General features: G+C 40.9%; 13 protein-coding genes across 18 annotated transcripts in view; 7 read left to right on the top strand and 6 right to left on the bottom strand.

Annotated features, from left to right (window-relative positions):
• Window positions 1–16,199, top strand: part of lpin1a (lipin 1a) — a 21,333-nt gene extending 5,134 nt beyond the window's left edge. Inside the window, exons 4-23 of one of the 3 annotated variants that reach the window (XM_075463032.1) lie at window positions 3,649–3,745; window positions 3,835–4,060; window positions 5,131–5,199; window positions 5,351–5,443; window positions 5,680–5,785; window positions 6,380–6,617; window positions 7,167–7,319; window positions 7,437–7,530; window positions 7,850–8,049; window positions 8,287–8,380; window positions 8,653–8,722; window positions 10,226–10,318; window positions 10,490–10,554; window positions 10,644–10,782; window positions 11,204–11,352; window positions 12,201–12,287; window positions 12,758–12,910; window positions 13,203–13,317; window positions 13,542–13,645; window positions 13,781–16,199. In XM_075463032.1, coding sequence (XP_075319147.1) covers window positions 3,649–3,745; window positions 3,835–4,060; window positions 5,131–5,199; window positions 5,351–5,443; window positions 5,680–5,785; window positions 6,380–6,617; window positions 7,167–7,319; window positions 7,437–7,530; window positions 7,850–8,049; window positions 8,287–8,380; window positions 8,653–8,722; window positions 10,226–10,318; window positions 10,490–10,554; window positions 10,644–10,782; window positions 11,204–11,352; window positions 12,201–12,287; window positions 12,758–12,910; window positions 13,203–13,317; window positions 13,542–13,645; window positions 13,781–13,952 — 2,517 coding nt within the window. In that variant the 3' untranslated portion in view covers window positions 13,953–16,199. Of the gene's footprint in view, window positions 1–3,648; window positions 3,746–3,834; window positions 4,061–5,130; window positions 5,200–5,350; window positions 5,444–5,676; window positions 5,786–6,379; window positions 6,618–7,166; window positions 7,320–7,436; window positions 7,531–7,849; window positions 8,050–8,286; window positions 8,381–8,652; window positions 8,723–10,225; window positions 10,319–10,489; window positions 10,555–10,643; window positions 10,783–11,203; window positions 11,353–12,200; window positions 12,288–12,757; window positions 12,911–13,202; window positions 13,318–13,541; window positions 13,646–13,780 lie in introns of all 3 variants that reach the window. The other 2 variants (XM_075463024.1, XR_012769609.1) reach the window with 2 other exon arrangements.
• Window positions 16,200–17,043: 844 nt separating this feature from the next.
• Window positions 17,044–23,742, top strand: LOC142385237 (uncharacterized). Its single transcript, XM_075471579.1, has 7 exons — window positions 17,044–17,152; window positions 20,580–20,702; window positions 20,804–20,917; window positions 21,923–21,979; window positions 22,322–22,474; window positions 22,918–23,031; window positions 23,164–23,742. Exons 2-7 carry the CDS (start codon window positions 20,580–20,582, stop codon window positions 23,209–23,211), a joined length of 609 nt encoding a protein of 202 aa, XP_075327694.1. The 5' UTR covers window positions 17,044–17,152; the 3' UTR covers window positions 23,212–23,742.
• Window positions 23,743–24,065: 323 nt separating this feature from the next.
• LOC142385230 (uncharacterized) lies at window positions 24,066–29,363 on the bottom strand. 2 transcript variants are annotated; one of them, XM_075471565.1, is made up of 4 exons: window positions 29,247–29,363; window positions 27,619–27,758; window positions 26,530–27,476; window positions 26,228–26,311 (listed from the first exon to the last, which is right to left on the bottom strand). In XM_075471565.1, exons 1-4 carry the CDS (start codon window positions 29,316–29,318, stop codon window positions 26,307–26,309), a joined length of 1,164 nt encoding a protein of 387 aa, XP_075327680.1. In that variant the 5' UTR covers window positions 29,319–29,363; the 3' UTR covers window positions 26,228–26,306. The 2 variants fall into 2 exon arrangements, with proteins under 2 accessions (XP_075327670.1, XP_075327680.1); XM_075471555.1 differs by having other exon boundaries at window positions 24,066–27,476.
• A 5,888-nt stretch (window positions 29,364–35,251) lies between these two features.
• On the bottom strand, window positions 35,252–38,971 carry ddias (DNA damage-induced apoptosis suppressor). Its single transcript, XM_075462977.1, has 5 exons — window positions 38,515–38,971; window positions 38,256–38,417; window positions 37,912–38,020; window positions 37,256–37,569; window positions 35,252–37,092 (listed from the first exon to the last, which is right to left on the bottom strand). Exons 1-5 carry the CDS (start codon window positions 38,634–38,636, stop codon window positions 35,556–35,558), a joined length of 2,244 nt encoding a protein of 747 aa, XP_075319092.1. The 5' UTR covers window positions 38,637–38,971; the 3' UTR covers window positions 35,252–35,555.
• LOC142378461 (uncharacterized) lies at window positions 38,553–51,596 on the top strand. Its single transcript, XM_075462989.1, has 11 exons — window positions 38,553–38,651; window positions 45,413–45,557; window positions 45,667–45,744; window positions 45,857–45,980; window positions 46,087–46,238; window positions 46,316–46,458; window positions 46,559–46,721; window positions 48,939–49,032; window positions 49,172–49,241; window positions 49,789–49,862; window positions 49,949–51,596. Exons 3-11 carry the CDS (start codon window positions 45,690–45,692, stop codon window positions 50,928–50,930), a joined length of 1,857 nt encoding a protein of 618 aa, XP_075319104.1. The 5' UTR covers window positions 38,553–38,651; window positions 45,413–45,557; window positions 45,667–45,689; the 3' UTR covers window positions 50,931–51,596.
• Window positions 51,597–52,791: 1,195 nt separating this feature from the next.
• On the top strand, window positions 52,792–60,539 carry LOC142378469 (interferon regulatory factor 2-like). 2 transcript variants are annotated; one of them, XM_075463003.1, is made up of 7 exons: window positions 52,792–53,005; window positions 53,260–53,359; window positions 57,497–57,673; window positions 57,756–57,929; window positions 58,027–58,079; window positions 58,306–58,390; window positions 59,820–60,539. In XM_075463003.1, the coding sequence occupies exons 1-7, from the start codon at window positions 52,916–52,918 to the stop codon at window positions 59,933–59,935; spliced, it is 795 nt and encodes a 264-aa protein (XP_075319118.1). In that variant the 5' UTR covers window positions 52,792–52,915; the 3' UTR covers window positions 59,936–60,539. The 2 variants fall into 2 exon arrangements, with proteins under 2 accessions (XP_075319118.1, XP_075319127.1); XM_075463012.1 differs by lacking the exon at window positions 52,792–53,005 and adding an exon at window positions 53,023–53,116.
• A 2,477-nt stretch (window positions 60,540–63,016) lies between these two features.
• Window positions 63,017–69,256, bottom strand: cdc42se2 (CDC42 small effector 2). Its single transcript, XM_075462965.1, has 5 exons — window positions 69,153–69,256; window positions 67,343–67,582; window positions 66,585–66,686; window positions 66,416–66,494; window positions 63,017–65,368 (listed from the first exon to the last, which is right to left on the bottom strand). The coding sequence occupies exons 2-4, from the start codon at window positions 67,394–67,396 to the stop codon at window positions 66,420–66,422; spliced, it is 231 nt and encodes a 76-aa protein (XP_075319080.1). The 5' UTR covers window positions 67,397–67,582; window positions 69,153–69,256; the 3' UTR covers window positions 63,017–65,368; window positions 66,416–66,419.
• Window positions 69,256–71,723, top strand: nip7 (NIP7 nucleolar pre-rRNA processing protein). Its single transcript, XM_075462952.1, has 5 exons — window positions 69,256–69,431; window positions 69,543–69,629; window positions 69,713–69,851; window positions 70,567–70,707; window positions 71,254–71,723. The coding sequence occupies exons 1-5, from the start codon at window positions 69,376–69,378 to the stop codon at window positions 71,371–71,373; spliced, it is 543 nt and encodes a 180-aa protein (XP_075319067.1). The 5' UTR covers window positions 69,256–69,375; the 3' UTR covers window positions 71,374–71,723.
• Window positions 71,724–72,006: 283 nt separating this feature from the next.
• terfa (telomeric repeat binding factor a) lies at window positions 72,007–80,963 on the bottom strand. Of its 2 annotated transcripts, XM_075462925.1 has the most exons (13): window positions 80,799–80,963; window positions 80,091–80,186; window positions 79,324–79,454; window positions 78,952–79,038; window positions 77,522–77,662; window positions 77,112–77,227; window positions 76,393–76,914; window positions 76,177–76,296; window positions 74,032–74,151; window positions 73,788–73,934; window positions 73,551–73,633; window positions 73,417–73,460; window positions 72,007–72,292 (listed from the first exon to the last, which is right to left on the bottom strand). In XM_075462925.1, exons 1-13 carry the CDS (start codon window positions 80,944–80,946, stop codon window positions 72,134–72,136), a joined length of 1,914 nt encoding a protein of 637 aa, XP_075319040.1. In that variant the 5' UTR covers window positions 80,947–80,963; the 3' UTR covers window positions 72,007–72,133. The 2 variants fall into 2 exon arrangements, with proteins under 2 accessions (XP_075319040.1, XP_075319051.1); XM_075462936.1 differs by lacking the exon at window positions 77,522–77,662.
• A 1,600-nt stretch (window positions 80,964–82,563) lies between these two features.
• Window positions 82,564–96,466, bottom strand: zdhhc7 (zDHHC palmitoyltransferase 7). Its single transcript, XM_075462914.1, has 7 exons — window positions 96,317–96,466; window positions 91,055–91,405; window positions 89,073–89,197; window positions 87,343–87,439; window positions 86,684–86,765; window positions 85,972–86,102; window positions 82,564–85,823 (listed from the first exon to the last, which is right to left on the bottom strand). Exons 2-7 carry the CDS (start codon window positions 91,397–91,399, stop codon window positions 85,641–85,643), a joined length of 963 nt encoding a protein of 320 aa, XP_075319029.1. The 5' UTR covers window positions 91,400–91,405; window positions 96,317–96,466; the 3' UTR covers window positions 82,564–85,640.
• Window positions 96,467–110,627: 14,161 nt separating this feature from the next.
• On the top strand, window positions 110,628–113,922 carry LOC142385227 (regulator of G-protein signaling 9-binding protein). The gene has a single exon (XM_075471542.1). It carries the CDS (start codon window positions 111,286–111,288, stop codon window positions 112,024–112,026), a length of 741 nt encoding a protein of 246 aa, XP_075327657.1. The 5' UTR covers window positions 110,628–111,285; the 3' UTR covers window positions 112,027–113,922.
• Window positions 113,923–118,191: 4,269 nt separating this feature from the next.
• Window positions 118,192–122,100, bottom strand: nudt19 (nudix (nucleoside diphosphate linked moiety X)-type motif 19). The gene is made up of 3 exons (XM_075471528.1): window positions 121,246–122,100; window positions 119,600–119,807; window positions 118,192–118,516 (listed from the first exon to the last, which is right to left on the bottom strand). The coding sequence occupies exons 1-3, from the start codon at window positions 122,002–122,004 to the stop codon at window positions 118,299–118,301; spliced, it is 1,185 nt and encodes a 394-aa protein (XP_075327643.1). The 5' UTR covers window positions 122,005–122,100; the 3' UTR covers window positions 118,192–118,298.
• A 3,125-nt stretch (window positions 122,101–125,225) lies between these two features.
• slc7a9 (solute carrier family 7 member 9) lies at window positions 125,226–138,520 on the top strand. Its single transcript, XM_075471517.1, has 13 exons — window positions 125,226–125,319; window positions 126,786–126,899; window positions 128,317–128,464; window positions 131,650–131,892; window positions 132,288–132,413; window positions 132,509–132,608; window positions 134,585–134,629; window positions 134,839–134,962; window positions 135,217–135,320; window positions 135,489–135,585; window positions 135,785–135,934; window positions 136,355–136,529; window positions 136,672–138,520. Exons 2-13 carry the CDS (start codon window positions 126,801–126,803, stop codon window positions 136,731–136,733), a joined length of 1,473 nt encoding a protein of 490 aa, XP_075327632.1. The 5' UTR covers window positions 125,226–125,319; window positions 126,786–126,800; the 3' UTR covers window positions 136,734–138,520.
• Window positions 138,521–139,581: the final 1,061 nt, after the last annotated feature.

Here is a 139,581-nt window from a genome sequence, read left to right as displayed (position 1 = left end):
AACTCCCAGACATGGAGGTTACACAACCTGAACTACAATAACGACGGAGCTTGATTAGGTCTGCTCTTAAGGATTATAATTAATTCTTGTCCTTTTTTATTGTTGTAACTCCCACTGGTTTTACTTCTTACTGATTAATCAACAACTACACGTTGTTGTTCTTTTAATAGTCTTTTAGACTTTTAAAAAACTATTTTTTCTACCGGTCAAGCCCAGAGAGGGTAGTGGAGTTCCTGCCGGGCACTAAACAGGAGAAAAGACAAACTAACTCTCCCTTTTTCCCATTAATGTTTTTAATAATTCTATTGAACTATATTCTAAAAATCTATGTGTTCATATGAAGTGAATATATACTTTAAATGTTGATGAAATGTGCTTCAATAATGAGGAGAAAGAGATCCTGACAGAAAGATGCGAGGACATCAGAGCAGAATTTCATTGTCAAGTGACACGTAGACAATGAAATTCTGCTCTGATTGCAGGAGGACTTTCTCAGATGGACTGTAAACAGAACAACAAGACAGAAATAGAGCTTTAGTTATCATATGATAGCCTGTCAACCAGCATAACTTTAGTTTCCTGTAAACAGCATAAACAGACACTAGTCAGGTTTACCCACAAACACTATGTAAGCAGCAAACTGTTTGTAAAGTTTTTGTTATGCTACTATGCACACATAAATCATATAACTTCTTTAACTCAGCTGCATTTTTGCATGTTGCTTGTTTTTATAATGTGCATGGCAATATATATGGAATCAACCAGCACATTAAATTTAGTATCACTCGTGCTGTGACACTCACTCACTCAGACCTGTGACAATTTGAGTTTTCGGGTTTGGATATCATAGTTGGAAAACATCCAATGCATATCACAGCCTATGGCTGCTGTTTAGCCTCAATCACCTTAAGCAGACATTATCTGTCCGACTTGATTTATGTGTCATTTGAGTAACACAATTGACAAATTCCAGCTTAATCAGTCTTAATGTTCGTTGTCAAGAGATTATGTTATATGGAGGTATTTGCAACACAGAAGAAAACAGAACAGAAAACAGACTAAACTGGGAACATTTTAGCTTGTTTTGAAAACTGATTCTGTGAAGTGATAGATAAGGATTCATGGAAGCTGGAAGAGGGGTTTGGGGGGAGTTTTTTCATTGCTGTGGTAAACAAACTCAGCATTTGCAGTGTCATCTGCGAGCAATGAAAAGAGCTGGCTGCATTCCCGAATGAAGTATTAAGAGGAATATGTCATAATCTGAGAGGATCTGTTGTAATTTACTAATCTGAGGGATAACAGTGGTCTAATTCTTCTTTCATTGATGTGTTATTCAAATGGAAGAAGCAATTGTCCAGCAGTCAGTCAATAAGTTCTATAATGGCTCTTGAGAATGGCATCTCCCAGAGTAATATAATGCCTAAGTCCATAACAGAGGGGTAAAATAACAGTGGAAAACCACCAGAGACCTATTTATAACTTTGCCCAATTCACCCTTGGTAATGTGTGCTGCACACTACCCTCAGAAATATGGTGGTCACTCATCTGTGTCCAGTCCAGAGAGACTGGAGGCTGGAGGTCAGACAGAGCGACATACTGTACATATTCTAAAAGGGGATCAAGACAGAAACATAAAACTACTGGTCAGTAGTTGTACCACGTTGAAAAGGCACCGGCTGTTTGCCAGTTAAGATGAACAAGCACAGTATTAAACACTAACAGATTTGCCAGTTAGACGTCATTTATCTTTGATCTGTGTCTTTGTTCTGTCATGCAATGATGGTCTAAGTTATCATCTTATTAGTCTTGATGTGAAAAGCTCAACAACATTTTTACAGAACTATTTGGCACTAAGCCCAGTGCTCTGTGCCGCCCCTACCAAACCGACTGCGCTTCCTCTGTCTACACCTCAGGGTGTAAAGTTAAACTCGAGGATTTGTTTGGGCTTGTGCATTGGCAACTAACAGAAGATCCTCCACGTGAACCATTTATCACATGTTATTATCTTCATACTGTAGCAGCAAGAAGCTCTGCATGCTCGAGGAAAACAAACTTTTAAAAACATCAAAGTAATCTTGATCTGGATGATGTGTCGTCTAGGTGAAAACCATAAAAAAAAAGTGTATTTATCCTTAATGTTTTTGTGTCAGAATACCAGGTAACTAACTTACATAGCAATGTGGCTAATATTATAGATTTGAATTGCAAAAGTGCAAAATGCAAAATAACGATCGTTATGACACTCTTTAATATCTAAAGAGCTCATGCAATGATCTTTTACAAAGACCATGAATTGATTTTGTGGGTCTACTTAAACAGGGATAAAAACATTTTTTAAAAACTGTTCTTCTATCGTACAATGCTGCTGCAAATTTTGTCACCTTGTTTCTAAAATGCTCAGTTTACAGCCCAGCCTGCTCTTATTGATCTCCTGTTGCCAAAGCTACCAGAGTGTGAGGCAACTGATTTCTCTTTGATTGAGGTGTACCAGATAGTCTACAAGCCTGGCACTTTGCAAATGTGATATGTGGCAATATTGATACCTAACTGATGAAAAGGGATTGACAGCCGGCAAGGTGTTTGAAGCTCCTGTGGGAGAGAAAAACTAATTCTGTGTTCACTGTGGGCTTTGCTGGAGAAAATAGTAATGGAAAGCAATAAAACCATAGAAGCATAATATGACCCCTTTAATCACTTTCCACACAGAGGTCACATAATCATAGCTAAGTTTAAGCTAAATTTGATTATTTAACAGTTAACCTAATATGATACATTAGGTTATATATAGAACCATATCTAGTGCTCTACTGTATATTATTTTATACTTTAACAGTTCAGAGTCTACATTTCCTGGTTCCCATACTTCATGCTCACAAGTGTTTATAAACAGTAGAACCTACCATTGATAATTACAGTTTTTTACTAATATATTTTTAAAACATTTTAATCGCTTCAAAGGGATCTGGGATTGATTTAACGCCTCATTAGTAAACGAACGGAAATCTCTGCGAGTGTGTTTGTTACTCTAAGGGACAAGCTTTCATCCGAGCACTTCTTCAAAACAGCTCTCCAACTATTGGCTAAAACTTTGCAAATACTGGTCTGCAACAAATGTAACTCTCAATATGGTCACACTTCTAAATCATCTGTCATCTGTCACCACACATGACCTGATTCCTTGTGGTCTGAAAAAAGTTCAGTCAACAAGATTATTGTTTCATTTAGCAGCTGGTTAGCATTAGCTCTGCTCCTCTGGCTCACTTCACTGCCTTTTGTGTCGACTGGCAGCAACCCGTATGCATGAATTTAGTGAGCTTATTCTTTGTGTGTGTCCGCTATTGAACTGCCTGCAGGCGAAGCGTTTAGGGAAACTGGTTTGACCTTGTATTTGTTTGTTGCCTGGATGTGAAATGATGATGGTGTATCTGTAAATTCTAGCAATATGCTCAATTCATAGAAAACATGCTGTCTTAAACTGCCCGAATGAGCTTTGTACTTGTGTAAATAAATCATACAGGTGTCCACACACCAAGGCCACTAAAGAGAATTCAATTAATTTTAGTTAATTTCAGATGATTAAGAAGTTATTCATCGTTGTTGATCATACTAAGGACCTCGTACAATCATCTCATGTCCCCTTGTCAACAGGAAGTGGTTCCATCTTACCTTGCAACATCACCCATCAGGTCGGTGGGGGCTGAGTTAATGGAGGCCCAGCTGGGCAGGGGTAGTTCTCATCACCATGGTAAGCTCAGATTTATTTAAAAAAAAGAAAGGAAGTACTTGATTGGTGCTTTTGGGACTGTATTTATGCTGCTCTCTCCTATCACATAGACACCGTCCCTTGCACTTCACTTCCTGCCCAGAGCCTGGGACCGCAACACGGGGATGGAGGGACTACTAAGAAGAGGAGAAAGAGAAGGAGGAAGACAAGGCCAGAGGGGTTGGGAGCAGGAGGAGGAGGAGGAGGAAGGAGAGAGGAGAGTGTGGACGAGTTCTCAGAGGATGAGGACATGTTCACCATTGACCTGAGCTCAGATGAGGAGAAAAACAGCAGCAGGTGCGTGCGTGCGTGCGTGCATGCGTGCGTGCGTGCGTGCGAAAGAGGTTGTTATATGCCAGTCAACCTTTACTGTTTCTGAGGAAAACAAACTTCGTCAGCAGTCACCGTGTTTTTTCTGAGGCAGCAGAACTGTTGCCAGCAACAACTGTGACTGTGTTCACTAGAGAAAATGTATGTGTTCATGTTTGTCCTACACGATGAGTGTAAGTGGTTTTTCGAGCTGCACGAAAAAGAATGTGCATTTGCACCAAATGATTCAGAGAGACAGAAATACAAAAGCAGGTAAAAACTGAAGACATTCTGTTAAGGTTAGCTGGTATTTGTGTTTGGTATATGTATTTTAGTTATTGTGGCTCAGTATCAACCACTTGATCAGACAGAAAGATCAGAAGTTTCCTTCTGGCAATCATCTTGTGCATTGGCAGTTCCAGTACCTTATAAGAAGATAGAAAGTTCTTGATAAATTATGACACTAACTATAGCTGTATTCCATGTTCGATGTTATTATCTAAAGTCTGCTAACATGCAAAACTAATGAGCAATTTTGCTTGGTCTTAAAAAGCACTTACTTGTAAACTATTAAGGGATCTATAGTGTGAGACTGTAAGTTTGGACACATCAGAGTTTTATGTGTGAGGCCCTTTGCAAAGCATCTCTGTTTATTGGACACGCTCCAGAGATTTGTCCTGTTCCCACAGTGTTCTCTGTCTGTTTGAAATAATGGCTCATAGAGCTGCCTTTACTGCAGGGGTTCAGAGCCTTTATTTGGAAGCTGACCACACGGTGGGCCGGGAAAATGCCTGAATCCCTTAAAGACATGAAAGAATGCGTGTCTGCCTCATGTTGTGCTTAATACTGTACTTGATGAGTATCATTTTTACAGCTGGCTTCAGATGTGTGGGAACAGGAGTGCTTTGATTTTCAAAATGAGGGATAAAATAAACAGCACTAAGGGTTTTCTATGGACTGATCATAACTTTATATGATACAGTGTCTGTGGTGAAATATTGAATTTTTGCATACTGTGTGTGACTGATGTCTTTCTGCATGTGTGTGTTTGTGAGCAGACCTGTGTACAGTCATCAGGGATCTACAGCCAACGCTCACCCTGTCACCAACTGGACTCACTCACAGAGGTACTATTTGGACACAAACCAGTGTCTGTTCCACACTGCTTATTGTTTGCACTGTTTCTATTCTCATATTTTGTTAATGATCATTTATAACTCACTGTCTCTTTCCTTCTCCTTTTTTGTTTCTGTCTTGTTGTCTTTTGTACGTCTGTAGTAATGTGATTAAGGAGACTCTCTCCATCCCGCCACCCTGTGGTCTGTCCATCTCTTGTCCTCAAAGGACCTCTCAGTTCTCTTCCCTTGTTAGGTATTGCCCTCGTTTCTACCCTCTCTGAATAAATGTCATAATGCACTAAGAAAGGAAAATCATAGAATTTACCCCAAACTGTTTTTTTTTTTGACTGATTTAAAAGAAGATACACATGCTGTTGTTAGGAGAAAATAGTGTGCTCTCTTTTGTTGCATGGTAAAGCTTCTTTATCTGTGAAACCGTAAATTGAAACCTGATCTTGAGCAACTGCCTGATTATCACTTCACCAGCAGTCAAGATGATTCGCGGTCGTCAACACCGAAGAGTGATTCAGAGCTGACCAATCAGACTAACCCTGAGATGCTGTGGACCTGGGGGGAGCTGCCACAGGCTGCCCAGGTATCTGCACACGTACCATCACATGGGAATGTGTATATTATTTTATCAATTGGTTTAGTCTCTCTGATGATAGCAGATGAATCTGCAACATTGTTTGTGACATGTACAGAAGCCTTTATAAGCCTCACCAGCATTTAAGATATGTGTTATGGATCAGATCACAATGCAATACACAGTGCAGGTGGGGATCTCCGACGCAAGATTATACATATACATGGTATGAGATACAGTGAGGAAAGCATCCTGACATGTTCTATTCAGATTTAAGCTGAAACACGAAACTGCTTCCTTCCATCTCTCTGCATTGATAACAAAATCCACCTACCATCAACGCTATACCACACTGTTTAAAATTTCTAATGTAAGTTGTAGTTGCCAGGCAACCAGTGGTACTCTCAGGGTGTTACATCAGGAAAATTTAGCGTACACACTTTGTTTTTTTGTACAAATTAATCAAGTAAGATGCACCGTGTCAAATGTTGAGCCTATGTGGTAACACAGTGGAGTGAAGGAAGGTCGCCCGGACAGAATCATACTCCCGAGCAAAAAAAGCAAATAGTGTGTGAAAAGTTTCTACCTCTCTGTCTTCTACAGCCATCCTTCCTGACTTCCCACAAGAGGAAAGACTCTGCTGCAGCAGTCTCCATCCCAGTGACTGCCAACACGCACTTCAGAGTCATCAGTGACACGGGGCCTCCCTCCCTCACCCTCTATTGTCCCCAGCCAGGTGAGACCGCTGCCTTTGAAGGAGTCAAGGACACTGAAGAAAACCGAAGAGAAGCCCAGAAAGGACTAACTATCAAGTCTGGGGACACATCTGGAGAAGAACATGGTAATTATACAGTTAACCTCCACAGTGGACTGAAATAATTGCGACAGCCAAGAGAGGGAGCTAAAACAACATGTCTGCTCAGTGAGCCATGCTTAATTTAAAGTGCTGTTGTAACTTTAGAGGAATTATAGAATTATAAAAATCATAAACCCAGGGCTACTCCTGTAAACTGTTGCTAAATGTTGCTGTTGGACTAAACCTTTCAAACATATCATATGGTTGGAGTCATTTCAGGTTAATGCCCACTGAGTTGTAAATAGCTCAGATATTTTCCACAACTCTGTTTAAAACTCTAGTGACCTCCAGGGGTAGCTTTGTGCATATTCACATTTTGCAACCATGTTTTTTCAATGAATCCGAGAGAATGCCAGGTTAACGTTTCTCCAGTTTAGCCATAAATCAGCTGCTTTATTCAAGTTGTAATACAGGGATTATAGTAACTGCAGCATTTAAGAGGAACATCCTAAAGTTAACTTTTTTCATCAGTACATCCTGTTGATCCATGAGCTTGTTCTGATCCCCCAGCTAATTTTTTTTTTATCTTTATAGGGAAAGAGGTGGAGAGTGTCGGGCCATTGTGCACAGAGATGGAGGGTTTAACAGCTGGCTCAGTGTGTCCTAAGATTCTGCCCGATCATGTGGACGAAGGCAGGAACAGAGGAAGTCCAATCAGAAGGACAGATTCACCATCCAAGAAGAAAGGTACGGTGTGTCTAGTCTGTAAACAATTCAAAGGAATTCTTGTGCTCAAACGCCCTTCATCCATCAGTGTCATCTTTTGTTTCTACTGCTGATGAAGTTTCATGCCATGTTCTCTAGAAAAGAGAAGCCAACATCTGGGTGCTGATGGCATATATCTGGATGACATTACAGATCTGGAGCCTGAAGTTGCTGCTCTCTATTTCCCTAAGAGGTGCAGTACCAAACACGTTTATGCATTCCATCCTGCGAATACGCACTTCTAATGCATAGAAAGTAATTCACCCTTTGGTGGCCATAATGGAGTTCCTGAAAAATGTTTATTAAAAGATAAATAAATAAGAAAAATTTGAGTTTTCATTCTATTTAAGTAAGAAGTGCATTTGTGATTCTTTAGGTTTTCTAAGCTACCGCAGTATTAAACAAAGACAGTTTCGGCCAGAGTTTATTGGAGCTTGACATCATTAAAAAGTGACTTAAACAGTATTTTTAGAGAAGCATCTCTGAGATTGTGTGTGTCCCTCCACTCTCAGTGACGGAGGCAGCAGCTCAACGAGGGGAGACTCAGAGACGATGATGATGGGTGTGAGAAGTGCTAACCAGTCCCCACAGTCAGTGGGCAGTAGTGGGATGGACAGTGGCGTGGACAGTTTGTTGGACCAAACCGGTGACCTGCCTCACGTCGCTATCTCTTTGTGTGGAGGACTCACTGACAATAAGGAGATCACGAGAGGTAGGATACGAAATGTGCAGACAAAGAAACACTTTAGTACTGCATAAGTGAAATTAAAACAGAAAGTTTTTCATGAAATCATGATATAATTTATATGTTTCAAAGGAGAAGACCAGAAAGTTGTCCACTTTTTAATATAGTAAACAAATAAATAAATTTGACTTGACAGATAAATCTCATCAAAGCCTGTCTTTGTGTGTGTGTTCTTCTCTTTACTGTGTGTGTTTCATATCACAGAGGAGTTCTTGGAGAGGGCAATTTCCTACCAAGAGTTCTCGGAAAACCCCACTATCATTGATGACCCTAACCTGGTGGTGAAGATAGGGAACAAGTATGTACTGCTATAGTCAGGGCTACTTCATAACTGTGTCCAACAACGTTTTCTACTTGTTTTTATAAAACTAAAGAAAGAAAAATGACAGACCACTCTTGCAGTTAACAATCCAAAATAGCAGCTCAGAAAATTTCCTAAAATTTCCAATTTATCATTCAAATGTCCTGTGTAGGAACATCATGATTCCACGTTAAGAGTCAAACATGTGAGCTGTCTTTTTCAGAAATGAGTTTAGATGTGTCTGTAGCGTTCTCTGTCATCTGTTGCAGGTACTACAACTGGAGCACTGCAGCTCCCGTCATGTTGGCCATGCAGGTCTACAAGAAACCCCTGCCACAGGTAAGCCACATATACCACAGTGCATATCGATAAGAAGTCTCATTTCCTTCCCGAATTGCATATTTAAAGATAGGCAACATTATCAGTAAAATGTGCTGATTATGAGATCAGTAAGCAAAAGTTCACACTGTCCATTAGAATGGAATCTCTCAGTTTAAAATTCATGGACCGTTATTACCAATAATTTACTGTGCAAGCAGAATCTGATAATTTCCTATTATAGTCATTTATGTACTGTTGGGTAGTTTAATCTGTAACAGTGCATCATCATTTATTTGTCCTTTAATATCCTGATAGCCACTTGGTAAAATACAATTTTGAGTCACTGAGCTGAAAAAGAATAATGGAAGTAAACCCACCTTGGCTACCTTAGCCATCACTAGTTGGTTTAGGTTTGTAATACTAAAAGAGAGCAACATCGATAACCGTTATTATTGCCTCAAGTTGAAAACTGAAAAAGAAAACCACCTATTATGTGCATGTCACATAATTCAAAGTCTAAAGCTGTACTAAAAACAAGTGTTTTGTGTTTTTACTATTTGCACCCCTGGCTTCTGTTCTCTCCCGTGCACTCCCAGCATTTTGCAATGAATCCCCCTGAATCCGATGTTTCACTTTGGTTCAGCCTTGTTGTTTGTAGGCATCCCCTCATTGTTTCAGGAAAATTGGACCCAAGGCTGCTCGCTAAATTTAGCTCACACTAACTTCTGGCTCTCCACATTCGATATTTACAATCTAAAATATGTCAATTAACGCTACCGTATGTGAAGCTTCAATGGCTGAATATTTTCATATTATCCCAAATAAAAAAGGCTGATAGCTCTGTTATCTATTAAATCTGTTAAATCTATCAAATCGGCCATTCTTAAATCACACTGAAATGTTGCATTAAATCTGTTGTCCTAACACTTGAATAATGTCATGTCTCTATCCCGTTTTTTAATTTTTCTCCTTTCCAAACATTCACCACCCATATGACATTTGTTTTTATGAAGTGTTGGTGTTTGGGTTATGTGTTTTCTGCCTTTGGCCTTTTCTCATACTGTCTCCCTGGTCTGTTTGGCTCCAGCACTTCCCAGCCTGTATGATGTTTTCTGGCTTTGCTTGAATGTTGGTCACAGCATGTGTTTGCCTGTCTGATTGGCTCTTTGTCATCATTGCGGCCCTATCTGTCAGCCTCTCTGCGTATTGTAAAGTATGTTTCTGTCATTCTTCATGTAGTGTGTCCCACAGGAGGTTTTTCTCCCCCCACAAGTGTCCAACCATAATCTTCAGTGGTCTCCACTTTGCAGGCTTTTCTCTTGCACCTTGTGCTTTTTGTTTGCATGCCTCTGTGCTTTCGCCTCCAACTGTCGTTCTTCGCTGGCTCAGTTGGAGTTCAGTAAAATGTGGTGTTTGTATTATTTTGTTCCTTTTCTGTTGTTGATCTTTTTGTGCTAGTTGGTTTTGAGTTTTTCTTTTTTTCCCGTCAGTTTTGAGTTGTATGTGAATCATTGTCTTCAGGCATCAGTGGAGAACATCATGAAGGAGAAGATGCCAAAGAAGGGGGGACGCTGGTGGTTTTCATGGAGAAGCAGGAATAGTGACTCAAAGTCGGTCAGTTCACATATAGACACGTTCTTAGCGATTTTAATTTGTCCTTAGCCTTTACTGAGTGTACTGGATATCTAGACTCTCAAAAGAAAGAAAGGGATTGGAGGCCTACCTCCTAAACATCACTATGTAATGCCTCTGTTAACTGAGCCAGATTTGATTTGTTCACTTCAGGAGCCGGTGACAGAGGCGGGAGGAGACACAGAGGAGAGCTCACTCGTCATGTCCCCAGTTAACAGGTGACCTAAGACCTACAACTGTGCTTCATTAAGTTGTTTCATCTTTACATCACTGCATTTATTCGAACTGGATATCTTTGATTTTTCAGGATGAAGGATGAATCATCCTCAAGTGATGAGGACCACAGATCATCCAGTCTTAAGATAGAATCTTGTCAGTCAGAGCCCTTTATCAGCCCTGGCAGTGTCTGTTATAAGAAGACTCTCCGACTCACTTCGGACCAGCTGGTAAAGTGTTTTTCTAACAGCTGGTTTCATTCCACTCACTGTGGAAAAAAAGTTGTTTTGTCTTCAATTTTAACACTCTGCGGTGAAGGTTGGAGGCAAAATAACATCTAACAATTGTGGGTACACATTCTGTATGTGTGAAGCAGAGGTGTGTTCTAGAGATACATTTTTAAAAACCCAGTTCCAAGAATGGGAATGTGTCTTAACAAAAAACAAATTCTTACTCCCTACAAAAACAAATACTGAAATGCATTCTTCTGTGCTCCTCTCTGAAATTATGGACTACATTTTGCCTCATTAGGGCATGAAGAATAGCTCATACATTATGTTATAGCTCTATGTTACAATATGGGATTCTTATGTGGAATCAATAACACTGCGTCTGTGCCTTTCTCAGCATTTTGTGTGTGAATGTTTACAGGCCAGCTTGCAGCTGAAAGAAGGTCCTAATGAGGTTGTGTTCAGCGTGACCACCCAGTATCAGGGCACTTGTCGCTGTCATGGCACTATCTATCTTTGGAGCTGGGATGACAAGATAGTTATCTCAGATATAGATGGAACCATCACCAGGTAAGAGACGGCAGGTGGCCTCTTCAGTTACAGCTTTTTACCAGTAGATGTCAGGCTTTCTGCATATTTGGGTCTTGGTTGGCACTTGTTAAAGGGATAGTTCGCCTCTTTTGACATGAAGCTGAATGACATCCCACATTAGCAATATCATTTATGAACATTGACTTACCCCCCGCTGCGTCCTGTGAGCCGAGTTCCAGCTGAGTTTTGGCGTTGACGAAGGTAGTCCGGCTAGTTTGCTAGGGTCCCGAAAATAAAGCGTTTTGCTTCTCAAAACAATATTCAAAAGCGTTCAAAAGAGTGATACATTTGCATTACAAAATTGTTAGCCAGAAAAAGTCAGACCTCACAATCGCTTGGCGCTATTTTTGCCTCCCTTCATATCAATGCGTTCAGCCACCTGCCGATAGCTGCACCTTGTACGGTGTTTACTGCTCGGTCTGCACTTCGCTCTGCACAGTTTACACAGCACATAGTGATACGAAGGTAGAGAGAAATAGCGCCAAGCGATTGTGAGGTCTGACTTTTTCTGGCTAACTATTTTGTGATGCAAATGTATTACTCTTTTGAACGCATATTGTTTTGAGAAGCAAAAGCTTTATTTTCGGGACCCCAGCCAACTAGCCGGACTACCTTCGTCAACGCAAAACTCAGCTGGAACTCGGCTCACAGGACGCAGCAGGGGGTAAGTCAATGTTCATAAATGATATTGCTAATATTGGATGTCATACAGCTTCATGTCAAAAGAGGCGAACTATTCCTTTAAAGGCCATGTATGTGCGTGAAAGTCTCTCTCAAGAATATTTGCATTTATTTTGGGATGTTGTCTGTCTTGTGTTACGCTTTAGGTCTGACACACTGGGCCACATCCTCCCCACGCTGGGTAAAGACTGGACCCACCAGGGTATTGCACGGCTCTACCACAGAGTCAGCCTGTGAGTGTGGCCTTATACTAGTTCACTGTCTGTTTTGCTTTGGTATGCCATTTCCAAAGTGGAGATACTTGATGGTGACTGCTATTTTTAAGACTAGGCTAGACTTAAGACTCGGAGTGGTCAAGTCTTTGCAGTAGCTGCCCCTAACCTGTGGAAGTCTACCACAATGCATTAGAGCTGCCCCCAGCACTTAAGATCATTTTTAAAGACAAATTTCTGTACCTTGGCCTTCCATTAATGCCGAGAATGTCACCATCCTGCAGTTTTGATAGATATTTAAATATTTCTAGTATTATATTAATTAAGTTTGTCTATTTTACCTTATTGCCCTTATTTCTGTTTGTGTCGTAATGTTATAAATTTTGTAGCATTCAACTGAATGACTTAACTCAAAAATAATAACTCATTTGAGAGGGTTTTCAACTTGAATATAATGTAGCTAAGTATATTATCGAATTTCTCTGTTAAAGGAATGGATATAAGTTCATGTACTGCTCAGCAAGGGCCATCGGCATGGCTGATATGACCCGGGGCTACCTGCACTGGGTCAATGAGAGGGGAACCATGCTGCCGATGGGCCCGGTGCTGCTCAGCCCCAGCAGTCTTTTTTCTGCCTTTCACAGGTCAGTCACACACAACATGTGCAAAACTGTCTCATTGGAGCAATCAGCACTATCCGTATATCATTCAGTCTGTAATTATTTTAGCCTTTTTTGTGTAAGATATCGCAACCAACATAGAAAGACAGGGCAATCCGCTAATGTGATTTATGAACATTTTTCTCATAACAACACAATGAGCGTCACTTACTGCACTCTTTCCAGTCTGTTGAATTTACAAAGATTTACAATGTAGATTGATTTAACGGAAAAAAACAGAAGGCTGAAAATGTGTGTCATATTATGTTTTGCGTAGGGAGGTGATTGAAAAGAAACCAGAGAAGTTTAAGATCGAGTGCCTCACAGACATCAAGCACCTTTTCTACCCAAACACTGAACCTTTCTATGCCGCTTTTGGCAACAGAGCTACGGTGAGATTACTTTAAACAAACACACACACACACACACATGAACACAGTTTTCGACAACTACATCATCTAGACGCTTTTATGCCTCTTTATGGCAGTTTTGCGTCAAGTACTTATTTCCTAAATGCTAATCGGATTACCATAATGATGTCAGTTTGATTTTTTTTGTTGCAGCTCTTTTTGTTTGTCTTTTTTCACCCTTACCGTTTTACTGTATGTGATTTCAGGATGTGTTTTCCTATAAAGAGGTGGGCATTCCTCTGAACAGGATTTTCACTGTGAATCCCAAGGGGGAGCTGATCCAGGAGCATGCCAAAACCAACATTTCCTCGTAAGCAATACTCTGTTTGTTTTGGATTTTCTTCAATATAGCCCGAGAAGGGACACGTGTGCACACTGATGTTTGAGTGTCTTGAGTTTCATCTCTGCACAGTAAGCCGTAAAAGTCTGTGTATGTCTCTCAAAGCTTTGTGCGCCTGTGCGAGATGGTCGACCATGTCTTCCCAGTCCTGGTTCAAGATGAGGAAGCAGGCTTCCCCCGCTCTGATAGATTTGACCAAGACAGTTACTGGAATAAACAGCTTCCTGATGGCACCGACCAGGAAGAAGAAGACCCGCAGCCTCTTGAGACAAGCTGAGGAAAACCCCATCTGATCTAGCAAGCAGACTGCTACAGGCCAGCTTTTGTCTGACTCACCGATTGGCACAAGGCCAACGGTTTTGTAATTCAGCGTGAAGCTAGCAGCCTAGCTCAGCCGTGATTGTTTTTTTGTTAATAATTGTGTTGGGAACAGCCACCAAGCTTTTTTCTAACCTAGTAAATTAAGGCAGCTTTTAAGCTAAAACTTTGTGACTGATTCAAAGTGGGGTTATGTCCGTACAAAACCCCAATTTAACAAATCACCATGCTCTCATTCAGCAGGGAGAACACAAGCAGTCTTGCAAACGAAAAAATACAAGTCATAAATAAAGGGGGTAAAATCAAGCTAGATTTTTTTTTACAAAAGCTAAAAAGGGAATTTTAGAGAAAGGAGGACGAGTGTAATCTGATGTTTTGGATTAAGCTAACACATGGTTCCTCCTGACTGACTTAAAACTTAATACAGACTTGTGGAATTCAAACAGGGTCGCAAACAAACATATATCACATATTTATGAGTGCACTGACTAACAAACATCGACACTTATCCACCATATCTTGATATCAGGCCCTTTGGTGCAGTGTTGATTTTTTTTTAAAATCTTTTTTTTGGAAAGAATAGTTCACCCATAGCCTCCAATATACCCAACAAATAAGACTGTTAGTTTAAGTTGCACAAGGCAAATGTATGTCAGTTTTCTCAGCTGCAGTACAATGAGCCATTTGCAACGGAATGCAACGGAACCCACACTTAGCATAACAGTAAACCACCCAGGTGATGCAAAAAATAAAAAGATAGAGAAATAAAAGAAACATTTATATATATATTTACATATATATAAAAAGCACAGATGGTGTATTCAGACATCCTCTGTGCCAAACTTGTCTTCAGGTCCCGCTAAATATGTGTGGTCTTTTGACCGTGCTACTGTGAAACATGTGGCCATGACACATTTTATAGTTCTCAGAGACTATGTTCAACATAAATGCAGGACAATGCAAATTAACTCAGTCTTCGTTTTTAAATGTGCAAATAATTTATCTCTCGTGATGTGCGAGTAGGTAATATGGAAATCACTCATCGTGCTCAGACCTAATGCTCATCAATGCAATTTTTTCCTAAGCTTATGTCAGACTAAGATGATTTATTTCCGTTTTCTAATGTTTTTACAGCACAGATCAGTACACCATGATGTACAGCACTTAACTGCCCTGTTATGGAGACTTTTATCAGAGGCTGTGAGAATCTTTTTTTGCAATATTTTTTCATGTGATAACTTGTTATTTACCCACTGATCAAATAACATCTACTGTACCGTATTTATTTGACATGGAAGCCATCTGTGTGTTTGTGTAACGTACATGAGGGGAAAACATTGTAAATAACAAGAATGTTAATGTCTGTGACCATATGAAGTGACATTCTTGTTGAAGCTCTTGTGATTGGATGTCTAAAATACTTTGTTACTGGTGCTCATTCGTTCAAATGCATGTGCAGCAATATAATGCATTACTGTAAATGTCTTTTTTGAACCACTTGCTGTGTGTTGCCCCTAAGATGTGACGTTTTCCGTTATTTGACCACGAAAGCAATAGCTCAACATGCAGTATTTTATGGAAATGGATTAATAGCCTCTTTCCTTATCTCATGTCAGTTTTCTTTAACAAACACGGTATCGGTCTGCGCTGTAATAAGAAAGGCCGGAATACAGTCAACAAGCCCTCTGATTGATGGTGACTGCCATTCTGATATAGTGTTTAAACAAATGATTGGCTGCTGCATCTTCAGTTCTTAACTGTGATTGATTCTGCCTAAAGGAAAACTAAAAGGAAATTAACCTTTCGTTAAATACATCACAGTTTGCATGCACATGTCTGCGGAAGAGTTGAAAGGACACGTGGATGTGTAACGTTAAGGTGTGCGTGCTTTGCCTTTAGAAAGAGGGGAAAAGAAGGTTAGCTGAGTGGCTACCGTGTGTCAAAAATGTCGGTTTTCGGGGTTGTTGATGTCATTTGATGATTATCACTTAATTCTTTCTGTGAAAGAGGAGTTAAAACTCATGACTAGTTTCAGTCTTTCTCTTTGTTAACTTCGAGTTTGCTTTCTCCCATGTAAAGGTTGTTCTTTTGGCTCTAAGTAGCAGTCTTCCAGGCAGTGTGCGGTGCAAGCTAAAGTTGATAATGTTGTTCAGTCTGTAAAATAAACACTTTTCAATAAACTCTTCAGATGATTTTTTTCATTTGATTTGTGTTGCTTTCTTTTTTAAATGCTGGGCAAGCATACTTTTGTTTGTGTGTTGATGTTCAGGCTTGGACTTCCCTAAGTCAGACAGAGCCTTAGCTGAACAAAAGTAACACACAGTAAGATCCTCATCATTTTTCCCTCAGATTTGTTTTATGTAACGGTCTGAGAGTTTTCACTGTCTATAGAAAACAACATCTGTTTCATATTTGAAAAGACAAAAGACAGCCCTCTTAAAATGAATAATTCCTCTGGGTTTTTTCACTTTGCCATTTTTTGTGTCTGAGTTTATGGGCTCCAGAGTATCAGCTGTATATCTTTTGGAAAGGCAGGAAATTGTCTCTCCTTGCTCTCCACTCAGTCTGTTTCATCGCATTCCTTTTATCCCCCCTTTCTCTCTCTCTCTTTCTTTTACACACACCGCTCATCCTTGCTCTTCTCCCTCCCCAGTTTTCATTGGCGTGAAGAAAGGTTCGATCACTTACAGATTATATTTTTCTTTTAAAAACATTGCTTCTGCAAATGGGTCAGAATACTCAATTGAATGAGAGCTCTATTTAGATCAAATTGCCATTGCTTCGACAATGAACGACTGCCTGCAGTCCCCGTGTTTAAGCTGCTATGAATAGAACAGTTTGAGTTTGAAAACTGATTCTCAGTTTCCACCTTTTCGTTCGTTTCTTTGGCATAGGCTTCTGTTCTTGGACAAGCACATTTTTATTTCCTTTGATCTTTATATTTCAAAGTGGTCCCTGTCAAAACCCACGAGGGCCACATCACATTCCTTTAGAATTTCGAGAAAGACGACGAAATGTAACTTGGCTGATGTGACCGTCGCTCCGGTGTCCAGAATCCACAGTCCGCCCACCACAGTGACGCTGCTCCAGATGTGAGCCTGATGTGGAGAAAAAAAAAACAGCCACAACTCTGCTGCTCGGACCACACAGCCTCACAAGGTCTGGCTTTTCTCCTTTCTACTCTTATTTCCCCGTTGCTAGTTTGCTTAGCGTTTACGCCTCAGCTTTATCTCATCCTCACATAGGTACTTCACACTTGCTTTATGTTCGCAACTTCGGCCTGAGCGGAGGAAAAGCAGACCTTTCCTTAAAGGGAAAAGTTTGGAGTGTTCTCTGTGACCGGCTGGGCTTAAATGCTGGAGGTCAGCTATGAGATTTGTTCAAAAGGTTGGACATTAGCCTTGTAGACGGAAGGGCGATTACTTCACTAGCCTGCGGTGGGCGAGTTATTGTAACTTTCAGGTGGTAGCCTAAGGTGTTAGGTCGAGCCGAACCGAGGAGTCTTTGTTGGCTCGTGACCACTGGACGGTTTAGCAAAGAAAAAGAAACATGATATCAATGTAAAAATGTGTCAGAGCTTCAGGGGTGTAGCTATGTTGAAGTCGCTTTACATTTGAGAACTGTTTTTGCTGTTTCAGCCAAATACATAAATACAACTACATCCCTGTCATGTTTTAGGAGCAAGCACAGGCACATTACATGAAAAAGCAATGGTTGCTCTGATTTAACCCCCTGACAGGTGAAGTAGCACTGCTCAACTTGTTCCAATTTAGTGTTATCTGGGGAAACCCCGCGCATTGGCGTTCACATGGATGTTACTTTGACATTTTAGGCCGTAAGGTGAACCTCGAAAACTCCTTCAGAACACCAGGCTTGTTCCGCGCTCTCCGAACCAAACACGCTTCAGCTCATAAAAAGATTTGAGTTATGTTGAGGTTTAAAAAAAAGTTTCGCCGCTCAGAACACAGTACTTTTTTAGTTCGCAACGTTTAAAGGAATAACTAGTGCCTGGCAAGGCGTATGTACATATTCGGCAGGCGTAATAACAATTTGGCTCGCGAGAGGTGCCACGGTTGAGACGTCATCAGAATGGACGAATCGGATAGCTGGTATGTCAGCTGAGCTGGTAAACAAAAACAGCACCGCAGCAGCAGCGCGATCATCCAGCAGTACCGAAGAAGACGAAATTTCGACCGAAAGATTTGTTACATGCACATATCTTCTGTTAAGCATGAGGAAACACAGAATTTCACCTGCACAAGGTGGAATGGAAGGAATCAGAAGGAACAAATAAAGAAGCACTTGCTGAGTTCTTATACGATGCGTGGCCACATGCTGATCTTACAGCAGTGGGAAGAAACCTCAGCTTGTACATAGCACATCAACACCAATGGCACCGTGACTGTACTGGAAGGTGTGCAGTCTGTTCGTGCTGTGGAAGACCTGCAGTGTGACCACGAAGAATATGACACTGGTGTTTTTGCATGCACAACATGCTGCACAGGAACATAAGACTGTCATTATTAAGAGCCCTGACACTGATGTAGCAGTCATTGCTGTGAGTCTGCAGAAAGAATTGCCATGCAGCTTGTACTTCTTCACAGGGAAGGGCAACAGAACACGCATAATGGACATTACCAAGGTGTCATCAGCTCTCGGAGCCAGTGTGTGTTCAGCCTTGATTGGGATCCATACATTCACTGGGTGTGACACCACAAGGCAAAAAGAAGACATTTGCTGTGGCATGCGAGAAAGATGTCTACCTGAAGGCTTTCAGAAATCTGGGGACTGAATTTAACTTGGACCACTCTACATTTGCATTACTTTGCAAATATGTATGCCATTTGTACGATCAGCCAACCGCAGAAAACATCAATGAGGCTAGGTACAAAGCTTTCTGTATGGCATCATCAGCCTTGCCAGAATTATCTATCTCCCCAACAAGTGATGCCCTCCACCAGCACTGCAAAAGGGCAAATTATCAGGCTAAAATAATAAGGTCATGTGTAAAGCAAAAGATTGGACTCATTTGAATCGGTGGTGGAGAGGAGGACACTGAACAAACTATTATCCATCATGGATAACCCCACCCATCCTCTCCACCAGCTGCTGGTTAGACAGCAGAGCTCCTTTTCCAATAGGCTCATCCAGCTCCACTGTCACAAGGACCGTTTCAGGAAATCCTTCCTACCAGCAGCCATCACCATATACAACACCTCCCCTCTGGCTGGAAGAGAACTTCAACCTCAATAGGCTTGAAGTCTCTCCTAAAAAACAATAACAAAAAACCAAAAATACTGTAGATTTGTATATAGCAAATGTTTATTCACTATTTTTATTTATTTTATATTATTTTATATTATTTTATATTTATTTTATTCTATTCTATTTGCTTGTTTTTTACTACTTTAATTGTTTTCATATACTGTATGCTGCTGCAACAAAACAATTTCCCTAATTGGGATTAATAAAGTATTAATAAAGTAGACTTGTGCAGGTGTTCCAGCTGTTCAAACACCACAAAGGAAACAGAGGATAAAGAAGATGACAGCTGCCCTGACACTGACAGTGAGGAATAGTGTGTGTCTGCGTGCGTTTTTTTATGGTTTTTTTTACCTTTATTCTATTCCATTTGTATCATTCCTTTTATTATGGTTATGTATATAAGTTTATGCCGGTTGATGTGTATGCCCTACTTGTTTTGATTTTGTTATGTGTTGTATAGTTATTAGTGAATAAATCAGTAAATGAATACCTGAATGGTAAATGGCTAAATTGGCTCAATTCAGAAATACATGAATGAGCATTATCGTTGATAATTATTATTTTATGTTCACTTTAAAATGATATTTTGCGAGATTCCTTTCTGTAGGTTAGTTTTGACAGCATCAGACAGGTTGTCATTTTTCCAGTTTGTTGTCGTAAATCGGCAACGTGATTGGTCCAGCGCGGTCACGTGGTGTCTTGTAACGTCAAAATCGTCATTCAGCCCTGCGGAAAATATCTTCAGAAAACGTCTCGGTTTAAAAAAAGTACAGGATTCTGTGACGCGAAACTTTTTTTATATGTGCAAAATAAGTTGGTCATTTTTATCAGCTAACGGGCATGTAGTTCGGAGAGCACGGAGCGAGCCTAAACGAAAACGGGGTTCACCTTACGGCCTATTTGGCATTATTTAAACAGTAACACTGTCCCATGGCAATAGAAGTGGGCCCTCCTAAAAATTGCTTTGAAAAGGGCTCAAAGAGCACGACGATTCCAAATGATGCATTGCTCATGTCCCGTCTCTCCAGGACTCCTGCAGATGCGTTATTGTCCATACCCTGATCAGTCAAAGCCGTTTTGGTGGAATGACAAGGATCTACTCAATATGTTATGAAAGACATAATGTTGTGAAAGACATGGTTCTGATGTCACACATCGTAGGGCTGAACATTGTTTCCTGCTGCCACAATTCGCTGAGACTAAAGATAGATTTTTGAGTAAATTTAGTTGTTTCTTTTAAAGCGTAGGCCTACAGTTGCAAGCTAAATGCTTATATCTATGATCTCATTCCATTTACCTCCGCTCTGCGATGGCCCTTCAGATGTCTGTTGAGCTCTACACTTCGGGTGAACGGAGTGGAAATAATGGAAGTCTTCGAGATACCGCAGTGGGAGGGACCAAACCTTTACACCGCTTCTTGAAGGGGCAACCCAAGATCATGGGCGTGAGACACACACGCTCATCCATTCACAAATGATCAAATACTTGGAGGAAAATAGAGCTGAAGGGTTCAAGCTAATTTGTTTTTTTTTTTATTTATCCTAGACTGTTGTGCTGGTCATGGGCGCATCCCTCATCATTTTTTCCATCGCTGTCACCATGCAATCTTCTAACCACGTATGGAGAACCATCCCGCCAGGCCTCGTACTGGGAATATTGGTTGGTAGCTCCTCAAGATGATGCAGCGAATTTATAAACGGCAAATCTATAGCAGTCAACATTCATTTAGGAACAGGTGGAAGGCGAATAGCATAGTGTCTTAAAATAGTAGTCACACCCCTTTTTCCTGCATTTTCTGGCATGAACCTACACAAAACTCTACAAATTGGTCAAGTGGCACTGAACGGGAAAAAAAAGAAGAGGTTGAAGGTGTTCTCAATTATTAGAAACTGAAAAATAGTATCTGTATGTTTAAATATTTCTTAAATATAGGCTCTGGCTCTGAACCAGCACTGGAACCGCCTTAATGGAATAACTCCCAAAGGTAACTCTGAAAGAGCTGCAAAGAATGGCTGTTTCTAAAAGAACAGGAGAGCACATTTTTAGGTGTCTGGGAGACTCCCTAAATACATGTGAGGAAAGTTCTCAGATAATATGACACTCAAATGGAAATGTTTGCTATAAAGGAAAACAATAGGCTTGGTGCAAACCCAGGAGCTCTCATCATCCTGTGAAAACTACCCCCACAGTAAAGCATGGTGGTGGCAGCTTTATTCTTCAAGGACATCTTTTCATTGAACTGATGTAATGGTGGATGGTGGCATAAACAGGCAAAGGCTTGAAGGAGCTCAACCAGTTTTACCTCGAAGAATGGGTATAAATCTCAGGGGCTTAAAACCCAAAGAGCAAAAAGGGGTTCTACAAATCACTGTCTAATTTCTTGTTTGTTTGACAATTACGATAAATTTGCCCCTTCAGAGTGGTAGGCATCTCGTGTTGATCGAATGAAACAAAGCCCACAAAAAAAAAGTTTTAATTCCTGCTTGCAAGGCAACAAAAGTTGTAATATCCCAGTAGTAGGGATTACCCATGCACTGTAACTGTTTTAAACATTTAATCGGCAGCTGTTGGTTGAGGTTTGGCTTTACTAATGCAGTTCTATAGAAACCAAAAATATTTAATGGATTTATGACTGAGGACGTTTTTTTCCTTTTCCCCTCATAGTTCATCATAAGTGGAATTCTGTATATTCTGACAGAGCTAAACCCCACCAAGAAAACAGTAAGTTCCACCATTTTATTTTGAGGCAATGTTTTTCTAGAACTCCCTATTAGGCAACCAAGACAGCCTTGCAAATAAAACAGTTCGTTAAGAATCCATACACAGACAGTCTCATGTAAGAATAATCAGCTTCAATTAATCATTTGCATCATGATGTTTATGTGTTTTCTTTGCCACTGAAACATGAAAATACTCAATTTACTTCATGTAGGTGGTTTTCTTAGCTGACTGAATTGTTTATTTGCAGGGCTGTTCATGTTGTCACTATGCTGCACGAACAATTAAAATGAGCATTTTTCTCTCCCGTTTTTCTGTCGTCTCTCTGCTGGTGTCTACGTGCAGGTAACCATATCCTTAGCTCTGAGCATCGTGTCCATACTGCTTGCATGTTGGGCAATTCTCTTCATCCTGGCCAATGTTCACACGCACAGATACTTGTACCATTATGACGACAACACAACAGACATTGAAATATTATGGGGTTCATATGCTGAGGTGATTATTGTCTTTTTTTTAATCTGCCAATTTATTGTTTTGTGATTGTTGGTTGGTGATGTTCTGTGATCCAAATCTAAAGCCAGCTCCCGTTTTCTAGGTTGTTTTAAGAAATTATTCCTTATATCATATCAAACAGTCCACATAGTCTTAATACAGTGTGCCTCTTGACTTGAAATAAAATGTTCTTATTTCTGCCCTTTTTATGTCTTGACTTTGCGATGCTATGAAATAAAACAGCCCAAATAAAAACTAGAATCCAGATTAAATTACAAAAACTACTAAATAAAGAATCAATGGGATGTATTAAATTGCACAGCGATTTTATACCCAGATTACTTTTTGCCTTAAGTCATAACTATTATCTACGATTTAAAAATATGAATCTAAGATCAAGCATGTTGGCATGAGTTTTTGAGTGTATACTGGTTGTGTTTGTTCAGGCTATGGGAGTGTCTATGGAGGCAGTCCTTTTGTTCCACAGCTGTGTTGGTGCTATCATTTTCATTGTAATGTCAGCGCTTGCTGGTGCTGCCCTGCGCTCTACAAGAAGTCAGGTAAAACGACTCTTCACTGACAGCGCATGTTCCACTGAAAGGTGGTCTTGTGCATTATTTGCTAAGCTTTAACAAAAAAAACATTGCAACAAGTGGACCAATTAACTGAAGCATTCTTTCTCCTCCCCCTAGGCTATTGTTGTGATGAGCACAACCTCAACTGAAACACCAGCTGAATAACAAGTTCCAGAGGAAGATCTGATGTGTGATGTGTCGAGCAGAGAGAGGGAATAGGAAGCATTCACAGACATTTGTATCTCACTTGGCTGGAGATCCAAGCATACTACATTTCTAAATATGAACCACTTCTCTCTAGCATGTTGGTGCAAGATGTACAGTCTTGTGGTGATTACTTAGTTCCTCCACTATGTCAGTGCGACACTTTCCTCTTTTGACATGTGCCACAAGAACCAACAGAACATTGAACTTTCCCTTTAGCACAGAAAGTTAACTGTCAAGGTGCAGTCTGGTGTTGGCTGACCTTTTTCCACATTATGTTTGCACTACATCTGAACCAGCCAAATGAATCAAGGGAGGAGTCAAACTGAGATAAGGTTACAGGTTCTCTATATAAAGCAAATAGGAAACAGTTATATAAGACACTCTTTCCTGATTGTTTACAGGTAGTTATGGCCACATAATGAGTTTATAGATAATTTACTAACAGCTGAATTGATGAGTTATAAGTCAATAAAAGAATATTAACTGAAATCTCACCTGCTGCAGCCTACTCCATTTCATTGTGAAGACCCTTGATGGACCGTTTTACTAGCTGGGTTCCAGATACCCAAATTGCTGCTCACATCTCTACATTTGCACCGATTCAAATGGTGAATTGAAAAAATTGAAAGGCAGAACGACGTTACTGAAGCTACTATCTGACCACTTACCTTTAGGATAACAGACAGTCCACGTGTTTATGGTATTTATTTATGCTTTACTAGCATTTACTGGAGAGATGCTGGGTTACTAAACAAAAACATGTTAAGTTTGAGACATTTTAGGTGAAAGTGATGTTCTGTCTTTTTTTTTTTATTCAATCAACAGAGTGGGAGGTTCAGAATATGAAAATCTGATGTTAACAACTTTAACAATCACCAATAAACTGTAGCATAAACCTTCCAGAAAACTCTGGCAAAGACAAGATGGAGTATTCACATAACTCGCTCATGTTTCACAGCACACCATCAGCACAAACATTTTAAACACACAAAGTACTGGCCACATGTACAGGGCAAAGTATGGGAAGTATTACACATAGATATATTTTTCAATAAAAGACAGTGCAGAGTAATCTGTAATGTAAGGTAGAACTGATTGAACACACTTATACTACAATAACAAATGGAATGGAGTTATAAAAAAAAAAGTAAATAACTATCGATATCAGGCTAACATTCAAAAATTGGGGGAAAAAATGGTTTGAAATGAGAATGTTTATGTTTATGCATTTAGCAGATGCTTTTATCCAAAGAGACTTACAAATGAGAAGAGACATGTATGTGCAGATTGATGACAACAAACCAACATGAAGTCTATGTGTGATGTCGGACTACCATGGATAACTTATAACAAACAGGCATAGAAACTCCAAACTGCTACACATTTCCACTGAAAATAGAAGATTGAACCAAAGAAATAAAGTAAATAAACAAACTGAAAGCTAAATAGAAATCCCTTAAATCTGAGGGAAGGGTCATGTATTAATCCTCTGTGGTTTTATCACTCTGAGGGGTTGCATCCACAAACAAGATGCCATGTTACATTGTCTTATATTGTCTTTCGATATAAACAAGTTTCAATTATGTTCAATGTCACTAATCGAAGAGTCAGGGGGCTTATGAAAGTCATGCCCTAGAGCACAGCGCTGGTGAACACGCATGTGCTCTGTGACACGGTACTGGCGTGAAAAGGTCATAGGGCAGCGGGGACAGGAGAAGGGCCGTACGCCAAGGTGGCTCCGCACATGTCTGTTCAGAGAGCCTCGCTGGCTAAAGGAACGATCGCACAGAGAGCACTGGAAAGGTTGGTGAGAAGGAGATGACAGATGAGCTGACCTCTCTGTTGGCATGTTGGCTGAAAGGTTGGAAGGTATGCAAACAGACAAAATGGATGGCATGGAGGCTTGTACCGAGTCTGGCACACTCTGAGTTGAACAGACTGGCCGGGTGCTTATTTTGTTCTCACCCTTGTTAGGGTGGGAAACCTCAATGAACCCGGCATTTGGAGTGATCTGCGCTCCTCGCCTGCTGCGGTCTTTACCTACAAATTTTCTTTCCTGAACATTTGTCTTTTCATTAGTCTCATCAAAAGTCTTAGTGCCAAATTTAGCCCCTTTTTGGATTTTTTTCATCTCAGTCCATGCGACAGATGGTTCCTCACACCTTTGAGCTTTATCATGAATCTTGATCGCGTTCTCGGTTCTGTCCCCAGGACCGACTCCTGTCTCCTCAGCAGCTTTAGTGTTTGTGTCCACGAGGAGAACCTGATCTGTAAACTCTGTAGGATAGTGCCGCTTCGGGGGACTTTGACCTGTAATGGCAAAGGAACCAGCCTTGTCCTCCTCACTCAACTCATCTGAGTGATGGGATTGGCCAGGTATCTGTATCTGTGCGTATCTGTGTGATAAGTGCGTGTCCTCCTGACACTGAGAATGAGGATGTCCATTGTATGACTGGCCTTTGCTACCAGTTGTTGTGTCAGGTGTCCTTGTGTCCACAGGTGTTGTTGAAGTTAAGCACGGCTCTACGGTTTTAGTGCCAGAGATCTTTTTAGGTTCTAGAAACGTGATGCATTCAGTGACATTATCCAAACCTGATTGTAGTGTGCTGGAAAGTGGAACACACAAATCCACTCTCTGTCCTGTGTGCTGCATAGCAGTATGTCTTGTGTTTGAATCGTACTCATGTTGGCTAGAGGGAGCATATTTTCTGCTTTTATTACCCATACACATGTTAGGGTACCAATTTATCTCAGGTCCAGAGGAGTTACAGTTGCTGTCCTGTATATCCATTTCAGTAGGACACTCGAAAGAGGAACCATGTTCATCTTTCGCTTCCACCTCGAAACATACATTTTGTGAGTCACTTCCTGTGTCTGAGTCCTCAGTGGGAAGTGAAGCAGCAGATTCACAGTCTTGCGATTGCTCCTCTTTTGCAGTAGCCAAAGAGACATTGTTGTATTCAAAACAATTTAAGGGTTGATGTTTGGGGTGGAAACTGTCTTTGCTCCAGTCCTTATTCCGTGGCACCAAATCCTCTGCAAGATGTTTAGCGTTAGTCTGAAATGAATCACAATGAGCAAGCTGATCATTATGTACTGTAATGTGAGATAAACCCTTGCCTGTAAGAATGTTGTTGCTGATCATAAATTGATCTGTCTGTCTGCTGCTGTAGTCCACATTTAACTCACGATGAGTGGCACATACAATGGACTTTTCATTGTGATTGGAGTCCTGAATTTGTGCTCTAACTTGATTTTTGTGTTTAGAGGAAATACCTTCACAAGTGTTGTCACTGTCGGTGCTGGCTGAATGTGAGTCAGGCGCTGTGCTGAGTGAGGACTGGAACGCTGGGTGGTAAGTAGGCACTGGGCAGACTTCTGCAAGCTGGCAGACAGAAGCCCTACTGCCGTGACAGATGACTGGTACTGCCCCATAACATGGATGTGGTAGTGAGGATGAGCTCCCTCTGCCCTCATATGTTATCGATAGCTCTTCCTCTGTGCTCCTCTGCCAGACCTCTGATTTCATAAAACCATCTGAATGGAACTGATCCTCATCCACTTCTTTATTCACTGCAGATACGTCATCCACCTCATCAGTGCCAGGGTTATTCTGCATCAAATTCCGTTTAGTCGAACAAGTTGCTTGTCTGTCGTCACTTTCATATACTGTATCAATGTATTCAAGTAAACATGCATCTGCTCTACCACAGTGCTTTGCATCGTTTTTACTCATATCTGTTTCTCCATCTGTAACACTGGAATCCATGCTGACTGAGTTAATCTGTGCTTTATCAAACGTGTCCACTCGGACTGAACACGGTTTTCTTGTGTCTTCGAATCTCCCAAAAGAATCCATACTGGTTGACGATGAAGGGTCACCGAAGGCCTTCAAATCACTCGTATAGGGTTTATTAAAATTTTTATATGGATCCATCACAGCACCATCTGAAGCACTGGCATCATCTGCAGCATTTATCTCAGCCTGTCGCCAAGCTTCTCTCAGAGCATCCTGCAGTTCATTCATCTGCAGGTGGCAGGCAGCAGTGAGCAGTCTGGGATACTGCTCCCTGTTGAGAGTGTATGGCAAAGCCCCAGTGTAAATGTAGTCCAAAAGAGGTCCTAATACTGAGTCAGACAAACAGGAATCCTGCAGTTCCACCAGGGCACCGGTAGAGGACAGGAGAGATGCCAACACAGGACTAGAAGCTGCCAGAACACACCTGAGAAAGAAAAGACCAACATGATTTGATCAGGCATAAAATCATAAATATCATCCAAGACATACAATGCGATATGTCCAAAATATGTAGTTATTTTTCCAATATGAACATGTAGTAGAAAACTCATTTTTCTGATCCTCACCTGTGTGCGGGGTAGAGCTGACCTGAGCTCTGTTTCTGTCGGAGTACACAGTCACAGTATTGAGCTCGTTCACGCTGAAAGTTCAGACATCCCAACAGTGAAGCTGCGTGGTGGCAACCTTCCACAGCACAGGTTTCCACCTGGAGAATATGACCAAACAGAAGCATTCCTATGAAAAATGCTTTAATGTACTAGTGTCACCTTATGGTCTTTTAGAATGTAAACATACACTCAAAGGTTACATCTAGATGCTTCTAAATTGAGGGAGCATTTTCAAATAACAAAGTGCCGTTATTGTAAGATTCTGTCTGTTTATGACTTTGGTTCCACGACAGCACGGAAACAGAAAAAAAGGCTTATAAAGACTTCAAAAACTGGATTATACTTTTTGCACTGAATAAGGACTGAGTGTTCCATCACAATTGCTGTTGTTCTTTTAAGGAGGAGTTGGAAGCAATCCAAAACTACTATGTGTTCTTGGCTCTGATAGAAAAAGGTTGGGAACAAGCTCTTGACATTTCGACTGTGGCTGCTAGCCTTCAGTACCCTGGCATCTTGTGTCTGAAAACCTTCAAGGGATGTTTAGACTTTACATTGCAAAGCTATGTTTTAAGCCCCGTACAGTAAAAAAAAGCTGAGATACTGAGGAAAGTGAAAAACAAACAAACCAAAAAATGAAACCTTGGAAGTCAAAGATATTGACATATAAACACACGCAAAAGATTTAGACAATCTGGGGAAAAGCACTTCACGAGGCTGAATCCCAGAACTGAATAGCTGTCATCTTTAGGCCCCAAAGTTGTACTGCTTTAAAAATAGACACAATTCTGAAGTGGAAGTCATTGCATAAGCTTAGGAACACTGTTAAAAATCACTGTCAGTTAACACAGTTCCTCTGTGCACTCTCAAATGCAAATCAAAACTGTATCGTGCCAACAAAAAACAAAAATAAAGATCCAGAACACTGCCTCAAACCACTTTCTGCATGCCCCAGCATGTCACTGCAGTAAATAGTCACTGTGTTAAACTGGTGTGCCTACAGTCTAGATCTGTCAGAAGAGGTACAGCAGAATATTGAAAAGAAAAAAGCTGAAATCTTAAGTGAAGCTGAAGATACGATTTTCTCTGAAAACCATGGAATTCCTCTGCTCATTTCCCCAAAACTGACGCAGTGTAACACAAGGGTGCATATGCTTTAGTCCCATTTTTTTCAAATATGTCGGTGGCATCAACTACAAAGCGAGCCTTTATCTACTTTCATGAGACCAAATTTTTCTCAACATCACAACTTTTGAAAACTGAACAGTAGTACTTAATAAAATGATTTCTTTATTACTACAAGTTGTTTAAATAACACTGGGACATTCATTTAACTGTTCTCCAGAACTGCTTTAGTACATCAGCTAAATACATTCATGCTAATAGTTTATTAATTGATGTATATATGTATTTATAATCAGCAGAAATCAACATTAAAGAGAAATAAATAATAAAAAACGGCCCCCAGCAAAGAGCAAACTGCAACCTTTTTTAAAATTATAGTAGCATCACGTACTATAAGTTGTAGACTATGTGAACATCACAGGCTGTCTGAACATGAAAATTAGGAAGAAATTAAACAGTCTTACCTCCATGTTATATGTGGAGAGGAGCTGCAAACACCCACAGTCTTGCTCACGGTTAAATGAAGGAAAGAACATCCATGGAGGATATATAAACCCACTTTACTATCTGTGCACACTGTCTCATTCGGAAAACAATCACACGCTTTTCATATTGGGTGCGAGACATGACGTCGAGGGTCAGGTGCTTATAAGGAGTGCTGCCCCCTGACGTCAGAATCTCCATGGCCTCTTATGGAGGGGGACTGACACCGGCTCCCAGAGAACCAACATGACACCATAGAACTGTAGCAAATAGAGCAGGCATTTCTACTCATATCACAAGAAGACTATCAGGCAAGTCATTTTTCTGAACGAAGCAAAAAACGGCTGTCATTGCTGCTTAGAAGAGAATGGCAAACCGCACAGATATCATACTCGTGACTTTTTGTGCATTTTATGAGAGGTCAGCGGTCAGTTACAGAACAGTATTAGACTAGAGTGAGCTTGAACTGTGGAGTGTCAGGGAGAATGCCTGACCCACAATTACAGGAGCAGTTTACCTGTAAAATGTGAAGCATATATCGTGTACATGTTCTTTTGTGTAATTTGTGCTGGTTGTCCAGGATCTTTTAAATCCCAAGGCTCTTATTCTCTTGATTAAACAAAGCTTAAATGAAAATCTAATATAAACGAAAAAATACTTTATTCATCCCAAATGGAAATTATATAAACATAAGAAATAATACTAATGAAATAGGAACATTTCAAAAAGGTATCAGTTATCAAAGCATTAACTATAGTCATTTTTCAACTCTTGAGTCTCCTCTACAGTCTTCTTCTGTACTGTCAAAGTTAGGCCATCAGAAATACCACTGAAGAAGAAGTGTGTCAGTCACATAAACATTTCTATCTGCTTTATTTCTACAGAGAGAAGCTTCACTGGTGTCAGGGGCCGGTTCCCCTCAGCTGACGTTTTGTTGACAACTCCATACTGAGACATTTCTCCACCCTACGAACCCACGTGCCCGTCACGCCTTTTAATCTCTCCGGCGGTCTAATGTTACAGCCACACCTCTTGCTATCCACTGGGCAGTGGGACATTTTCCCTGACAACTGTGCAATGGAAATACTACTGCAATACACTGCATCACATTGTGGACAATTTAAAATTAACCTTGTGGGAGCAATAATAAATTGTTCACAAGATAACAAAATTGCATGCACTATCAAAATATGTATCAAGAAGGGTTAGGTGTGAATATCACATACTTTTACTGTACAATCAATCAATCAATCAATCAATCAATCAATCAACAGACAGTCAAATTCAGATGTCATGCTCTAGGCAGAGCAATACTGGTTTTCTGCCTTATAATGCCCATACCAATATATGGCCCATGTTCCACTTTCAAAACTACAAGATCTGGTCTCCATAGTTACCATACAAAGTTTTGTTGAAATAAATGATGAAGCAGCACAGTAGTAAACAGGCCCCGGATTCCCTTTTTTTTTTAAAGTGTTACTAACATCAACGTAAAATTAGCACATCTTTTTTTTTTGTGAACTACTTGCATTCCCTTTCATTCTAAATTCAAAACGGCATCCCAGCTTTTTCAAATTCAGGGTTGCTTGTCGGTCAGCGTGTTCCTTCTTCTCGTGTCTAGCATTGTTTTAGTATTGTATGCACAAGATGTTACAGTGCTATTTAAAGAAAGTAATTAATCAAAAATAGCACTGATTTGTGACTCCTCGTATTTTCTAATGGTCAGGATGTCTCGCATCATCCGTCCACTCCAGCTAACCTTTAATGTTCTTTGCTGTAAAATTATTAAGAAAAATGATGATATAATTCAAGCAATCATATTGCTCACAAATATACAGAAAAATGAGGCAAATTTATATATGTTGACTTTCACGCAAAGGGCATGAATGGAAGCGGAAACAGCAAAAGGCTAATAATGGGAGAAGAAACTTACAAATCTATTAGAAATAAAGAATTGAAATGCTAATCCTATTGTTGAGAACAAAATAGAAGTTTATGCAAGTTAAGTATAGGTAGGTTTAAATTAGATTATGAAAAATTGTGAACGTATTAACTAAAAATAAAAAAAGATCTGTTTTAGTCACAAAGGGAGCTGATTCCAGTAGTGGGTAGCATGATGGCTAAAAGCCATTTCACCATGTGCCGTCTGAACTCTGGGCACAACCAGCTGACCTGCATATCCAAGATTTTCTCCAAGCTTGTATATTTTTGGCCAAGACCATTGAGAGCCTTACAGACCATGAGTTTGGCCTTAAATCCTATTCTATATTTAACTGGAAGCCAGGGCGAGGATCTAAGAACCGGAGTAACCTGGTTTCTCTCACAGAGTACCACATGTGAGCTTGATACATAATGATCTCGAGTGTTTCCATTTACTGGGTACGTGGTAACATAGCTCACGTACTGTACCAGCTGCCTGCTGAAGAGAGTGTCTCCCGTGGTCACAAATACAGCTACAGCCTTTGGAGACACGCCACGTTCTGGGACTGCACTCATCAAACCTGCACAGTTTAAGGGTTGAATTACAAGAAGTAGACAATGGTTATGTCAATATCATTTTTAAATCTTAAGGTTTTGGTGAAAGAGTACAGGCAATTTGAAAACTTACTGGTTCCCCTAAAAGGTTAATCAAATAAAGCCACTGCTTCGCATTCTTTTTATGCTTAGGGTTGTTGCTGCTAAGATGCAACCAAATCTGAAAACTGAGTTTACAACAATCTTCAACCTGGTAGCATGTGTAAAGTCATCAGTATTTTTGATGTGGACACACATGATTAGTGTCAGGACGCACACCAAATATGAAACAAGGATACAATCTCAGCCAAAAGTGGTGAAAAAAGTTGAAAAAAGAAAAAGAAAGTTATGAAGTCAAAGTGTATGCAAACGTCGTCACTCTATAATTTTATACCATAAAGAAGATTGTGTTAAATTGGGTATTTGTTCAATATCTCGCTTAAGCAGGCCTTGCATTAACACTCGAAACATTGTTGAAACCTGAATCCATTCACAATCTATGCCTACTTTTTACTTAGAAAACTGCTGTCAGTCCCGGCAGGCAGCAGTCCAGTGGAAACCTATGCATTCACACATACAGGCGGTGTGCTGGCTGACCTGAACAGTATGACTGTGGGATGAAAGCAGAACATGTGCAAAAAAAAGAATAAAGTTGTGAAGGAAAAAGACATTTGGAAAAACTCTAGAAAACCTAAATTGAAATGAATCAAGACAGCCACTTTTTTAAAAGCACTGGCCTTCCCACCATCTGCCCCAGTCTTTATTATTTTTCTGTTTGGAGTACAGAAATGGAAGACATTACTGATATTTTGTAAGATTTTTCTTTGTTAATGGTAGAGAAACAGCAGTCATAACCACATGAAGCATTGGAATAATTGAAATTTTGATCTTTTTGTGGCCCTAGACAATTACAATAAAAACCTAGCCTGGGAATTCCCATGCTGCTTTGCGCACGATTTCATTCTCACTGCAAAGTCAGCCTGGAAACCACCGCCCTTATTTTTGCCAGAGTTTGGGAACCAATCACAGAACGGGGGGGGCAGCAAGACGATGACGACGTCTATGAGTGTTAATCCAACATGGCAGCGGTCCAGCGGACACAACGTTACCGTTCGATGAAGCCTTAGAAAGTGTTTTAAGTAGCTTAGCACGCAAGTTTACTTTTATTTTGCTTTTTTTTCTTTTTCTTCCTCGTCGAATTTCTGTCGTCATCTAGTATAAGTGATACGATTGGCTATGAATCGCGCGCAAAGCAGCATGGGAAGAACCAGACGCCATTTGATAGATAGGGGATCTTTTTCTGGAACATTTTTTTACATATTGCTTGAAATACTCTTCACACCCCCATTGCAACCAATTAATTAAAAGTTTTGACACAAATATGAAAAGTTTTAGTGGCCTCTAGAACGTACAATCTAGGAAAAACACTATCACAATGATTGGATCCTGATGCCATCTATCAAACTGCAATCTGCTCCTCCCTCCCCCTCCTCCCCCCTGTGCGCGTACCCTACCCTCCTCCGTGAACGAATTACGCGTCCAGAAGCTTGGCAGGAAGCTAAACTAGAGCCAGCTTGGCTAGCACCTAGCATTATTAAACGTATAGTTAGCATATACTAAATACTAAATACGGCAACGATCGATGCTTGCTGTCAGAACAGCGCTCGTGCACCTTCGTGCACCTTCGTGCTCGTGCGCGTTCATGTACTCTAGAGGTGTGCCTTCGGGGGGGAAAGTGAAGAAAAGGGTTGGGACTTTTTACCGGTGTATTTTCAAAACGCAGCTTCGCTGGACTCAAAATCCAGGATCTCCTACCCTACCTTTAAGACTTACATTCTACAAAAAATAAATAGATAAATTTAATTAAAAAAGATTTAAAAAAGACTTACATTCTGGGCCACATTGATAAGACGATAAATGTTTGGACAAAACTTTATGGCTATTGCCAAGTTGTCAACTTTGTTGCAAGGTAAAAAACTAGGGGACCATCAAATTCAGGAGTATTACTCCTTTATGGGATAAAAGCTATCTGTGCAAGCTTTATTCAGCAGTAGCAGATATTTCAGAGAACAACATATTCACTAGCATTGCTGGTCTGAATAGAATTTACCTGCTTGGTTTGAAATGCCCTTCTGGTTCCACACTCAAAGTAAATAGTCCTGACTCATCACAAAACACACGCATAATCATGACATCTGACCACATTCCTCTTTCTGCAACACATACAGTACAAGGCTCCAGCAGTGTCCTTGCTGTCCAGTTTCCATTTTTACACCTCTACGTAACATCATCTTCACCTCGCTCCCTCCTTAACTCATATATCCAGACTGTAGTCGTCATAGCTGGTATTCTTAGCACTTTGGCATGACATTGTGTCCACGCTCATCCCTTCATGAATGACCCCACAAAAACACACACGTTGGCACCGGACCAGCAGGTTTGCTTAAGAACTACTGCGGCTGCCAAAAAAGCAGTGCCAGGGAGCAGCATGATTCATGTCAGACTGAAGAGAGTGCAACTGCCGTTGACTGTGGGGACATGAGACGCGCCAAATTCTATTTAAGCCAATGTACCTTTGCTCCATATTCTACCCCTTCGTCCAAGCCAGTATTCCATCTGCCTCCAACACCAATAAAATGACTAAGTATTTTGATACTTTTATTCTAATGGTGGCCACAGGAGCAGTAAAGGAATCATACAGCCATCTAAAGAGACAGGCTTAAGTTATACCAAAGGTATATCGAAGGTTATCCCACACCGTATTGTTCATATGTTGAAACTACTTCAATCCAAGAATTACCATCGGGAAAAGAAAACATTGCAGATTTGCAGCTTGATATACATCTCATCATAGAATTTTTGCAGACTGAATTTGAGCGAACTCATCAGCATGAGAGAAAGTGCCTAATGGCCTCAGAATGATGTGTGGAAAATTCTTGTTCCCCTTCTAAAACCATGAGGCTTTTTTTTTTCCATTCCATGACCTTTATCCAAACGGGTGCATTCTCAATTAGATTAAAATTTTACTGTAAGTTTTTCGTAGTGAATAAATGGCATTTATTTTTTACTTTTTAAATCCATCCATCTAAACGCAGTTTTTTTCTAAATTAATATTTTTCCTATGCTATAATATGACCTATATGAGGTTACAATCAGCGTACAGATTTTTCCTGCCACGGTTCAGGAAGTCACTGAGGCCATCAGCTTTGTCGTATAAGCGTAGACCTTTCTACTTTGGATTCACCCCAACGTGGAGACAGTCCTCTTTGGCTCTCGACAATATTTTGATTGAAAAAAAGTTACGTCGAAGTTAAAAAGTTTCAGTGCAAATGAACAGGACGAGTTTAAAGAAAAAAATATTGACTCTTTAAAGCAGGGTGCTGTGTGCAGGAAAAGTCTTTCAAAGTACGTCTCTGCAAGTATTCAGACATCCAAACATTCAGTGTTGAGAGTTTAATTTAAAAACCTTTGTCATTAACAAGCATCTGTTCTACCTTAGCAGCTGTTTTCACAAGTATTTAAAGTCTTTCTGCAAGATTCTCGCCCACAGAGCTCTCACAGGTTGAAGTTGATCACAAAAAATAGACACATCGTGTGAATGAGAAAGACAGACTTGTGCTTTATTAGTGTCAGATGAGTGCAAAGAAGGGTGTGAGGCAGCCTCTCCTATCTGTAGTGGTGGATGTTAATACGCCACTATTCCAAAAGCTTGAGCATAACTCGGGTCACCAACATTAAATAAATAGAACCCTGAACTCAGCGTGCAACAGATCCAATCAAATCGAGTCAGAGAACAGATCTCTAGACCAATCAAATGTCTGGTTGTCATCATTTAGGATGTAATCATTAGATACATCAAGACTTCCCTCGAATACTGTCCGACTTTTGTGCCGTTGTCCCGTTTGTGTCACACTCCCAAGCGATGAGGTCAGAGTTTGACCGAAGACAGGTCTTTTGCAGTCAACTCCATCTTCCTGACCCCACTTCCAGCCCGAACCCATTTCACTGCTGCTGTTATGACTCTGCTGTCTTTTTCCAGCAGGAGTCGGGGCAACGATCCCTTCATCGTCCTCAATATCACGGTCAGTCGCATCACTAACTCTGGACTCATGTTTACAGCTGAAGTTTCTTACCGACTCCAAGTTTAAAGTTCTTCTCTGCAGCTTTAGGTGCTTGTGTGGTTTCCTGAACCCTCTTTCTTCATAAAGTCTGTGGCTGCATCTGCACGATGTCCTGCTGCATTTGGCATGCGACTGTGTCCCAACATGAACTTTCACAACAGGGGTGGACTGAGAAGGTGGGACAAAGTCCAAATCTTTTTTATCTTGTGGGATCCTTTTTTGCAGCCGTCTGTGTGGCGTTAACTGTGTGCTGTTAGCGTTTTCATTTATGGGGCACAGCCAGTCAGTTTTGGAAGAGTAGGTGTCTGCGGCTGTCCTCACGATTTCAGCTTCTTTGCCAAGTGCTTCTGTGTCCATACTGATCAGGAGTGAGCTGCTGAATAAGTCAGCAGAACAGTTGTAACTGTCCTCTTCCAGCTGCTCTTCTTTTTCAAAAGAAAGACGAGCCTCGTCCCCCTCCTGATCACACTTAATAGAATAAATATTGCTGGCTTCATACCTATCTATGCGTTCAACAGGATTTTTACATACTGGATCAGATAAATCATGTCCACCGCCTCCATCACCTCTGTCTGGTGCAGATGTATTCCTGACAGCCTCAGATATGGGTGAATTGCTCGCCGTTATCTGCAGATTCCTCTGACCGGCAGAGGCCGAATCACCTGCTGATTTGGGGATCTCCAGGTCGGATTTTCCTGTTTGTTTACAACAGTGCACACTCAGATTTGGTACCGTTTCACCGGCAACATCATTTTCTTCACATAAAAATTCTGCAAGACTCTCGGAGAAAGGAAAATCTTCCCAAGCCGATGAGCGCGACGACATAGCCCCGCTGTGCCGTGTGGTAGAAAACTCTTTCAGTGTGAGGCTGAAACGTCTGGGGCCAGACTGGGAAGGACTACACCAAGTGTTTTCACCGAGGCTATTTCTGACAACTTTGCCAATAGATGAGATTGGATATGCAGGAAATGATGGGCTATTATAGAAGCTGCGCTCCAAAGGGAGAAGTGGAGTTCTCTCCGGGCAGCCTCTCACTGCAGGATGTGGTGTTGTGTCGTTTGTCTCGTTGCTGTTCTCATCTCCACTATCTTGAGGACTGCAGCCTTCCTCCTGTTCTGCTGATGAAGTCACCAGCCCGAGCGATTGTTGCCATGGAGGGGTGGGAGTGAGGGTGCAGTCTTGGTCTTCTGATCTGGGATGGAAATAAAAGCAAAAGTTGAGTAATATCACAACAGTCCACCATTCACCTACAAGTAACGTGCGATTGGTTGGCCGCTAACTTTCGTAACGGGAACTAGCTGAAAGAAAATGATCTGACAGTAAAAAAAAAAAAAAAAAACATCTAATTTCATTACCTTAGGAGTAATTGAGAAATAAGACCAGAGGCATACGGTGTGGAATTACTATAGCCGCTGGCTGGAGAATTATCTGGAATTAGCAGCAGGGTTGGTGCTGGAAATCTGGAGGCTTTGCTTGGATCGGCAGAACCAGTTTGATCTTCTGAAACTTTCTGTAGAAGACTCTGATAATAACTGAGCACTGTGCAGCCAGCCAGGCCCGTAGCGATGGGAAGAATCATTTGACTGGCAACTAACTGGGCTGTTTCTCTGCTGCCGGAGCCATCTGAAGCAGGTCCTTCCAACCAAGGTCCAGTTTCTGTTCTGCTCAACTAAAGGACACAGATTAGAAAAGGGTGGGTTAACATCAAACATCCCGAAGACAAATTTTACCCCAAGACATTGTCGACAACTCAATATGTTCGTCAAGTGTTCTTTTTTTTATGATATTAAACGCCATTTCTTCATCGAAAAATTGCACATTTGGGGACTTGAGCATCAATATCAATGGCAAAAGCTAATAACCACTTGGTAGATCAACACAGCAGATTTAGCAGGTTTCTGTCGGTTACACTGTTCCCAACAGAGCCATAAAGTGACTTAAAGCTGTGACGTTAAGACCCAATCCTACCCCATGTCCCGAGATATTTAACATCCAATAAGAAGTTCCCTACCTTAATGCCAAAGATGAAATGTCTACCAATGAAACAGTCCTCTACGGACTTCGCCAACAATCTGAATCTTGTTGATGTTTCGACGGGTCCATCGGAGTTTTCCACAAACCTACAAAATTACAGGCAAATATCCAAAGCACAGTGAGAGAGGAGACAGTTAAGGAGCTGTGAAGTGATGTGGTGTTTCACAGGATGCTCTATAAGCATAATTTGTCAACCTCTTTCTGCTTTTGTTGTCCTTTACTGTTTACTAGGGAACGGCTATTCTAATAGCTATTAAAAGAACAAGCTCTAAGGTTCATCTCAATCCATGAAGAAGGGATGTACACTGTTGTTGGACTTACCTCTGCAATTCACTTGCGTGAGCACCGAAAAATGGGTTCAAACTGTTTCCAAACACTGTTACACCAAATATGCGGCTGTCCCGGGTCACCCTCAGCGAGAGGCGGTATCTATAAGCAACCTGGTCCCTCAGACACCTGTAACCGCACCTGGAGCACCTGTATCTGAGACGGGACACACAGCACACACATAAAAGTCACCACTGCCACCCAACCACAACTGAAACAAACAAGTCGTTTGGTGGGTTTGTTGGGTTTTCACCTCGTCGCGTCCCGCTCCTCCGCGTCGATCCTTGAGAAACAGCCTTTACAGCACGGATAAAACACACGGGCATCTTGCAGAGACAACACAGCGCAGTCCACCAGAGATCGCCTGGCAGACATCTAGTGAACCGGGAGGTAAACCTGAGGCAGAAACTGCAGCTAACAGGCTATAACCTCCAGCTAACCGAAACCCATGCATGAATGCACGGGTACTATTGTTACGTAAATGTAACCAAAGAAACTTCAACAGCAAGAGCTGTTACAAAACAAACAAATACATTTAAAAAAATAATAATTTGATTTTCCAATTTGACTTAGTTCAATGCCAACATGCTACTTTTTTACTTTTTGTCAGGGAAAGTGCTGTTTATTCTTCTTCTTTCTCTCTTTTTTTCGTATTTTTTATGGCGTTTGGCAAACATGGAAGCATTACCGCCACCAACTTCTTCTTCTTCTTGGGTAATTGCAGCTTAACGGAAAAGGCGCATTACCGCCACCTGCTGGACTGGGGTGGGGATGCAAGAGAGCCTACTAGAGCCTACTAGACTGGGGGGATAAAATAAATAAATAAAATAAAAATAAAAAAAAGGAAGGAAAAGAAAAGAGAATGAGACTAGACCATATGAATAAGGTCTGTATCCCTCAGAAACTTAAACACATAGTTGAAGCATATGTGGCCAGAACTTTTCTGTAAAATTTATTTTAGATTTAGTCCTAACTTGTCCCTTCTTTCTGGTACTTAGGACAGTGACATATCACATGTTCTATGGATTCTGGGCTATCACAAAATTCACATTTACCATCTTCATGTTTTTTAATTATTGCCAAAGTATTGTTAAGCCTACTGTGCCCAAATCTCATCCTTGATAGCACATTTTCCTCTCCCTTACTCCTGTTGGATGATCTACATCTATCTTTGTTGCCTTGGGTTCCATGCAAATGTCTTCCTGTTTCTGCACTGTCCCACAGGAATTGCCATCGCTCTCTTGTTTTGCGTTTTACAATATTTTTATTTCCGATTTGCTGTAGTCCACCTCCAACTCTACATTGGTGTTACCCGCAGCCTTCTTGGCACAGCTGTCCGCTAGCTCATTGCCTGCCACCCCTTTGTGAGCAGGCACCCAAACAAATGAGAGTTTGACACCTGATATTTGCAGTACGTTGGAGAGTTGTGCTATATCTGACACAACATCTTGTCTAGCGTTAGACTGCCCGGTTTTTATACTAATCAGCGATGAGCTGGAGTCTGCCCTCTCTGGCCTATTCTCCTCCACCCACTGCAATGCTAGCCACACGGCTATAAGTTCAGCTGTGTAGACTGCTAGGTCGTCAGTGATTCTCCTGCCCATTTCAACACTGAGTTCGGGGATAACAAATGCTACCCCAACTCTACTGTCATCTTGCTTGGAGGCATCTGTGAATATTTTAACTTCTTCTCCATACTTTCCATTTATGTACCCCTGCACCATGTATTTATCAAGCTCATTGTCCTTCTTTTTCTCTAACAGCTGAAGATCAGTAGGCACCCCTTCTATAATCCATGGCGGAGTAGTCGGAATGAACACTGTAGGACTTATTTTCAGGTTATTAACATTCATGTCTCTCACTCTGTCACCAATTGTCCACCCATAACTCCTAAATTCTGCATTCAATCTTGACACGGTTGTAAGACACACTGACTCATGTGGTCAACACTATGGCCTTTCAGATTTGCCCAATATACAGCTGCTAGCTGATCCCTTCTAAGGTGAAGAGGCATGTCCTCCTTCTCAACCTGTATGACTGCCACTGGAGTGGTTTACATAACCCCACAGCATAACCTTAATGCTTGGTTCTGGACTACATCTAGTTTCCCCAGCAATGTTTTGGCTGCTGAGCCATAAATGAAGCTCCCGTAATCAAGTACTGACCTTATTAAACCTGTGTATATTGTTCTCAGTGCATGTCTGCTAGCTCCCTACTCTATTCCACGTAGGCATCGCATCACATTAAGGACTTTTTTGCATCTCTCAACCATACTTTTTATGTGCAGTTTCCATGTTAGTTTTTGGTCTAGCCACATTCCCAAGTACTTAAAAGACTCCACTCTTTCAACCTCTAGGCCACATATTGTGACTTTTGTGTCCTCTGCGACCTTCTTTTTTGAAAAGACCATTATTTTGTTTTTTTGTATAGATATTCTGAAGCCCCATCTAGTGGCCCAATTGTCCACTGCAGTAACAGCTTGTTGAATTTTCCTGCTGACAAACTCAACATTTCTCCCCCTTTTCCAAAGGGCACCATCATCAGCATATAAGGCAACCTCCACATGATTCTCAACTTTACTAAAGATCCCATTAATCATTATAGAGAACAACATAGGGCTGACTATGCTTCCTTGAGGAATACCATTTTCAGTTGCATATCTCTGGCTTGTAACTCCATTTATCTTGACCTTAATTGTTCTCCCTGTTAAGAACTCCCTGATCCAGTTGAACACTCTACCCTTAAAACCCATGTTGCGTACTGCCACCAACTGGTAAGGAGTGTGGATCACATGACAATTACGTCTATATACATATATGTATATGTATATATATATATATACATATATACACCCATACACACACACATACATACACATACACATATATTCCTATATATCTACACATGCCTACACATTTACATATACCTTACTCATATACACTCATTTATATACTCTTACATTCTTCTTCTTCTTTCCTCTCCGGTGGCGTAAGCAGTGCTACTTCCTAGAGTCAAAGATGCGTCACTACATTATTGATCTTGAGCAAAATGGATACATTTTGTCGTCACTGGTAACCTGAGACTGCACTTTTCAGCTCAAGCCTGCATCCCATCGAAAGCACACTGGAGATCCAACACTATGCAAACAGGTTTTCCTAAACCTTCTCCTAAAACATCAAACATAAAATCTATCTTTATATTAAACTGCACAGGACTGATACTACCCTGTGGGCTACCACACTACAGTGTCAGAAAAACTTCACCCTGTCTCAAATTCCTGCATTACATAACTTGATTACCTGTCCAACATATCATAAGCTCTTTAAATCTAGAACCACTAACTCTTGGCTTTGATTTCTCTGTCCAATGCCCCCACTGAATCCACGGTTGCTCAAACCTCTTAATAAGCTAATCAGTTACCTCTCTATCAATTACTTTGATAGAGAGGTAACTGGTAAATACCACCCAGGACCACTCACTTCTTTACCAGACTTCAGTTCCAGGACACTTCTGCATCTTTCCACTCAAATGAAAGTCTCCTCTGTTCCCATTCTGTATTCATCAAAGCTAACATTTCCTCCAATACAAATATCATCAATATGTTTAAAACATCATTACTCACAGTTTCTTCATTCTTGTCTACCAAAACTGTAAAAGATACACCTATAGATCCCAAGCTGTGATGCTCAACCGGTTATGTATTTCACTTTCCAAACCTGCTTAATTGTTGTTCCTTTCTTCTTCTTTTTTTTTTTAAACTTTGTGCTTGTAATCTGTTACATTCAGTGACATGACTCTCAGTTGGACTTCTTTTAAGGTGTCCATACAGTCTGTTTTAAGCATCAAAAGCCTTGTTCCACCGTGATACTAGTTTCTCCCCTTTCCTGTTCCCATCTGCTGGAATTGTCTGTTCTGTTGCCTTTCTTGATACGGAACAGAAATACAATCCTCTATCCTGCCCTCACTAACCACTCCACCCAGCTATGTATGAAAGATATTCTCGGAATTTATTCCAATTTGCCTCACCAAAATTAAATTGTCTCGCATATCTTTTATCGTCTACCAATAAAACTTGGAAATTTACTTAACATTGGAAAATGGTCACTGCCGATTATATAATGTTCAACGCAATCTTAATGTTAATGGAGGGCTAAATCGTTACATCACTGGCTATCGCTGATGATCTGCACTCTTGTCCTACTTCCAGCATTTAACACCAACAGTGAGTATGTATCCAAAAAAAGCCAATCTCATCATTTCTTTTACTCGCTCACAAGGAAATATAAGCATTAGAATATCCCACCCACACCACTGGGGTTCTCACTCGATCCCTTACATAATTTAACTTTAAAATGTCTCATTAAGAACAATTGTAATTGTACTCGACATTTCTATTCTAAAGGTAGAATCTGTCCAGTGGAAGTAGGATGTAGAGGATTTGTTGCAAAGTCTGTTGTCTCATTGTTGAGGGAGCTGGGTGTAAGTGGACAGAGTGTGAGAAAAATAGTGAAGGAAGTATCGAATGAGGCAGTAAAGTCCAGTCAGTGGATTTGGATTAGAAGAAGCAATAGCAGCTGGGGGCCCAGTAGGGGCAGCGCTTAGGGTAAACAGACTTTTGGAAAACCAAAGAAGAAGTTCAAGATATTTAAGTGGAGGGTGTGGCCCATGTGAGCCTTTTGAAACCAGGCGGCCATTTTGGGTGAGTTGGCTTTGAGTGAGTTGTATGGCTTTGATTTTGCTGGCATTTTTAGTGATTATAAGACTGTTCAGGTGAGTTTGTCTGCTGAATCTGCTAGTGTGTTTTGTCCTGCCTCCACCTCTGGCACCCTCTACATTTTCATTACCCCTACCCGAACCAGGGTTTGAATCCCATTCTTACTTATATTTACCTCTTTTATTTCTCCCCCTACCCGAACCAGGGTTTGCATCCCCACCCCGCTGTGACTGGTGTGCAGTTGGTGAGAGGCTGAGGTAGCTTGTGGCTGTATAAGATGGTTGTTGTGTGAGGAGCAGTTTTGGCTGGCATTAGGGGGGTGACTCTGGGACGCCAGTGGTCACTGTCTAGCCTCCTGGAGGTGTCGTGGGCCCAACTAGACGAAACACTGATGAAAGGAGGTTCCCACCTGATGACCCCAATGACATGTTGGTCTGCATTGCTCACTGATCTATACAGGGAGTATAGGGAATTATTCACTGAGTCTGGTCCTTTTCTCTTTTCCTTTAGCACAAGTTTCTTGTGTTTACCTTGAATCACCACACACTCAAGCTCTAATATCACATTCACCTTTTTCCACTGAGTTCCTTCTCTAATATACACTGCACATCCTCCAATCACCTTATTTACAGGCGATATCTTTCATGAACTGAACCACTTCTGCAAATGAAAAGCATGACAGTGTGGACTGTTCTTGTGTAATTTAACACGATCTGTTCTTATGAACTTCAAAAACAAAGGCAACGGCTCATTTGTGTTGGATTTGAAACAAACACTAACTCTCACTGCTCACTAAATCACTGTGGTGAATCCTAATGCATACCAACTTGTTGACTACAGACATGGAAATGCAGATGTGCTGTCATCGAGCGCTTTCCCACATCCCATCCTGTGTGGTCTCTTCGGCGGGGGAAAAAAATACTTTTAATGGGTCTGATCTGTATTGGAAACTTCCTGCAGCCGTCCTGACATGAAGCATTTGCTGTTTAAGACTTGCTGTCAGTCACACACTTTTTAGCCTCAGAAACAGTCTTCTGTGGAGCTGAGGAATGAACAGAAATATGGAGGTGAACGTGAGACCACCATGGGATGAGCTTTAGATCTCTCTCTGTGACTGAAATAATTGTATAATAACTGTAATGAATAAATAAGCAAAGGTCACGCAGTTTGTGTCTCAGGGATGAGTATAGGTGCTCAGTGTTATACTGTATGTCCCATTTAGAGGATGTTACACAACAGCTTTGTTCATGTCCTGTCAGATAAAATCTGACAAAAAAAGGAAGATGGACAGACTTTTGACACGAACACTGTCAGGATGAAAAAATGCTGTTTTGAAAATGTTAAACATTGTGTTCATTAGAGTCTAGTTTTGAATTTCATTTAGAAACACAACTGTCTCAGGCCCCTGCCAGTAAATGGATAATGAATGGTTTCATGATGATTTAAGGATTTTTTTATTTTTTTGCTATCAATCACGATTTTTCTCATACTCAGAGGAAGATAAATGGCTTTTCTCGTGTTCTTAACATATTTGTCATAATCCTTGGGGTTTTTGTGCTTTGGTTACTGGTTATTTTTGGTAATCCTGTTCTGTCCTTTGGCCATTGCCTCGCCTACAGTCTGTAATGCCCCTCTGTATATATTCTCCTGCTTTTTATTTCTTCCTCCCCAGAGTTTTGTCTGTGTTTCTTCCCCTCCATGCAACGCCCTCCTGGTTTGTAATCTGATTGGACTTGTCTTTTTGGGATTTCTGTTTGGCCTCTTTGAACGATAACTCACTCCTTCTGATATTTTTATTATTATAATTCTATAATATCTGCCTAGCTCCTGTCTGCTTTTGGGCTCTCTCGCTCCAAGGTTTCTCATAATTATCCTGCAACTGTTTTATTGCCGTGATCTCACTGTTCTATCCTGTAAAGTGTTTTTCATCTGGGCGTTCGTTCTCTTTTATTTATTTGTATTTTGTTCATTTCCTTTGCTTGTGTTTTTTTTTTTTTTTTAGCTTTGTGAAGCACTATTGAATTGCATTCTGCTTGAAAAAGTGCTATGTAAATAAAGACTGAGAGAAACTGAATGTGGAAAAATCACAAATAGTCCGTGTTTTGTGTTAATATCATAATCATTAATATTGTTATTTCTTATTGTTCTTATTAGGGACACAAGAGCTCCTGTTGCAGGGAGTCAAGTAGAAAAAACTGCAGCATGACACACGTGATATATCAACCATTTTTCACAAAAAGTTTTGAAGTAAAAATACAGACGAAAAAAAAAGTTTCAGCAATCAAAGGGGGGGTATTTTCATTTTATTAAAAAAAAAAAAAAAAAAACTGCGTTTGCCTACGTGCGTACGCTGACAATATCCTCATTGTCTGCACTTTGTGGGAGGGGATTGCTGGGAGTCACCACATAATCATGGTGCAACATTTTCCTGTAACAGCCTGCCAGCAACATCAGGAGGAGCGTGAGACTCGATAAGAAGGTAACGAACAAGTTCCTGCTTCCCAGACATGCCCGACAGCTAAGTCGGATTGTTGTTTCTGAAGGAAACGATCAGGATCTGTCGGGTCACTGCGGAGTTATAGGTAATTCATTTATTTTACTCGTTGGGAACAGTAACTACTTGATTAATAAAATATTGTGGCGTTATAGAGAGCGAGAAAAAAAAGTTATTCTCTGTGTGTTTACTTCCAGGCAGGCTCGAGTCGGTGGCCACAATGGCTTTTCTTACGTTTCTTTTCCTACATTTTATGACCGCACAATCCATCGGTGGTATGTACAACGGACAGTCTTTGGATTGCTTGTTTATGAAATAATCCTATCTGTAAAAATAATCATACTTTAGACCCATCCCTTTTTTTGTTTCATGTATGTTTCCCGATAGGAGTTGATAGTGAAACGGACCTACATTTTGACTGTACCAACGACTATGAGACTATGTTTTGCCAGCTGGCGGCTCAGAACTGCTCTGAATACCGCTTGACTCTAGTCGATAGCTACGAGTCTAAGTGAGTTGTTTTTATTTAGCCCTTTTCCTTGTTTCCAAAAGAACCGGATTCGCATTGAGAAGCTGAAAGATACACAATGCAATGTTGTCTGTCTTGTATCGAGCAGGACGAAGAGATGCACTTTCCATCATCAGTGCACCACCCAACAGTGTTGCTGCTCCGTGCAAACTGTGCTCGTCTTTGGGGAGAGTCAGAATGCAACCGTCTGGAAAGGAAGGGAGGCCGCGCAGTCGAAAACCATTGAAGTCGTCGGAAGCTGTATGTTGACTTATCTTACAGTCCCCTGCAGATTTTAAAACAGTCACCTCACTTCTCTTTCTTCCGTCTCCACACAGTTAAGCCCAAAACTCCAACAATCGTCTCAGTCAATGAATCGAATGGGAATTTCGGAGTCAGGTGGAAAACCAAGTATGAACTTTCTAGTATTCCGTTGACTGCTGAAGTGACTCATTATGAAAAAAAGAAAAAGGAGGAGATGGTAGGAGCAGCGTCACAGACATATTTATAACACGGTCCTAGTTTTCCGAGAGGTTGACCAACATCTCCTGCTTTTCATAATGCAAATTTCTCCTTACCAGGTGTGGAAACCTGTCACACCAGCTATAGTTGACGGACTGCAATACTTTGAAATAAGTGGTCAACACTTGGAGCCAAGTACCACATACATGGTCAGAGTAAGGAGCGTCTCGAGGGTGAATTTCAAGTACAGCGACAGCAGCGAAGAGTGGGAATTCAAAACCTGTAAGTGCTGACTTGTGGCCTCTTTTTTCCCCCTGTTATTATAGTGCATGCTTCATCTCATGTCACGTCAAAAACTCTCAAAAAGAAAAAGAGAATATTCATAGAAAAAGATATGTTGGAGCTCAGGTATGCACAACGTAATAATAAGAGAAAAGTGGAGAATGGCTAAATCTTTCAGGAGGAGAAGAAGATGGAGTCACACACACACACACACACACACACACACACACAAAAAGACTGTGCAAAAGGGTATTATGGGCCTTGTGAAATCCAGAAGCCTCCAAACCCTCAAACTAAAAAAGTGAAATGGTTATTTATTTATACTGTAGTCTAGATAGCCTGATTTTTTATTTTTTTTTTTATTTATTTATTTTTTTAATTAAAAAAAAAAAAATCTTGCGTAAAACAACAACACATGATATTATGATACCATTGGACTCATTCAGAGTATTACCACCTTACCTCTCACCCGAACCAAGATGAGGTCCTTTAACTCAACACTGTACAGCCGCCACAGTCGTAGTGAATTCAGGCAAAAACAGAGTTTGTACATTCAATTCTAATGAGCCTGAAAGTCAGTATTTGGTATGACCACCTTTATTCTTCAGCACAGCGTGGGGTAAATACATTTTTTTTCTTTGTTTAATTTAATTTCTTTTTACATGATTTTTTATTTAATTAAGTGGCTTAACGAACAATAAAACATATTCCTCTGAAAACCGCACTGCAATACATGGCTGCTGTGTAAAGTAAGTCCTGCAGACGAAAACGTCTTTGCCTCGCGTCTCCATCAGTGCGCTGTGTGCATCATGGGGCTGTCTTTTTAATTCTGCAACTGTTGTGTATGGTTTTGTCTGACATCGATCGTTGTTACAGTTGAAGACATGTGCATTCATAATTACCAAACCTTGAAATACATTGATATTACTATGATATTAGATGCACCCACCAAATGTTGTGTCACACTGGGGCATTAACAGAAGGCTTCAGTGTCATTTGAAGTGGATCCTTTGGGTTCTGAGGTTGTGGGTTTGAAAACCTTGGCATCCAAATTTGAGAAAGAAACCGTACGGAGGCTGCATTTCCATGATTCAAAGCCACTCTTTGTGTTTTGGACTTTTACTTTCTTTATTGGACTCAGAATTTGTCTGTTCTCTACTTTTTAAAGTTGATTAAATTACACGGTCTTCCAGTTGCAGCGTGTCCTAAAATGACAGTATCTTCATTGATTATATGACTTTGCATGGGAGGAAAAACTGGTCCGAGCTTTTCATAGGAAACTGCGCTATGTCAACTCTGTCCAGGAGTTGGAAGTGAATAAACAAAAGATAATGTTTGCAGTCAATTTTAAAGAAAGCTACTTAACGCCTCAGCGTGACAAATGCATATATGTGAAAAATGCACAGAAATCAGAGAGTAATGAAGATGAGATGGATATGAAAATAGTGCAAAATCATAGTCATAGTCATAGTAAACTTTGTCAATCTTCCCCAGACTCCAAATGTGCAGAAAGCTAAAATTGACACGTAACTAAGACATAAACTAAAATTTACACTGAAGATAAAAATGTACACATAAACTAGTATATGACATAAAGTGCAGATAAATATCAGTAACAACACAACAAAACAACAGTCAACACAGCAAGTAGACAACAGTGAGCATCATTTTCAGACTGTCCAGTGTACAGAAAAAGGTCAGTTGAGTATGTTACTAGAGTGCAAACAATATTGAGTTCAACAGACAGCAAAACATGTGCAATTGGTATGGCAAAGTGCAGAGTAGCAGCATGAACATGAATAGAATGTAAACTGTTATTGTGCAAGGAATTTCAAGTAGACTAAGTACATAACTACATACTGGGTACTTCAATAGGTGGTGTTAGATGTTTATGAAATGCTTCCCCATAGACTTTCCCTTAACATCTCTAACCTCAACAAACAGGTTTACTTTCTCTGTCACCACAAGTCAAAAAAATGTACATATTTGTGGGCTTGGTCACAGTTAATGTAAAAATAACTGTGATGAGATTTGGTTACTCAAAAAAAAAAATTATCTTGACGCCTTTTATGTAAGAGGTGCTGACGGGATATACAGTTCTTACAAAAGATGAGCAGAAACCGAGACGAGCTTGTTTGCAGATGTGCATGCACGCTAACGTGTGTTATCTGGATAGAAAGTGATTCTTTAACTGACTTCTTACACGATACTCCACAGCTCCCTCCGTCAACTCCCTGGTCTTGGCTGTCGGGTTTGTCCTCAGTTTTGCTTCAGTCATCATCAGCGCTGCCATATACGGCGTCTATGTGAGGTGAGTCTTACAGATGAAAAAAAAGTCTTTGCCTCAAGTCTCTGTCCGTGCGCTGCGGGCATCATGGGGCTGTCTTTTCAATGCTGCAACCCCTGTGCGTTGGGCAATTGTGCTGACATATTTGTGCATTTGATTTTAGGCTTCAAAAAAAGTGTAAGGACAACGATTCAAATCCAAGTGTTCTCAAAGTGCATAGTCTCAAGGAAGAGGTAAGACACCTTGTAGATGTGATGTTGCATGCTTTATAGAAACATCTATGTTGTATCTACGTGGGTTTCACTGGAAAACCATTTTTGTTGAAACACAACTGGTGCTCATTGAAGCTTAAAATCATCACGAAGTTATGACTTGTATGTGTATGACGTGTATGCATTTGCTAGGCTGCACTTGCTTTTATCATGTTAGCTGGGGTTTCATAATTTCATAGATTCAAAACTCTCCATGTACATACTGAAACATGGCAGGGTCAGTTTAAAGATGTTTTTTCTTTAAACACATAGAATAGTTTCAGATCATTTATATCTTTCCATTTTATCAATCTTGAACTTATGTTGCGATCTGTTGGATGTGACAAAAAAAAAACAGGCTATGTAAAATTCTTCATCTCTCAGGAAATGTTTGGCACGAACGCCGACAGCATTGGACTCGTGTATAAGATCAGATGGCGTGTGTTTTTTACGCTGACTGCTGTTTCAATCCAAATTGCCCCCTGGGGACATTACAGTTTATCTTTTCCAATCCAATTCTTTTTCCCAGATGTTGGTGCCTGAGAAATCCACACCCTCCGCTGTCTTCATCCAGCCCCTCATCCCATATGACAGTAGACACACGTTAGTCCTGCATTGGTGCCGTAACAGCATATTTCATGTATTGCTTGTGATTATATTGGTGTAAGTAACCATTTCTCTGTATTCAGCTTGAAATCCTCATGGACGGACAGTGAAGGCAGTGGGAGCCTTCAGCACAGCAGTGGAATCAGCATGGGCTCCTCGCAACTTAGTTATGCTGACATACAGCCTCCCAACACTTTAGCTACCTTTTTGGACAATCCTTCCAAAGCCTTACCCAGCATAAGCCCAGAATTTCTGCAAGCCGCCAAACTTGCAGCTATCTCCAGTCCCTTCAACAGAAGTTTTGTGAGGACTGATCAAATGAGTTCTGGATCAAATTGCTCAGTCAATTGGAGCTATTCCCTGCTTATTCCTAACTCGATTGATCAGATGGTGGTGGGCATCTCTGAGATTCCAATGCAGACTCCAATGCCTTGTGACCTTATATACCATCCCAGCGGGGGCGACGCTGTGAGAGTTCCTGAGCAACAAGTACCAGCTTGTCTGTTTCCCGAACAACAAGATCTTTCAACTGTCATGCCGATAGACTTATCATATCAACAGTGCGGCGCTGATCCTCAGGGATTTTCATACTCCGAAGAAACCAGCTCGTCCTCCTTTTCCAGTTGGAACGTTAAATCCGCCTCATCTGAACTCGAGTCCAGAGTGGAGGCTCCAATGGGGTGTGAGCGCTCCGATCAGCTGCTCAGTGGTTCGACAAAGCTGACTGGCGAAAGTGAAAATCCTTTCTACGGCTGTGTGCCATCGGAGTCGCACGGCGTCCTTGTGGTGGAGGACGACTACCGGCCGATTGAAAGTTTTATGGCACCCCCAGATGTCTTGCGTTCAGAGGAGAGAAGTTGTGATCAAAAGAAAGACTTGGAGAAGTATCAGGAGGAATCATTCAACAAGTTCCCTCAAGGCTCCTTAAAACCTTTTTTTCAAGGTTTCTGCAACGATGCCCAGCGGGGCGCCAGTCAGCTTGGGCTCCAAACACCTTTTCCGACCTTGATATCTGCAGACAACTCTATGCCAATCGTCACAGACAGCAGTTATCATAGGGTGTAGTTTACTGATCCGTACTGTGGTTTCAGGGTTCATCCTTGAAGTTTTGAACTGCAGAAAAACAATGTCACCCCAAGGGAAAGTTTGTATCCATGCTTGATGTTTTGCCTATCTATTATTAGCAACATATGGCATTATCTGCTAGCTTTTTTTTTTTGTTTTAAATGGCTATTGCAACAGATTTTGGTTGTATATATATGTATGCCGTATTGAATTCTGTACTGCTTATTAGAACTGTATGTTTAAGTTTGAGGTGTATAAAATAAGTGAAAAACAAAAGTCAAACCAAGAAGCCCACATAAGAAGAACAGATCCACTAAAAGGTATTTGTGCTTATTTATAAAAGGCCAGAAAAATGTCTGAACTCAGTGACTTCTGCTGCTAAAACAAGACGTAACTATCAGCTATTTTTTGTAGAGCTGGTACTGTTTATCCTATACTGTTTGCAGTTGTGAAATTACTTCCTCATTGCTGTTCTCTGAAGCATTTCCACAGAAGTGTGCGTCACCCTCACCCAGCACATTTCACATACCACAGTTAGAGAAGTAAAGCCTCTTGGATTATAAGACTGAAAAATAATGTTGCCATGGAAAAAAATAAAAGGTCTGCCATCAAGATATGTTTCATTTCAAGAAAATGGTTCAAATAGAAATAAATGATCACATCACTGAGGTGTGTTTGTGTTGTCTTCCTTTATATTTTTGGGTTTTTTTTTATGCCTTTAATGGACAGGAAAGTTGGAGAGAGACAGGAAGCAGAGAGAGGGGGAAGACATGCAGCAAAGGACTGTCCGATGTGGGACTCAAACCGGGCCAGCTGCAGCGAGCACTGTAGCCTCTGTACAAGAGGCGCCTGCTGTACCCACTACGCCACCGACTACCCCTGTCTTCCTTTGTATTACACAATTTCCATTTGCTTTGAATGCACTGGAAAACAAAAAATGTTTAAGATTGAATCTGGATGAGGACAGGAAATAATTTGGGTAGTTTTTCAACTGTGTAAACTAGCACAGTATAAATGTTTTATATTTATATATATATATATATATATATATATATATATACATATATATATATATATATATGAGTAATGACTTTTGTAATAGAAAAACTCACATTTTGGAAAATGGTGTGATATGTAAAGATTTTATAACTACCTATGCAAAAAGTACCCATTAGAAACTATATAGTATTTCGTTAGTTTTACCAAAACGATGAATTAGTCCAGAAAATTGCCCTTGTTTCACTAAAATGAAGAAGACAGATTGGTGTGATTACATAATTGGTGAGTTATGTACAAATACTGTTCTAAAGAATGCAATGCTTTGATGAAACAAACTTCTCTAAAGATACTGATGTGAACAATGCTAACAGGAGCCACACGTTTGAGAGTATTCTTGCCTTTATTCAGAGAAAGTGATGTCGCAGCACGTTGAGCAGTGTCATATGTCACACAGATCACATATCAGTTCATTCTACTTCCATGTGTTCTGCTAATGGGCGCACCACGCACCACATGACCAAACTATTCTGGCGCTGGGTCTCTTTATAAAATGTAATTTTAAAATAAATTTTATAAGACATAGTTAAAGTGGTGACTTCACATCATCATTATTATTAGTAGTATTATTATTATTATTATTATTATTATTTCCAATAATCAGCATGTGGAAATGCAAACAGTATCATCAAGATCCATACATTCAGATATTCATCCCCATGGTCCCTAATACAACCACTTCATGAGCCTCAGCCATGAAGACAACAACACAGAATTCCCTGTAACAGGAGGAGCTTTGAAAAAGGTTCCAGGAGGAGGAGCAGGTTTGTTTTAACTACCGGCTCTTTCATTGGAAGAATGACGTTGAGTGAGAAGGGTGTCCAGGTGTAACTTCTGATTTAATCTGAGCTCATAAGATTTTTTTCTGTGTGTACGGTGACACTTCCATACGGAGCACCTTTCTGCACACCTGAAGCTCAGACTGCAGCATGCAGCAACCGGGCCGACTGAGGCTGAGGCCATGGCTGGAGGAGCAGATTCAGTCTGGGAGGTATCCAGGGGTCAGCTGGCTGGACCAGGTAGACCCTCTCCGACTTACCCTTATCCCCACTAACACTTACACACCTGAATTCATGTTGTGTCTTGTGAATGAAACCGCTGAAATTGAAAAAAAGAGGAAAAGAATGAAAGTAAGACAAACTAAATTTTCTTCCACACCCTGCTGCAATGCTTTTATTTTACGTAAAGCACTTTGAATTGTTTGTACATGAAATGTGCTATATAAATAGATTTGATTTGATTTGATTTGATTTTATCTTGTTTCATTTGACAGTCAGCCCGCATCTTCCAAATCCCGTGGAAACATGCCGCTCGTCATGGCTGGAGTATTGACCGGGATGCTACACTCTTCCGGAGTTGGGCTATGCATACTGGTAAGAGCCATGTGCAAACTTTGTGCTCTATTCCATCCGGTGGGTCCTCTTGTCCATTCAGATGATTTTTTTCCACCTGTTACAATGATTGCACTTATTCCATCAATCTCATCCTACAATATGTGACAGTAGCAATGCATTTAGGACTGCGTGGGGATGCTTTGATGGAAAACAACATGGGATAAAAGAACCCTAAACGTGAGCAGCACAATCTAATTTTACAGCATGTAATTCCAATAATATATAGAAATAATATTTCCGACATAACAATGATGCTTAATCATTGCTCAGAGATGTGCATTGAACTGATTTGAGTCGTGTTAAAGCTGTGCTGTCTACTACCACTAAGTTTTTTTAATTGTAAGTGAGCACAAGTGAGCAAATGTGTTTTTATTATCCGTTGAGTGTCAGTAATGAATGAAAGTTTCTCACTTTTACACGATGTCCTGTTACATTGCAGTATGTTTTCACATTGTCCCTGTACATTTGATCAGAGGTCTCTCAAAGGAGGTTAAAATGACCAAATTATCTTCAAAGATAAAAAAAAAAAAAAAAAGCCTGCTTTAACTGTATTACTTCATTAAAAATAAATTAAATCAAAAGTTAAGCTTCGGTAAAGTGTGGAAATTTACACTTCCGGGCACAAATGTAAAGTTCATGAAAGTCATATAAGTTCTACTGTGTCTGTTTTGCTGATGAGCTTTGCCTGCTAACTGCCTTTTCATACGTGCTTCCAGCTAAGTGGTTTTAGTTCAGTCATTCCAGATCTACCACATTCCTACCATTAAACTCTTTGCCAGTTAATTGATGGAAACTCAGTGCCAAACTCTAAACAGGTAATACGTTTGATTCATCTGGCAAAGTAACGATCTTTCATTGAAATCAAAACATTAAAACAAAAAGCATCAGCCAAAGTATCTAACAGTGCTAACCTGCTGTATTATCCAAACAAATGAGTGACTTACATTCTTTTTCAGGTTAGCTACATTTCTATAGTCCACAAAATATTATGAATATGTTTCACAAGATACCGAGTAACTGATTTCTGCTGTTTCGAGGGCCCTCGGGAATATGTGATGTAATGCTTGTGCACAAGCATGTGTGTATGATGATACACACATGTACGTGCACGCATATTCAATCTAAAACCCAGTATGCCTTTCTGTCCCCTTTTCCTTGGGAAAGTCATGGTTTGTGACTGCAGGGCTGCATCACATCATGGGAAAGCTCCAGTTCACTTGCTGAGTGCAGGGTGATCGTATTGCTGTCAAAGTACAACATTAACGCTCCCCATAAGGTCTACAAAAACAGATTTGGCAACTTTCAAAGGGGCAGGTTCTACAAATAAACTGCTCTATTACAATAGGACATAGAAAACATTATCAGCTCTTCCACTGGAGAGAAAACCCAAAGTTGCAGGATGTGTCAAGTAGAGCTGCTGCTCCCTCTCCGCCTTTTTTTTCTTGTTGGCCCTTGCCTGATGTAAATGATCCATAGTGGATCTTAAAGCTCCACTGATGTGATTTTATTACTAAAGTTTGTAATTATTGTCTCAGGACTAGCTGAGTCAAATCTTACAGCAATGCTAAATATGAGAAAGGACTCAACACACTGGATGCACTCTCTTGGCAGAAAGGTTTCATGATGGATGGTCTGCCAGCTGATGATATTCAATATTTTCAGGTAGCAGCACACCGTGGTGAAGTTAAACATCTAAAGGGGAAAATATACACTTCTGTTGAGGATCTGAGTATTTTCCAACACAAATGGACACCACATTGGATACGACAGGCCATGATTTTATTGAAAAACCACAGCAGAAAAGGTTCTAGTCCTTCCAAATTTGATTTTGTTAAAGGTGCGGGTGTATGTCTTCATGACGAGGCTGTGTTATGGTACTATTTGTGTTTGTTCAGAAAAAAGTATTCATTTGAAACACATGGAAATTCTCTTGCCGCTTGAAATTGCAGACGAGTTCCGAACAGAAATATGACGTGTCGCAATTTGCCTTTAGTATTCCTTACAGAGGCAAAGCTTGTCGCAGTTTGCCTTAACTTCTTACAAAGTTACGAAGCCAAAGTTCACACCATAGAGAGTTATTCTCTTCACCAGAAGATACCCATACGGAGATGCCACATTTGCAGATCAGGCTTTTTTTTCTCCTTGACTCATCTTAAGGTGATGTATTTGCCTAATGCCTGCTTCGAGGATGATCGAGGGCTGTTTTTCTAGGAACTAAAAGATGATGTTAGCTCTGGATGTGTTGCGCTTTGATTGAAGTCTGCTGCTACGCTGAGCCTATAGTAAAACCAGGAAGTCCAGGTATACAAACACAAAATCTGCCCAAGTTACATATTTCTGTGGCGTGCTTGGTTTTTCCATTTGTCATCTGCCGCATGCGTTGTGTGCTGGGTCTATTTCTCAGTCCATAACAGAACGAAAAAGAATTGCTCGTCAGCTCAGTTCACTTAAAATCTGTTATTGATATAGATCTCTATAGATTGATATAGTTCTGTCTCATCATGCATTCTCAAGTTCCCAAAATGAACGTCTGAGTTTGAATATTGTGCTTGCAAATAGCAAAAACTTTTTGTTTTTGTACAACTTAACATTGGCAGATTTTATGAGCTGTTGTGGATATTAAACCTGAGATTACTGAGACAGAAAGGTAGAAATAAAACGCTGGGAGCACTCGACCAATCAGAAATGTTAAGCATTTAAAACCCCACCCAAAAGGTTGAGGTTAGTCTCAAAAACGCTTATTTCCAACCTGGGGCCTCTTGGGGGCCGAAATTTCACCCACTGACCAATTTTTAGCCCACACTTCCTGGGGTCTGCAGAAAAGGACCCTCAAAAGGTACCTCCCAACCTCAGAAACCTTCTCCCGGAATGAGGGTTGTTTAGGACCATTCCTCAGCTTGACAGGAGACTCTTGCTCATCACAGCATGACTGGTCATAAACATGACACCCTCTTAGGCTGAGCTGTAATATTAGCCTGCGTTATCGAATCACTAATTGTTTATTCTGCTCAGATATAATGGCTTTTCTAATGTCTCAACTCAGCTCCTGCTCTATCCATTTTCCACTGTTCTTCATCTATTTGCTCTGGTTCGATATAAAAAAAAAAGTGGTTGAAAAATGTTGCTTTCATTGAACATCTTGTAGTCCAGTATTGTTATCTTGTGGAGATACACTGGGCTTATATCTAAAATTATATATATATCGTTATACAACTAACCCTTGATACATTTCATACAACTAACAGCTCTTATACTCAGTGACATTTGATGTGAAACAGGTCTAGACGTCTAAAACATAGCAGTGTCACAAAAAAGGCAAATAAATTGTGAGATAATTACGTTATACATTGCACGTTGTTTTGTTTAGGGCACTGTTCAGGTGACATGTTGCAAAGCTATTAACATACAATCATTATTGATATCTAAGCTTAATGCATGTGTGCATTATTCTTATTTTTGCTTTATCCCTGATCCTAACCATTTGCAACTGAAAGTCTTTGTTTTTGAACATGTAGATGTCCCGTGATCGCATTTGTGACAGTTACATGTCATTTAAAACTTTTGCATGTCACAAACTGAGCACCTGTTGCAGTTTTCAAAGGAATAATGTTGGCATGCAATGTTTTGGAGTCTTGAAAATACACTAGGCTCATTTTTAGCATTTTAAAGCAAACGTGATTGTTTTGTGTGATGGAAAATGTGGGCATTCTACCATTTTAAAAGACAGGTATGAAACCATTTTTTTAGGGAGTGTAGTAATGTTAATTTTTGTAAGACAGTAACGTATTGAGATGTGAACCAATGTGGCTTTGACACATTCTGAGTGAGACTTTACATTTGATGATTTTGGTCAGAAAGAGAGAAAACCATCTCCATGTCATGACTTCTGAAACTGAAAATTTCACTCACCTCTGCAGCCATACCTCCACAACTTGACAACTCATACCAAAACAATCTCAGGAACTCAATGGTACTATAGGCTCAAGAAAAATATGTGTATTTGATTTTGGTATTAAACTTACTTTCCCTTTAAAAATCTATTCTAAGACAGTCTTGTGTTTGCAGATCCGAGAAACCTCACAAAGTAAGATTTGTCCCTATGTTTGTTGACTTCAGGGCGATATCGTCCAGGAAAAGACGAACCAGATCCCAAAACATGGAAAGCGAATTTCCGCTGTGCCTTGAATTCTCTGCCTGATGTCTGTGAGCTGAGGGAGCACAGCAGGAAGAGAGGCAGCAATGCCTACAGAGTCTACAGGATGCTGCCCAGCTCTCAAAGACGCAGGCGCAGAGGTAAGAAACACTTTGGATGTAATCCCGCTTTCAGGTGGAAACGACTTCTCCAACACACCTCACATGCTCTTTGCTCCATCAGGGCTGCAGTTCCTAAACAAACCCAGAGAAAGACCGACCAGTTTAGAAGAATGCACACGTGATGATACATTCACCATGCACACCTGGCAACCTGCAACAACGAGGACCATTTCAGACACGCCACAGAAGGTGGAGACTAGTGCACAGAACACCTTTAACAGCATTCAAGGACACGGTGAGACGTGTTGCAGTTAAACTTTGTTGCTCTTCTGGATGGTGGGGACAAAAGATTGTCCAGTTACAGACGGATAACAGTTATTCTTGTTGTGCAGGGATGTGGGAATCCAAACCAGAGGACCAGGAACAGAGTGATGCTGTCTTCAAGGTACTTCCTTTAACTTCCTGACTAAATGCAATTGATCTAATTTACTGACCAAAGTGATCGAACCCTATAAACAAGATGGAAAGGCAGCAGTTGTGAATTTGCACCACATTCCGTTTACCTGATCAGAGATCGCAGTCATATTGCTTGGAGATTTTCTCTTTAGGATTCTGCAGGTGTTGTTGTTGTTGTTTTCTCAATGGCCGACTCACGGTTTTGTCCCCTGTAGCTGATGGACCATTTAGGCAGCACTGACCTCTGGAACCAGACAGGAGAACAAAGAGGTTGGAAATCTGTGTGGGACCAGTGGCAATGTAAGACTTTCCTTTTTTGGTTCTTTGTGTGTCAGGACTGCCACTGACTGTGTCCGTTTCTAACAACTTAAAAATCAACTGGCTGACACAGATTGGGTCACAGATTGGGTGACTTTATATGCAACTTCAAGTCCATGACAGGGCAAATACAAAGACACTACTACTAAACTAATAGTTTGACTACACACACACACACACATAATGTGTCTGTGTATGTCTAAAAAAAGAAATCCTAAAAAGGAAATATAGGTTAAATTAAATAAGATAGTGGTACATGTGCTTCATTTTTATGTATGGATTTGCTGTGTTTTATTTTCTTTGTTTTCATTTGTAATAGCTGACTGAATTGTTTTTATTTGGACACGGATGATGAGTTTCTATAGAGACATAACAATACCTCCATAGAGACATCAAGGCAGCAGTCAACAAAACCACAAAATCTTTCATGAAATGATGTGTTTTGCACAGCAGACGCTGTGATTTTTATGTCAGGATAAAGAAAGACAGCTTTATTAGCATTTTAATAAAACAGAGTGACAACAGTACTTTAAGTGACTACGAATTGACACATCGTCTTAATGGGCTGCCATTTCATGTCAAACTAATACCAAAAGCATGTGAGTGAGAGCAGTGTAGATTTTTGTGTAAACACACACACGCACGCAAACTAAGTAGTTTTGTCCACATTGATTCCTTTTGTTCTGACGTGAGTTGGGAAAAAAAAATGACATTACAATGAAAACCAATTCATGTCCTGACTTTTAGAGGTGAAAAACAGCATTCTTAAGGTGATCTTTAGTGAGCAGATAAATAGGTGGAATACATATGTACTATAATGTATGTTTCATTTCATGTTTCTCTTCAATTTGGTAATATTTAGGAATTTCAACTCCAGATTCTAATAGAATTGAATTGAGTTGAATCAGTTTTAGAGCTGCAAAATATTACGTGAAAGTTCATGAATGACACACTTTCGTATGTACAGCAGTCATAGCAACAGGGTTTGTGGTTCGGGGACTTTCTGTGTTCTCTCTGTGTATGTGTGGCTTCTCTCTAGGTCCGGCCTCCTCCCATCGTCCAAAAAACATTCATATTAGGTTAATTGGTTATTCTAAACTGACCGTAAACTCTAAACTGAGTGGGAATTAGTTGTTTGCAAACCTTCTGTCTGTCTGTCTACGTGTTGGCCCAGTGACGGACTGGCAACCCTTCCAGGGTAAACCGCATGTTTCGATGGCAGCTCAGATAGACTCCAGCCCCACCCACCGCGACCCTGAACTGGATTAAGACGTTGTAGAAAATGGATGGATGGATAGCTTTTTTAGGCCGTTGAACAAGCCTAATCTAGACACTTGTGCTTGAGGGACTGCTATGCTCCCATCTAATTCTGACTTCCACGGTGGTTTAAATGTTGTTTTGTCCTCTTCAGATGCTGGGGATGAAAACCCATACCTGCTCCACGCTGACAACCACAGTGACATATTTGGTCATAACTACATCAAGGAACACTCTGACTGGACCACACATCAGCAAACACTGATTTAGCTGTACCCCATTTTATGTTTACCCCTTATTTGATTCAAGGCTGGTTTTCTATGAAGCTTTCTTGCAAGCCCTCTGCTGCCTCACTTGTCTTTCTGCTGAGCTGACCACTGGAAGGCAGAAACAAGAGATAGTCAGAGGGAGACACAGATTATTGCCCTGTCAGTCAGTCAGCCTCTGTGCTGAGCATGCTGGGGCGAAGATCTTGTTCCAAGCCAAGCTTTGCCACTGTCGTCATCACTCGTGTTCACGGTGGTTCAGTGCATCAACCACTAAAATGACACCAAGCTCACACCCCAGCTCACAGTGTTAAAAGATCTCATTTCACATGCTCTTGTTCTTTGACCTTTTCTGAATGTTAAGCTAATTTTGAATAAAGTGTGGAACAGAGAGGCAGGATACGTAACAGTTTGTAAGTTTTTTCAAGCTGTAAAACAGTATAAACATCTGTGTGTGATTCCTTCACCTTTGTGCCTCGAATTAAGCTTTAAGTTTTTTAGATGACAAACTGCAATTTAGTTTTTTGTGTGTGATTTTGTACTACCTACCTACCTAACACTTTAAAATATATTTGATTTAGAATATCTTTCTTTATATTTGTATATATGATGGAAATGAAAATAAACTAATAATTAGAATATTCCAGTTTTGTCTTTTTTTCCATTCACGTTACTTATGTTACCAAATCTATCTCCGGACATTCTTTATGAGTCCCTCACAATTAAAACTGGCACAGGCCCAGAAGTGAGGAGTTTGAAACATCACGAAAGGAAAGCTCACAGCTTTCACAGAACCCTCAGGTTCACCCGCCCCCCACAGGAGCCTCAAGTTCTTCCGGTTATGCCACCTGTTTACCCCCTGCCTGAGGCCAATCTCTTGAACCCATTGCTTTCTCATCTCTTCTCTGCAGCACAAGACGCAAGATTTGCCCAAATTTCCAGAATGCCCTCCTCATGCCCAATGTTTTTATCCTTTTCTTCCCCCTCCCTCAGCTGAACAAAGTACCACTGCAGTGCCCAAAGGCATGACTCCTCTCCAGAAACTTTTCTACTCTTTTCAAACCCTACTGAAGACCTTCTACGACTCTGTGGTCTCCTCTGTTGTTATGTATGGTGTGGTGTGCTGGGGCAGCAGCATAACAGCAGCTGAGGGAAAGAAACTCAACAAACTGGTAAAGAAAGCTGGCTCTGTTCTGGGCTGCAGCCTTGACCCTGTGGAGGTGGTGGGAGACAGGAGGATTATGACAAAACTGTCATTAATCCTGGGTAACATCAACCACCCCCTGCATGGAACAGTGGCAGCCCTGCTGAGCCCACTGAGCAGCAGACTCCTCCACCCTAACTGCAAGACAGAGAGGTACCGCAGGTCCTTTCTTCCCTCTGCAGTTAGACTGTATAACAGCAACAACAAGTCCCGGCGGTAGCCATGATGGTGATAATGATGATGGTGGTGATGATGATGATGATGACAATGCTAAGCTGTTACTGTGACCCCCTCTTCTTAATTTAATTTATTTATTACTATTTTAGTCTTTTTCTTATTTGTATGATGCTGCTAACACTGCACTACCTCTGGGTTTTTAAATTTTAAAAAAAATTTTAAGCCCTTTTACTAATGCATTTATTTAGACAGGAATATCTCTATTTTTATATAACATCCCTATTTTATTATCTCCCTTATATAGTTTTAACTTCCTGATCCTGTGTCTGTATGTATGTCTACTTTTTGCACAAGCTGTATGTATGTGTGTATGTTGCTGCTGCGACGCATGAATTTCCCCACTGTGGGATAATAAAGGGCATACTTACTTACTTAGCTTTGCTCTTCGCAAATTTCTCAATAAGATTGCCTTCACCCATAGTCCCCTACAAGATCATTTCTTCTGCTTCTCCTGTTAATGCATGATCGTATGTCTAATAAACATAACTTGACAGCAACACAATTAAGCTTAGATCAAGCTTACCAACAGTCACTGTTATATGAAAATGGTGAAAGGCAGGATGTACATTCACTTTAAAGTCCAAGTACGGTGCTCCAGTTCATATTTCAATGATTGTCCCACACTTGAATATTTCTATTTCTTGTTGTTTGTTACAGCTACTCCACTATATTTCTGAGAATGATGATTAATTTCATTAAGGGTGTATACCCTCTGCTTCCTTGTGTGTGAGCTCCTCGAGACATTAATGTTCTCATCGGGGGGAAATGTGTGAAGCTTTATTCTGACCACAGTGATTTGATTAATTGTGAACAGTTTTGAATGCTCGTCTTCATGTGGTCACTATAGGGAACTCATAACAATCATATGCACAGGCACACAGACACCTTTGCCCCCCCCGTGGAAACACAGTTGTTGCTGTGGAGCATCAAACAGAGCTGCATGTACAGAGAGAAGTGTGCCACATATATGCGCCATGAGTCAAATGAGCGGAAAGGCCGGTGCATTCATGACAAATTGTTGTTATCCAGTCATCCGCAGAGAGCCTCGAGCACTGATAGAAACACAGAGTATTACATGTACTAAATGTAAACATGCTCTGAACTTCCTACAATTGTTTGACGAACACGGTTAGTTACTTTTTAGGTTAAATAGTTTAGGAGGATTGAAGCACACCTTTTCCGACATGTCTGACTTTGGACTTCAGTATTTATTACAAAAAAAAGTTAGTTTTTTTTCTTTTAGATTACATATGTGTTTTATGATGATATGTATGTTTGCCACAGTAGGTTGTTAGTTTTCTTTCCCATTTATCAGCATATTACCACTAAGATTCAGCTTGGGATGCAGCGGACTAAAACACTGACTGGCTGAGACTAAGGCCACCTCTACAAGCTGCGACAATTAAGTCCTGGTGATTCAATCCAGTCATTTTTCTGCAGTGTGAATAATTACTTTTACTTTTAATTCTCTGAGTATGATTTCTGACCCACGCTAAGTTAAATTACTTCAACTTGTAGTGGAGGTTTTTTTTTGCATTTGTGGTAAAAAACAAAAAAACAAAAAAAACTCCAAATGTTGCGCTTTGTGTATTCCCGTTCCCTGCGAAGTGAAAACACATACACACAAAAAAAACCAGGCACATCTGATCAGACAATAGATAACATTTATTTACTTTGAAAATGCAGAAAAAAAAAGAAAAAAAAAAAAGAGACAGAGGAACTTCCCTTTAAAGTGGGAACTACACCGAGTCAGATACTGAGGGAAAAGTAAAAACAGAAAACATTGTGCCAACTCCACCCTCGCAGTAATACGTGACAGAAAAGTAAGCAAAATAGATATGAATCTGAATACATAGAAATCATGGATCCATCACTTTTATACATCGACATATTTACAGTATCATCATAAAATAAGTCCTATGACAGATATCCCAAAACTATTTGTTTATGTCACATTCAAGCAGTCCACTAGCACAGCCTGCTGGTCATACAATATACTGCACTCCCAGTATGACTGCATACTACAGAATTTATCTCAAAGCTGGGGGGGGGAATAAAACCTGAACTGGTTTACAAATAAGTGGATCAGTTTTTTTCTTTTCTTTTACAAAGGAATAACAACAGAAAAAGAAGCAGATCAATGTGACACGATTTAAAGTAACCTGATCCAACCTCATTTCTGAAAATCTGCCCAAGAATGTGGGCAACTCAGAAAAGTTAAGGCGGTAAATTAAATTACAGATGTGACGATCCATTTAAAAAAAATAAATAAAAGGTATTTTCTGATGCCCGGTAAAAACACCGAAGATTTAACCGTTTTTGTACCATAGACTGTTTGACAACAACATGCCGCACTTTATACATTCAACACATATGGTTCTTGAAATAGTCATAGGATGTACACAGGTGACGAACATTCAGATGTGTGAGGATATCAAAGTCTGCTGGCTCTTTACCACTCTGATTATTACTCTCAGTGGATCATGGTTTAGAAACACAAGACAATACTGGAGTGGGGGGGAGAGAGAGAGAGAGAGAGAGAGAGAGAAAGAGAGAGAGAGAAAGAGAGAGAGAGAGACGCACACACACCAGCTCCAGTCTGTCTATTGACATAAGTGACAAACTGGAAACAATTGCATTCATTTTGTTTTGTCCATAAAATTATTTGTGCTTGAAGAAGAAAGAAAAAAAAAAAAAAAAAAAAAGTAAACTCTTTGCTCAAACAGGAAAAAGTGGCAAAATGAGATTACGGTGATGTCTTCAGAGGACACGGTCATTATCATTACCTGTTGACCAAATGTTTACATGGCATGAAACTGAAGCATCTTCGTCACAAAAACTGCTACAAAGGTGGGGTCGCATTATGTCGAATGCCTCTTAGCATCAGCTTTAAGAGTCGCTCCACTCAAGTAAAAGTTACCAGTCAAACAACCGACAATTAACTTTGTGCCTGTGAACGATACAATCAGTTACAACTAACCAGGCGTGTGGACAACAAGGACACGAATTCTAACTGAATTAAATTCAACCCAACTTGGCGGAAGAGTTTGCACTTGTGATTTTGTTACTTCCAAGTTTAACTCTTGGTCTACAGTTGGCACGCGAGCCTTGAAACAAAGAAGAAGAAGAAGAAAAAAAAAGATGCGCTTAAAAAGAAAAAATATGAGTCTGCTCTAAAAATGCTAAGCTCAGTGCTTTCAGCACGAAGCTTCTGAATCACACGTGTAAAACAAAGAATGAACATGACTTCAGAAGGCAGATTAAGAAGTTCTTAGTTTATTAAAATTCTATATGGTTCTTTCTAAATGAGTATAAAAAAAAAAAAATAATAAATTGGTTGAAATTAACGAGAAACTCCTAAGCAGGTGTGAGTGTACAACACGGGGTCCAGTGTACTCTACTCATTTCAAGTGTAATACAAAACAGCAATCTTAAACCCTGAAAGCAGCTCAAGAGAATCCCGAGCGCTTCTGAGAATAAAACAATGAACATTTATTTACTTTTTTTTTTTTATTTGTTTGTTTGTTGCGTTGCTACCTCTACCTGTCCTCTGAAAAACCTCTGAGAATAAAGATGGAAACCGAACGTTCCAAATCTCCAGCGTGGCCCAGCCACCATGAGGTCCGTTTGCAAATCAAATAATAAATACAGGCATCCGACGGGCTACAACGGCAAATCATTTTGAAAGCGTTTTCCTCACGCATACACACAAGCATACATCGGACTGAGATTGTGAGCTTTCTAAACCCTCTTATCTACTCTCAACAGTTACTCTTTACAGTGCAACAGTATGGCAGCAAATGGATAGCAGTGCTTTCATTTAAAAAAAAAAAAAAAAAAGAAAAAAAAAAGAAATGGAAAATAAAAATATATACAACATCATGGAAAAGCAGTAGTTTCGTCTTTTGGTCCATTATAGACAGAACTGCTTTTGTTCTTTTTTTTGAAAATTCTTCCATATAAATCAACAACAGTAGTTTCCACAAGGCCGAAGAGCTGTGGGAGAAAGGGAGGAACAAATGTTAGGATCCCAGTGTGCGTGTGGGTTAGGGTTAGGGTTACCATACACTCCTTACACTAGATCTTAGCTTGTTTGGTCAAATTAGAGACCAGGGGGCTTCAGGACACCAACTCTGGCCTCTGTGAATGATTTCCGTTTTAAATCGTTTATCTGGATCAGTCCAAATGCCTAGAGAATGACGGGGTAGGAAATTAAAAATGTGACCATGGCAACGTCAAGTGGGAGTTTAAAAACATAGAAAGGTGCAGCAGCGTTGGCAGTGCACCAGGAGCCTGAGAACAAAAGAAATAAGAAATAAAATAATATCAATTCTACTGAAGGCTTAGTCATCGTCACAAGCGAGACTGAGGTGGTCAATGGAAAAACATGCTATCAGAAGGAAAATTATGGCGATTTTCTCATACGGAGAGAGAAAACTCCGCCAGTACATGACCATATACAGTATAGACATGTGCTGCATGGCGTCACTCCAATTTCCTCTCAAAGCCGCAGAAGACAAGCCCGCTGTGGTGTGCAAGCATGATTTAGTCATCATTTTGTTTTGAAACAGTGTGGGCGGAGTCAAGGAGAGGACTTTCAATTGTAGGCGTTCAATGTAAAAGAGCTAAAAGGGCCTTCACTGGCCTTCTTTGTCATCAAACAGTTGGAAGCTGGAAGCCAGAGTCTGTAGTATCGTGAGGTTTATGTTACACCAATGGTTACAAGTTACTTTTTAAAATCACATTTGCATGGCAGTAAAAGACAGAAAACTTCATTGAAAATGAATTGATATAATGATACAAGTTGCTTATCAGTGATCGCAAAGAATGCTGCACTGCTCTTACGGGAAACACGTCGCATGACCACACACTCGAGTTATTTGCAAAATATGTGAGTAAGCCTATTCAAAGATTTCCTCAAGTAGAGACCTCATGTCATAAAAAGCTGTGTGCATATCCACAGCTCTAAACTGTTATCGTAAGACTTTAGAGCAGCGAAAGCTCTTTGGCTGGATATCAGTTCCACTGTGGGATATTTCTCACCTCGTTACAACTGAGAGCCTTCAGAACCTCCATGTACGTAGCCCCCTTTAGATTTCATCTGGGCCTGAACGAGGTCCACCTACAAGAAGGTGCAAAGGTTAACTGAGTGGAAACCCGCATTTGCTACATTTTGTTGGTTGGACATTCTGAAAAGCGGATGAAAACCTACTGATGCCAATCCCAGGCCCATTTCCCCCGAGCCGACGTGTGTGGTGTGAACGAAGTTCGTTGGCTCCCCGATCATGGAGCGGTCGATTCGTCGCCGCCGTTTCTGAAAATAGGGGTATCAACACTTAGATCAGCATTAGTCTCGTCACTCTTTTACATCTAATATATAAATTAGTGATCCGCGATGTCGGAAAAGAGAGCAGCTGAAACAGAACCTACTCATTTCTAAATCTTTTTGCTTCTTCAGCGGCACAGAGATCAAAGCGACAGGTTGACACTTTGTTTTTAACTATAACAACAGTTTGTGCTTTTTAGGCGCAGCCACAAAGTATTTGAAATGGTTATAGAACAGTTTGTTGTTGGTGAGTGACATGAAGGCTCTGTATGTGCTTAGAAAAATGAGCAAGGAATAGAAGAATGAAGCCTTAAAATGGAAGAAGAAACCGACTGAAGAGGTAAGTTAGTTCAGTCGATAAATACGAGCCATAACGTGGGACTATTTTCTCTCAGACTCAGATATATAAGGCTGCTCATAAAGAAGTCTTTTTGCTGGGTGCACAAGTTTCTTTTACCCACTCAACTGTGGTGAGTTAGACAGAACCTATGTTTTGCCCTCTGAAGACTGGAGGAGGAAGAGCTTTTTCGGTGGCATTTAGAGCACTGAAACCAACCGTACAGTTAAAGTTGATGTGAAAATGTTTTTTTCCTAACATCGTGCGGCCCTTTTGAAATTAGTGATTTATACGTTTTCATACTCACTGGTTGTGGCTGCTCTGCAATGCAGCAGCTGAAACAAACCCAGAACTCTGTCATTCTGAGGCCGACGAAGAAGCCGCAACAGTTTCCTCTTTAAGTTCAGACGTCTCTCTGCGTCTGTCTTCCTGTTCAGTGTTACCAGTCACAAACACCCACCGGAAGCTGATGACAGACAGGCTGCTGGCTCCTCTGGGGTAAACCGTTGGGACTGGAACTGTTCTCCAAAAACAAGGCAGCTCACACCTGTCGACACAGCGGGCGAAAAAACACAAAAACCGTTGTCAAAAACACACACGTCTTGTCAGATTGTGTGTTACTACAATAATAGGGCACTTACGAGACTATAATTGCAAAAATAACTCCAGGCTGGAAGTTCTAATGATAAATACTGCTATTTTCTGTCATCCCTTTCTGTTTTATTCTATGCACGCGCAAACACATTTTCATGTGACTGACCCACTTTTCTGGGGCCATTTTGCTTTCACAGCTAACTGCTGTCACACTTTTTGACAACGCATATAAGTTTTTATTTATTTAACTATTTTAAAGGGTTGTGAGGCTAAACACTTAAACTTAAGATAATTACACCATATGGGTGCAAATAATCGCACACCTTGTAGTACGGCAAAAGCCTTACATAACAGAAATTAGGTCAGTACATACAGTCATAATATGGGATCTTAGGTGTTCCCCCGGTGTAAAGAAAGCCTGTCCAACTGATTAGTGTCACAACAGAGTATTGTAATATAACCTTGGACCCTTTGGGTCAATAATCGGCACGTGTTTGAGTACTCAGAGTGCCTTTAGTAGCACTACAGCACTGGTAGGAAATCCATTTTAATTAACAACCCCCTGGAGCTGAAATCGTCTGAAGGCTTATCTCACTACAAGGCCAGAAAGAGAAAACCTGGTGAGTTGTCTGACTAAAAGTCTGCATATGCTGCTCCTACTTCCCAATAAGCGTTGGTCCCCTACAACATCATCTAAACCTACTCAGCACAGGGTTGCGTATGGTGACATTTGTTCTCTGTTAATGACCATCCTCAGCTCAGGGACCTGCATTATAAAAGGTAAACCCACGAAATTGGGTACAAGTGACTGCTTTTGTGTCCAACTTGGTAATGATGTGGCAGCATTGGCCATTTTTTTTCATGTCAGACAGGAGGATCAAATGTTGTGCTAAAGGAAGAAGAGCTCGCTGACTCAGTAGATCTCCCCAATTTGTGCTACTGACAGCACATGTCGCTGACATTGGGGTGAAAATGTGCACTCGGTGCAGGGGAGTCATGTTGTCTGATGGCAAAGAATAGGCGCAGGAGAGCTTGATGTCGATCTTAATGACATCTTAAATTCTTAAAACATCGGCGACGCGGATCCCGAGCTTAGATGATAGGACCATAGTTAGTATTTACAAACAAATGAGCGTTATGTAACTTCCCACCGCTGCGGCAAACGCTCATTTCGTCACACGACGGGTCCGAGCTGAACTCGCACAAGCACCGACGGTATTTCATCGTTTCACAATTCATTTCAAAGTTCTTCAGCGGGTTGTTGCATGCAGCGACTGGCGGTAGCTGTCAGAGTGAGCTCCCGAGCTAGCGTTCACTGGCTAGCTGCCGCAGCAGGTCTGTGGTTTTTTTTTTTCCCAACTGACAGCTAGCAAACCAAGCTAACTGACACCGTTTTCAAGCAGTTTAGACAACCGGACTTCACAAAAACTAAATTTAAAATGGACGGCCTGTTGTATGGCTTAACAGTCGTGCGGTAAATGTTTTTACTGTGCCTCAATATCATTTAATGGAAATAAACTTACCAGAGGGTGACCGGTTTGCCGGGAGAAATGTACGATCGACTGAAAGCTGAAGAATGCTTAAAAAAAAAATTAACCAGGAACTGCGCTCACTGTTTACGTAAAGCGACTTCCGTTTTAAAGAGTGACGTGCTTCCGTGTTGACCCACGTTTTCCACGCTTCGAGCACAAGATACGCTTTTCTTTTCTTTTTTTCAGCTTTAAAAGAGTACTTCACATCCTAAAAATGAGGCCGTTGACTGACGAGGAAACGAAAACGATGTTTGAAAAGCTGTCAAAATAGTAAGTGGGATTAAATGGCTTGTTGTTGGCCTGAAAAATGTGAAATTGCAGAAAATTGCATTAGCATACGTGCTAGCGTGTGTGTGACCCGTGTCTTTCCCCTGACCAAAGCATCGGAGAAAACATCAAACTTCTAGTGGACCGACCTGACGGCACCTACTGCTTCAGGCTACACCATGACCGTGTGTATTACATGAGGTATTTATGAATTATTTTACATTCGTGTCAGGGTGGCCACCAGTGCGTTGGGAAGCTCACACAGCGTTGTTTTCTATCCGCAGTGAGAAAATTCTGAAGCTGGCCACGAACTTTTCTCGGGACAAGCTCGTTTCTGTGGGGACCTGCTTTGGGAAGTTTACAAAGACCACTAAGTTTCGCCTGCACATCACAGCGCTGGATTTCCTGGCGCCCTATGCGAAGGTGGTGTATCTTTTTTATCTCTGCATTTTCCCCTATCTCTTCCTGTTGGAGGCTGGAGCAAGAAGTTTCAGAAAAAGAAGCAATACAGGTTGAATCAAAGTGACCACAGCCCCCCCAGGAGAACCTGTTATCCTAATCAGTGACAAAATCTATTCAAATCTTCTCAGGAAAAGCAGTGATTCGTAAGTCCAAGGTGTTTTAAGTGCAGGTCAGGCTCAGAGATGACCCACTAGATGCCTTTCTCCAAAGGAATGCACTTAATGGAAGGAGGGGATTCAAATTGTCCTGTTTGAACAATACGTATTTATAATACAGCAGTTATGACAACTATAGAGCAGCTTATAAAACCATTCCAAGATTATCATCAAATGTGTGGACTGTGATTCTGTATCTGTCAGTGAAACTCAACATATACAAGAGGCATGATGTATGCAAGCAGTTCAAGGAGGTCATCACTGTAATGATGGTCTTATTTTTAAGAGTCTGCAACTGGATGTTGGTTTTGACGGTAACAAAACTTAAGTACTGCAGGCCGGGTTTAGCTTTGCCGACTGTAACCCAGAACCTCTTTACTATACAACATTACACCTGTTGTGTTCCAGCTTCACACATATGGCTTCCACTCTAGTCTTTACTGTATCTTTTAATCTCAGCCAGCACCCTCAGGTTCGATGCAGTCGTGCATGTTTGGATAACTTGAACCTGTTCTCTTCAGTTCAAGGTTTGGGTGAAACCTGGAGCAGAGCAGTCTTTCCTGTACGGGAACCATGTGCTAAAATCTGGCCTTGGCAGAATCACAGAGAACACGATGCAGTATCAGGGGCTTGTGGTTTACTCCATGGCCGATGTTCCTTTGGTAAGTCTCTCTTTTTTTTCAGTCTGATGCTATCATTGTTTGGCACTCTAAAACCTACTACGGTATTCTAATTTGCCCTGGAGACATTTGAAAATGATGACGTAGGAAGTAACGATTAAGGGATTGCAGCTTTTATGGCTTTTCATATTTATTGATTGATTGTAAAAGAATGTAACTAAATTCAGTAAGTGCACGTAAATATACAGTCGGATCAGTATCAGGAAAATGGAGTTAAACCGATTAGTTGAGACTTCGCAACCAATAAGCAACATCCCAAAAACCAGAGCAAAACTATCTTCTGAGCTCTTTAAGGTAAAAAAAAAAAAAAGGTGCACTGCTAGAAGCAATAAGACCCACAAACAAACCAAGGAAGATAACTGCTGTAAAGTCTGTAAAAACACATCGCATCGAAGGAAAAGCCATCTGTCCATAGGTTCCACACATCGGGAGTTATTCATATATTGTAGAGGAATCGGTTTAACCAAGGGAGATCTTGACTTTTGTTAATCGAGGATGGGGCAGTAAACTAATTGTCTTCATTCTCAGGGTTTCGGAGTGGCAGCCAAGTCTACCCAGGAGTGCCGGCGAGTGGACCCCTTGTCTATTGTTGTGTTCCACCAGGCAGACGTGGGAGAGTTCATTAGGAATGAAGACACATTAACTTAAAAAAACAGCACCGTGACTGTCAATGTTTTTCTATTTTATTTTTTATTAATGGAAGTCCACACACAAGCCAGCTGGTGTTTGTAGCTGCTCAGCATCACCATCTACTATTTTATAATGATGTGGTGTGAGCAAAGCGCCTTCTTCAAGGGGAACATGCTTTGTTGTTACAATTTAACCATGTTCTTGTATCCCAGGAATTGCATTTTTTTTTCTTCATCTGGATATTGCAAATGTTCCAATATGTAAAGCCTTTTTAATATCCCCCAAACCAACTGTTGTTCACATGCAGGGGATGTTTTTGTGTGCATGTCGGTTAAGAGTCACCCTTCAAATAAATCTGTCTTTGAGTAGTTTGAGTTTTAAACTGCTTGAGATGAAATGTTGTTCTCGAACAGCTGGGAATGATTATACAGTAAACCAGTTGTGTCGGCGTTGCCCATGGAGAAGTCCTATGGAGGTTCATTGGAAATGCTCACGTCAACACATTAAAACATGTTCCGTCTGTTCTCTTTACCAACTTCCTTCTCAGTATCTTTTGTGGAAATCCACTCAGAGCAGCTGATGCCGGGACTCGGGCAGTATTTCCTCAATATAACAATCTTGTGTTTTAATTACAAAAGAGAGACAAACTACTTTGAACCACAAATGCAGGATTTAATGAACTGAACAATATTTAGTAAGAAATTACATTTGAACAGAAAATTAAAATGCCGGTAATCCAGAAAAAAGAAAAAGTTCTGGTTTGAAAGAAAGAAAAAGCTCAGACTATATTCAACTTCTTCAGTGTTCTCCAACGATCTTTCAGGTTTACATTTGTACGATCGTTGAAGGAGTAATAAGCCTTTATCTTACTCCAGTTGCCCTCTCCAAACTTCTTGACCCCGTTCCTAAGTTTTTGTGTCTCGCTGTCAGTCCACTTCTGCAACAACAGAAGCACATGAGGTTATTTAGCTTTTTGCTGCCCTGAAATGACGACAAATGCTCTATTTCAGTTAATATGGATGCATGCTGATGCGGCTGACCTAGAATTAGAAATTTGCCCATGTGGCGCTTTCGTCAGCTGTTTCAACTTTTAAGTTGTGTAAAATAAGTTTGGCTTGGTCTCTCTGGGTTTTCCAGGTTCACAGAGGATGTGGTTAAATATTACAAAATAATAAAAAAAAACACAGAGGGGACAACTGGAATTCAAAGTCCACTGGACTTTTATTGGGTTGTATAGTGGATGTTTAATAGTTCTCTGAGAATAGTTGCCCACACAGATCAGTCAACATGGATTTATTTATTTTTTTAAATTATTATTCTGAATGACTATGACGGCAGTTAAATTTATGCCTTTAGACATGACATGAATAAGATGGTGGCGAGTCACTTTTAAAGCAGCCGCTGCAAAAAAATAGACAACTCATCTTTTCATTACAAATAACTACACAATTACACCGAATTGTTTGTACGACTATAATCAAACTGAAAAGAAATGACCATAACTGAACTAGTTGCATTTGTCATTAAAATGCTGATTGGGTTCTATGTTTTTCCTCAAAAAAGGTTTTTATGTACAATTGGCAACACATTGTTGCCAGGTTTTACGGAGCTTCAGCGATTAAAGTAAAAGTAAAATCTTGAGAATGGAACCAGGAGAACCAAATAAATAGACAATGCACGAATAAAACACGAAGCCGCTCTTAGAAGATCGGTTCTGTAACCAGAGGGACTGCAGTGATTCAGTCAGTGGTTGTTCTGCTGGGTTTGGTCCAATGTTCTTAAGTCAACCTGCTCTGGGCCAACTTATCTGTACAATATAATGGTGACTAATCTTTGTGAAATGTCAGCTCAGCCAAGGGACAGCTGTCTTAATGGTACAGGTAAGCTGTCACAGAACACCTTGTGAATGTATCTCTAGTGTTGCTTTAAAAAAAAAAAAAAAAAAAGATTTAAAATCTCTGCCAAAATTTAAATCTAAACAGATTTGTGAACACGTTTTTTTTTCCTTCCATTTTCTTAACTCCAGAATACTGGAAAGGCCAGCTCCTGTGTTATGCTTACCCTCTTCCTGTGGCTTGAATTTGACACGGCGCTCTCATTTGATCCTTTGAGAGAGAGAATAAAAAGTTACATCACAAGCGGTATTTTCAAAACCAGATTAACGCAGGATTGATCAGAAGCAGATGATTGATTACCGGTGTTCTGTTTGGGGTTGAAATACGACTCCTCATCGCTCCAGGTGGACTTACTCTCCTTTGCATTGTTGTACAGCTTTTTCCTGTGGACATGAAAAAAGTTATCATTGCTTGGCTTCCTACATTTCAAAAACAAACAAAAAATAAAAAGATGAGCTGACCACCTTTTTTGTCTTTGTTCACGACAGGCAAGTCAATCCAAACAAACTAAAGCTGCTGGTGTTATCCTTTACTAACCATTTTGAATGGGATGGATCCTCGCCTCCAGTGGAGTCCTTGTGAGGAGTGGAGCTCTTCTGAGGAACAGGGTGACGAGGGGACCGTTTGGGTGAGCCGTCCGATGAAGTGTCTCTGATACAGATGTCATCTAAATCGACTGAAACGCTGCGTATTCAGGAAGTAAAAGATTGTCTTGTGTTAATTCGCCAAACCACCAACCAAAATAATGAGATCAAATGAATGATATTGTAGTTAGACTTGCTTTGTGGTGGGACCGCCGGATGGTTGTTTATGGGGTCTCTGCAAGGGAGTTTGGAAAGAAGAGGACAGCTGTGGGTCTTCTTCACTCTCTGAGGATGACTGTGCCGTCTTGTTGGAGTTTCTGTGATGAGACTGAAGTCATTAGTCTGAAAAACCAGAGATCTTTTTTATTCGACATCTTTAGTTGCATCAGCCAGATTGTAGCTTTCACCATCACTGAAAGTATCCAGTTGCATCTGGCTTTTGGTTCCCATTAAATAGCTAATGGGGTGCTACTTGCTTCTATATTGATGCATTTCCTTTAAAAACAGAAGCTAAGGAAGCTTCAATCCCCCTGAAACGCCCAGTCGGCATTATCCACATCAACCATGATAAAAATTAGAATAAGGACCCAAGTGACAAACTCTAAAATACCCACACAAGGTCTTTGTCGTCAATCCAGGGTAAGATGATATTAAGAGGGTATACACATATGTTTCTGTTCTGTCTAAGTGCACCCAAAGAGCTTGAATTAATGACACCGATTGTTTGTTTCATTGAACATAAGGTGAGGCGTCACTAGCCGCATTCGGACTGTAGGAACCTTTGGCAGTTCCTATAACCTTTTATTTCACGGGGCCGTTTTCTCCCGCATTAGCACATACAGGAACTCGGGACCATCACCATCAGTTCCTATAACCATTTTAGCTCCTTCTCTGAGGTCGGGTCTTTTCTGGGTTCTATAGGAACACATCTGACGGAGGTGTTTGGTGGTCAGTAGCTACGCCTCTTGTCATGCTGTCACGGCTGAAATGTTTACTCATACGACACAGACACAATAAGTTAAACTTACACGTTGTCTCCTTTGTCTGCGGCGCTCTGCTCTTCATCCTCAACTCACTGTGTGCTCTTCCGGCCTCGATGTTAGATGCCAGATGTGATCGTCCATGATTAATATCACCATCAGGCAGACCATGAACACGGTGGCCTCCCCGCTCTCCATATTAGCTTCTTTGTGGTGTTTTTTTCTTCTCTCCTTACTTTTCGCGGGTTTTGTATTGTTTTGTTGTTGAATGTGGCGCTAAAGTACTGTCGCAGACGGCTGCGCCGCATCAGTCCCGACTCATGTGCGAATGCAGACTGAAACAGTTCCGCTGAGGAAGGACAGTTATCAGAACGAAATTAGAGGAGGACCATTCTTAGAACGGCTCTGTCCGAATGCGGCTACTGAGGGTGGGGGAACTCGTGGAAAGCAACTAGACCTGAAGGGGCGTCAGAGAAAATAAATCCACTTGATTGTCTCTGTCCTACCCCCATAATCCCTGCCGTTATGCAATCCATCTGCTACTGGATCAGACTTTCTGTCAAACCACACCCAGAGAGTCACAGAAGTCTCCCACCTTCCTTGTCTCTGCATCAGCTCTCCTTAGGGCTGCATGCTGAGCCCACTGGCTGTTGGTGTGGTGTTCACAGTACAACCTGGAGCTCGTTATAGATTAAAGGAAGAAAAAGATTGATCCACATCTTCTGCACATCAATTCAGACTGCCCCAGATTTAAGGGTCCTGTGTGTGCATGTGGATGATGATCTCACCAAAACGGCTGTGCTGGTAAAGAAGGAACGGCAGCGTATGCACTTTCTGAGGATACTGAAAAAGAACAACCCGTATGACAAACTATAAACTACTTCTATAAATGTTACACGTGCAGAGCTACTGCAACGCTGCTTTGTTCCCCAGCAGTGAAAAGCACACCAGGAAGTCATCACATTTGCTGCTTTCTCCTCCCTTGAGGACATTTACAGATCATGTCGTCTCATAAGAGCTCACAGCATCCATAAGGATCAGTCACACTCTGAACATCCCGTATGAACTGCTGCCCTTTGGAGGGCGTTTCAGGGCAATAAAAGCAAGGACAAACAGGTTCAAACACAGTTCCTATGCCAGAGCTATCACTACACTTAAACACTTTAAATACTAAAGCGTAGGAATACTCAATACATCATTATCGTTGCACTTTAACACACATGCAATGAAAGAGTGTGGATGTGAAGCTTTATGTCCTTTTTACCCAGTTACTCATCAGTACTGCAAGGCCATAATGGAGAATTTTTTTTACTCAAACTCAAGCCAGGCATGTGGGAGGTGGCGATGTATGTTTCAACTTACCTCCTGAGTGATGTGTTGGATTGGTCATGGAGGTCTTCGCACTGCATTTTCCCATCAACCACAGGGTCTGGGGAGTCTTCCTCAATGTCTGTGAAGAACTCAGCCCCACTAGTTGAAGCTCTGTATGACAAAACAAGCTTTTACAGTGTGCAGGTGCTGTAAGAGTGTCCACCAACAGCGGCCATTTATTTTTCTTCTTTCTTTTTTAATGCTTACTTGCCGACTGTCCTGTTAGTTCGTCTGGGGCGCTTTCGTGTGGGAAAGGCAACTTCTCTGTCTGCAACTGGGCATTCCACGTCTTTGAAGCCTTTTTCACTCGATACAACCAGCGCCTGTGTTGGCGTTTCCATTCCATCTTCACTTTCTAATTCCTCTGGAGGTGTCATGCACTGCGAGTTTGGCTGACTGTCTGGTTCGACCACCAGCCGTGCCACTGTGTAAAGTGCCTTTGAGACAGAACATGCCTGTGCTTGAGGTCCAGTGTCTGTTTGTGGTGGCTGGTCTGCTGGGGAAGCTTCCATGGGGCTGCACGAGTCCCTCTGAAATAACTTTTCCTGCTCCGAGTTCAGATTAGCGTCCCCGTTTCCATCAGATGAATGATGCGGGCAAAGATCATCTCTTTTCTGGCCCTCTGTCTCCACTTCTTGCTCCAACTGAGCAAATGTTTTCTCATTTAAACCTGAAGCGAGGGCTTTGTAGGTTGCCTGCAGTCTGGCCCTATGGATTATTGAGTGTGTACTGAAAGGTAACATCAAAACAAGAAAAAAGATAAATAAAAAAAAGAAGCTGAACAGGGTATCTAAGCCAGAAACAAAGGGTGTTGACTGTAGCCAGAATGTACGCATCAATCATACTCCGCTCTACACTGGCAACTTTTTACTTTAACAGCAGCGAGTGGGTTCTTTGAAATCAATTGAGGGGGAGAGAAAGCGTACCATGGTCGAAACTGGATCGTGATCATTTGTGGTGTGGAGGACGGACCGGGCTCGTCTATTTCAGCCGTTTTGTCACCTTGCTCCAAAAGTCTTTTATCGACGAGTGTCTTGGCTGCCTTTTACATCCGTACACAAAGAAAACAGACAAACAAAAAAAGTTGTACTAACCTGACCTTTATCAACAGTGCTACATAAAAAAAAAAAAGTTTAAATTTCTTGACTCAGTGTTACTATATACTACAGCATTTTTTTTTTATTCTAATCTGAACATTTGTGGTGTGAATCAGCTTTGAATTGAAATGACTTCATTTATCCAAATGTTCCAATTCAACAGTCATTCATTCTGAATCCCTGATCAACAAAAAGAAAGCTAAAAAAGACTTTATCTTGAGCTCAATTGACATATGTACCTTGTAGAGAAAAGGAATGCTGAAAGTGCAGAGCCTCTGACAAAAAGCTAGCATCTCCTCCTTGAACTTCTGAAAGCTCATTTGCTTGATGAGCTCATGTGTTTTACTCTTCCGACAGATGAGACCCATTAAAACAGCTCTCTACACAGAACAAGCACGCACACACACACACAAAACAGCAATATGAGATGGATTACATGAAAACAAATATCAAAATGAAGTAAAACCTTCTTAAATATGTCATCATTTTAATACATGACAAACTAGCATAATCTGTAGTTTTATGCCTCATTTTGCTTGGTTCTTTTTTCACATTTGATAACTGTATCGCACAGTCAACAGAAGACAACTACAAATTACAATCTGAGATCTTTTGGGTTAGAGACGTTTTTTGCTTTTTGTGATGTGGAAACATCTTAAAACAGAACTGAAGTTACGGCTGCCATCTGAAGAATGAATAAACCATTGTGTGGGTAAATTAATGCAGAATCTTCACCATCTGTTGCCGCTTGACATTCAGTTGACAGAAATCCAGAACCCCCCCCCCCCCCCCCAACTGCTATATGTCAGTTTCACTGCCATCTGACAAGCAGCGAGCCGACATCTTTGTATAATTAAAAATGCACCGATGATAGTTTTCTTCTTCTTCTTTTTTTTTTTTAAACCTCTCTTTTAGTGACAACAGCTGTTAAAGGAGAACTGCGGTATTTTCAACATTAAGCCTCTTTTCTGAGTCGTCTGCAATGTTTTAGAACCCCCCTCACCGCTTTTTTGATGTTTACTGCTGTCTCCGGTATTTGCCTAATTTTGATTCTTCTCAACCTGCTTCAGAACGGCAAGTCATGCGCATGTCTACAAAGGTCCGTAAAAGCACAATAAATGTCCGTTTTCAAAATCATCAACTCACCGGAGTGGTTACTGGTGTGCACTGGTAATCCATATCAAATTTCGTGTGGAAAAGTTGCTTCTGTCGTGTTTTATTTGGCAGCTCGTTCATGCTCGCACTATTTTCTTAGCGGTGGCGGAGTAATATCAACGAACATCCAGTACAAAATGTCAAATACAACACGACAGAAGCAACTTTTCCACACGAAATTTGATATGGATTACCAGTGCACACCAGTAACCACTCCGGTGAGTTGATGATTTTGAAAATGGACGTTTATTGTGCTTTTACGGACCTTTGTAGACATGCACATGACTTGCCATTCTGAAGCAGGTTGAGAAGAATCAAAATTAGGCAAATACCGGAGACAGCAGTAAACATCAAAAAAGCGGTGATACTTATGTGATAATTGGTAAACGCCAGCGATCTCCAAATTACATTTAATCTGCTTGATTACTTTAACTGTTACTCATAGATGGTAATGATCTGTTTGAAAAACAGCTGTGGAGAGAATACAGGCTCATTGCCAATTAGACCGACTTACCTTTCCGTCCTGTGCTTTGGGAAAGTGTTTGTTTAACACCTCCTTTGCTTGATCAAATTCACTCTTCTTGATAAAGGTCACCACGATCTAAAGAGAGAAATAATTCATTTGTTTGGCTAAGTATTTTTTTTATATTGTTCATTTCAAAGAATAGAAAATTTATTTACCCATGTGTTACAAAAGGATTTTGAAGTAATGCAGTTAAGATGATGTAAGAAATTTGAATCTGACGTGTTTAAGGTCGATTTGAATGGTGGTCCTAAATCTTGGTGCGGCAGCTCTAAAGTCCACCATTAAATTTTACTGGTGCTATTGGCTGAAAAGCATTAGTCTGGAAGCAATCTTTTGGGGTTGAAAAATGAAAGCACTCACCATCTCCTTAAGTGAAGTGTAGGCATTTTCAAAATCCTGCTGGGAAATTCTGAACTCCTCATTCATGTTTTCCAGCAGCACGAGGGCCGATTCCAGAGGAGATATGGACTGATCAGATTCAAATAGCAGGTCTGTAGGCAGAGACAGAGCAATGGTCACTGTATTGTTTTGTCACAGTGTGAGTGGGATTAGATGTTTACCTTGTTGTTCACAGGAGAAAAAAAAATAAAGGATTGGTGTGAAAAAGAATCTTGTACGAAACAAGCAAAATATGCACGGCTCTTTCTTCACACAAGACTGGGACTGTATGCAATACATATATTTTAACAGGCTTTTTTTTTTTTGTTCCTTCTCATCTATAGGTATGGAAGGTGTGAAGAAAAGGTACAAAGATTCTTTATTGTCATTCTAGCCACCTCTAACATGCAAAGAAGAAAAATTAGGTACTCAGGTCATAGTTATAGGTTATGGTGGTAATAAGGGCAACAACTGCATTTATACAAAGGGTTTACCTTATAGAATTCCATTATATCGGAACAGAAAAATCACGCAAAAAGGTGCAGATAAATGAATAACCCAATTAGGAGTGTTATAAAAAGGTTTGCGAGATGTGTAATAATGTGACTCTCGGTCTCCCTAACAACACAGTAAAAGTAAAACAGTAATATGAATAAAACAGTCTTAACATAAGAAAATATTTTTAAAAGTATATATTAAAAGAGGTATAAGGAGAAAAAGTATCAAATATAAAAAATGTTTAATCTCACCAAGTTTTTCCCCCTCGTTTATACGCGAAAGAAACTGCAACACTCGAATCTTTATAGGCATGTCATCAGTGGACTCCAGTGGACGTGCCAAAACAGCTGAAGGAGAAACAAAGCAGAAAATTCAGCCAACAAGTATGCTTCATAGTTAAAGGCCATAACTGGCTTCATATTATTGTGTTAGTGACAACTGCTTGTCAGCCTAAGGTCACCTGTGTAGAAATAAAGACGTAATAATAAACTAAATTCTCGCAGCTGATGGATAACAGGATTTTTAATCCATATCCTGCCGTGTGTCCCGCTGATAAAATTGCATTGTAGAGGACTCGGCTACGCATGAGAAGTTTCAGGGTCCAATTCTGAAATCACAAATATTTTGCCACACGACGCAAAACAACGACAATTGCATTCATTTTCCCGTGGTTTGACGTTCACCTTTGTGTGTTTCTCTGGCACAAACCAAGAAGTTCCTCCTCCTTCGCATTATTTTTAGCTGAATTACAAAACGACCTGCCGCGTTCAAGATTGTGATGCCTGCGTCACAGATATCGAGCACAATTGAATTTGGCCCCGCAAGAAAAAAACTAAAAACTCAGCTCAGTAAACAAATAGTCTGGTGAAGCCAAAGTTATTTCCGGCAGTGTTTAAGAGCCTGGCTAACCTGGCTTAGCGGGCCAGTAGCAATAAACACAGAGGAGGGCTGTTACTTACTGTCCAGTATATTCCTGACCGCGCAGAAGTCGTCATTTTGTTCGTTTTGGAAGAAATTCAGCGCCAAAAAAGAATAATAATCTACGAGCCAGCGGTTCACGACATGTTCATATTCAGTTTCGGAGTTCCCAGTTTCTTTCGCCGCCATTTTCGCGCTCGTTCCTCTATCTGTTTTGGCTTTATTAGCGTCTGACAAACTGCTTCAGTGTGCGCTAGCGCCCCCCCCCGAGAGGAACGTGAACTGCTAAAGCCTTGCTTCTACAATAAACGTGTGTAGGTGTCGTCGGTTGGTGTTTTACAATTGTCTTGGATGTTTGTTTCAACAGATTTCATTTAAATGTATCAAACTTTTACAAGAGTTTCAATTTGGTTTATTCATCACGCAACCGGTCTATTGCTCTATTAACACCACAGCAGGCAGTTTTAAACTTTTTTTTTTTGAATGTACGGGTTTTGAACGTGTTCACAGTAAGCAGACTTATATTTCCTTTTTTGGGGGAATTCTAAATAGTCATACCAGATTATGTATTTTGTGTCAGATTGGAAGAATTTAACTGAGTGAAACTCTAATCAAGCTTAAAAGTGAATTTATAGTGTTTCAGAACAAATAAACAAGTCATTAAACGCAGTTATTGCATAGGGATGGAAGGACTTCCTGTGTTGTTACAGCGGTATTGAGGAAGCCTCTGACTACACACACGTCATTGTTTAATCACTACGTTGAGAAGAGGGTGTGCATTGTTGTCCATTATGCACAGAGACCATAAGACCACTTAAAGGGATAGTTCGCCTCTTTTGACATGAAGCTGTATGACATCCCACATTAGCAACATCATTTATGAACATTGACTTGCCCCCTGCTGCATCCTGTGAGCCGAGTTCCAGCCTCGTTTTGGCGTTGTGAAGTCAGACCTCACAATCGGTTGGCGCTATTTTTGCCTCCCTTCATATCAATGCGTTCAGCCACCTAGCGATAGCCGCACCTGTTACGGTGTTTACTGCTCGGTCTGCACTTCGGTCTGCACAGTTTACACAGCCCGTAGTGATACGGAGAGAGAAATAGCGCCATGCGATTGTGAGGTCTGACTTTTTCTGGCTAACGATTTTGTGATGCAAATGTATTACTCTTTTGAACGCATATTGTTTTGAGAAGCAAAACGCTTTATTTTGGGGACCCCAGCCAACTAGCCGGACTACCTTCGTCAACGCCAAAACGAGGCTGGAACTCTGCTCACAGGATGCAGCAGGGGGTAAGTCAATGTTCATAAATGATGTTGCTAATGTGGGATGTCATACAGCTTCATGTCAAAAGAGGCGAACCATACCTTTAAGTGGTCATATGGTCTCTGTGCATAATGGACAACAATGCACACCCTCTTTTCAACGTAGTGATTAAACAATGACATGTGTGTAGTCAGAGGCTTCCTCAATACCGGTGTAACAACACAGGAAGTCCTTCCATCCCTATGCAATGACTGCGTTTAATGACTTGTTTATTTGTTCTGAAACACTATAAATTCACTTTTAAGCTTGATTAGAGTTTCACTCAGTTAAATTCTTCTACAGCACTTTGCTTCTATTTCACTTTAGGGTACAGTCAAAGTAACAGCTACGGCACCTTCAAACGACACCCTGGCACTTTGCTTCAAGAAGAACTGCATCAAATATTCGTACGAAACCCACGACATCTCTGTTTTACGTCCAAAAGAAAATCCCTTGAGAGTCAAAAGGTAGCAGTGCAAGACGGAAAGTCGGTCACAAAATATAGCTTTAATTTATTCAAGTTTATTATGTAAAAGAATGACATTGATAAGACAATATAAGATTCGACACATTTAAAAAAAAAAAAAACAACTAAAAAAAACATTCCAACAATGTTATTTTAATAGCCTTTATATTTTATTTATAAAGCTGAGGGACTTTTTCTTCTCTTAAAGAAACATTCTCTCAGGATATTAGGAAACCAAATCTTTCCCAAACTTTTCATGGTTTGTGTTCATGATAAATCTGTTATTGAACATCCATCTTGTAATATACATCACCAAAGCCTCCTCCTCAACGGTATTCTGCGTAAATCCCACTTTAACTGCAAGCGAGTGTGAAGAGAAGAACACTTGTGTCAGCAAAATGTTCCAGCGGTCATCTCATCACGATGACCGAATCCTTTCAAGTCCTCCGGCAGAAAGAAGAGAAAATGCAATGACCTGTATATGATGCTTTTAAGTATTTTCATTCAGATTCATCTGCTGAGCATGATTGTAAAACGACACACCCTGTAACAGAATCTCAGTTAAAGACATAACAACTACAGCATCCGAGGTTGGTCATGGAACAGGACTATCCTATATTCAAATACATCAAACAAGCTTGTCCATATTACACCAGTCAACGTCTAATATCGATAACCAGTCAACACATCATCTGTCAATTTGCAATTAAGGTTTTTTCCCCCCCCATTTAATACAAATACAACTATATGAGGCTCCAGGGATTGGCTTCTATTCTAACGTCATCTTGTACAGCGTGGATGTTCACTTTCTCAATCTCTCCTTCAGTTACACACGTGCACATGACCTCTTTCAAGCCAGCCGTGTCCGACGCAGTGTCACTACTTTTTGTTGAACACGTTAGAATAAAGAACTTGCGTGACAGACTGTGCTGAACAAAACGAAAGCATGACAATGTTAAAATTCAGATTTTTGAAAATCCAGCAGAATAAATGTAGAAATGAGAGGCCAGCATTTATATATATATATATATATATATATATATATTAAAAAAAAAAATTAAAAATCCCCTGATATCAGTTTGCGCTCTGATCGCTGGCCCGAGAAGAGACTGGTTTTACATTCTAGTGACGGCATGTTTCCTAAATCACCACAACCGTAAAGCATCGGATTTCATAACTTTGTGTAAACAGTTGAGATGGTTTCTTCCCCTTAGAGCCACAGATGAGCACAAACAGCAGTGTACCGTCCAGTAAGACGGAAAATGAGACTTGAGAGAGTCTAGATTTGACAATACTCGAGAACTTTAAATAAAAAAAATTTAAAAAGCCACATCCGTTCAGTGCTAACAAGGCCATTACTTGTGTAGAATAAAATTAGGATGGGCATCTTCCTAATTATGGCAAAAGTCACAATATATTTCAAGTTGATGCACTTGACTTCATGATTTCGACAGCTTGGATAAGCGCTCCAATAACGCAAGGAACGGGCCCGCTGCTGCCCTGCCAGTCGATGTGACAGGCCTGAAAATTGTGTAAAAGAAAGAAAGCAAGAAAGAAAAGGTCTAGCAAGCGTCTGCTGAGCTCCCCGAGACTTTGTTCGATATTAAAGCTTTTATAATTAGCCTGGCAACTCAGCCTCTTACAGGCTGACTTTACGAAGGAGCTTGGCTTTGTGTGAGTGAGCTCACACTTTGCAAAACAAAGTTGTGTAAGTGTTTCCAAGTCCCCCTATTCAGGATTAAGGAGTGGTTACCGAGGAGCATGCAAAGTCGAAGGTTGTTTACTTCGGGGGTTTAACTGCTATGCAGTCACATCTAAATTTTCTTGTAAACAGAATCCTTTTACGTATGGAAATAGCCAACAGTTTCTGACACGGAGAGAAAGACGTGTGAATCAGCCTCAGTAACATTCGGTCTTCCATCTGAATGACTTATGAAAACACAAGGAGGCATGTCAGAGCTCTGTCAGTCACTGATCGCTTTAAAATCGTCACAGAGTAGAAAGCAGCATGTAGGAGTGGTGATATGCCAGATTCATGGACACAAACGATGAATACAAAACAACATTTTCCTTTTCTTAACTAAATGAGGACTCAGAATAACAGAAGTCATCTCCAGTGAGTTATCGTGGTCAGCTTTTGAGGAGTGATCTTGGTCATGAAGCTTCAGCAGCTGTTATATTAAAACAAAAATAATAATAAGAAAACATGAATATTGATTTCTTCTGCTGCCTGCCCCCCCCCCCCCATATCATCCAAAAATCAACAATTTCAGCTCGAGGAAGGAAAAACATGATAAAGGGGATGAACATGTAAGAAAATCCACTCAGTCCTCATGAATAAGAATAAGGCTCTTGTTCACAGTAGCCTGTTCAATAAATTGAAGATGATGAAAGCCCCATTTCCAGGCTGCGATGCTGACTGATTGGGCTGTTGTACATGCAAATGGAGGCAGCACAGCTCAATCTCTGATGTCCACTGTGCTCCATATCTGGGCTCTTCTCAAGTGCTTTTGGTAAGTAGTGTGTGTCCTTGACTGAGATTCCATTGTCTGGGTCTAACAGAGGAGTTTCAAGCCTTTCCCCACTTAGATCCTCTTGTCTGGGTCCAGGGATGATAAAAGATACCTTTCTGAGCCCTCTGCAAAAAATTCAAATACTGTTCTTGAATCTCGTGTGCTCAGAAAACCCAAAAAAAAAAAAAAAAACCTCACCAGGCCGCGTAATTAGAGGTGCATGAGCAGTGTTCCAACAGCTTCTTGGACGGTCAGGAACAAAAGACTCACTTGAGTTACAGATGACATGCTTCAACAAGAAACAGACAATCAAACCAAAAATCTACTCATGTAAAGAAAAAAGAATTCCAGTTGTTGAGGGATACTCTTGCAAAACAACACCAAAGATGCTGGGTCTACATCTGCTTGTGAGAGTTGGAATACAAACTTTCAGTGTTTGTTGCGATGCGCTGGGGTCCCACCGGAGCAGCCGGTCTTCTCTCTGACACCCACTCAACAAGGACAGCCTCAGGGAGAAGAGGTCCATCTCAGCCCCAGCCAAAGACACCTTGCCTTAGACACAGCCAAGTGTTGGTGATCTGCCTCGGTCGGTTGCGTTTGTTAGACGGAAAACTCGGGCCCGCCACGTCGACCATGGGTCAACACCAACAGGCGCCGCAGACGCAGGCCGGTGAACGGATTGCACCACAGCAGGGATGGTGGACCCCCGAAAACAGATTTCATTCCGTCCCACCTCACGCGACGTTCCCATGTTGGCTTTTCATTTTTGAGACGTTCAATCTCCTGCAAGACATTCGTACAAGGTGACACGGTTACATATTACTGATGCTTGTGAAGCCAAAGACCCCCCCATCTCACAGTGGCCCCCTTCGCCCCCAAAAACACGACTTGCTGAGAGAAACACAGCTTGGCGAGTGCGGTGGACACTGACCGTCTCGTCGTTGCAGATGGAGTGGATCTGCGTGCCAAACATTACAGCTGTAAAAGTGAGGAACAGGATGGCTTCGAGACAGAGGAAGATCAGCAGCAGCACAGACACCCCAGGGGAGAAGGTGCCGCACTCTGACCACAGAGAGGGGAAATGAGTTAGAGTTAGTTCACACTGAACAACTGACTGAAACTCACAAATAACTCCAAACGCAAACCATTAATTATCAACGCATGCTAAAAAGATTCCAACTGGTTCATATTTGTTCAGTTTGAAAGCCGGGATGGGCGCCAAGTAGGCCAACACAGAGCCTACCGAAACATTGCCTGTTAGAGTCTAATAAAAGGTAGGCAGCTAATAATGGTTCACCGTGTTAATAACCCCCCCCTTACTGAAACAGCAGCGATCACTGCTGCAGCGATTCTGAAACAAAAGGACCAATACTCACGAGAGGCTTATTCTTAAATAAAAGCGTGACCTCTAAGAGTGAAATAGTATCTTCGTTTTCTGGCTCATTTCTACAGTGAACTGAGTGGAGCAGCTATTCTTACAATGGAGTAAAATATATATATTTTTTTCCCCCCACTCTGCTCTGCTTGTCCGCCCTCAGCTTTCTAAGCAGTTTAAACCGCTGAAACAAATATCTGGATCTTTTGCTTAAGAACCCGTGTTTTTAATTCAAACCTCTGTTGTAGTAAATGTTGCAGGATCTTACCGTTCCACTGAACTTTAATACATGTGAAGAAGTGCATACCACTGAGGCCCAGGGCGTGGGCAGAAATCAAGGCTATGTACATCTGTGGAAAGAAGAGAATAAACAGAGGGAGGTAAACCATAAGAAATGCCCCCATTCAATAAACAAAGAAAAAGAAGCTATTCCATCCTAATGTGATCCCAGCAGGTTAGCGCACATATACCAACGCAAATGCAGAATTACACGTATGAAGTCAAAGTCTGTAAGCCGTTAATTAAAGGCCCTTTCTGGACCTGGATTATTTCTCCATCTTATATAAGTCAGAAAAACGAGCGACCTCGCACTGCTCAGCCATATATGACGGCTTCATTTTTCTGTCTTTAAAAAGTCAGCAGGTGAAGCCACAGAAAAGTGCCGATGTTATCATGAGAGTGGCGGGTGGCTTCGAGAGCACATTTTGATGTGGGCCCGCCCCTGCTGCGCTGCTACACTAAAGTGGGAACATTTACACAGCGGGAAAAAAATGCTGTTTGAAAGGAAATAAAACCATGCCAAGTACAATTATTAAAAAAAAAAAAAGGGAAAATGTTTGTTTTTTTCTCATTATAATGACCACCTGAAGAAGATTTAAATTCAACGAAAAAAAAAACATCCATTCATAGCAGCTTCTGTGTACTTACAGTAAAAAGAACAAAGAATCTCTGATTCTTTTCTCCCACACAGTTATTGACCCAGGGACAGTGATGATCCATCTTTCTGATGCATCGTTTACAAATACTGCAAGCAGGAGAGATGCGTTAATGCACGACTTACTGAATACGAGCAGAGATGTCAAAGCCAATGTTAGAATTTAAAAATCAATCCACCTTGCATATACTAGCTCAGAGATACTCATTGCGTGGCTCGCGAGCCACATGCGGCTCCTCAAGCTTTAATTGGTGGCTCGCATAGTAGCTTATAACAATATGGTAACAATAACAATACATTTTTTCAAATAACATAAAACTGCACAGTATTAAGTATTTTTATTAAGGGATATTTTATATGTAGAAATGCATATTTGCAAAAGGGGACTTAGTATGTTGTTGTAAAAGTGGCTCTTCCCTTGATTTTGCTCTGCCAATGTGGCTCTTGTGAAAAAAAATTGTGAGTATCACTGTACTAGCTCATAACTGTTCCTAAAAATGACCCTTTTTAAATCAGGTTGTGACATAGTCGGTGACCCAAAATAAAAGAGGGAAATGCATTTACGACCATTTCCACCTTTAACTGCGATGGGGTAGTTCTTTCCCCACAGAAAAGACGAGGCTGCAATCTCTTTTCTTGCCTCAGCTTTTGCAATGCAACCAAGCTGTGGTGGGAGCGACTGACAGCAAGGCTGACAGACAAGAGAATGAGTTGAGCTCATTCCACGTATTGATTTGAGGCTGACGACTTTGCTGTGTTGAGGCAAGAAAAGAGGAAAGTCCTGACAAGCATAAAGTGCCCGTGTGCTCGAGTAAAACGGCGAGTGTCAAATGTGAGCAGAAGGCGAGGATTTTGTGCACGTTTCCTTCTTCATAGTAGTGTGTCCCCATTTAAATATATTTGATATTTACAGCTAATTTTTCAATGATCAAAATGCCTTAATGTTTTGTTGGTCGTTGACCGTAGACCAACTGTCTGTGAGCGTATATTGCTGTCAAATGAGAGCAACAAGAATGAAAATGCATCGTTTTGTTCAGTGTTGCTGCTTTAACTTAACATTTTTTTTTACCTGTAACACAATTCATCAACACCAACTGACATTAAGACACCCAATTTCGTTATTCTGGCTTGATATGGTCCTGATATTGAGCAGTCCATCAACAATTTAAGCGTAAACAATTATTTCTAGATTACTTGGCGTCAGTTTATTTGTGCATGTTGCGGGCTGCTGGTAAGTATTTGACAATTTCTTTGCGAAATAAAAGCCCAAAGTTCTAATAAACTACTGATTTTAGTCTTAATCTGCTTACAGTTGACAAATGGAAAGGAACAAAAATGGCGCCTCTTTAAAAGTCATCTCTATCATTGCTGATGTTGCTTCGGCAGCCGGTAAAAACTACCCCCATCTAGCCCTTTTAGGGTGTGTTGGAATGTTGGTGATTCCAAGTGTTATCTAGCCACAACAATTACAGTTTCTGTGTATTTTAGGTTGTCCGTGTCATGCTAATCTTAACAGAGTAAATGCACTTCTCCCGATGCAGCTGAATACAAGCTTAAAGTCTACTGTGTTTTACACACATAACAGTGTTTGTAGGGCTCAAGTGGGCAAACACAGCGATCTACTCTTGACTATGTGGCTGGAAACATCCTATGAGGGCACAGAGGGAAGACTGGAGCTGCTGCTCAGGCTCTGCCTGCAGTGTAGGCATGATGTAAGACTGACCTGCAGTGGTGTGCCCTCTCAGGCTTGATGCTACAGCACTTTGGGCACTTGTAAATGACCTCACCAGGCTTCAGTTGCAAGCTCTCCATGTACTCCTTGGTTGCATTGCCCTTAGGAACGGCACCCTAAAGAGAAGGAAATAAGTGCTGTTTAATCACAACACAAAACTGTTTAATCACAAGTAAAGAAAAGAAAACTATTCATACTCAGATGCGATTATACATATACGTTTCATGTTGCCAAATACTATATTCCAGAAAATTAAGAACTTCAAACCGCACTCGAAAACTCTTGATGTATTACTGTGGGAGTTTAAAATGGAGCATTCATTCAGGGCTGGGCTATTCTGCAGGAAAGCACCAGTGGAGCTGTCATCAGGCGTCCAATGTCTCAAAGTAAGATTCTGTCATCGCCGCAACGGCACCGCTTACAGTTTTTTTGGCCGACGATCTCTTGAAGCATGAAATGGCTAAATTTAGTCTAGTCACAAAGTATCAGTGGCAAAAAAAAAGAAGAGAAAAAGTCCCCATTTCACCGAACACTTAAATGAGCAATGATCCGGTGCTTGAAACATTTCTAAGAGCTACACATCAGACTGTGGAGGGAAATGCCCGTAATATTTCAATATTTTGCATTAATCATTTTGTTCAACTAAAATTTGGGAAACATTCTGATAATAAGGTGTGCTCCGATCACCGATTGGCATGAGCCGGATCTGCTGATACCGCTGAGCACATGGCGTATTTCAGTGTTTCCCGCAGCGCATTATAGTTAAGGCGGCCGCCCGCCTAAGCAAACTCGCACTGCCGCCTTGCCAACGTTCCCAAAAACCGAAGTAATAATGCTTTGCCAGGCTCAGACATTAAAAGACAGCATTGATAACATTGAATTGCGACACCTACTGGTTGTTAATGTAAATAGTTAATAATGTAAATAAAAAAGTGTTACAGCTCTTAAACAGCTTCGTTATTGCTCTAACAGCCCCCCCCCGACGGAACGCTATCCGCGCAAAACCCCGGCCGACGACTCACCACCTTGACTAAGCAATTTCCTGCGGGAAACACTGTAGTTAAAGCCTTTGACTTACAATCTAAGAGTATTTACAAATGTACCATTTTTGACAACATCCTATGATAAAATATATATATCATATATAGCTTAAGAGGTACTAAAAGATGAGCTGCAGCTGATTGATCATGTGCGTAATATCCCCAGCAGCCTCTTCTTCTAAAAGAGCTCATCTAAAAAGGAAATACATTGTTTTCTTATGGCATAAGGTACATCAAATGTTATGAAATACAAAAGTTAAGTTAAATGATAAATATACACAGAGTTAACAATAAATTATACTGAAGCATCAACATTAAAGTTCTTCTCTGTGGGTTCATCTTTTTTTATTTTCATTTTCATTTTGTTTGGTTTCGTTTTGTTTGTGTGTCAGCCTCCAACCACCGAGAATTACCATTTAATTGAAAAACATTTATCGAACCTACGGCAACACAAGCAGTAGCAGCCCACAGCAGTGAAGTTGCTTTACTGTTGACATCCGTCTGCTGCTTGTGGTGTTGAGGTCATCAGGTCAGCGCTTATGAGTAAATTTCAGCTGGAGCGAAAGACTGAACGCAGTTGTGGAATTAAACAGCCAGCGAGATATATCAGTTTAATGGGCGGCACTGCGCTGCTTTCACACAGCGCATCCTCTGGCACGCCATCCTTTAGCTCAGTGTCCCGGATAACATCAGCAAGTGCCTCGACGTGTCAGGCTGGCAGTGTTTTCTGCTCGTGCTGTGACATGCACCGTCAAAACATTTACTCGTGTAAGGCTCTTCCATTCAGACTGAGAACAATAACAGTAGCTGGTATTCAACTCCTAAAAACAGACCACTCACAAGTTTCTTTCTACATAATTCATTTTTTTTTTCTTTTTTCTTTCTTTAAAAACATCGCTGAGGTGCTGCTAGTGTGTTAAACCGCCGGCTTACCGGGTCAGTCAACATGGTGCGCAGGTGCGAGGCCAGTGCGAGCACAGCCAGCGAGTTGAAGGTGGCCCCGTTCAGCAGCGAGTACCAGAAGCTCTTAGCGGGCAGAAGCATCACAAAGTTCACCACAAACTCCGCGTACAGAACCAGGAACCAGGTCATGGTCGCACACACCATACCACAGCTGTCCTGGATAAACCACAGTGTACGGTTGCTGGAAGTGTGGCCCGAGTGGGGACCCCCAACCATCACCCCAGCTGCGAGGCTCCCCGTCTCGACATCTGCACCGGCCGACAGCAGCGGGTGGTGCTGCTCCATATCTCGTAGTCGGTGGTTTGAAGACTGCATCGTGCCCTGGGGAGAATCAAAACACTTTGAGCAAGGCTGATTTTAGGCTACCGTCTTGATTTTAAACATTTGAATAATTGCATTCAGTGGATATTTCCATGATTATACGGCCTGTCCACACGGACTTCTTTAATGTACGTAATGTCGGAAAAGAAATCCATGAGTCAAACAGCTGAAACGGCGAGTGGGACCGCAGCAGGAGACTGAGGGATTTGGAGGAAAGAGATGAAATGCTGCAATACTTGTGCCACTGTTGCAGTAGATTTCTTCATGTGTTTATCAACTAAATTCTAAAATTCTGCCGTCGCATTAAACAACCACAAAGGAAGTCAAAAATCACCTGAAACCAGCGACAGAGCTGCCACTCTTAGGTTATGTCAACACTGTTAACTGTAAAATTACAAGTATGATCAATGAGACTCAACCTTGCACTCAACTCCTTAAGCTCAGCGACCTTTGAGCCAAGCCGTTGTCATTGCAAGAGGCGTGAGTCGCTGGAGTTTTCGTCTTCTCACTTCATGTCAAGGTCGCGGGAGAACGTTCGGGAGCAGCTGGAGGGACGAAGTCCGCAGCTCCAAGAGATAAATCAATGGATATCTCCCGGTCCCTCTGGGAAACTGATCCTGCAGCTGCGGTACATGCAAGCTAATAATAATCTGTAGACCCAGTTATCTGCCGCTGGCAGGCGTCATTGTTATTCACAGACAATGTAAACCAATAGGGTGAGGCACTTGGGGTTTCTTAGGTGTAAAAAAGAAATCCACTTTGGAATTTAGCATGAGGTCAGAGCTAAACCGTTGATCTGCCTACACCTAGAGTGACGAAGCATACTACAGATGTGGTCTCTAAAAGCTCACGTGTTTAAGTCATCTATGAATCTTACCGACCAGAATTGTTTACCAATTACCAAGTGACGAGCTGATCCAAGCTGTGGTATTTCTTACTGGTTACTGATGCAGTGACTCAGATGTAGTGCTTTGAAGCAGATGACCACTTCCCCTTCCGTTTAAACCGTTTAAATCAAATCGGACATTTCCAGTAAGAGGGGCAGTGCAGGGTTAAGCTGGCAGTGTTTAGCTGACTAAATGCCCAAATGTTCTTTGCGTCTGCTTGCATCCAGAAACTTTCCATGACAGTGGGTGCCATTGGAATTGTAGAGGAGTTTTACAGCCTACAGCGCTGACATCTCAGAAGCTGCAAAGAGGTCTTCCTGACTGCTGGAAAACAGGGATCTCTGTTCTCTAAAAAAAGTACCGTTTTGACCCACAGACCACAGTGATTTCATGCCAGCTGGCCGTCTCAGAGGGTGACACACATGTCCCATGTCAGCCAAACAGTGCTGGTTACATTTGAAAAAAAAAAAAAAAAGATGTATCTGCTCTGTGTCGTCCGTGCAACATCTAGGTTAAGGTCCCGCTTTTGATCAAATATTGCATGTCGTCCGAGAGCAGCACCTAAATCCAGTTGCTTATGCGCTTATAGCAGATGGTGACACAGTTCTGTATGTTTTCGTGGAAAACATTGTTGATAGTGACTTAAAATGGCTTACCCAAACATATGCTGCACAAATAATAGGCCTACAGCACAGCGGAGTTGGGGCCTGGACTTCCACGAGCCTGATCCAGTTTTAGGAAGTGTTAATTTATTTATTTTTTTCTTTATTTTTGTTTTAGAGATAAGACACTCGGTTTTATATATGGAGGATTTTCTCTTGTCTAGCTTTTGGTTCTGATGCTTAAAATGTTCTTTTCCACATTAGCAGGCAAGCTTGTTTTATATTGTTGATGGTAATTAAACAAAGGACACCTGCTCATAATACCACCACCTAACAACATTTAGAGACACAGCAAGATAGCCCAATTTGTACATCCTCGACTCCTTTCCTTGATCTACTTTCATCCTAGTCCCTCCAACAAGATAGCCCAATTTGTACATCCTCGACTCCTTTCCTTGATCTACTTTCATCCTAGTCCCTCCAACTTGTGAATGGGGGATGTGAGGAAGAGCCACACACAAGGAGGGGGGCGTCCAGGAAACAGTCACAAGTTAAAATGAGATATCCTTGTTTTTATGTTGTCTTTTTTTAAGATGATGTCAACAAAGATTTGGTGTGGGGCCCAGCTGCATCACCAGGCTGTTCTTTTTTTTAACAGCCAACCACGGTTTCCTACGATCGCTGTCAGATGAGCGAAATTGACAATCCCCTCACATGTCACACATTCCCTTCACAGAGGATACACCAGGGCATCCTTCTGTATAGCTCCGCCCAGGTACATGTCAGGAGTTGAGGTGTCTTTTAATGTTTTGCTGAGATCGATGTCCGGGAAAAAACGTGAACATGTTTCATTTTCTGCCATTTGATGAATATGAATGACTGAGCTGCTCATCAGTAACGAACAACCACTGTTACTGTCACTGCGAAATCTTAAATCCATTCATTGGCTGCGCTTGAGGCCTGTGTGATGTGGATTTCTCCACCGACACCGGTCCACAGAGGTTCAGCGGGCCCTTCTGCAGCCAACCACTTGCAGCCCACAAACTCTTTCGGTCAAAGAAGATAAGTTGCTTTGGGGCAGACTTTTCAGGAGAACCACAACTGTCCGCACCTCTACAATGTAGTGACAACTGATTACACGCCCCTGCACTGGAAATATGGGCACAGCTGACTCCATAAGTAATATGTATAGGACATCGTCAGCATCTGCATGCAGTGCAGAGTGCCATTTGGGTTGCATACACGCAAACCATGAAGTTGGCAAAACTCAGACTTGTGTTTGCCGAGTAAGTTTCACTGAAGTTCGAAGTTCATGACGCCATCAAGACAGTTACCTGGCACTGACATTGAGTTTTTGGCTGAGCTGCACTGGACAGCCACATAGCACCCACACTAGTCTTTTTCTGTTAAATAGCAAACAACAAACAATCATTTTGTCCTTAAGAGTGCAGAAAACACTCTTGCCAGTGAAAAGAGTGACGATTTTACTTGGTCATTGAAGTGAATTAAGGTCGTACCAACTGCTTGTCCAGCTGTCTACACTCCAGTCAGGAGGGTCACAACGCTACATACATAACCACAGAGCCCCTTGGCATCATTCTGCGAACACAACTTTGGAGGTTCACTCTGCTGCAGAGTTGTTAGACTCCAAGTACAAAAGCAAATTGGCTAACACCCAAAATGTTACTGAGCAATGTTTAATCACTAAAGGGATTCTGTGTTTGACTGTCTGAAGACAGCTGAGTGGCCAACTCCTCCTGAAAAAACAAGAAAACTCCGAGCCTCCCATTCCTACCATTACACAGACCAGTCCGAATGAGCAACTGACATGCCAGATGGTTTGTGATGGCGGTCAGTAGAAAAACATCTTTTCCACAGAGCCTCATTTGCTCGTTTCTCGACGGGGAAAGGCTCTCTGGTTCTGACATAACTGATGCTCCAAGCCTAAATGCAAACCTCTTCAGGAGCAGCCATTGTCAACAACCTGCCTCGAGCTGACATCACAGGATTCTGATTGCTCCCACACAACTCGCCTCAGCCACAAACAAACAGCCTAGTGAGCCTGTCAAGATGGACTCTCTTGTGATTTGGATAAAGCAAAAATACATTTGCCTTACAAGGTCAATAATATTAATAGCAATAATAATTAAAAAAAATAAAATAAAATCAGTATGACTTTGCTACTCAAGTCTCCCAATGGACCATTCCATTGCTCACAGTATACCAAGAATACAACCCTTCCTGTTGCACAAAAGACAAGCAAGTTGAGAGGCAACATGCGCAATAAGTTTCAACTTCACAACCGCATACTGTGGTTTGTACCTCTCGGACCAGCAAGAAGCATGAAGCACATATGCATGAATGAATGTAGGCTGACACCTGAAAAAGGCACAGACATTTTACACTAAGACTCAAACACCCGATTGTCAGTTGATTCCCTGAAAATAACTGAAACTGATTCAACGTTCAGCTTTGCAACAAATAATGCTTTCATGGGCAGATCTTGTTGCTTGTTCTGACAGTTTCTACCAGCGAGTCTTTATCAAAGCTTATGAGTGTGTCAGGGTAAATCTCAGAGTTAGAAAGCACCACAAATGCTCTTAACATCATATTTCCCAGCTGTGGGACTAATAAAGGTTTATCTTATCTTATTAAAACCTTTACAGGAGTAGAGTCTGTTGCAAAACTTTTGAGTAACCGGGGTCGAGTCTAGTTGAGTTTCACCAAATCAAATAGCATCGGAGTGCATGAACAACAACAGCTACTCAACATCCCCACTGTTTGTATAATGAGCCTACCCTCTCTGGGTGCTATCTAAAATTTGACAAGTACTCCCTATTATTATTGCTATTTATCGCCTTGTGGTAACATAGTCATCATTGTTTTAGAGGAATTCCGTGTTTGTCAAGACACTGAAATCCCATCCGATTGTCTTTTTCTCGTTCTTAAAAAAGGGGGTCAAAATGACGACAGTAACAAGACTATATAACCTTGAAGCCAGTCTATTGATTGCCTTGAATAATTAAACCAGATCAGTGAAAGATTGAATCGCACAATCAGATCGGTGGGGGGATGACAGAGATTTGAGCGCTCTTCAAATCATACATAATCACCCCTTCCTCTTATTTCATCCGCAGTCTGTGTGATTGGCCATTATGGGAGAGCTAATAGCAAGAAACACCAAGCTCTAAGCATCAATTTGAGTCTTTCGACCCTGTAGCAATCATAGGTCGTGACATAAACTGAATACCAACGCGCACTGTGCACAGCCGCTCGCTGCTAGCCTGACACTTCACTTGCAACCAAACTGGCTGCTAAATCTCGCTTGCTAACTAGCCACTGAGAGAAGCTAAGCCAGTTAGCATGTTAGCACAGTATGCGGGTGCGTAAACAGTCTAAGGAGTAACAACTGAGTAACATACCTTGTTGCTCCCGATTTCTTACGTTGGCAACTCTTTGTCAATACATTTGACGCCCGGTTAAAATGTAAGTCAATGGCAACCCATCCGAGCATCGGCAGGCAGAACACATCGCTCTAACAACAGGCTGACAGCGACCAGTAACAACCAAGCTTCCGGGGTTCACTTCGGGTTTGTCCGCTACCTTTCGTGACTCTCTTTGGGGACTTTATTTGGCTAGATAGCGCCACCCCGTGGCAAAAGCCATAATTATATTACAAAAAGCGGAAATATATGAGTTCTCCACTTGCAGGTGCTGTTGGCCAAATCACCGACGGATGTGTGGACGGGCCTACTGGGCACCAGGAGCCCAGTCCGAGGAACCAGGAGCGTCATGAGCTCAAAAACTATTAAAAAAAAACAAAAAACTATATATATGTTGTATATGTGTGTATATATCAGAATCAGAATCAGAATTCGTTTTTATTGCCATTGTTAGTGAACAGTGTTCACTAACTAGGAATTTGCTGCGGCGTAAGGTGCAAACATGTAACATAGGATATAATGATAAAAAATAAAGAATAAAAATATATGTATATAAAATGTACAAGGTGTGTACAACAATACACAGTAACCAATATACAGAGCAACAACAGTGCAGCTTTGTTAGTGCAATTTTAATGATGGTAAAGTGACTGGGGCAGGTTATGAGGTGATTATGAAGTGTTCATAAGTCCAACTGCAAGGGGGAAAAAACTGTTTTTGTGACGGGAGGTTGTGGTCCGAATGGACCAAAGCCTCCTGCCCGAGGGGAGTTGTGCAAATAGTCCATTTGCAGGGTGAGAAGGGTCAGCTGTGATCCGACCTGCTCGCCCCATAGTCCTGGAGACGTGCAGGTCATGGATCGATGGGAGGCTGCAGCCGATCACCTTCTCAGCGGAGCGCACAACTCGCTGCAGTCTGTGTCTGTCCCTGGCAGAGGCCCCGGGATACCACACCGTGATGGAGGAGCAGAGGATGGACTTGATGATGGCCGTGTAGAACTGCACCATCAGCTGGGCCGGCAGCTTGGCCTTCCTCAGCTGTCGCAGGAAGTACATCCTCTGCTGGGCCTTCTTGGTGAGGGAGCTGATGGTCGGCTCCCACTTGAGGTCCCGGGTGATGGTGGTGCCGAGGAACCGGTGACAGTCCGCATATATATCTTTATATCTATATCTATATCTATATACATATATAGATATAGATATAGTATACATATATATATATAATATATCTATCCCACAATGGGATGCAAAAATGACCACAAAGTGGCATAGAACAGTCATAAAATTTGAAACAATCTTTAAGACACTTTTAAGTCAGGAACACAGGAACTCAACAACCGCAGCTCATATCTGCATGGCTTCTGTCTGTCTTATTATGTCGTATTAAATACAATGCATAAAAAAAGGTAATCTATAGTTTGTTGAAGGGAACTATTTCTGACCACATATGCATATGTGACATCACGTACATACACAGATAGATGGATGCGCGACATGAATGGGACCTGTGTGTACATGGTTTTCTAATCCACTGTGCGTAGCCTACTGAGACTTTATAAAGGAGAATTAAATTCAATTAGACTTGTGCCTTTAAATAACTAAATAAATCCCTTCAGTGAATTATTCATCTCAGCTGAATTATGTCAAGGGACCATATAAATATATCTGAATGTACTTTGAGGGCAGACCATTTTTTCAATGTATGTTGTATTTTAAGGTTTCTGGATGAATTATACTCACCATTTCAGTCAACCTTTGCCCCTCTTTCATTCCCATGTTTCAAACTGTGTAAAGCTTCACATTGACAATCAATTTTTTCCTTTATTTTTTCACAGCAAAGACTGAATGGATACTTTTTATGATCAGTCTGTACCTCAACTCTTACAAGCAGATGAAGAAAACTGGGTCATTTTTGATGATTTTTATTTTGTTTAAGGATGTATTCTGGCAACCTTCGGGCTCTCCTGAAACAAACTCACTGAATTCTCAGGATGCTGCTGCCATGACCGTTCCCTTAAACTTCAGCTACAGTAAATCCATGCACAAGTAATTCAGCAAAAGATAAACCTGTTTCTGTTGCACCTTGCTGAAGCCTAAAACTTTAATGCTCGTTACATTTTTGCTCCAGTTAGTGATGCCACAATAGGCATTTTAGGAAAGACATTAAGTGCAGCTGAAGAAACACACGTGGTCTGACTAAGTGAAACATTTAGGTTGTCTGAGTCTGTTGCGATCAGCTTGGGACAATTGCCCACCTAAACCCCCCCCCACAGCAGGGAGCAGTCGGACCTTCCCGGCAGCAGTCTCTGCTATCACGTGTCTCTCAAGAGTAGATTATAAAGCCAAGACAAAGCAGCTTGGCTACTGCCTGCCCCGTCTGCAGCTGCGCAGTGAAAGCTCAGGGCTTTTGCCCTCCCCTGCTGTGGTTCAGAGTCAGTATCAGCTGTCTGTTTTAGGGGGGGTGAGAGAAAAAATACCCAGCAATCCTCTAAAGCAGCTTAAAGGCTGAATCTGGGGACTGAAGCCCTTTCCATTTCCAGAGCTGCTTCTCTCTCCATTACGGCTAGATGAGCATCTGAATGATGGCCAGAGGAGCAGCCAATGTGGCTGCGCTTAAACTGAGTGCTGCATCCTCCCAAAGGCTCTCCCTATCTGATATACATCCCCCAAAACATCTGGATTTACCAGAAAAGGCATTATATACTCTTAAGAAGGTTTTTTTTATTATTATTTAAACTCTTGACGGGAGCAGGACTCTTGTAGGTGATTAAATAATGAATGCTAAGTGCACATGTAAAAAAGGAAATCTCCCACAGGGGGCCTTGGGTTCAGTGTGCATTATTATTTTGGTACAGTCCCTTCGACTGTCTTTTGTTGACACGCAAGCTTTTGGAGTGAAATGAAGTGAAGCAAAGCGGAGTGGAGAGCAGAGTGGTTAGGAGCGAGTGTGTGATGTCACTGTAGCTTGTGTGTGTGTGAGTGTGTAGATGAGTGTGTGTGTGTGTGTGTGAGTTGCTGCTGGAATAAAAGTGAAAAAATCTATCTGATGTGGGGCTTGGCTTACATCAGAAGGCATGAGAGAGAAAGAAAGAAAACACAAGCAAAAAAAGAACAGAAAGTGGAGCTCATGGCAAGATAGCACAACTCTGAACCAATGTTAGTGTCGCTGATGCTGTTTTGTAATTTTGCCTGAGAGCAAAGCCCCATCTGGGGACTCCCAGTTTCTGGAAATGTGACAGATGCAGTAGGATGAAAAATTTAAGATTTATTTTCTTGGTGTTATTAACACCGCAGGAAAAATTATGAAGTTACAGTATTCACTCAGAGTAAATCAATTATTTTAAATATAGTTTCATATTGAGCATAAAGGAATGTCATGTGTAGGAGCAACACAGAGACGGTAAAATTTCTCAGGGATATTTTATTCCAATGATGTGAGAATCATAATTAGTTAAACAAAGGCTTCAGTCTGGTTACTCTACCATGAAAGGCCTAATTGGTGGAGTGCTGTGCTTGAGGTCATCCCTCTGTAAGGTTTATTAATGTCCACAAAATCGTTTTGGAACTCATTCAAAGGGACTATTAGCTTGTCGGTTACATGTCTCATGAAGATCTGTTGACTTTGATAAGTCTGGCTGCACAATCCGATCTGGCAAACCTGTTGGTGGTTCAAACTTCTTCCAGTTTACAATCATTAAGGCTATCGTCCCTTTGGGTAGTTTCAGTGTAGTAGAATTTTGTATGCTTTGCCAGATCTGTGACTGACCTTACATAACAACCTCATTCCCCAAAAAAGTTTGGAAATGCAATAAAAACTTAAATCTTTGTACATTTGAACCTGTCTTTATGAGAAACAAGTCCAGAGAAAGGATTGTAGGTGTTCTCCAGGGAATCTGGGGAAGTCTTAGTGTGTAAAGCTCAATGACAGAAATCACTGTTGGATGCACCTGACCTTTGAGCCCCTCGGTTTTGCTACATTAGAGATGCCACCATTATCATTACAGTCACATGAACTTGGGAGTACCTTGGAAAACCATTTTCATTCAACAGAGTCTGCCACTGCATCCAGATATGTAACCTCAAACTGTATTCAAGGTGGAAGTCATATATCTAACGCTGTCAAGTTCTCTGGACAGAAGCTCATCTCAGATGGACAGAGAAGCAGTGGATCTGTGTTCTGTAGTCCAATGAGTCCCTGTTTCAGCTGCTTTTTGTAAAAATGAACATCTGATTCTACGGACCAAAGAGAAGAAAGACCATCCAAGCTGTTAAATGCAAATGATGCAAAAAGCAGCGTCTGCCATGGTAATGGGGGTCCATTGGTCCTCAGGGTATGCATGACTTGCATGTGCATGAAGGCACGAATGGATGCACAGGTGTATATTGGAATTGTGGAAAGACATTTGCAACCATTAAGGTGACAGTGTTTTTTCCCAGAAGGAAAGTGATTATTTCAGCAGACCAATGCCAGCCCTCATTCTGAATGACTTACAGCAGTGTGGCTTCACGGCACGTGTGCTTGAGTGGCCAGTCTGCAGTCCAAATGTGTCTCCCAGTGAAAGTGTATAGCGCTTGATGAAGATGAGAATCAGACCAACACAATTACATCATGTTTTGCAGCTGAAATCTTGTACTCAGCAAGAATGAAAACTGCAACAGTGTGCATCTTCTGTACCCAAATGATTAAAAAGCATGGCTAACAGGAAGGCTGATGTAACGTGTGGTAAACATGTCTCTTTCCAAATGTTTGCGTTTGTTGCTGACATCAAATTTGAAATGATGTTTTCTAAAAATCATTTTTTGGACTTGTGTGAATTAAGTAAAGGTGCAAATCAATGAAAAGAATATGATTTAATTTTTTTCCTGTATATAAATATCCTTAGAATTCAATTTGGCACAAGACTCCAGCTGAGTTGTGAATCCATTCATATGGTTTGATATCAATTCTACATTGCATTTATAAATATGTATAAATGCATTTGCAGGAGGCACCGACTTCTATGTGACCTGGTGCTTTTAAAACTCAAATTCTGCTAATGCACATCCCGCCCAACTGATCTCATCAGGGTTGTTGTACACAGCCATCTATCTACCATCTAAGGAACATTAATGTACTCAAACTCTCCCTCTGACACACAAACCAAAGTGAAAGAGCTGAGGTCTTGACCACAGTGAGAGTTATCCTCAGTGATGTGGTGACTGACCAAGATGGAACGACCTCTGACACCAAACAGGCTTATGTCTGCTGCATTGCCTCATCCACATAAATCAAACCTGGAAGCCTTTTAGTGGGGATTTTCTGAGGGCAATCTGCTGGGTTTTCTAAAAGTGAGAGTGGAAAGCAGGCAAGTGCAAAGACTCTATGCGCTCCTGACTATGAGCCCTCCTTGAGTGTATGTTTGCTGCTTGCACATGCAGAAAAAATCACCAAGTGTGATACTAAGCAACGACAGCTCAGTATTGTTAAGACAGTAATATATTTCTCTTGTTGATTATGCAGTTTCAAAGCTCTGAATGTACGTTGCTATGATAGAGTTCTTTCGAGAGCGTGATGAAGGACATCTTTTTAATGCACTCCTTGTTTCCTCCATTCACAGCGCTGTTCCATTTTCTGCAAAAAGGCACAGGTACAATGGATCACATCAAGGCTTCAGAGAGAGGGGCCAATGAACAAACAAGTACCTCCTTGACACACAGCCCACAGGATGGGCAGACGACTCGCTTCGAGGAGATTACTTTTTTTTAAATGCAATGCCAGAGAAAAAATGAACACCCTTCGATCAAATTAATTTTGACAGGTGACCTTTGACCTCTTTCTGATCAATCACATTTTGACCATGTTATGAGGTGTGAGAGGGGAGGGGTTAGGGTTAGGGGGGGTTACAGTTGAGGTCAAGAGGTTGTGAAAAATACATCTGTCGAATTTATAAATAAAAGAATGGTTCATGGTTAAGCTGTCAACATTTGAGTCTCGCATGGATCGTGGACAGGGGTGCCTGGAAAAACCTCCTTTGTTTTGACAGCTTCAGAGACTCTCTCCCTGTAAGGTGACTTGGATGTTGGTTGTATGATAAGAGTCCCGGGAATCCTCCATACTGTGAGGGTGGGGGGAGTACAGACAGTTAATAATGAACATGAGAGTCCCAAGAATCCTGCTTTGTTAGTGTTTCAGTAAGAGTTCCGGGAATCCTCCAACTTGTCTGTTAAGGTTTACATTTGGCTTTAACAGACTGACCAACACATACCGTGAGCCTGAACAGCCAGGGTCTTTGTTTTAGTTCACAGGTAAACAGATTCAATAATCTGTAACTAATCATAGGATGGGAGTAGAGTAAGGGTGAAGAATTGGTGTAAAAAAAAAAATTAAATTGAAATTAAATTACCTCCTCAAGAAAGGTAAAACATTCCTATATTTTTGTAGGGGGTTGTAAGAGTGTATAAAAATGGTGCTTAGAACACTTACTCTCAGGATTCCTCGAGAGAGAAGACCAGGTACATGGACTTTGGTACGCAAAAGTTTCTTTTAAACCTCTTACATTGAAAATAGTACAAGTAATAGTAAAAGAAAAAAAAAAGTATCAATACATTTTTTTAGGAAAGAAAACGAGAGTTGAAATCCACAGACATCCATCCAACGACTCTGAGGATATCTCAGGACTGTTCAGCAGTAAGTAAACAGCATTGATAATGAACATATATGCAAGTATACTTGTACTCCATCATGACACATTTCCAACTGTTATTCTTCAGAACCCGATGCAGAGGACCTGGAGGATTTTGTTTAAACACAATCGGACTACGGTTTATTCAAATTTCAATAATCTTTGACAAGTGAAATGATTCAATAAAAGAACAATAATTATAGCTACTTACAGAGTTGATGAGTGGTGCAAAGGTAAGCTGTCAGTTAGAGTCACAGTGTTCCCTTTACACTTCAACTTTCCTTTCTCTTCATCATGTGTTTTAAACAGCCTTGACATCACAGAGCAGTGTGTGCATGACTGTGTGTGTGTGTTGGTGGCATGCACAACCCCAGCTCCCCTGTTGTGAAAGACCATAGTCCACTCATAGTCTAGGAGACAAGACAACCACAAGTGGAAAAGGTCTCGCACAAACATACCAAACAATATAGAAACATTCAGTTGAATAAGACACTGAGAGTACGCCTACTTTTCTTTTTCTTTTCCATTTTTTAACGTCTAGCTAATTATGAGATATTAGTTCATATGAGATAAGGAACATTGTAAAAGAAAAACAAAAAAAACTCACTGATCTGACAGAACAATGTGATAATTCCATCCTGTTTCTTACAGAAATCAAGGTAATTATGCAAAGAAAGATTATTCAAGAAAACCCCTGAATCAGGTTCATATGCACAGGGAACTGTTAATGTAATCTCACACCAGCTGTATATTTGCATCTGCACCGGAGAAGAATAACTCAATAAACTGGCTTTTGTTGCCCCTCATACTTTACTTTACGTTACTTTGCTTTCAAAACGTTTTCTTACCTTAAGTTGACCAGTGTAAAGAACATTTCAGGGGCCTTGTTACTCATCCTTATAACTTACTCAACATTTAATTAGCTATATTCAATGTGATCTGCTGTTTTCATTGCAATTTATTATCAATGAAGGTAATCACGCACAGCCAAAGACCAACAACTAAGTTTTCAGGACTGCATACAGTTTCCTATGTATTAAATCTGAGGGACAACTTCATCTGAGATCAAATACTGAACCAGACAGATTTGTCAGCCTACTTCAGGTAAGCTACTTCTAAATAGTCTGCACACCTATTAACTAGCCCAGAGTGAATAAAAGCTTAAAAAAAAATGAGTACTTACTTAATTAGTTAGATCGGAAGGTCAGCTGTCAAAATTAATTTGATCGAAGGGTGTTCATTATCTCTCTAATGTCACTGTATAAGGTGGAAAATGACAAGAGATGCGTGTTTTTGAAAGGAGGCTAATACAAAATTAACATGATGCCGATTCAAAAACTCCCCACACAAAGAAAACGGCAAGCAATTCAGTGTCATTATTCACCAGATTTATATAGCTTTTCACGCATGCCATACATCCCCAGGTTTTTCCCAAAGCTCACCTGGTTTACCTTGATCTGATAGGATTAGAGCTAAGCCTTGACCCGACAGATGTCATGGATCTTTGTGGCTCATCTGAGTTTGGCATGGAAGCCATCCTATGTACTGTAGCACATTAGATAAGCTTACTCCACTCTACTTATAGAGGTATTCATGCTTTAATGGAAGCCAGTTTATTTCAAGTACTGGTGAAGGAGATCTAGACTTTTTTTTTTCTCTTCAAAGTCTAGATCTTAACAAGCTTCAAAGGAAATATGCCTCAGGTTCCTCATCTGATGGAGATTTGGATGAGAAGATCAATAGCAATCTGATGTGTGTATGTTTTTACTACAGCTAAGCATGCGGAGTGGAAGCGGACCGGAGTATCTGGTCCTAGCTTTGTCAAATAGCATCAAAATCTAAGATCAATAATTAACATATTCCATCTTCTTCTTTAAACTGTGAAAAACTCCTAGAGTAAAGATCATCGCTGTGGAGTTCAGTATGCAGTTTTAATAGGAGAAGGTATTGAATGATGAGTGGAACCTTAGGCTGGCAGAATGGCAGCATGGATTTTTATGATCATATTCTGCCTTTAGTGTGTTTCACCCACCATCTATTTTGTGTGTGTGTGGCTGTGCCTGCATAACTCGATCTGTGTGCAGAATCAGACTTCAGATACTTCTCCTTCTTTGGTGGGGAAAAAAGTAAGCCTCCACTAAGTTAATCATTTGATTTAAACTTAAACCTTCGGGTTAAAGTGAAAGTAAAATCAAATTTAAACCAAGGTTGAACCTGAGAAAATCCACATACTGTCTTCTGCAATGCAAACACAACTGTGTGTGTACATGGGTGTGTAAGTCAAAGTTAATTCGACAGCCTGGACTTTGGCAGAGGAGTGAGTCACGGTTCATCCCGTTGCTGCACGCTGTGCTGTGTAGGAAGCCACATAGTGAATGAGGTCTATCAATAATTCAACAAAGACAGACTTCCTTTTTCTCTGCCCCTCTCACCCATTCCTTCCACTGCTCTGTGTTTCTAGGTGACTGAATCTTCCTTATACTCTTCCTTATCTTCCTTAACAGCCCACTGGTCTCATCTGCCAGCCTTTGCGATCCCAGGCCTCACAAACCACTTAAATGAGCTGCAAGGGACTTCCAAATCTAAATCTGAGGTCTGCCCAAGTGATCTTTGGCTTTTAAGGGATTCCTCTCTGCATGAGTTGCAACACATTAAGCCAGCTTTTGGTGATCATGTAAGATTAGGGCTTCACAGAGTGCTAATCCTATTGTGGACATTTATTGCTCAGATGTTCAACCTGGAGGAGTGAAGTAAGAGGTGTTTTAATGGATTTTGGGAGACAATATATTGACAGCACATTTGCTCTGTGGTTAGTTGTTGCTACTGCTTTACAGCACAAAGAAATGAGTTTCGAACTTTATAAAGACTGACTGGGGCTTTTCTGCTCCATAACCGGATTTGATCCTGATGTCTTTTATTAAACAATAAAATCAATATAATTCTATAGATTTAGTAGCAGCAAAATGTTGCATGTATGGGTCTTATTTACTTTAGACAGTAAACTTTGATGGTAGTGAAGGCGTTTTTTCCTTGGATTATCATAAATGGCTGACGAGGTTGTTTACGAGTCCTCTAATGGTATTGCGCAGAAGGTTATTGTAATGGAGTAACATCCCACATGAGGTTTTGTGAGTGCCATGCAGGCTCCTTTTCCTACATAAAAACATTGACTCCATATGATAAAAGTGCATGTAAGCGACGTGACGGCCTCCATTAAAAGATACATTAGTGGGCATTACACTGTTTATCCCAGGACCTTTAGGTATGTGCTAATGTGGATTATAGTTTGTGTAATTCTATGGAATCAGAAAGTTACTTTCCTCTCTTTGAGTTTATTTCTCTGTCTTTGCTTATATTTCAGACAAGGGATTGCACTATTTAAAGTCCTTAGACTAAACCTTCACTCTCAGCAGGGGACATTTAATGCATCCATTTTTGAGACTAGGCTTTTAAAAGGGTAGTCGTTTGGATTCTTGGACACTGGTGCTGTCTAGCAAACCAACTCACATTTCCACCAGTCAGTGGTGGGTGTTGAATATTCCCTCTTTCAAAAAAGGGACAATGTTTAGTACAGTGAGACACATCCATTCTGTTGCCACAGTTCACACTTGAAATACCACTATTTTTTTGGTTCCTGTTGGGGATCAGCTGTTGTGGTTCTTAACCAATTAATTTTGGGTTCTAATTTAGTCACCTCAATTGGAATGGATAGTGTTGCATGTTGTTGGAAAAGACATATCTGTTTGCCCTGTAACACTCTGGCCTTTAATATTTAAGCTGCAGTGGAAATTAGAAAAAGATTAGATGCTTCATACCCTTCAATCAACATCAATATTGGCTCTGCTGGGGGGGGGTCAAGATCCAAACAGGCGCTCCAAACATAGAGCTTTGGAAGTCTTCTGCTGAGATGTTAGAACCTGCTGTTGGTAAAATCATCTCAGTGGTTCTTCAACTGTGTGGGGTTCATAGCAGAGTAAATGGAGGCAACGCTTAAGTGAAATGCATCTAAAATAGAGAATTAAATACTAGGAGCATGAGTAAAAAGAGAAAACATCTGAGACAAAACTCTTTGAGCAGAACTGTGTCAGAGACTGCTTCTCATTAGCAGAGTCTGAAATTCTGATCGGAACTGCACAGTAGCCTGTCACAGGGGAACCTGAACAATAGTGCCAAAATTATGCTGGAGAGGCTTCAGGACAAATCCTTGACTGAATGGCCTTGCCAAAGACTGGACTTAAACTCCTAATAACCCCGTTAGACAGACTTTAAGATTGCAGTACACGTAGAGTATACGGCTTCCATCCAACCTGAGAAAGTGCCAGGGAAAATGGGATAAACTGCCTAAAACCAGGTGAGCAAAGGCTGCCGAATATACTTCAAAGCCGTCCATGCAGCAAGAAGGGTACTGTAAGATGCAAGAGTTCAAGTTCCATAACTTCAAAAAATAATCTATTAATTTGCAGACTGATGGGCAAAATGGCAATTATAAGAATTTCCCTTTCGGGTCTAAATATTTCCTGAAGCAGATTCAATATGTAATTCATTTAAAAAAGAGGCTGCTGAAGTATTCACATTTTTGACCAGTTTAGAAAAGCTTCTTTGGCTCAGCATCCACCCCAAACCCAAAGAGTCCCAAAATGCAACCCATTCCACAGCGTATAAACATTACTGTCTGTCTCCTGCTCAAAGAAGGTTGAATTCAGCAACTTTCAAAAAATAAAATAATTCTGTTCAAACGACTCTGCAACATCACTGCTGCAGACAGAACTCTCTCCATACATTATTATGGTTATCCAATCACCTGTGATATCTGGTTTTGCCACTGTTGAAATTTTAGCACCAAAAACTAATTTAACGCTTCTACAGCTATGCTAGCCAAACCAACGTTAGCTTATTGCTAATAGGCTGGTTTAAATGTCTTCAATAGCTTGTTTCTCAAAGATTTTAGAGACATTTTTTATGGTGCTTGAAATATTGCTGTTTTGATGTAACCTCTTCACTTTGGAATTTTGCTGTTTAACTGCATGTGAAGTGATGAATTGTTACTTCCCTTCACACCTAACGGTTCCCTTTGAACTGAGCATCTCTTCTCCCTACGGTTTGAAACTTTACTTAACCTGGGTTAATACCCTTCTGCAGTCCACTTCACGGGGAACTACTGGGCAGTTGGACTGCACCGATAAACAGCTCCTAACAGCCACATAAAAAACAAGGCATCCTATATGTCTCAACATCATTGAACCAGAGTGTGACAGCATGAAGATTCTCAGCATCGGGTAGGCAGAGAGGCCAGGAGCAACGGAGAATTGAGGCTGCTTATTTAGAGTTTACTGCAAATTATCTGACGTTAACTGATAAGATTATTCATGGCATTATTTCTGCAAGCACATCTATTTCACTTTTTGTGCAACAGGCAATTGTGTGATAGACCGTGTGCCCCCCTTATTATTGTTTAGTACTGCAGGTATGTTTAGCATGAAGCCTCTAAATTATAACCTACACAGCACAGGCATTGTAATTAAATCTGAATAAAGGTAAATATTGTGCATGCTTTTGCATTGAAGCAGATCCCATCCACCAAACAAAATCCCTTTTCTGCCACAAAACGTCAGAAAAAAAAGTTAATGGAAACATAGTGAGATTTACAGGAATGGTTCGTCTTTTCTAGATAAAAGGTAGGGTAGGAGATCCTGGATTTTGAGTCCAGCGAAGCTGCATTTTGAAAATACACAGGTAAAAAGTCCCAACCCTTTTCTTCACTTTTCCCCCGAAGGCACGCCTCTAGAGTACATGAACGCGCACGAGCACGAAGGTGCACGAGCGCTGTTCTGACAGCAAGCATCGATCGTTGCCGTATTTAGTATTTAGTATTTAGTTTATGCTAACTATACGTTTAATTATGCTAGGTGCTAGCCAAGCTGGCTCTAGTTTAGCTTCCTGCCAAGCTTCTGGACGTTCACGGAGCAGGATACGCGCACAGGGAGAAGGAGGGGGAGAGAGGAGCAGATTGCAGTTTGATAGACGGCATCAGAATCCAATCATTGTGAACGGTCCGTTCACAATGATTGGATACTGTTTTTCCTAGATTGTACGTTCTAGAGGCCACTAAAACTTTTCATATTTGTTTCAAAACTTTTAATTAATTGGTTGCAATGGGGGTGTGAAGAGTATTTCAAGCAATATGTAAATAAATGTTCCAGAAAAAGATCCCCTACCCTGCCTTTAAGTGTAAATAATTACTAACATCTGGTGAGATTTGTTACTTGTCTCTGTAACTGCACACCACAGAGAGCCTCTGCACGGGAAATCAAAAATTGAGTTTTCCATTATGCGTTCACTCTGAAAGCAATCAGACCACAGCATGTCTGACTCATCCTCAACACTTGAATGTAACGGACCAGTTTATCAGCAATCTCATTATAGGAAATCGGCAAGACAGACACCTCTACCTTTATTCTGTGAGCAGTTCTGCGTAAAGGCTATGAAGTCAGGATTGACCGGATATAGGCCAGAGGTCTTGTTTGTCTTATTGATTTAAACTGCGATTTTATCTTTTGAATTGAGTATAGCTTGCTGAGGGCTACATGGTGGCTAGGTGGTTCGAGTTGTCACCTCCAAACAAGAAGGATCCTGGTAAAAATCTCAGCTGAGATCAAACACGTTCTCACTGAACATGCATTAGTTCTCTCCAGATACTCCGGCTTCTCCCCAGCATCCAAAATCATGCTTGTTAGGTTAATCGGTGATTCTAAATTCACCCTTGGATCGACTGCGTGTATGATGGTTGGCCCTGTGATGGACTGATGACCTCTTTAGGGCGCCTCTTGACCGATGGCAGCTGGCAGAAAATTAATCAGAAAACAATAAAGAGCATGAAGATGTCAAGAAATTGCATTTTAAAAAGGAAAATGCATCACATTTCACAGAATGCATAAAACTGACAGGGTAAAATGTATTTTCCTTTTGTTCCATTAGGAATGAAGAAAATAACTAAATGCCAAAACAGATGTCATCTCAAAGCAAGCAGTGAGCCTCCTTCTAGCTTCCAACTGTGCATCAACTGCACTACACTCCATTAGCTTTATGCTGCAGTCACTGGATTGTTGGGCCCCATCCGCTTTAATAATGCAAAAAGAGCAAATCAGGCAAACACCAGAGAGCCTTAACTGCTTCCCACCTCCTGGCACAGCAGGAGACAACTTAACAACACAGCATCAAACCAATAATGTGTGCAACATTTGGCATCCTCCCTGGCACGACAATATGTGCAGGCAGGCTGATTCTGCAGACCTGTATCTTAACCCGTCAAATTTGTGAAACCTTATCTGACCTGAGATACAGCTCAGTTTTTCTGTGGTAATTAATTAGATGGCAACATGCAGGAATGCTTATTACAAATGGCAAATAACTGCAGAGAGTTGAGGGTTGTGTTGTTTCCAGACCCCTGCTGATGGACATCACAGCTCTGCCCGCTTCACCTGCACAGCAGCCAATGAGAGGGCGTATTTAAAGCAGACGCCTTTGTTATCGAACCAATGGGGGTAGAGCAGGTTTGTGTCCCTGCCTGCCTTCTGAATGGCTCTGTATTGTGCCCACATGTGACCACTGAAGGCGCTTACTGGTATTTAAACATCATCGATTGGGTGCTGAAGTGGAGAGCTCCCCACGCATAAAATCAGCACCAAACCAAAACACCACGGTTCGTCTCGCTCCGTTGCTGTGGACACTTGCTTTGCAACCCCTCGCTCCTTTTTTTTTTTTTTTTTTTTTTTCAACGCCGAATGAAAATCCCCTTCACCCAGCTTCACGTCATTTGTCACCACTGATGGACTCGTTTTCAGCTTCAAAAGGCACCGAGCGACAGCGAGGCGGATGTCGGAGCACCTGTAGCTGAGTCGGGATCACAGTCTCATAAAAACGGAGGCTGAATTGTTTCACATCAGTTCGTTTCCGTTCTGCAGGAGAGGCGCTCGATCCGCTGCTGTTTGATCTGCTGTTGGGGAAGCTCAAAGGTAACCACATGCTATTTAGGTGACGGAGGCATTAGTTTAAGCTGCTCTCGGTCTGCTTGAACACAGGAAGGAGCATGGATAGAGAGGAATTTTCTCTGACTGGTGTGTTGAGTGGATTTGTGCAGCGGGCGGTGTGCTCCCGTGGAAACTAAACTGGGGATAGTGACAACAGCACCGCCACTATAGCTTGCCATTTCTCTCCAAGCCTTCTTTTGTTTGTTGTTTCACTATTTCTAACGCGGATAGGCCAACAGCTGTCTGTTTTTTAACCAGCCATGGGGAAAGAGGAGTGCAAAACAATGCTGGACGCTTTGAACAAAGTCACAGCCTGCTACAGGCATCTGGTCATCGCCCTTGGAAGCACATCGGACTCCCAGAACCTGCGAGAGGAGCTGAAGAAGACGCGCAAAAAGGCCCAGGAGTTGGCAGTGGCCAACAGGACTAAACTGACCACGCTGCTCAAAGACAAAACCATCAGCAAAGACGACCGCGTCGAGTACGAGCGCCTATGGGTGCTGTTCTCGAGCAGCATGGATCTCCTGGAAGTGGACATGAAAAGGTCCCTGGAGATGGCGCAGGAGTTCCCCCTCAAGGTGCCCACGAGACACCTGATCCAGACGGGGATGACCGGCAGCACCAGCACGGTGGCGGCCCGCGCCATGAGCGTGCAGAACATGAAGTATGAGGCGGACAGCAACATCGACACGGCGGACCTCAAAGACCTGCAGAGCGAGATCACCCAGGTGAGCCAGATGATGGAGGAGATGGAGATGAAAGTGCAGGTGGCGCCGTGGGCCGTCGTGGCGAAGCAGGAAGCGGGTGCCGAGCTCAAGTCCAACATGAGTGTCGGAAATTCCTCCGTGGGCGTCATCTCTATCTGCGAAGAGGAGCCCAAAGATGATGAAGGTGGAGGCACCAGTGGAGGTGGTTCCACGCCGATCGGCGCAGTGGTTGCTTTCTTTGCCATCATTGCAGTTGCTCTGGTTCTAGGATATTTGGTTATCAACATGTCCTGAACTGTATAACCCCAAACCCACCCTGATGGACATCCCGCGCGGCTCGCCCACGGGAGTACCACCGTGGGAGAGAGTCGGCAGCTCCATAAGAGAGAGAAGTTGCTTGAAGGGGTGAAAAACCTGACATGCAAAGTTATGAGTTTCTCTCGGATTTGTGAATGTATACGGCGGAGTTGAGGAGTTGCACTTGATCAGATGTAGCCTACTAGAACAGTTTAGACAATGTAGGCCCATGTGTGTGAGTGAGTGATTGGGAGAGAATGGACATTGGGGCCTAGTAGGTATTTTGAGTGGGCGATAGGTCATGTATTTTTGGACGAGGAAAAAAACAAAAAAAAACGTCCGAAAATTACGTGAGAGTGTGTGACCATCAGGATGATTTAAACAACACGTAATCCAAGTGGATTAGAGGAAAAGCTCAAGCGTAAATCTAGCCTGCGGTAAAGTATTCCCGTTGATGCTCTGCAGATGATGCTTTAAAGTGTACGATTTCAATCCCAGAAAGTAAGATGTGTTCAAAGAAGCAGGGGGGCCATCTACTCTGAAAATTAGGTTAGGCCTGTGGAAACTAATAAAAGGCAAGAGCTTGTACAGTTAATCCTTGCTCTTACCACCCACACTAGTTGGATGTGATCAAATCTGCACTGTTCTACACTCCCGCTAGCACAGTTTTAATGCACCATGATAATCTGTACAGACAGACTGTAGTAGGCCAGCTTCATATTTCATTGCATCAAATCTCAATGTGCTTCACGACAGCCTTTGGGACCTACAGTAAGAGACATTCACAGTCTTTTGGTAATGCACCCGATCACTGTAAGCCTGTTCTCGAACCTTTTTCAGGGTTTTCTTGCAAACAGTATTGAATGTAAACATTGCAACATGTGAATAGAAGGTTTGTACACACAGTCTGTACCAAAGTGTCGGATAATGTACATACAATCAGGTATATTTATTATAATAAAACTTTGAAACACTTGAAAATGTGCTTGCAGTTGGAAGACAGCTCTGTGGTTGCTGCTAAAGCAATGACCATGCACCATGTTAATGTCTCCTGTGTGACACGTGAAAGGCTTTCGGATAATTCATACCTGCCGTCGACAAAAATCGAGCATCATACGATTGAAAAGCCAGGCCCAGCTTGTAAACACTGCACAGCCAGAGACGAAGACATCTGATTTATTTAGAGGTATTTCAAGTAAGGGATTATTCTGAGACTTAACAACCTTAGTGTTAAAATAGTGTTAAAGAGTTAAACAGGTGCGTTAGCTCCCTAAGAGTATTAGAAGTAAGAGTCTTTGAAAGGTATTTTTGGATTGGAGCAAAGGTGAGGACTGGTGGGGACACTTGTCCTGGGCCATCATGAACACAGAGGGGGACTGAAAGGGAAAATAAATACAGAATTGTTTGATATGAGACATGGAAAAGATGCTTCAAGACAAAGATTGTGGCGAAACAGCAAACGATTAACGAAACTTAACGGGGGATGATTATTGTTCAAACAACCTGTATGACTGTCATTGGAAGCTTACTTTTCAAAGCAGTTGATTTAAAGGGACACTGTGTAATTTCTTCCCCCATCTAGTGGTGCAAATTTATTTTGCAAAGTCGAATGAATTTGCTCTCTAGCGCCTCGCGTTTTCAAATGTGCGCTGCAACTTCTTGAACTACGGCAGGCGGAATGTGTCAAGATTCAAGGAGCTATAGCTTCAGACTCAAGGTCCATACAAACAAAAAGAAATCAAGACACACAGTACAAAGGATTACATAACACACATACAACAACACTATAAATACAGATGACAGATAACATGTCAGATAACATAAGTTGGCATAGCCTTTGGTGTGCAAACAATGTTAGTCATATTTCGGGAGTTACCGGAAGTGACGTTGACGCAGCGGTAGCATTAGCAGCAGTGTGTAGTTGCTGGAAAGTGTTCTTTTAAATAAACTCCCGGTAAACTTACAAAATTTCTAATGCCTCGTTTTGTGACTTAAGAGCCTATGTGTCCTACGGCAGAAGTTTGGTAACAATCAATGCATTATTAGTGGGATAATTTACGAGATAAAATCTATTTACCATTAGCGGCTGTAATAAGCCATTCGGCAGAAATGACGTCACAATGACGTCATTTCCGCTTGCAGGCCTGGCGGGGAAATCGCGATTCGAAGTGCTTTATGTCCCTCTCGGCACTTCGTCGTTTTTCATAGACCGGAAGGACATGGCAGCCTCCATAGAGCTTGCCCGCTCTATGTAGATACAGACAAGTGATTCTTCACTCAGGAGGATAAGTGAGATTGTTGACATAGATAATTTTACACCAATGAGGACTAATTTATGAATGAATATGTTGATTTGAGCTAATAAATGACTTAATTTATTACATAGTGTCCCTTTAAGGAAAGAAGACAGAGGAGAGGAACAAACATAAAATCAGAAACGATCTGGATGATCACCTCTTCTCCTTCCTCTATCAGGTCCTCAGAAAGGTTTGAAAAATACATATATAAGATTTTATATGAAAGTTTGACTTGCTTTCCATCCATTCAATGCCAAGCCTTGTCAGTCAGTGAGTCAAACGCAGCTCATGTGATGGCCTACAGATTCAATATCCACCCATATTCTCGCCACGTGATGATGTTAGAATGCCGTTTGTGGCTTAAAGATCAAGTCTTGCTACATTTATAGTGTACATATAGTAGATTGGAAATGTAGTCACTTGTGAAAGGGAGTGTTTGTGGATGGCAGATTGATGTTGTCTCTCATATAACAGATAAGGGGATCAAGACCTACCTCTCACAACCTTTTCAGAAGTCCAGTCACAATGCGTCCAAATCCTCCCCTTGGCCTTAGCCCTCTGTTGTACAGGGATAAAGGGCTCCTTTTCTTTTGAGGATCAAGGAGTGGTGATCATAGTCCTTCGACCAGACAGCTTTGGGACATTTGGATGGCGAGATATCTACAAAGTAGAGAGAAAAAATCCAAGCAAAACGCTAGAGCAGGACTCAGGGAGGAGACTGGGATGAACCCGGAGTACCTTCACCCCACTCCGGTGTCACAACCTAACTCTGCCCTTTCTACTTTCCGCAAACTTGCAAATTGTTTGGATTAGGAGTTTAAAACACCTGTTCTGGGTTTGCACATTTTTTTAAATGAATGCGTCACCATATCAGTCCTGCTATGTAAACGCTGCCTTACACAAAACAACCACCTGCACATACGTGTCATGATTTTAACCCTGAGTTGTGACTACTACAGTTTTATTTGCGGATCTGTGAACCCCTAAACAGTCGCAACAGGTATGATTTACCTGTGATACAATGACAAAAACTGATTAATATTTTCAAGCATTCTAGTAAATTAGATGCTTCACATTGTGACCTGGTTTATAACAAGTGAGTTTTTACCTTGGCTTTCAAATGTGTTAAAAATGAGCGAGTCGTAAAGTGTGTAACAGAAGCAAAACAGAGTGGCCTTGGAACAAAAAGGTTTAACAACTCCTACTTGTTAACATCATTTTACACACAAATCTGTTGAATTAGTGCTTTGATGTGAAGTCTAATAAAAGGTCTGATCAAATAAGCCCTTATTAGATGGAAATAATCACCTCATTCCTCTTGGAGAGGGTCTCCACTAATAGTTAAACACGTCTCTGGCATTTTAAGTCTGGCCAGCTTTAGCTGCAGCCTGGATGTCGTAATCCCAAAGGATCAAATTTAATTACAGCTACCCTATTTTTCTAAGCAGAGGTCTGACTCCTTGTGGAAGCAATTTGATGCCAAAAACACTCGAGAGCATTCTGCAATTGTAACACACCAGCTGCGGCAACGGTTAATTGTCAGACTGCACCCATCCTCGAACTGGGCCTGAAATTTTGTGGCTGCGACGCACTTCTTCGGTATTGTGACTCTGTTTTGTATTTTATACACCGTTGTGATGTCATCAGACAAACACAAAGCCTGATAGACTGTCAAAGTAGTCAAGCTAACTTTTGCAGTAGTAAATTAGGCTTCATCAGGGCCACGTTGTACGATGAGGACAAGCACACACCAATTCTCAAGGGAAAAAAACAACACCAGCAACACTCTCACGTGTAGGCCCATATCAACCTATTTAAACATTTAACAGCTTGAGATTCACAATGAGCATACCAAATATCTAAAACATCACTGTCCCCGTCAAATTATGTGATTTTACAAATTTGCATTGAGCTTTGAGTTTCTGATTTCCACAAGTAGATTCTTCATATCTTCAATAAATAATCTGGATATCTTACCTAGGATTCTTTCTTCAATGTTTTTATTTTTTAAAGAAATCACTCATTTCTGACTGTTTTTCTGAGCAGTCAAATGTAATTGTGTGATTGTGGATGTCTGAATTTGGATTTCATCTTCTAACTTGACCTTAACTTTGATCTAAATTGCACAGCAATTCGATTTTGAGACTCGTGATTCGTGTTTTGCAGTTGCAAAGCTTGTGTTCACAAATTCGGTCGACAGATCGAGAGAAACAACTCACAAAGTCCTCAAAAAACCTCTTTTATGGTCGTTTCGGGCATCCCCAGGATGGACAGGCTTAAAGGGTTTTAACAATGTAATCTATGCTGTCAAAGTGGTTAAAAATAGCATTTATGACTGAATACAGTCGCAGGACTTTGTCACATAAAAGCCAGTGGCTGCTGTGCTCTGATCTGAGTCACAGTGGGCTTTCAGACGCCCTGTTTATCCTCGTTGTCATTTCACAAGTTCTGCAAACAGTGAGTCACGGACCTCTATATTTTACACTTGAAATTCACGACAGACTCAAACTGCCATCCGGAGATCCAAAAATATAAAAGAAATAAATTAAACATAGGGAGAGAAAGACACATGAAATATGGATGAGACAAAGCCTCATTAAATGCAACATTGTACGCCTCACAAGTTTCATGCAGATTAATGTTTGAGCGACCGTTTTAGACATCCTGAAAGTATCTCCAATACCTGCTATCCAAGATGTTCCTAAACATTTTAAAGTTTTTCCTTAGCTGTATACACAGACCCCTTTAGGGGTGAGTAAACTGACTTTCTTCACAACCACCTGAGAACTTTCTATTTGCATCTCCGCATGACTGAACCAGATATCCGCTTCATCCTGTTGACTGGTTCCCAGGGAGGTGAGTTACACACAGTGCGCTTACAGGCCGCTGCATGATCACTTCATCTGGACTAAGATGGTGGGTTTCCATAGAAACCTTCAACAGATTGCAAACGGCACAGGAGGTTGCGAGTCGCGTTATTCCCAACCCCTCCTTTTCTCCCACCACCATCCTACACACACAGCACTCTGAAGCAGGAGCAGACGACGTGCGCGAACAAGGGAGAGCAGCTCCGACAAGAAGACAAAACCGCGGCATCTTATATAGTGCAGAGAGCTAAAATGTGTCAAAGGAGAGGAAGCGACCTTCCATGGTGCATCTAATGAGTTCAGGAGAAAAGGTTTCTGTCAGGGCAGAATCACTTAAAAGTATGGCAGCTGGTTCAAAAAGGTCACAACGCTGCGATACAAGGACTTTTTGCACATATGTGAAACAAATAGACTTATTTTCTACAGCACATGCAGCTTAATGCCTTACTGTATATTCATGCAGCATTTTGAAATGATTTGGTTAGCAGTCTTGCATCACCTTGTGCCTTTAGCGACAGAATTTATCACTGAAAAGTTTATATCAATGAGCAATCTTAAAACGGGGTGGTTTTTCATTTAGAAATGGCACACATTTGGTACAATCGATTTGACAGGGATTATTCCTCATCAATCATTAACCTTCCGGGACAGATACTGCAGTGAGCAGGAAAGACCCCCACATGGGAGGAGGTGAGAACCGTGCAGAACCCCCTCCCACCACCACATGCAATCCTACTGAGAGGGACCACTATAATGAACACCCATTTTCATCATCACCGACCTGTGTTCATTTCCTGCAAAGTCTAAATGCCAATTTTGATGAGTTCTTTTTCTTTTCTGTCACCAAAAAGAAGAAAACGGAGAATGCGCACCCATTGGCCGTAGGGGTTGGCCTCGATTTTCTTTGACATTTCCGCGATCGGCTAGTTTCTATTGCTCCGCTAATTCTGGTTAAAAAACAAAACAAAAAAACAAACAAAAAAACACTTTTTTTTTTGACTGAACCAACCTTTAATCAGATAAGCATCAAAATATTATACTTTTTCATTCATCATGGCAATCTTTCATGTCTTGTGTGAAGGAGAATGAGAGGTTGCAGGGCAGGTCAAAGGTGATCCTTTGAGTCATGTGACAAGGCTGGCTCCACAACAGGGAGCAGGTGGTTGTATTTGGGCGTGATGGTCATCTGTACAGTTATGGTAAAGGGATCCGAGATCACAATGCGGTGGAGTGCAGAACCATCCTGAGGTTCCTTCAACTGAGCCTCTGAGATCTGATCAGCCTCTGCCTGCTCTGAGCGGTCCGGTGGATACAATTTGTCACCTGGAAAAAGCAGAGATAATAAAATAAAAAAGCGGGCAGATAATAAAATAAAATAAAGCGGATAATATGTCATGAACAGTCAGTTCCCTACAGTTTCAATTTAAATTTTAACCTCATGACTCAGCAAATGGGTTGGGGTCTATAGTTAATAAACTACAGAGCCATCCATCCATTATCAGTTTACTCTTCATCCATCTTTACATACAGACGCACAAAAATATATATTTGAATTCATGAAATATTCAGTTGGCATGCTTAAGTGCTAGTTAGATCACAGACTGCATGTAAAAGATGGACGTAGCCTTTCGATCTCCATAAGCCCTGCAATTCTTCCTTAAAGCCAGCAGGGGGCATCAGAAAATAACATGTCTTACCTGATTTCTCAGGTGCGTTACAGTTTTCTCCGTTAATTTATGGTGTTTCCGGTTTCGGTTAGTCATTACATGATATATATATAAATATATATATATATATATATATATATATATATATATATATATATTTGTGAATTATGGTCAGATTTAGACTGACAAGATGGGCAAGACCGTTTGTTACATAGAACCACCTGCTAAGTTGTGAACAGAAAAAGTTTGAGTATGTCCCTTTGATAAAAGTTAATCTCACTCCTTCTGGTGATCCTTATTATTATTATTAAAATATTTTTATTGATTTTAGGTGGTCCTTATAAAAAATAAGTCCAAACATTAAAATACGCCAGGCCATGAATGAACATGCCTCAGGAATCAATGGGAGTGATTGAGAGGCTCTTTGGATGAGAAAGGCCAATTAGACTCTAGCAGCAAACTCTGGCAGCAAATTGTATTGCCTGTAATTTTGTCATAATTTATCAGCTGAACAGGATTTCAATGGCACAAGTCTAAGTTGATAACTCAGTGCGCCTCCAAGTGATTAACTTTAAACCAGGTTCAAACCAATGGGCCTGTTTCGACATCCATCTTTAACATACCCTCATACATACGTTAATGTCACAGCAAAGGGTGACGTCACGGCGACTATGTCCATCTCATATTTACAGCCTATAGTTTTCTCAGCATTAGAGGAAATGCAGTCCACGGTCAGCACCTGGCAGCAGTGTCACGTGATGCTCCTTTGTTGAGACAACCACAGGCAGCCACTGTTCGCAGCCCTCCGCGGCCCGCTGGTGAGCGAATCCGTGGAGGTCGTTCAGCGAGGTGAAGCGACACATGCGGCTGAGCTCGTAGAACTGCGGAGGCGCGATCCACAGCTCCCGGCCCTGGTAGCTGTGCAGGATTTCTGAGGGCGCAGACCACTGAAACACGCAGTGATAGGATATGAAATAAAAACAGTCATGATTATTCTGCATGGACTTTTTCGGTTCAGTTTATTCAAAATCCTTACAACTGAAGCACTTTTTTTTTTAGTTTCCTTAAATGTATGTTTGTTTTTTGTTTTTTTTCTGCAAGTTTTCGTGTTAGGTATCGAACAAATTTAAAGTTTTTTTTCTTTGCTTTGTATTCATTTGAATATTTCACGTAAACGAAAGCAAACATCCATCTGAAATAGGAAACAAGCAGTTTGAGGATAATACCGGATGTGGGAAACCGTGAACAAGCCTTTGGTGTCTACTCTTGCTCTTTATTTATTAAATCTGTCAAATTAAAAATATATATATTTTTTTGCAGATCTGCGGAGGAAAATTGGGATTTTTCGCCGATCAATAGATCTGTCATTTCAAACATTTCAAGCCTTTCAAAATGGGCTTTTCACGATGACAAAATACTGAAAAGACGCTCGAGACGGTCGCACAACAGGCTCATTGCAAAACAGTTGAATATAAAGCTACTTGTTGCATTTCAAAATGAGAAAAGCACTGGCTGTTAACTGGCTGATTCATGGCCATGCAGATGAATTTGGTCTTTTGAGTAAATCGTTTGGGACCAAATTGTTCACTGCATCAGGTGCTGAATATCCCATTAAACCAGGAAACTAAACGAGAGAGAGAGCGCGAGAGAGAGCGAGAGAGAGAGAGAGAGCGCGAGAGAGAGAGAGAGAGCGAGAGAGAGAGAGAGAGAGCGAGAGAGAGAGAGAGAGAGAGAGAGCGAGCGATCTGATTACATAGCACAACTCAACAACCTCACGCAGCCTTTCTCTGAGAATGCCCGTGTAAGGTTCAGAAGTTAATATAATTTATATTTGAATTAATGTAGGCCTACTAAAATGCAGTTATAAGGTTATACGTTTTATAGTTAACTATTTACATATTCATGTTACACAGTTATTATTAATATATTTACATGTTTAAATATTTACAATTGCATCTTTAAATCAGTTAAGATAGTCTGTGGAATCTGCTTTTCTGATTCTTTCCTTTTTACCTCAGGTTAGGTCCTAGCTTCTGATTGGTTAGTTCAGGCACATGAAAACTGTGAACGAGGAAGTGTTGTTGTTGTTGTGAAGTGTGGACCCAGATTAAAAGGGCTGCTTGAGAAAGTTATCTGTCTCCATCCTGCTGTTTCCTCTCCTCAAGAGTGATCCAACCACCACATATCAAACCCTCACGTTACACCCGTTTAAAACTCCAAGTAATTGAGTCAAGCCCTGTTTTTCATGGTATGATGCCAATAGAACTGATTCAGAAACCACTTAACAGCAGTGTGGGCATTTTATAGTTCTTTCCCAATATTTAGATCTGCACTCGCTGAGCGTGGGCTCCCGTAAAAGCCAAGTGAACCTGTGACCGAAATCACCTGAAAGCGTTCAATTTCCCTCTCGTCTTGCAGGGTGTGCGGGATGTCCTGTAAGCAGCATATGAAGAACGCTGTGTCGAACCTCGTTTTGCCATATCTGTCCGTGGGGGTCAGCCAGTTTGCCCACTCGTGTAAAGCCCAGATGTTGGGCAGCACCTCCAACTCCCTGCACATCCTGACGAAGTTGGAGGGGTTTTGGTTCACCAGAGCCCTCCACTCCGTGAGCTCACTGCCGCCCAGTGCAGGCTCTGCGTAATGGGGACTCCCCCACGTTTCCTCGAAGCTTTTAAACAACCTTTTCTCCTCCTTTTTGGGCACCACCAGCAGCACGCCAGATTCCTCAAACGTCTCCCTCAAGGCGCAGATCCGGAGGGCGACCTCTCCCGGGATAGGAGAGCCCAGCTTCAATCTGTCTGTGGCAAATATCGGGGGTCTGGTGTCTCTCGGCTGTTTAACACTTCTTAAGCCAAAGTTGGGGGAGTTGGTGAAAGATTTGAAGACGTCCAGCCAATCACTCGAAAAGTCCGAAGAGTCCACCACACCGCCAGGAAACACATAAGCGTTGGGCATGAACCCGCTTTTACCGCTTCGTTTAAGCATCAACACTTCGTAGTCAAAGCGGCACCGGTGCGGCAGGTGTGACCCTCCGCGGCCGCTGGCCAGCGGTGTCCTTGACGGTAAAGTGTCCGCACCGAGCCTTTGTCCTGCGGCTAAAATGAGAGTGGCTGACTCCCTCCAGTGCTTCAAGGCAACGTTCATCCTCAAACTACGAGCGTGTTTACACTGTTTTTAATCCTCTCAAAGTTTCAGACCGTAGTCATTCCGATGATTTCCTCACGACATGTTTGCTGGAAGTGACGTATTTCAGGAAAGATACGAGCTGCTATCGCCACCTACCGGCTGGAAGACTTCAAGCGATGCAAAGAGACTCCTGGCTAAACAATTCATTTAAAGCTCTTTAGTGTCTTGTATCAATGTATCAATCTGAGGTAGAGGGTGTATTAAACTCCTTTACTTAAGTAAAAGCACCAAGACAGAAAAATGTAGTTCGGTACATGTGAAATCATTTGATTCTGAGCTGCTCTGAGTACACCAGATGAATCTGAAGGGTTGTTAGATGATTGATGGAAGAGGAGATAGGTCATCATAGACAAATCTGTTTTTTATGGATGCTGTTAAAAACCGTGATTATTATTTATTTTTTTCCCCCAGAATATTACCTGGAAAGCACAAGCTAATTATCCCATTATTTTAGGATTGAGCTAATTTTTTGGTGATAAAGGTTTAATAATATCATCATCTTGGCATAACAAGGCTTGCAAGATCACAGGTTGATATTGTTGGTTAAAGTCTTCAAACTGTTTACGCACACGTACACCACTGTCTCTGCTCAAGAGCAGACATTTACTAAAAACCCAGTGCAGAACTACACATGTATGCCTTAAATTATTTTCTGCAATAGATTCTCCCAAACTGTCATGACAATGGTAATGAGCAATTGAAGTAAAAAAATAAATAAAAAAATGTCTACCCGGAGAAGCTGCCAACAATCCATAGGCATCTGAAATCTGGCCTCCTCTATACACTGATTTTTGTAGAATATCACAGGCCAAATAGATTCGTAACCACTAGTTAAAAAATGTACCTATTACGTTATCTGTTGTATAAAAATGACAGCTTTATATTGAATAATAATTACAGCTGTCAAATATTTGTTTTTCAAATAGAAAATACGGCATTTTATGTGGATATGCAGTGGAATTGAATAATGTAGTAGCATGAAAATAATTTAATAAAGTCAAACTACCTAAACTAAAAGTATTTAGTTCGTTTTAATTCAATAAAATGTAATGTAGCCTACCGTCTCATAATGTTTTTATCCCTTCAAACCTGATGGAAAACACGCTTTGTGAACAATTCAAATTAAAAGACCATATTCAACAACGCATTTATTAAAACCGTTGGAGTTTTATTAGCACTAAAATGGTGCAAAAAGCCTTTCAAGGACCGCAGTAACACATACAGAGTGGCGTAGCCGTAGAGGTATATTCTGAACAGAATGAGGCGCACTATAACAAAAATCCATGACATTGTGGGCTCTGCCCTGGGAAAGACACAGTCTAAGTGTTGTGCACGTTTTATGTTTCATCTCACTCAGGTGATAAACACGATAGTACAAAGATTTCCCGACGCCTTTACTCAACTGTAGGAGGGACACACTCCTACTTGCTAAGTTCAGTTCGGGGGAGGCAAGATTACTGGCAACACTGATGCTGGTGTGGCTGGTGTCAGCACACTTTTGCAAAGAAGGACATAGGGAAACTAAGTAGACCTGCCCTGTGTCTGTGCTTATTGGTCTATCCTGGTATTATTCTCTGAACATGTGTACTCAACATCTTTCCATGTAACTGAACAAAACCCACCCCCTCCCCTCCATCCAAAGCTGCTCTTAAAGTTTTATCACACGATTTTCATTGTTAACCTAATATGTCTATTTAGTTTTTAGGAATTAGCAAAATTCAAATTAGCCTAATATCAACTGAATCGTTTATGTAGGTTTGAGCAATATAGCTATTGCAAACTGCTTTAACATTCAAGCTCTACGTCTCAGTTGTCCATTGCAAATCTGCTTAACTGACAACCCACACTGCAGCAAATAAATAAAGTTCCAGCTGAATAAATTCTTCTTAAACTGGCTTGCAGTGGGTAAGATCCTAAGCCCCCCTGTGAATGTGTCTGAAACTTGGTCATATTGTTCTCATTCTCAGGGTTACTGAGTTCTTTTCCCAGTGTGATCTTACGTTAGCAGATTATAGCTGCGTCTGTGGCAGTTGCTCAAATTCTCCTGCAAGAATTCTAAAAAAAAAAAGAAAGAAAACATGTCCTTTGAAAGTGCTACAGGAACTTCAGCCACTAAGTTTGTGTAAAAAAAAATAAATAAATCAGTGGTAGGTCATAAAGTTAAACCACTCCACTAATTTGACTACGCCTAATGATGTAATTCCTGAGATGACACTCGTGTAAGCGAAATATTGAAGCAAAGCACAAACTGGACCTCTTAAGACACCTGACAGTGAAGTGGAGACGCACAGAATCTGTCACCACATGAAGTTCTCTGACTGGCAAAGGCATCTGAAGAAAAGTGAAAATAGGAAAAGGAAGGGCAGAGCAGAAAGGGAATGTGACACACACACACACACGGAAATGTTCAAACACACAACTGCAGTGGTGTCATATATCTTTATCAAAGAGGCATTGTGAAGGACGTCAGGTTAGGTAAGCTCAGAGTAAAGGAACTGTTTCAGGGTTTTTTGTGTGAAATATACATTTGTTCAGCCTTTACATTGTGGGCCCTTGTAGTATCCTCATAGGATTCCAAGACTGTTGCCTGAGTTAGATAGATAGATAGATAGATAGATAGATAGATAGATAGATAGATAGATAGATAGATAGATAGATAACTTTTATTGTCATTGTAAAAGAACATTACAACAAAATTGTCAGCAGCAACTCTGTTGGATTGTACTAAAAAATATGAATATATATGAATATAAAAAGGAATAAAACATGGACAAGAAGTTAACTCTCAAACTGTGGTTAATAACTCAATAGAGGCGATTCCAATCACATCCTATTGTCTCTGTTTCCATAGTGTTCATACCCTCTGTTCTATCGCTCAATACATTTTCTTTTTTCTAAATGACCTTTTGTATAACATCAGGGGCTTATGCATGAGCTGTGACTCCAAATACTGGTAGTCTTGTGTCACAAACCTTTTACCCAGGTCACTTCTGACCAGCGCATTTCTTCAACTTACAACTCTTTCCTTCATCCGTCCCCCTTTTCATTCTGGTCTATCCGAATTGTCCAATGGGATTTGGGAACCTCCCACCAGAGGAGTGTGTTTGGTGTTGTGGAGTTTCTGATTTTCATTTGCATTAGACATTCCTGCCATCCTCCACTTAACTTGCCTTAGCAGCATCAGCACGTTCACATCACTGTGCCTGGGTTTGTGAAAGAACTGCATTCAAGGCTCATGGAGTGTCACTGAGGTTGATCAAGCCCCAGTCAGAAGTAAGTGAAAAAATTTTATTCACTTGTTAACATGTATGAAACAGCATGTGGACAACGTCATTCTCAAACGTCATTACCCTCTTTAACGCTTGAATACTTGTTCGATTACACATTAACACAGTGGGAAGTTAGACATTATCATCAACATTGCTGGTGAGAACACCATATTCTCTTCGCTTTCTGCACATTCTCTCTTAACGTGCCTCTCTTGTAGTTTGGTTAACTCAGAACTGTGCTTGTAATATGTATTACGACAAGAGCCTGGAGATGAAAGTTGAAAGTAAATACACATATGGTCTGTTCGTGTATGAAGGTCATTTGAATTAGCCAAAGAGGGATGTGGGAAAATAGGACATTACAGATTGAGTGGATAGCTTCTGTGATTTAAAAACTCATTTGATACAATCCTGTTTGACCTAAACATACCTCTAGTCCATATATTTTAATGCTGGAGTAGTATAGACAATTCAAAACACTTGCATAAGATGTGCTCACCATAACTGAGCTTGTATATACAAGGTACAGTATGTGACTTCTGAGGTATTTGTAAGAACTTACTTAAACAAAAATCAAACCAAAACCAGAATAAAGCTGGTTTTTAGGGGATGAAATCTCTTGAGAATGCGAAACAGTCCTTCCAGCTGCTTCACTGACATTTAAGTGTAAGACATCCCTTGATGGAGCTCATATTTACTGACCATAACACTAGAAAAAAAAAGGGGGCTAGTCTGAGCAGGACCAAACTTTTTAAATGCATGTAAACATGTTAATCCAACCAGCCCATCAGGGCTACTTGTTAAGTCACGGTCACTCAAAGCACTTGGAGACTGCTGCTCTACTCTAATAAAATCCTGACTTTATAACTGCAGTGTCATTTGACAAAATCATCATTCAGGTAACTTAAAGACAACATCTTTAATGGGAATTTGGCTATACTGACATGTCTGATGATTTCCTCGAGAGAAAATGAAAAGCACGAGGATGTCTTGAACATTTTCTCACACAGTCCAGATCGTTGTGACGTCAGCCATACTTCAGGCAGTAACTCGATTCTGCTCTTGTGCATGTATACTGGGACTGGGGCTGTGCTTCACTTGAATGGCCTGTAACTGTACATCGACTCAACTGGGTATGTAACTGTGGTCACTGTGTCACAGAGGCCCTAACGGCACACAATGCCAAGTCATCTGTGCATCTGATCCAAATCTGTGCTTCTTATTATAATCAGCAGGACTAGAGGATAAACAATGTAAATATATTTGGCTTGGGTGGACTTTCGTTCGGTTGTTTTCCTAATATGTGACCTCATTGTTTCGGTAGAAATAGAAGAAATTTTACAGCCAACTGCAGGGCACAAATGTATCAGTAAACCTTATCATATCTCGTGAGCTGGGTGATAACCTTTGACAGTGGTGATAAGTTGTGTAAAAGTGAACTAACTAGCATATTATTTGTGTTTTCTAAAGCACCAGAAGACTGAAATGGAAGAAGGCAGCATCCACAAGGGGGAGCCGCAGAATGGCTCCACTGGCCACACAGGGGACAAGCCTGCTGCAAAGGCCACAGTGCTTCAAAAAGATGTAAGTGTGTATCCGCTCGTTTATCCTGGTCGGTCCCTGAGAAACACTTTTGTTAGATGTTCACACTGTAAAATCCCCCCATCTGTACCTTTTTTCAGCAAGAGGGACAGGAGCTGAGTGCCAGGCAGTACCACAACAAGTGTCTCTGTAAATTAACTCTGCAATCATCCACTCAGTGGTGCTGTCCAGGCTCTCTAAGCTCCCTGAGCTTTTAGGGAAATTCAGGGGGACTGAGGGGATTTCACATGATAGAGTAGGATTGTTGTCAGATTTTTTTTTTTAATTATTGATGATTAGCATTGTTGTTGAAACTGTGATAAAACGAATTCTTTGCAAATTCTTCAATGTTTCAGAGCAATACCAATACTGTACAAACAGTAAACAAAAAGTTACACTGAACAATGGTAGATCCATCGCTCATACCGGCAGAGAAAAACAAAGATAGATCATTTCAGCTTTGTTCATTTGAACATTATAAGCCGTCATAATAACATTACATCTGAGTGTTTTGTCTTTCCTCCTTTTTTCATCTTACATTACTGTGACTACGTATGCGCCAGAGAAACGATAAGACGTTCTCACAGAAGGGCACGGGAAGGAGGATATCTTTGTTAACAGTCTCTGAGCGCCGTAGGTCAAACTGACCCTCTGGCTGACCTGCACACATTAAGAGGACATGAGATACAGATTACTGTTCAACACAGTATGTTGTCAGAATGTGATATATTCGACAAAAACATGGGGAAAACAGTGACTGAAATATAATCATCACATGAATAAATAATCCATCTGAAATCCCCATTATCCAGCAAGCACTATCTAGTATTCTTGTATCTATCAGATCTGGTGAAAAAAGAGTTCTTTGTAAAACAGACTTATGTATGTATTTCCTTTTTGGTTTCCTTCCAAACATCCACTACAGTTAGAATGAGCAAGAATCACATTCCAGTCTATGCCAGGAACCTTGTAGGGCTGAACCAGGCTTACCGGCACAGTTGTGCTTTCATCTAGATGGCCACTTCAGCTTGTAACCATAATGCTCATTAGCACTATAAAATATGCTTTATACTCCTTTTACAATGTAGAAGTGTGCTACAATATGTTGCTTTTCTAAACACTGACATTCCAGCTAAGATAAGGAACAAGAAACAAAAAAGACTTACTCCCTTGTTACTCCCAAAGATATGTCCATATTTTTTATGAAGAATAAGAAAACAATTGAAAACAATTGCAAAAATGTTGTTAAACAATACCAATGACTGAACAATTATGAAAAATGACCTCTATTCGTTTATTTCAAGCAGTAGTAAACAATTTCCGACAGCATACATGATCTAGTTTTACAGCAAATTGCTACAGGGTTTACTTCCACGAGCTGAAATAACATTTCCCTTTGTTTTTGTATGTATCTGCCCAGGTTGGTCTGGTGAGTGGCATTTGTTTAATTGTGGGAACCATGATTGGCTCAGGCATCTTCATTTCTCCAAAGTCTGTTCTTCTCTACTCGGGAGCTGTGGGGCCATGCCTTCTTATCTGGGCTGCCTGTGGAGTGTTATCCACTCTGGGTAAGACCAGCATTTAAACTGATGAATTACTTTATTCAGCATCAAAGTGGTGTTGTTGTATAAGGAGTCTGATATTCTCACGTAAACCACGGTGAAGAAAACATCAGAAACGGCCTTCCAAAGTGTGTTGAATTTCAGACAATTCTCCCATGGAGGAGAATGAATACATGAATGCCCAATTGGCTACTACAGTTCATTAATCATACTCGTATTGCCAATGTACTGTTTCCAGTCTGGATGACTCGAAATATCATGACTGTCCCAATCAGTCAGCTGCTGAGGCAAACAATATTCGAAAGGACCCACATCGCACAACCAGACAAATCTCACAAGTAAACAGGCGATATTAGTCGAATTTTCAGATACTCAGTAGAGTCACAGTTCTCAGTTGTAAATTACTGAGATGGTAATGTATCAGTAGTGCTGCAGTTGTCTGTTGGGCAACTGTCACGCGTTATGACGGTAAACGACACTGAATGACTATAAAAATGTGCAAGTCATAACCATAAAAGATTTTTCCTGTAACCATTTACAGCAATTCTAATCCTAACCGTGTACCTTTTATGATTTGACGGTAGGAGCAATTTAAAAACATAAAAAAACAGTAAGAAATGGCGAGTTGGGGTTGGCACAACATTGTGTAAAGAAACTACTTTTGTGCTTATGGGTGTTTTAACCTGCTATAATATGTACTGTTAGCTCGATTCTTTCATTGGAAGCTCAAGAACAAGCCGGAGGAATCTCAAGTTAAATAAAGTGTTTATTGGTCACACGTCAAAGCATATCAGCGCTGGGCTCAGTGGAACAGAGCTCCCGCAGGAAATCCGTCAGACTGAGCCTCGATTTCCAGGTATCATTTGTATTTATAGCCTCATTATTTCACATAGGTTGGACTCACACTCAACCGAGTATGACTGGACATGAGTAGGTTCAACATGCTTCGTCATATTCTCTGGATCAGCCAAACAATGTGTGTGTGTGAATCTTGCACCTGCTTTCCCAGGCTAATTGTTTTGTCTCACTATGCCTGGATCACTTTAGGTCATCATGGAAAAGTACAGAGACTATTCCATTCATTATGTCTAAGAACAAAGCCAATTTAACAGTACATAAAGTAGAGACAATCAACACTGAACCGTGTCGAGGTTGTTCAGAACACACATATATGTAAGGATTGCGCTTGTAAGCTGAGAAAGAAAAGCAATGTTTGATCAGAACAACATACTTCATCAGTTGATGCCAAACAAGACTTGGATCTCCTTGGATGTTAAAGATATTAAGGCTCATTCAGAGAGACACACACACACCAAAGGACATGAATGCCTGATTATATGAAACACACCTAACCTAAATCAGTTTGTCTCCAAGAGGCTCCCGCTGCCTCAGAGATGGAAGGAGTCAAACAGAAAATGAACTATAAAGGGAGGGAGACAAAAGCGCCACAATCACCTTGTGCTTCACCAAAATTTGACAACACTGAAGAGGATCTGTGGTACTTTCTGCTGGTGTCTCATGGCGTGGCACTACAGACTAATCAGTCACCAGTGTGCACTGACCCTGGAGGAGCCAATCAAATCAAGCCTCTTCTCTTCACTATCTTAACTAGCAGCATGCGTGCGTCACCGTAGCGTCCAAGGTCATTCATATCAATGCTAAAAAATCTTTATGAAGATTAACAAAATATATCATGTTATTCTTGTTGTCATAATTACCCAAAGAGTTTTTTTTCAACACTGTTTCACCACAACATCTCATTTTCAGATAGATGACAAGTGAAACACGCAGCTCTGATTGTAGTTTAATCCTTGTGTGGACTGCCACCTTCTATGAGCATAAATAGACAGAATTATATCTAAAAAATGCACAGGGAAACCCAAAATAATTGCCGTTGTAAACTAGACAGTAGCTAATCTGCGGAGTCACTGTGTTTAAAAGCACTATCGTCCATAGGTGTAGTTTCATGTGGATTATGCTATCTCACTTTCTTTTGTTGACATAACAAACCTTGACTGTGACCTTTAGAAAATTCTCGATCATTGTGTAAAATTTTCCAGATGGACTTTGACCTTCAATATCAGGGTGGTAAATGTTAATGTGTATGGGTGGTATAGATGGGCGTGTGTGTGATTGAGGGCTGTCTTCCATGTTCTGCCTCATTTAAAAACTACTTCCTCGTAACATTTCAATTGGATTCAAATATGGCCATTTCAAAACCCTACTTTTCTTTTATCCTCATTCTTTTGATAGATCCTGTAATGAGGTTTTACTGGAGGCGGTCAGTCCTTTACAAATCGACAACTGTTTGATAAAAAGGGCTCTTCAGGATGCTTTTTTTTTCCCAGTGGAAGAATTTCTTTTATAATCATTTGACAATCTTTGAATCCTTTGCCAAACAGGTGTTAGATCTATATTTTTGCACAATGACACCCAACACAGCCCCGTCGCCTCACAGCGAGAGGGTTCCAGGTTCAACTCCCAGCTGGGGCCTTTGTGTGTTGAGTTTGTATGTTCTCACCGTGTATGCGTGGGTTCTCTCCGGGTACTCCGGCTTCCTCCCACCGTCCAAAAGCATGCATGTTAGGTGAATTGGTGTCTCCAAAAATTGTCCTTAGGAGTGAGTGTGAGCGTGTGTGTCGTTGTTTGTCTCGTTTGTCTCTGTGTGGCCCTGTGATGGACTGGTGACCTGTCCAGGGTGTACCCCGCCTCTCGCCCGATGACCGCTGGGATAGGCTCCAGCCCCCCTGCGGCCAGATCGACGGATTCAGCGGGTATAGAAAATGGATGGATGGATGGATGGACACCAAACACACACCAAGAGAGCACCAGATCTTAGATGTCAAGATGTCTGTCTAAATATGTCAACAATTCTTGTGGAATGTTATCCTATTTTTTTTTTCAAGTTACATCAGGCTCAAGTGGCAACAATTATGGCAGAGCAGTCAGAAACAGTATCAAGCGAGCAAAGAAGTAGAACAAGGGTAAATCTCATTCAGATCAAAACGGGAAATACAAAAAACTCTTGAGAACTGAACTAATTTGACATAATAACAGCTCTACTTCACTTCGTTATGCTGTGGAATATCAGTTAATGATTCATTTAGTCTTTGAGGATTATTTTGTCTTTCCAGAAACTTTAACATCTTCTTTCTTTCTGTTTGTGTTTGTTTGCATGTGTGGCTGCGCAGGAGCCCTGTGCTATGCTGAACTTGGTACCATGATCACCAAATCAGGGGCGGAGTACTCCTATTTGATGGAGGCCTTTGGCTCCCTTTTGGCCTACATTTACTCCTGGACCACTGTCATGGTGTTGAAGCCCTCCTCCTTCGCAATAATCACACTGAGCTTTGCGGAATACGCCTCCGCTCCCTTCTATCCTGGCTGCACTCCTCCTCTCGTGGTTATCAAGTGTCTGGCAATAGCAGCTTTAAGTAAGTTCACACTTATAAAACAATAAACTACACATATGAAAGAGGTAAGATGCATATTGGCAGTCAGCTTTGTAATAAAATAATGAAAATAGATTTTTTTTTAAGTAAAAAGAAGTCTTTTACACTAAATAACGATTAAACTGCTTTGAGAGGTCATTTGAGACTAACAAATTACTTACTTAGCGTTTGTGATTCAGGTGTAAATGTGCAAATCATAAGAAAAGAGGAAGCTTTGTTTAAAATGAGTTTGTTAATGGCTTAAGATGCTAATACCGAAGTTTGTCAAAAGAACAGAAAATATATTAGTTGTATTAGAAGCAGCAGGTCATATTTGAAACAAACATTTAAGATGTTCATGTCCATCTTTATTTTTACATGTCTTGTTTCCTTCTCAGTCCTAATCGTCTCTGTCAACTGTTTGAGTGTCAAACTGGCAAGCTGTGTGCAGAACTTCTTCACAGCAGCAAAACTTGTCATCATTGTCATAATCATTGGAGCTGGGATCGTTCTTTTGGCACAAGGTTAGCCCTCTTGTACTTCCCGATGCCCATTAAATTTAAAATGTCTCTCCAACAATAGTAATTTGATCTATTATCTTTGTGCATTTTGTGTGCAGGAAAAAACGAGAACTTCTCAAATGCCTTTGAAGGCGTGCCACCATCTTTTGGAGCAATTGGACTTGCGTTTTATAATGGGCTTTGGGCTTATGATGGATGGTAACGGTTAACATTCACTTCACTTTTACAATCTCTATAGGATTACCACCAACCTTTTCAAATACCTTATTTAACGGCTGATGGTTTTACTGTCTGATAAGACTCACCGTGACCCTTCTCAACATTTGAAACTGAAAAGCAAAGCCTTTTTTCCTGTACAGTGCAACTTCTTTTTATTTCAATAAGAAAAATGAATGAGAGTGATTCGCTATTAATCCCCACAGGAAAGTGATATTGTTGCAGTGTGAATGGAGAAAGTGGCATAGTGGAAATTGTCAGAGATTGTCATGATGTGTGGACTCTACTTCTCTGCAGATGGCTGTTTCACAGGAGAATTGTTAGTTAATTTGAAACCCAGAAACCTGGAAGTGCAGAGGCCCCAAGTGACAGCGGCCATTGTCCTACTTTTAGGTTTAAAAGTACAATTCGCAGAAAGTTTTATGACCTGACAAACATTTTACCATCCTAGGAGAAAAAGATCACTTACTAGGAACCCTGTTTGATGTTAGCAAATTTAAGATCTAAGGACTGCAGGAGTTAACGGTCACATTGGCATGTCCTGTCTGTGCTGTCAAAGACTTTCCTTCCAGGGGTTGATGAGAGGAGAAGTCAAACACCTCCAATTAGAGACAATTCCTGTCTCTAATTGGAGGGCTTAAGATGAAAAAGTTGAATCTAAAAAAAAAGATAGTGTTCATAGTGAAATGACACAGTCTGGGAAATGAACACAGCTGAGTGGATTATCAGAGCGACACCAGATCAAATATATAATCCATCCATCCATCCATCCATCCATCCATTTTTTCATACCGCTGAATCCATCAGTCGGGTCGCGGGGGGGCTGGAGCCTATCCCAGCAGTCAATGGGCGAGAGGCGGGGTACACCCTGGACAGGCCGCCAGTCCATCACAGGGCCACACAGAGACAAACGAGACAAACAACCATGCACGCTCACACTCACTCCTAGGGACAATATAGAGACACCAATTAACCTAACATGCATGTTTTTGGATGCTGGGAGGAAGCGGAGTCAAATATATAATGTGACTGAAATTCATTCAATCATTTTATCACTTTATTTTTTATATCAACATACATTTAATCCCTTCCATTATCATTGAATTCATTATTATTATTATTATTATTTTTCATTGCTCCAGCCTTGAGATCACTTTCCTGTAAATGGCAGACCTTGTGTTATGAATGGTGAATGAATGATGAACGCAACTCTGGGGAACTGATGAAACATGGCTCCTTTTTCAATATATCACCACTGTTCTCATCGAATTGGCTTTAAATTCATTAAAAATGCTGAGATAATCTCTCGCACCGTTTCTTAACTCTTCTCAGAAGGAGTTCCATATAACTTCATCTGTCCACAATGAGGCACGGGAGAACATTCACTGTTGCAGACGTTCAATGATGTTTGTCATCTTAGGCGGACTTCCTGTTACCAGTGCGCTGTAACTGAATACTCGCCTGCAGATATCTTAATCTTCAAGCTGGGGTGCTTTTCAAACATAAAGCAAAGCAACTTCCTGCTGCATGATAAAACAATGATACTGGCCATGGCGAGGTGTGCTGCTCAACAAAAAAGCTCTAAAGCTTTCCAAATTCACACCACAATGGTCTGCTGATAAGATGCTCCACATATCATAGTGACTTAAGCCACCCTGTTAGAAAGGAGTTTGTTTGTTTAAGAATTCCTAGAATGGCCTTTTATGTTTACTATTTGGTTCCCAGAGATTTTTTTATGTGTAATAAGAATATGTCTGTTTTTATGTCTTATAAGAACAGAGTCGCCGGCATATGTCACAGACCCTGTAGCCGCTCAAGTGGGTTATGGTGCGCCCCTGTGTTGGTCATATTGCTCACATGCAAATTTCAGGGTTCTGTTTTTGCAGGGGAGATTCATCGAGACTCCAAAGCATACTTGTATTATATGCCTATTGTTTTTTGTCCCATTGTTTTTCCAGGAATCAACTGAATTTCATCACTGAGGAGCTTAAAGACCCATACAGGTAAAATCTTATCTTGAAGAGATCAGCATGCAACAATACCTTTTACTGAAGACTGAATTTAATACATCTAAAAGTATGAGAAAAAACTCACACTGTCATTTGTATGACTCAGTTTGTATATTCAGTTTGAAGTTGAATATTATATAGTTATCTGTTTACTAATATTTTCCTTATTCATAACTTTGTTTCTATCTTTCAATTCATCTCAGAAATTTGCCACTGGCCATCATCATCGGGATCCCTTTGGTTACTGTGTTCTATGTGTTGGTGAACGTTGCTTACTTCACTGCTATGACCACCACTGAGCTGCTGTTGTCTCCAGCTGTTGCTGTGGTGAGGGCCGCTGAGCATTGCCTTGGAGAAGCTGAGCGCCGTGGGGTTTCAAAAATAGCCTGTGATAACTAATCACTGTGGCACGAAATGAAATATTAATAGGCATAAATTAGAACTTTCTAAAAGAAGCCCGTCGTCATTTCACAGAATGTTTCATTCATTTATTTATTTATTTTTAGATCTCTGAGATCAAATCTCGATAACAGCCATTTATTCCACTGTCTTTTCTGAAGAATTTGTTTGTGCCTTCATAGACTTTTGGGGACAGAGTCCTTTACCCTATGGCTTGGATAGTTCCTCTCTTCGTTGCCTTCTCAACATTTGGCTCTGCCAACGGAAGCTGCTTCACTGCCGGCAGGTAAAAATAGACAACTCTCCGGTAACATATGAATTGCTGCTGAAAGGAAACATTTTCTCTGTCTGCCCATGAAAGACTTTTAATGACCTAGAGAAAGGTTTATAATGTCCACAGAAGTACAATAATATGTAAAAATACAGCACTCATCTTATCTGTCTCTTCCCTAAGACTGGCCTACGTATCGGGCAGAGAAGGTCACATGGTGAAAATCTTGTCCTATATTAGTTTGAAGCGCTACACTCCCTCGCCTGCTCTCTTGTTCAACGTGAGTTCTACACATTCAAAGAGTTCCAGGTGTTCCTTTGTATATACTTTAGATGTAGTCTCACCAGATCGCCTGACTTTGCTTCTTAATGCCTCTTAATACTTGTGGGCCTTTTGTTATTGTGTGTTGATTACATTTTGCTGACATTTGAGTGTGTTCTATGAATATTGTTGACATTTTTTTCTTCCCGCCGTTTTAGGGTGTTTTGGCTCTTTTCTACATTATCCCAGCAGACATCAACACCCTCATTAACTACTTCAGCTTTGCTCAGTGGGTGTTTTATGGTCTGACCGCGCTGGCTCTAATAGTGATGCGCTTCACCAGGAAGGAACTCCATAGGCCCTTAAAGGTGAGGCTTGCTGGTTGAGCAGTTTTCAGATGTCTTTCTGTAATAAAATGTGACAGAAAGTGGCAGATTTCAGTGGTTTTGGGGGAATTTTTAAAGATAATAATGCTAGTATGCTGGGAAAGCTGTATTAACTAATCAGGTACTAAATCTGACAACTAAAAACTGTTAAGTTGCAGACTTAATATCAGATAGTTTAATCAAACTTTCTCAACATTTTAACCTTGTTTTTTCACAGCTAAGCAATGGTACTGTTTTAGTTTGACTTGTTGCTGAAAGTTTGTATTGGTTGCAAATTAAATAGAACCTAGTTGCTTTTTTAACACATAATAGAATAATTTTTTTGCCAGGTTAGTTTAACGTTGTTGTGGCAACAAACACATTAAATGAACACTTTTTGTGTGTTTTTATGACCATCTGAAGGTGCCGATCGTCATAGCTGCCCTAATGGTTGTGGTGTCCTGCTACCTTGTCTTGGCCCCCATCATTGATAAGCCAGAACTTGAGTACCTTTACTGTACTATCTTCATCTTCAGTGGACTCCTTTTTTACTTCCCCTTTGTTTATTGGAAAGTCAACTGGGCAAGCAAACTCATGCGTAAGTTCCTTTTTCAGCTGAGTGTTTTCCAAAAATCTGTTTGTATTTCAGTGAAGTAAGAAATCATGTAATCAAAAAGTAAACATGAGACTGGGAAAGCAAGCAAGTGCTGACATGCTCCTCCACCCCCATTCCTCTGTAGGGCCCATCACTATGCACCTCCAGCTCCTAATGGAGGTAGTTCCGCCCGAGAAAAATGAATGAGAAGGAACAACCAGGCCACCCGAATCCAGAACAGATGCCCCGCCTGGTTTTGGAAACACAGACATGGAAATGTGGTGCTGTAATGTCAGAGCCAAAAATCTGAGCTCAACTTTTTTCAAGAAGCTGTATGACAAAATCAAATGTACGTGTATGTTGATGCACCTGTGCACCAGCATAAGATAAATCACTTGAAGTTTAGGGACAAAGCTCAGAAAAGGAGTCTCCTGCAGGCGTAACTCTCTTTGATGAGTGTAGTTCAACTTCAGGATACACTTTTGTTTTTTCATTTTCATTTTCATGAAGCAGTTACTTTATACCTGAATGTGCATTTGAGTATAGGGATATTTTGAAAATGTATTAAAGGGATATTAGATTTGTGTTTCTTTCTTTTTTCAAAGTGAGGTTGTGCGAAGCACTTAGGAATAGTTACTGTTTTGCTGTAGTGGACGGAGGTCAGAGAGCATGTGGTTTGGAGCATAGCACTAGGTTTCCTTAAGTTGAAAGCTACTCAAAAGGGAGCCACGAAAAGAGCAAGTTTATTTCTCCATCAGAAACAGCTCAAACCCCAAATGTTTTTGCTGTAGCTCGAGCAAACGCCACATTGTGCATTTTTACACCGCATCACCTCTGCATCGGACACAGTGGGTCCGTGTAACGAGAAAGCAACCTGGACCGTTTGGCAACACTGACGTTCCGCAGTGAAGAAAGTGCAGTGACAAAGTAAACAACTGTCTGATGTAGAAGTGACACAATCGGAAAACCCACAAAATAGCTCCTGCTTGAACTGCTGTGGAACGTTTGAGGGTTGAGCTGTTTTAGATGGTGAAAAAATGCCCCCCTTCTTAGTAGCTTTAAGCCTTGACTTATCCATCAACAAACCTTCTGATTCTCCAGACTTTGAGTTCTTTCAGTGGTGTATACAGCAGGAAAGACACTGACTCGTCATAAGTACTTCACAAAACAGCCCCACCTTTAAAAGAAAGAAAAAAACCCTCTGGGGAACAAGGCGCATGAAGTCTCAGCAGAACATGTCACAAGATATAGGAATGTTTTTGTTGCTGCTGTTGTTCCTGAGGGTGTAAATGAAAAGAGAGTTTCTTTCATGATTTATGCGCATATTGTAAGAATGTGTTAAACTGTAAATGTGAGGCTTCTTAGTGAAACTCTTTCCCCGCTCAAGTTGGGCACAACAAGCCTGTAGCTAGGCCTTCAAATCCTTGCTTAAAACTTTCCTCTTAGTTAAAGCCTGTGGCAGTGACATTTTATCATTGTATTTTTCTGAGCATGCATCCAACCTAATTTACCCATGTTCCTTCTTGTAAAGCACTTTGTTGCATTGTTAAGAAAATTGTTGTTCAATTGATAGTTGGTTATTATCGAGGTAATGTTTATCACAGCGTTATTCTTTAGCACAGATATGACAGGAGATTGCTGCTTCAGCGTCTTATCTTTTGAGAAACTGTAAAATTGCTGACTAAATTCATGAAATTGCTTTCAAGTGAGACCAGTGAAGTGTTAGAATGAGATATACTTGGATTTAGCTGAATGTGAACATGTAGGGAAAGGTAAGTGTGATTTCAAATCTACAAGTACAGGCTCTACATTAACACATGATTAAAAACAGGAAAACAACTGGTGAAGCGAATGTTATACTTACTGTGCTGTGCTGTGGATTTTTCTGAGATTTTTTTATGACAAAAACTTTGAGGTTTTCTCACTTAATAAAAAATGTTGAATTCTATTGCTGTTAGAAATGTATTTGGGCAAGTAACTTGTGCAAATAAAATAAAAAAGAAGTAACACAGCTGGTGATCAATGTGAAAACACAATTCTGGTCAACTTCACTATATTAGTGTGTACCGCACAAGCAAAGTGAGTGATCGGCTGATATTTTCCCAGTACTGCGTAAAGTCAAGTGTGAACCTGTCCACCAGATGTCAGTACAACACTGATGTATCCTCCTGAGACCCGGCAGTTCATTTTTCTCCTCTGCGGGGGACTGAGACCTCTTACCCAAACACCATTTATACAATATCTTCAAGTCATATTGTACAGTGTAGAGCACATCCTGGGCCTTCTACTAATGTCCCCATTGTGGGGGTTGGGCACGTAGAACGCCTGGACTTTCTTTTCACAGTGGCTGGAAATGTATTTTCCACATTTTACAGCAGCACGAGAGCTTATTGATCACAGCTTTACAATGGATATCACACTTCTTTTGATAACAATCTGTTTTTTTCTTCAAAATGAGTCTTAACTTTAATTTTGTGAGATTTGAACAATATACTGCAATATATATTGCAACCCTTTCAAAACACAAACGTTATTCAGCATCCTACAGAATAAAGGATGGTGAGACTTACTAACCTCCAGTTTTAAACCAATTTTCATACCTCAGGAAGCAGCTGGCTGAATGAAGCGGAAAGATTTTGCACAGAATTGATGCAGGTGTATTAAGACTAAAAGCATTAATGAAATGAAGGAGGACCAGACAGTAGAACTGGAAGGTACAGTTCAGAGCAAGGATACATAATATTTTAAGGGACCAGAACGGGGAAAAAAGTGATGCGATCCATTGTCCATTGCAACCTTTTGACCATGTCATTTCAAGTAATTGATGATACATGAAATACAAAAAATGCATTGAACTATACCTTTCCTTCTTAGTCCCACTCAGTTTAAGAGGTTTATGCTCATCTCTGCAGACAATCTTAAAAAAACACCATTAGTGAAAACATGTTTTTAACTGAAATCCACATGAAAATAAATGCGACATCACTATACTACGCCATTAAATTTTGTGATCAAGCAAGACACAAAGTCCACGAGGGACCTTGGATGAAAAATA

Source organism: Odontesthes bonariensis, chromosome 1 (assembly GCF_027942865.1).
Source record: "Odontesthes bonariensis isolate fOdoBon6 chromosome 1, fOdoBon6.hap1, whole genome shotgun sequence".
NCBI lineage: Eukaryota > Metazoa > Chordata > Actinopteri > Atheriniformes > Atherinopsidae > Odontesthes > Odontesthes bonariensis.
Note: the sequence above shows the minus strand (reverse complement) of the source record. Positions and strands in the feature narration are given on the sequence as shown.

Coding starts and splice junctions, on each gene's coding strand:
- LOC142385237 (XM_075471579.1), top strand. CDS start 20,580: ATGTCTGTTGAGCTCTACACTTCGGGTGAACGGAGTGGAAATAATGGA. Junction 21,980..22,321: donor TAAACCCCACCAAGAAAACA/GTAAGTTCCACC, acceptor GTCTACGTGCAG/GTAACCATATCCTTAGCTCT. Junction 22,475..22,917: donor TATGGGGTTCATATGCTGAG/GTGATTATTGTC, acceptor GTGTTTGTTCAG/GCTATGGGAGTGTCTATGGA.
- LOC142385230 (XM_075471555.1), bottom strand. CDS start 29,318: ATGTTCTTTCCTTCATTTAACCGTGAGCAAGACTGTGGGTGTTTGCAG. Junction 27,759..29,246: donor TCTCCACATATAACATGGAG/GTAAGACTGTTT, acceptor CATATTCTCCAG/GTGGAAACCTGTGCTGTGGA. Junction 27,477..27,618: donor CAGCTCTACCCCGCACACAG/GTGAGGATCAGA, acceptor TTTCTTTCTCAG/GTGTGTTCTGGCAGCTTCTA.
- ddias (XM_075462977.1), bottom strand. CDS start 38,636: ATGTCTGCCAGGCGATCTCTGGTGGACTGCGCTGTGTTGTCTCTGCAA. Junction 38,418..38,514: donor GAGGAGCGGGACGCGACGAG/GTGAAAACCCAA, acceptor GTCCCGTCTCAG/ATACAGGTGCTCCAGGTGCG. Junction 37,093..37,255: donor ATTTCTCAATTACTCCTAAG/GTAATGAAATTA, acceptor TTTCCATCCCAG/ATCAGAAGACCAAGACTGCA.
- LOC142378461 (XM_075462989.1), top strand. CDS start 45,690: ATGGCTTTTCTTACGTTTCTTTTCCTACATTTTATGACCGCACAATCC. Junction 45,745..45,856: donor GACCGCACAATCCATCGGTG/GTATGTACAACG, acceptor GTTTCCCGATAG/GAGTTGATAGTGAAACGGAC. Junction 46,459..46,558: donor AAAAGAAAAAGGAGGAGATG/GTAGGAGCAGCG, acceptor TCTCCTTACCAG/GTGTGGAAACCTGTCACACC.
- LOC142378469 (XM_075463003.1), top strand. CDS start 52,916: ATGCAGCAACCGGGCCGACTGAGGCTGAGGCCATGGCTGGAGGAGCAG. Junction 53,006..53,259: donor GGGTCAGCTGGCTGGACCAG/GTAGACCCTCTC, acceptor TTCATTTGACAG/TCAGCCCGCATCTTCCAAAT. Junction 53,360..57,496: donor GAGTTGGGCTATGCATACTG/GTAAGAGCCATG, acceptor TGTTGACTTCAG/GGCGATATCGTCCAGGAAAA.
- cdc42se2 (XM_075462965.1), bottom strand. CDS start 67,396: ATGACAGAGTTCTGGGTTTGTTTCAGCTGCTGCATTGCAGAGCAGCCA. Junction 66,687..67,342: donor TTGCAGAGCAGCCACAACCA/GTGAGTATGAAA, acceptor CCCTATTTTCAG/AAACGGCGGCGACGAATCGA. Junction 66,495..66,584: donor TGGGCCTGGGATTGGCATCA/GTAGGTTTTCAT, acceptor ACCTTCTTGTAG/GTGGACCTCGTTCAGGCCCA.
- nip7 (XM_075462952.1), top strand. CDS start 69,376: ATGAGGCCGTTGACTGACGAGGAAACGAAAACGATGTTTGAAAAGCTG. Junction 69,630..69,712: donor GACCGTGTGTATTACATGAG/GTATTTATGAAT, acceptor TTCTATCCGCAG/TGAGAAAATTCTGAAGCTGG. Junction 70,708..71,253: donor CCATGGCCGATGTTCCTTTG/GTAAGTCTCTCT, acceptor CTTCATTCTCAG/GGTTTCGGAGTGGCAGCCAA.
- terfa (XM_075462925.1), bottom strand. CDS start 80,946: ATGGCGGCGAAAGAAACTGGGAACTCCGAAACTGAATATGAACATGTC. Junction 79,039..79,323: donor ACACTTCACTTAAGGAGATG/GTGAGTGCTTTC, acceptor TTCTCTCTTTAG/ATCGTGGTGACCTTTATCAA. Junction 74,152..76,176: donor TCCAACACATCACTCAGGAG/GTAAGTTGAAAC, acceptor GTCTCATCACAG/AAACTCCAACAAGACGGCAC.
- zdhhc7 (XM_075462914.1), bottom strand. CDS start 91,399: ATGCAGTCTTCAAACCACCGACTACGAGATATGGAGCAGCACCACCCG. Junction 87,440..89,072: donor GAGAGGGCACACCACTGCAG/GTCAGTCTTACA, acceptor TCCTGCTTGCAG/TATTTGTAAACGATGCATCA. Junction 85,824..85,971: donor CCATCTGCAACGACGAGACG/GTCAGTGTCCAC, acceptor AATGTCTTGCAG/GAGATTGAACGTCTCAAAAA.
- LOC142385227 (XM_075471542.1), top strand. CDS start 111,286: ATGGGGAAAGAGGAGTGCAAAACAATGCTGGACGCTTTGAACAAAGTC.
- nudt19 (XM_075471528.1), bottom strand. CDS start 122,004: ATGAACGTTGCCTTGAAGCACTGGAGGGAGTCAGCCACTCTCATTTTA. Junction 119,808..121,245: donor GGGAAATTGAACGCTTTCAG/GTGATTTCGGTC, acceptor TGCGTGTTTCAG/TGGTCTGCGCCCTCAGAAAT. Junction 118,517..119,599: donor TCACGTGACACTGCTGCCAG/GTGCTGACCGTG, acceptor TGCTTTTTCCAG/GTGACAAATTGTATCCACCG.
- slc7a9 (XM_075471517.1), top strand. CDS start 126,801: ATGGAAGAAGGCAGCATCCACAAGGGGGAGCCGCAGAATGGCTCCACT. Junction 132,609..134,584: donor CTTTGGGCTTATGATGGATG/GTAACGGTTAAC, acceptor TTGTTTTTCCAG/GAATCAACTGAATTTCATCA. Junction 135,321..135,488: donor AGCTGCTTCACTGCCGGCAG/GTAAAAATAGAC, acceptor CTCTTCCCTAAG/ACTGGCCTACGTATCGGGCA.